The following is a 144179-nucleotide window of genomic DNA, read 5'->3' as shown; positions in this document are numbered from 1 at the left end:
TGCTATTGTACAGCATAATATTACTTGCTCAGGAAATTAGCTGCAAGTGCCGATAGTCTGCCAGTACAAATGTACTTTTGAATCGGTTCTGTATAATATTATTTATTTATATTATAAATTATTTATAATAATTCAAACTTTGCCGAAAAATCAACAATTCAGCCCATACTACTTTGTTAATAAGGCCATGATGGTAGCAGTTAACTGGGGTGACTTTTTTTAAGCACTCCATCCTCATCTCATTAAACGCTATGCAATCCAGATCATCTCTGTGCATGGCTTGTCTGGGTTAATCTTACTATCCTGTTGTCTGCACCCACTTGTTTTGCTCATGGCCCCCTGCTACTATTAGCCCAACCAGAGATATTGCCTGATCCAAATACTCATGATGAATAAAAAACATAATGCTGAATTCAAGAAAATTGTGCTCCCTTGAATTCACCCATATATGTACTAGAAGTCATTCTGTCTTCCTAGATAATGGCATCCTGACACTATTTATTACTTTTGAGCAGTATTTGTCAGTATAAATGAATATACCACTATAATGAGAAAATAATGGGAAATATCTTGCAGTTCCGTAAGTAATAAGTTCATTTGAATTTGTCCAACTGATTCATACATGTTTTGAGTCTTTGCTCATAAGAGTCATAAGTTGTGGAACCTGACTATTTTGCTTGAGACTGTATGTTTAATGCTATAAATGTGAGTGTGGTTGTTGTGAATAATAATTAGGGATGCACCGAAATGAAATTCTTGGCCGAAGCCGAAACCAAATAATAAATGAAATGCTTGGCTGAAGGCCGAATACCGAACGCGGTGTTTCGCATTTTTTCCATTTATTTGGCATTTTTTTACCATTACAATAATTAAATAGTAATAATTTGCTTTTTAGGGGCCAAGCACCGAAGGTGCGGAGGCACCTATTGAAATCGTTAGTGTTCCTATTATTAGGGGCCAAGCACCGAAGGTGCGGAGGCACCTATTGAAATCGTTAGTGTTCCTATTATTAGGGGCCAAGCACCGAAGGTGCGGAGGCACCTATTGAAATCGTTAGTGTTCCTATTATTAGGGGCCAAGCACCGAAGGTGCGGAGGCACCTATTGAAATCGTTAGTGTTCCTATTATTATTATTCTGCTTCTTCTTCCGCCATAGGAGTCTCTGGCAGCCCATAGAACCGTATGGTAAAAAGTTGTGCAATTTGGCACACTCATAGAGGCCAGTCTGAGCTGTCACTATAGCAAATTTGGTGCCTCTAACTCAATCCCTCTAGCGCCACCACCTGTCCAAAGTTTCACTCATATTTATGCTTATAACTTTTGACCCCTAAGGGCTAGAAACAAAATTCTTTTTTCATCGGATTCCTTGGCTCAAGCCGATTCGATTTCACCCTATGATGTCATTTTCCGGTATGCAAATTTTCCCGCCATTTTGAATTTTCTGAAAAACCTACTTTTTCAAACTCCTCCTAGGCCGTTGCTCCGATTTTCACGAAAATTGAAACAGATCATCTTCAGAGCATGTTGACAAAAAGTTATGGAATTCAAGTTGATTCGTCCAATCGTTTTCAATAAACGCACAAACAAATTTTACGTGGAGGTTGCAAAAACACACTAAAGGCTATATCTCCGCAACGCTTTATCGTATTCAAACCAACCTTGGTACATGTCATCACAAGCATGACTTGAAGCAACATGCAGCGTTTCGGCGCAGCGCCACCTACCTGTCCGGAGATACGAAAAATGCCTATTTTGGCTTATAACTTCTGAACCGTTTATCCAAAAATCATAAAATTGGTCTCATTAGATTCAGGGCGTCATGCCGAGTCGACTGATATCCAATTTTACCATGTCGGCCATTTTGGATGTCGGCCATTTTGAATTATGTGCAAAAATGCTGTATTTTATGAACGCATGAACAGATTGTTATGAAACTTGGTATGGGTCATCACCACGATGCCCTGAAGTAGCCTGAGAAGTTTCGAAACAGCGCCACCTAGTGGAGAATTTTTTTTTTCAAACGCTTATAACTTTGGGTGTGGTTGACATATTTTGATGGGAGTGTGTTTTTTGGTCTCCTGAATCCTTGCCGACTCCAACGATACCAGACTTGCCAGGTTTCGGCATATGGTTTGCGCAGAGTTGTAATTTAGTGCTTAAAAAACATTTGCTGATATCTTCGAAACCGCTAGTCCGATCGAGACGAAACCAGCCTCAGAAGTTCGGAAACATAGGTCGATAGCTATACGCTAATGCCCAAATCTCAAAATATTGATAGTAAGGGGTAGTAAAATCCAATCAAAGTCAGGTGTCAGTCATTTTTTACGTGTTTTTTCATATAAATGTCTATAACTCCAAAACAAAATGAAATATTTTCACCAAACTTGACACACATATGTATGGGCTCACTACGAGGACACATAAAAAAATTGGTGGGATTGTGCCTCTTGGTGGCGCTATAATAAAACAAAACATGAAATTCCCATTGACTTCAATGCAGTATTACGGTTTAAAATGCTAATGCTATAATTTAAGAATGCACTAGTGTATCATTACAAAACTCGGTATGTGTCTTCCGCTCTATGTCCCGAAGATATTCAAAAAGTTTCGGGGCAGCGCCACCTTGTGGTCAAAAGTTGTAATAAAATGTACAAAAATGCTAATAACTTTTGATTAAATTAGCCTATTGTAATGAGACTGGTCATAATACATTCATTGGCTCATGCCGAGAAGATAGATACCAATTTTGCCATATTTTGCAAACATATCTGTGCTCCATCTTGTTATTTGTTAAAAATCTACTTTTTCAAACTCATCCTAGACCGTTTGTCCGATTTTCACCAAAATTGATCCGTATCGTCTTCAGACCATGCTGACAAATAGTTATGGATTTCGGATTGATAGACAAAACAGTTTTCATATACCACTGCAACAGAGTTGAGCCATGATGCAAAAATTACTCTTGAGGCTGTATCTCTGCAATGCTTTGACATATTGACACCAAACTTTGCATGTGTCATTGTCATCTCAATCTGACTAAACCACATCAGTTTCGTAACAGTGACACCTATTGGTCGAAAGTGATAAACCATTAAACCATTATTATTGACTGTATTTAAAATTTGACTGCTATTTTGCCTAAAATCAACTTAATAGGTCCTTAATGGCTCATTGTTGCAGTTGGCTTGAGACTTCCAGCCATGCTGGCATGTCTTGTCTTCTTCTTTGCGCTTGGCCCCGATAATGGCTGCTTGCAGCTATATTTATTATTCTGCTTCTTCTTCTTCTTCTTTTTCCGCCATAGGAGTCTCTGGCAGCCCATAGAACCGTATGGTAAAAAGTTGTGAAATTTGGCACACTCATAGAGGCCAGTCTGAGCTGTCACTATAGCAAATTTGGTGCCTCTAACTCAATCCCTCTAGCGCCACCACCTGTCCAAAGTTTCACTCATATTTATGCTTATAACTTTTGACCCCTAAGGGCTAGAAACAAAATTCTTTTTTCATCGGATTCCTTGGCTCAAGCCGATTCGATTTCACCCTATGATGTCATTTTCCGGTATGCAAATTTTCCCGCCATTTTGAATTTTCTGAAAAACCTACTTTTTCGAACTCCTCCTAGGCCGTTGCTCCGATTTTCACGAAAATTGAAACAGATCATCTTCAGAGCATGTTGACAAAAAGTTATGGAATTTAAGTTGATTCGTCCAATCGTTTTCAATAAACGCACAAACAAATTTTACGTGGAGGTTGCAAAAACACACTAAAGGCTATATCTCCGCAACGCTTTATCGTATTCAAACCAACCTTGGTACATGTCATCACAAGCATGACTTGAAGCAACATGCAGCGTTTCGGCGCAGCGCCACCTACCTGTCCGGAGATACGAAAAATGCCTATTTTGGCTTATAACTTCTGAACCGTTTATCCAAAAATCATAAAATTGGTCTCATTAGATTCAGGGCGTCATGCCGAGTCGACTGATATCCAATTTTACCATGTCGGCCATTTTGGATGTCGGCCATTTTGAATTATGTGCAAAAATGCTGTATTTTATGAACGCATGAACAGATTGTTATGAAACTTGGTATGGGTCATCACCACGATGCCCTGAAGTAGCCTGAGAAGTTTCGAAACAGCGCCACCTAGTGGAGAATTTTTTTTTTCAAACGCTTATAACTTTGGGTGTGGTTGACATATTTTGATGGGAGTGTGTTTTTTGGTCTCCTGAATCCTTGCCGACTCCAACGATACCAGACTTGCCAGGTTTCGGCATATGGTTTGCGCAGAGTTGTAATTTAGTGCTTAAAAAACATTTGCTGATATCTTCGAAACCGCTAGTCCGATCGAGACGAAACCAGCCTCAGAAGTTCGGAAACATAGGTCGATAGCTATATGCTAATGCCCAAATCTCAAAATATTGATAGTAAGGGGTAGTAAAATCCAATCAAAGTCAGGTGTCAGTCATTTTTTACGTGTTTTTTCATATAAATGTCTATAACTCCAAAACAAAATGAAATATTTTCACCAAACTTGACACACATATGTATGGGCTCACTACGAGGACACATAAAAAAATTGGTGGGATTGTGCCTCTTGGTGGCGCTATAATAAAACAAAACATGAAATTCCCATTGACTTCAATGCAGTATTACGGTTTAAAATGCTAATGCTATAATTTAAGAATGCACTAGTGTATCATTACAAAACTCGGTATGTGTCTTCCGCTCTATGTCCCGAAGATATTCAAAAAGTTTCGGGGCAGCGCCACCTTGTGGTCAAAAGTTGTAATAAAATGTACAAAAATGCTAATAACTTTTGATTAAATTAGCCTATTGTAATGAGACTGGTCATAATACATTCATTGGCTCATGCCGAGAAGATAGATACCAATTTTGCCATATTTTGCAAACATATCTGTGCTCCATCTTGTTATTTGTTAAAAATCTACTTTTTCAAACTCATCCTAGACCGTTTGTCCGATTTTCACCAAAATTGATCCGTATCGTCTTCAGACCATGCTGACAAATACTTATGGATTTCGGATTGATAGACAAAACAGTTTTCATATACCACTGCAACAGAGTTGAGCCATGATGCAAAAATTACTCTTGAGGCTGTATCTCTGCAATGCTTTGACATATTGACACCAAACTTTGCATGTGTCATTGTCATCTCAATCTGACTAAACCACATCAGTTTCGTAACAGTGACACCTATTGGTCGAAAGTGATAAACCATTAAACCATTATTATTGACTGTATTTAAAATTTGACTGCTATTTTGCCTAAAATCAACTTAATAGGTCCTTAATGGCTCATTGTTGCAGTTGGCTTGAGACTTCCAGCCATGCTGGCATGTCTTGTCTTCTTCTTTGCGCTTGGCCCCGATAATGGCTGCTTGCAGCTATATTTACTATTTTGTGTTGCTTTTCAGAGAAATAAATAAAATAACAAAAATACAATTTCAAAATATTTATTTAACACTGAACATTTTTTTAACATTCCAGCAGATATTATACAAACTAAGCACAACATAACTTAAAATAAATAATTAGTAAAATAAAAAATATATTTTTATTTGGCCATCTTTGAAGCCCACCTTCTTGAATAGCCTATGTTAGGCCTATAACTGACTGCTGAAAGAATGTAACTCTGTATGTCTACAACAACAAATGTGCATTGAATAGTGCAAAAAATGTGGATGAACCCACAACAAATAAATAACTGTCCTAGACATAAGCCTACTTAGCCTACTTCTTCAGGAAAAGTGGCAGGTTCTTCTTTATGAAAAGTAGCTTCTCTGCTTTCTCACATGAAAGTCGGTTCCTCTTCTCATCGATGACATGAGATGCAGCACTAAACAGTGCTTCCACACTGCTGACATGTTTGCTGCATAAAGCGCGCGCCTCTCACTCTACGTGGGTTACTATTTGATTATTGGTTAATAAAGGTTTCTGAAGTGAATCAGAGTAGTTAGAAGTTTGTGTAAGAAAAATATCCATATTTAACATGTTGTATAAAGTAAAATATCTAGCTTCCTCCTGACAACCTTCCTGATTCTACTTGCGCAAAAGGCGTAGCTGGTGCGACGTATGACGTGGGACATAGCATAAGCGTTTTGAACTGCGAGAGGCTTTACACTTTCTTCGTAAGTTGAATATGGAAGGCAGTCTTCCACAATCCGGAAGCTAGATATTTTACTTTATAACATTTTAAATATAGATATATTATAGGCGTGGCTTTGGAGATGCTTTAAAGGAAGGGTGGGACCTTATGCTTTCAAAGCTAGCTTAGTATTTCTAGCTCCAAAATTGCCTACCCTACCTGTAAATGTACCTTTTAAAGGGTTAGTTCCCCCCAAAATTAAATTAATGTCATTAATGACTCACCCTAATGTCGTTCCACACCCGTAAGACCATTCATCTTCGGAACACAGTTTAAGATATTTTATATTTAGTCCGACACTGTATTTAAGTGTATGCACACTTTACTGTCCATGTCCAGAAATGGAGTAAAAACATCATCAAAGCAGTCCATGTGTGACATCAGTTAGTTGATTAGAATCTCTTGAAGCATCCAAAATACATTTTGGTCCAAAAATAGCAAAAACTACGACTTTATTCAGCATTGTCTTCTTTTCCGCGTTTGTTTTCAAACCTCAAATAAAGATTCAAACAGTTGTGAATCAGCGTATTGATTCATGATTCAGATCGCCAATGTCATGTGATTTTGCCAGTTTGACACGCGATCCGAATCATGAATCAATCCACTGATTCATGACCATTTGAATCTTTATTTGAGGTTTGAAAACAAATGCGGAAGAGAAGACAATGCTGAATAATTTTTGTTATTTTTGGACCAAAATGTATTTTCGATGCTTCAAGAGACTAAGTGATGTCACATATGGACTACTTTGATGATGTTTTTATTTTCTTTCTGGACATGGACAGTAAAGGGTGCATACACTTGGATACACTGTCAGACTATTTTTTATTTCAAAGTGTTTTTATTGTTTTAAATGTACATAACATAAATACACCAACATACATTCTCTTATGTCATACAAGGCATCACTATCCACAAATCTCATACTCTACAGACATGATCTCACATATCCCCTTTCGTCGCAGATTTGCATCCAAGGTTATCCAGAGCATATTGAGAATGCACACAAAACACAACAAACAAAACTTTAAAAAATAAATAAAAAAAATAAAAAATAAATAAAAAAAAATTAAAATTAAAAAAGAGGGGGAGATGAGAACCTAATTTATTTTTTAATCTAAAGAATTAGCATCAAATGCATTTTCATAATACTCCAAGAAAGGTTGCCATGCATTCTGAAACCTTTCTGCTGAGTTTTGGACTGTAGTTCTTAACTTTTCAAGCTGAAGGAAAGACATAATTTCGCACACCCAGCGTGAGTGTTTTGGAGGTGAGGGAGATTTCCAATTTGTAAGAATTAGTCGGCGTGCTAACAGTGTAGAGAATGCTATTAATTGAGACTGGCCTCTTGAGACCCCAACTTTTGTGTCTACCACCCCAAATACTGCAATGATAGGATCCGGATCAATATTCTTTTTATAAATGTAGGTGAATGTATTAAATATCTCAGACCAGAATGTTCCTATGCTTGGGCATGACCAGAACATGTGAGCCAAAGAGGCAGGGGCTTGGTGACATCGTGTACAAATAGGATCAACATTAGGATATATTTTGGCCAATTTGGTCCTAGAGAGGTGCAGGCGATTAAATACTTCACTGTCAGACTAAATATAAAATATCTTAAACTGTGTTCCGAAGATAAACGGAGGGCTTACAGGTGAGGAACAACATTAGGGTGAGTCATTAATGACACAAATTTCATTTTTTGGTGAACTTACCCTTTAATGTGATTATGTAATCAGTTGATCAACTTGTTTTCTGCACTTCCTTCAGTTGCCTTAGAGTAACAACCAAATGACCAAATTTCTAATATGTAGATTAATTTAAAGGAGCTCTTCAAACACCTCTTAAAAGAGGGAAGAGTTTACTTTTTTTCCTGTTCTAAGTAGCTGTTGAAAGGAATACAATTGATTTGCCGTTTGGCAGTAGTGGTAAATGCATTCATTCACTTCGCTGTGGTACAAATCTGCCCCTAATTTCTCCATAGACAATCAGTTGGACATTTCCAGACCCAGCAGATATCAAGGTAAGAGCCAACTACGAGTGAAACTGAAACTCTTTCTTCAGCAAATGGGCTATGGAGACAGTTCTTCTTATTCCACTTAGAAAAATGGGTGTTCAGTACAGTGTCTACAAGTTACTTTTTGTTAGAACAATGAGGAAACACAAAGCTCTGCACTGCAACATTTTTTTTTTTTACTCATTACAGCGGCCTCAAAATGTATTTGGACACTGAAGTTACAAAATGTATGAATTATTGCAGTATCAGTCTCTGGTTGTTAAACATTAGTGGATCATGCGATTTATTTGATGAATGTGGTTTTAGGACACCTGTGTGAAATAGAAAAATTACCGACAGACAAATAGTTTTTTAAAGTTCACTTTGAAAAGCTCTAGCATTATTTGTTTGCTGTTGCCATTTAGGATTAATATTTCTTTATACGAATGCAATTACATTTATACAGTTTGATTGTACCTTAAGTGTCCAAACATACAAATTTGACACAAACTGGACAAATTGGACTCGCATTTCAAATTGATTTGTTAAACTTGTCCCCCTTATTCAGTTTTCTAATTTAATATTTTCCCATTTTTATATCCCAGGAGTCGTAAGGACAGTCTGGAGAGTGAGAGCTCGGCTGCTATTGTCCCTCATGAGCTAGTTCGAACACGACAGCTGGAAAGCGTGCACCTGAAGTTCAACCAGGAGTCTGGGACTCTTCTCCCACTGTGCCTCAGGTAAAACATGCACTGTATTTGCCATATATTTTCTCAGATCCACTGTGCTGAGGCTTTGACTTTATGAGGGGGCAGAGGTTGTGGATTCACTCAGAAGTGAAAAATAAAAGTACACATGTACTGGTCTGCTGATTTGCACTTTGTTCATATTACCAATATATTACAGTTTTACAAACAAACCAAACTCACTAAACTGCTAACAGCTCTGATTTAGTTGCCACTAAAAGAGTGGGATATGAGTTTTATGTAATCTCCTTGTTGGACAAAAACAGACCTGGCTCACAGAGAAGCCTTTGTTTAAAGTCCAAATGAGAGCAAGGCGAAAGTGAACATCAGGTTGCTTATAGTTTTAGCCTTTGATATTTTGCGCTCGCTTTAAAAGATACAACACTTATCACTGTCTATGTAAATGATTCATTCAGCTTTTTTCTTTATAACCTTTTCTTGTAGAGGTCGGCTGCTTCATGGTCGACATTTCACATATAAAAGCATTAATGGAGATACTGCTATCACCTTTGTATCCACTGGAGTGGAAGGGGCTTTTGCCACAGAAGAGCATCCGTATGCTGCGCATGGACCATGGCTACAGGTAACAGACACACATACTATTAGATCCCTTAAAGTGGCCCTTTTATGATTTTTAACATTTTCAACTTTCTTTAGTGTGTAATGTTGCTGTTTGAGAATTAAGAAATTCTGCAAAGTTACAAAGCACAAAGTCTACTCCAAAGGGAGTTATTCTCTATATCAGTAAGCATTATGGGTTTAACAGTAAACGTATTCGTACCAAACCATTTCGGTACAGGATTTACGGTACGGTGCATGTGTACCGAACAGTACCAAATGCAAACTTTATCAGTTAACAGTAGGCTTGTTTTACTTGCGGAACATGCTTAAGTATTGTCCATTTTATCACGAAATTCAAACGATAAGTGCTGTTTTGATGCTCTTTAATGTGAGGTGACAGATCACTGTATAAACGCATCAGTTCAAGCGGCATGTTAGTAAAATGCAGTCTCTGTCTAGTCAAAGAATAAGCATGAATCAACATCTGAAGGTATGTTGAGGATACATTCATATGTTGTGTAATCGCTCAATCAGTGTTTCAGTGGTGGAAAGATGTCAATAAAACAGCTTGTAAACGTCATGTTGCATTACATATACCTCAAAAGTCATTCAGTGTCCACAGCTCGTTAGTTCACGAGAGAGATGTACTTTCACTAAATATATGCACACTTTTAGCCAATATATTCTGTTAGTTATGTCTTGATTACTTAATGTATGTTTAAATAAATCTGTCATGAAACTGACAGCCACTGTGTATAAATGATTATATTTCAACAACGAATTGGAGTAAAAGCTATTTTATAATTAGATTTAGAAGTTAAGGCAAAAACTGGCTTATGTGAAGTTTACATGTTTGCATACAATGTGTTATTTGTCTGTTGATTATTATATCTGTTGTTATATTATAGTAATGTGCTAGTAAATGTTTACACTTAAAGCATTGACCGAGATTAAAGAAAAATATATTTAAGAAACTTTTAGTTATAATTGAATTAATTTAAGGACAGTTTTAAGATACAATTTGTTCAGTAAACCACTGCTTAAAAAAAAAAGCAATTTTATAATTAATTTCTCTCCCCTGCTGTACCAAAACCAAGGTACGTACCGAACCGTCAGTTTTGTATACCATTACACCCCTTAAGGCTTTTTTTTTTTCCCGGACCCACTGAAATGCCTCGATTGGAGTGTTGAGTTTCTTTTCTGTTAACATGCACATCACAATATCCCTTAATTCCCGCCCAAGGCAATCACAAAGAAAAAAGAGACGAGGCCTGGTTGAGTTGCGTTAGTAGTGCTGAAACGTGTTTTTATAGTAAGGGGAGAGACATTTCCAAAACACGCTCAAAGTGGTTGACCAATCACAATGCACTGGTCCAGCCGAGAAAAAAGGGTCTTCATAACGATACGACTAAAAAAAAGAGTATTACAGACCGACTGGGAAGAGAGATGCTGCAATAATGTAAAATATCTGAAAAATGTGTTTTTGAACAAAACTTGGAAGCATATAATATTATTCTAGTAGGCCCTAAAAACTTTGAAAAGGGCATAATAATAGCTCCCCTTTAAAATTCAGCGCCATTCCTTATATGTGAACTTGTTCTGATCTCCTTGATTTAGATATTACTTACTGAGGAGTTTGTAGAGCTGATGCTAGCTGAAATTCAGGATTTGAGCACCCGTGAAATGGTAAGGTTCTACCCGCACCTCTCATTAAGTGATTTTACTATGATTTTGTACATTTTTTAATATTTTAACATGCTGTATATCTCTTTACCCCTTACCCAGTCTAAGCTGCCAAAGGAGTACAGCTGGCCTGATAAGAAGCTAAAGATCTCTGTCCTGCCCGACACTGTGTTTGACAGCCCACTACAATAAGACTGGGAGCTCGCTGTCCCTGATTACAAACCCACATCTCCAGAAAGGAGCACAACTCTTTTGCCAGACGGCTAAAGGAAAGAGACATTCAGATGCTTTCCTTTTTCCCAGAGAGCATTGTAAATGTACAACATTTTGTATTGTCCATTATACCACTTGTCTTTGTATTGCTCTACCTATTCATTCTTAAGGAAGCTTAAAAAATAGCGATTGTTTTTTTGCTCTGTTTCAAAAGACACGTTATATTTCTTGTTGAATATTTTGCAGCACAAGACAATGTGCAAGCACTGGTGCCTTTTCACCTTGGAATGGACTGAAGTGTCATATTGAGAGAGCATCCGCTCCTCTAAATCCTGCTTGTAATGTGAAGGAAAGCATACTAAGACAAAAAGCTTTTTTTAACCATGTTTATCTAAAAAATACTTATAAGTTTGAGTATCTGGTTTTACTCAACATGCATATAGAAAATACAGTAGTGTTTATTTAAGGTTGACGATTTTAAGGTCTTCATTTAGTTGTCAAACAATAGGTGGTTAGTCAGTTCACCTACACAATACCAAAGCCTGTACAGTACGGGTGTTTCTAAACTGTCTAATGTAAAGGTAAGAAGCATTAATTAGTTCCCTGATCTTTGTTTTATTTTTATTTTTAAAGCATTTTACTTTTCCTTTGACTTTATGATTGCATTCCAAGTCTCTATAGGGAAGCAAACGAACTGGTTCCTGAACGGCAATCTATTTTCTAGAATGTGTATTTGTAATTTTTGGGATATGTGCTAAATAATATAGGTCAAACTGTAAAAAAGAACCTCTATTAGTGCTTTTTAAAAGATGAATTGGAGTGTACTGGTGTTTTTTTATATTCTGGAGAATCACTACACTGCCTGTGGTTTTGTTAACCTTAAGTGCATTAAAGTTATTTACATAAATCTGGGTGTTTGTGTTCATTTAGATTACATACAATTATATACTATTTTATTGATGACTACTTGTGACCAAGGCACCAAAATTCCTAATGGAGAACCACCAAGTCTATCTCTGATCTTTAGAATTGTATGCCCTGTATTTTGATGCTGTCCCTTCAAGATGTGCATGTAAATGCACTATTTGCATGTGAAATAATTAACAGCCCTCTGATGGGCTGTTGAGATGTCAATGCCAATGTTATTTGTTTATTACCATTGAACAACCAAAATTGACCAATGTGCTGCAAACCATGGAAATTTAAAACATTACATAAATGATTTAAAAGTATAAAACCATCACTAAAATATAATAAAACTGCATCACTGATTATGTGCCAAATCAAAGAGATACGTTTTTTTTTAGCTCAGATTTACAAGCAGAAAGATTAAGCTAGTCTAATAGAAATGGGTAGGGCATTCCAGAGTCTGGGGCCAGCAACCAAAGAGGCGCGGTCACCTCGGCAATCTGATTGGATGACCAGAGCGACCTAACTTGGATGAGATGCTGGATCAAACAGCGCTATTCAGAATTTTAGTCCTAAAACCAGAAGAAAACATGTTCAAGCCATGGGTTTCCAACTATTATTTTTTATTATTATTATTTGAGTAGATAAGATGTTGTGCTCATGAATGAATTATGTTGTGACTACTATTTTAAAGTGTTGTGTAATTATGCAATGTGTGTGAGAACGGAAGTAAAAGAGAAAACAAGATGATTTATTAGAGAAGGCCATCTGGAATTTACCATTTGAATGTTTATTGGTGAATAAAGTTAAGCAAAAAACATTTAAAGTAAATAATGTTCTTGTTCAATTTAAGGATATGAATTGGACTGTACTTTTTGTAATACATTGGCAGAAACCTTGTTTAATTTATTTAGGCATTGTGCTCATGTAAGGAATTTTGGTAAAGATTTGACTTGATTTATAATATTTATAATTGATAACATTGACCCCACTTTGTATTTAGAAAATTTTACATTTGACTTTACTAATACTTGAGAGATATTCTACTAATATCCCTCAAATAAAATGAAATAATACTAGGTTATATTATAAATTTAATTTTTATTTTTGATACATTTCATATACATAATTTTGATACATTTCATATACATCAGTTTTTGGTTCTTGAAAAAGAAATTCAAACATATATTAAATATATATAAGACTTCACATAATAAGAACGCAATTTAAACTTTCTGTGAGTCCTTTCATATATTTACATGTTAGCCTACCCCCCAGCTGTATGTTCTTCTATGTATACCATGACTAAGTTTTTTTTTTTTTTTTTAGAGTTAATTAAGTTAATGTTTTTAAAGTAAACAAGATGGATTACTACCTAGTAACTCCTGACAGAAAGGCCTACCACATTACATAAGGTCTGTAGTTAGCATTAATTCAGTAACATAAATAAATACTTGAATACTTCTTAAGCCATTGCTATTAACAAAATAAGTGCTTACTTTACTGAAGAGAAACAGAATTCAACGTTATATCACATACAAAAACACACACAAAAACGAATTAGAGGTATGCCCCTTTAAATGAAGCCCCGCCTCTGTCCATTAACCCCTCCCAGTTTAATGTGTCAAGTCCGCGCTGATCACGTGATCGGGGAAGGGGGAGTATGTGAACTGTATCCTGAGTTGCAGTCCTGTGTCTGCATTCCTCTCATCTAGGATTTGCTTGAAAGGGGGAAAAATCATAAATAATAACAGACGCAGATTGGAATACGGCGGTAAAGCATCTGTTTTCAATCAGGACTAACATTTTAAAGGACGTGATATCCCCGGATGATCGCTGAACTGGATATTTTTTCTTTACGTGAAGCGTCTATATAAAGGGCATACAAATGAGAGGAAAAGTAAATAGATACGTCGTTTTTAATTCGCGTTAAACAGGAAAACAAGATGGCTGATAAGCGATAACAAGGGCCAAACGATATCGTCTCCTTTAAGAGCAACAAAGGTATCTGGCTTTGATACATGAATATTTTAGGCGAGTTAGCGTCGTCAAAATAAAATACAAGACATTAGGGGCTAAAAAAATGAATGCAACCCGTCCCTGGTAAGTGCGACCAGGTAAACATCAGGCGAAACATGGACAGGGATCGCGTTATGGATCATTCTATAATGTTCAGCCAACACAGATAGCGAGAGAATAGCTTTGACAACGATCAAATCGCTACTCGTTGGGGTTTAAGGGTTTAATGCTACGAGAGCATGTTGGCATGCAAGTATACTCGTCAATTGTTTGTTCATTCAAAGTCGCGTCACGGCAATAGATAAATTGTGCTTCTAGCTTTACCTTACAGTTGTAGGGGACATAAATCCTGTCGATATAGTGTTACACGAGCAGCACAGAGGCTCAGGTCTACTTTTTTTATTATATATATATAATTCCAGCAGGGCAAATGTCATATGCCCCGAGCACAAATCAAATGCGTGATCGACTGCTTCAGTAAATGCGTGCGAAAGGACGTTTTCAGAACTTGTGGCGTCACCCTTTTCCTGTTTTAAACCTAGCGAATGACTACATGCTTCCGATGATTAGACATTTTTACTTGGATTTAACTGATCTTATCTTGACTGACATTGGACTTTAGACGATGTCGTAGCCTTTAACTAGTAACTTTGTTTAGTTATCCTTCAGGCATCTGTCAGTGAGTTTTAACGTCTTTCTCTGGTGTTCGGTTGCCATAATTATTAAAAATAGACTGATGATTGGTTTGATCGATACTTTGTATACACATTCACCGGTTATTCGAATAGCACATTTACAGGTAAAGTAACAAAATTAATATATTGATCGATCTTTTTTGTTTTTCCATTATTCTTAAGGGAGAAATGTGTAAACAAAGATGAAAATTAATGTGCTTGTATTTGGGTCACAAAATAACTGCATAAATTAAATAATATATTTATATATTTGTGGTGATAAACTATTCAGACTGCATATTATGGTTTATTTGTTAACTTTAGTTATTCGTCTGTCAAAAAATAATTTCGCAAGCAAATAAGGCACCAGTCATTAATAAATTAAGTCATCTTCTGTTTTCGCTCTCTAAAATTATAACCAGAATTATAGTTTGTGTGTTTAATTATTTGTCGATTAAAAAAGGGCAAGTTTCTCTCATTCCAAAAACGAACTCTGACCGTCAGATTCCTTCATTCACGCCCGGCTGTGGTATTTGATTGCTGACTAACTTTGCCAGGAGCAGAAACGCTCCCTTGGCATATTTGGGTCTGATCAACAGCTGTTTCTCTGGGGCTTCTGTGCTTGTATGGTCTTCATCGACTGATCTAACATCTGGATATAAATGAAGGAGTCACGAGAATGAGCGAAACGATGTTAGGACGGTGCTAGAACTTGATGTTTGCCTTCCAAGAGCGGATCAAATCAACTTGATGTCTGATCAAATGGCTGAGATGGCTGAGAGCTGGCGGAACTGCTTTGAGGAGGAACTCATTTGTCCCATTTGTTTGCATGTCTTCGTGGAGCCCGTGCAGCTGCCGTGCAAGCACAACTTCTGCCGGGACTGCATCAGCGAGGCATGGGCCAAAGACGCGGCGAATGTGCGCTGCCCGGAGTGCAACCACGCGTACAACCAGAAACCGAACCTGGAGAAAAACATCAAACTCAATAATATTGTGGAAAAATTCAACGCGCTGAACGTCGAAAAAGCACCGGCCGTTCTGCATTGCATTCTGTGCAGGCGAGGGCCTCCTCTTCAAGCGCAGAAAGTGTGTCTTCGTTGTAATGCACCGTGTTGTCAGTCTCACATCCAGACGCATCTCCAGCAGCCCTGTCCAGCTCCTGGACATCTACTGGTGGCGACGGAGGAGGTCCGGGCCTGGAGCTGCCCGCACCATGATGAATACAGACTCTATCACTGCGATGTGGAACAGGTGGCGGTCTGCCAGTACTGCTGCTTCTCCAGATGTGCGCCCAACCATGGCCATGCGGTGCGCGACGTGGAAGTACGACGCAATGACATTAGGGTGAGTGCTTTGCTCCGACATTCTTTGTAGGGGTGTTAGTAGACTCCGCTTGCATCAGGGACTGAGCCCATAGTCCATTTTAGACGTATGGATTAACCTGGTAACTCAGGCACTGAAATGGTTTACACCCTTGTTAAATGCATGACCTCTTTTGGAATTGGTATATCGCCCATAATGAACTTTGCTATCATGCAATAATTAAATAGATGGTTCTTATAATTAAACAGAAGGAAAAAAGAGACAGAATGTAGGACGGGCTACATTCATTGGATGTTGATTGGATGGAAAGTAAGAAAGGTGCGAGGTTTACGCAGATTTGAGAAGTTGTCCTTTTACCAGAAATTCGAATTATGACATTTTGATTAAGAGGTATAAAAAAAACATGCATACATGATTTATTTACACAATCTAGATCTATGTACAACATAGATGGATTTATATTTCATGGCAATTCCGTGGCCAAAATGTAAAACCAGGAATGCCTTAAAACCCCTGCTCTATAGAGTGGTGCAGGACAGGTGTGACATCACTTTGTAGGCCGAAACGCGGAAACGAGTTAGCATTTTAGCACTTCTGCTTCCGTTATCCCCAAGTCAATGGGTTTTTGAATGGAGATTTTGGTTAAATGGAGGAAATTTTGGTGAACAAAAGTCAGTATTACCCCACTCATGTCTTGAAAAAGGTGGTTACAAGTGGCTAAAAATGGGACTACAGAGGCCCAGTCCGCTTTTACAGCCTCATTGTGCTTCTTGTGCTCTTATACTCTTCAGAGTTTTCTATAGTTTAGTGATGGTCAGTATCGTGGTGAGTATCGTGATCGTGGTGTAGTTTGTTAGCCTACCTTTAGCTTTTCTCTTCTGGCAACTGCAAATAGGCTTCAAAATTCATAAAAGTTGTGTTCATCTGTGAAAAAGACATTGGTGGACAAAACATGTAAGTAGGCTATCATAATCATCTTTTGTTTATTAGTAAACTTTTGTTGATCAGAGCTTTTTTTTTTTTTTTTTTTTTTGTATACTGCCCAGCACTAGCTTTTGGATTATTATAGAAAATAAGGTCTGTGACTAATAATAATAATAATAATAATAATAATAATACATTTTATTTGTAATGCACCTTTCTCAACTCAAAGCGCTACAACATATACAGAACAAATTAAGAAAAACAAACAAGAAAAAATACATAGTAACAATTCTAAATCAAAAGCCTGACTAAAAAGGTGCATCTTAAGAAGTTTATTAAAACAAACCAAAGATGTGGCATTCCTAATAGATGAAGGTAATGAGTTCCATAACTTTGGTGTATTGTAGGAAAAGGCCCTCGCACCCATAGTTTTACACACACCAAAGGCTGTCAAAGTGGACTAGTGAGTTCCTGTTTGTCTGATGACATTTAATGTCCCAGCAACAAAACAACCACTGTAGTCACATTTAGACACGCAAAGATTCACAGGAGGGTATTTACTGGTGTTTTTTATATCATAGAATAAAATGTGAAAATAGCTTGTGTTAACCACAAACCTTATTTCTAGAATTTGAGTTTAAAAAAAAATTCATTCTAAAAAACCATTGACTTGTCCGAGAAGCCGTTTCACTTGAATACCGTTATACGTCACGGATATTGCAACTTCAGTTTAATGTTAACTTTAATACAATTTGCTGCAGCATTTACGCATTATTAGCCACCTCAGCCACAAAAAAAAAAAAGAATTTGTTTTACCAAAAAAAACCAAGATTAACATTGCGGTAATTAAATTAAAACAGTCATTTAACTCTTTTGCTGTTCTGGGTGTCCTGTTTCGGGTCATAAATTCAACCAGTTTTAGTAAAGGTATTTATTCTGCATTTATGCTTTAAAGATTGTCGATTTATACTGAGAAAGAACTTTTCATGAGTATTGCATAGTACTAATATATTTAGTGTAATGATTAAGCTCTAATGAGGTAGCCTAATCATAGCAAAAACTTAAATTAGAAATATTCAGAGGACTGATGATTTAAAATTTGTTTTCCTAATTAGTTTGACTTTTTTCATCGGATAGGGAGGGGTGAATACGTGTAAACTTCCTTTGAAAGGCTGTCACTTCCTCTTGAAACATTAGTTCTGTGCAGGAGCATGAGTATATGCCTAGGAAGTTCTATCCTGAATCTGAATCCCTGCCAGCTGAATGTTAACACTGGTATAATGAGACCGTCAACACTCTTCAGAGCGAGAAATATCTTATAAATATTGGGTCTTCTGCTTTATTAAGTTAATAGTGAATAATGGCCCCGAAGCCAGTCAGGATAAGTGTGAAAAACTAGCTTTTTCCACCTGTGATGTTCAATAGCCTGATCAGGGCAACTAAAAAAATGTTTGGTTATCTTTTCCATCCATTTATCAGCCTAAAAGAAGCACTTAATTATTTAAGTACTTTATTATCTAAAAACTCATTTTAAAGGTAAATCATATTTTTGATGGCTCCAGATTTATTCTGTGATTTGAAATGTTCACTGCATGATAAATTCCACCTACACATATTTTCTTCTCTCCTTAAGATTCATTGCCAAATAGCAATAAGAAATAATGAACCCATCCAATAAAACAGGTTTAACAGAGTAGCACTCGACTGAGGAATGCTTGTTTTGTTTGATTTATAGATAAGACTGTTTATATAGACTTGTCTTTATATGTAAACATCAAGCTCTTGAATATTGGAAAATAGGGGTGTAACATTACATGCATTCATTCCGAACCGTCACTGTTCGCTGTATACAGTCAAACGTCGAATACAGTCAGTCACAGGCCATCCACACTACAATCCAGAGGGGGCGCTCGCGGTAATGGAACGCTGTTTGCTAACCGCCACAACAGGAAAAAGAGCAGAAGAAGAGACGATCTAGGCACTAACCCAAAACAAGTTCAAATGGCACGCAAGAGCTTGCTAGTCGTCCATACGCTGAGTTTTGGTTCATTTTTTGACGAGGCTGAATCCAGCTTCTTATTCGCAGCTTCTTATTGACGCTATCCGGTCCACCTTAAAAGACGCGACGCTTCCGCGTCTTTGGTTTCTTATTCACGCTCATTTTAGGGACCGTGCGGTTTTTCTCTTTTTCACGTTTTTTAAGGGATTGTGTTGCTTTTGTGTCCATTTTCAGAATAAAAGAATAATTGTTAGCGAAGATTGACTGTAAACATATACATTGCACATACAATATAATTACAATAGCCTATGCTCTTGCTATCAGCTCAATTTAGGGACCATGCATTTGTTTTTTCTCTTATTCACTTTTAGGGGCCTTGATACTATAGTGTCTATTTTCAGAAAATAATAATAAACCATTTTAAAAGGTAATTACTGAAATATCAGTGAAAATGACTGTAAAAATATAAATGTTCATACAATATAATTACATTTCAATTATTGCACTCGAATGCTTTAAATACATTAATAAATCAATAAAAGGTAAGGTAACTAGAGATTAATGCCAGCTCCAGCTTGGATCAAGCCTCCGAAGACTTCAGATGAGCCAACACCAGATGACACCTACCCCTGCAAGCTCTCCAGAACATCGAATATGGATGAAATACAAAATGTATAATCATGTTATCATTGCTTTAAAATGCGAACTAAATTTTCTTAAATGGATATATGGTATTTGTCAATACTGTAATTTGTAATCTTACAACTGTACTTTCTGATTTATTGATTAATTAAATTGACTTGAAAGAGCCATTGCATTATGGTTACTTATTTTGATGTTATGAACACAATCTGACAATGCAGTTAGAAGAGCCATCACATTGTGGACTCATTTGGGGACGTAAACAATTTCACTGGTGCTTTATACCCATCGTGATTGAATATCTTCATAAAAATGCTAATATTTTTTCTTGTAACGTTATGAATTTATGAACCAACGAATTTGACGAACAACAGTACAGTTAGAAGAGCCTTTGAATTAATGGCACCCGTGGCCCATTTGGATGCGCTATATCTCGGCTGCCTTTATGGGTGCGTTCAAATTTGCACTGGGGCATTATACCCAGTGTGCTTGACTGTCACCATGCAAAATTCCAGACATTTTTACTGTAGCATTTAAAAGTCATGGATCCATTAATTTGACATATATGACAATACAGTTAGAATAGCTATTGCATTGTTGGCCCAATTGGAGGCGCTATATCTCGGCTGCCTTTATGGGTGCGTTCAAATTTGCACTGGGACATTATACCCAGTGTGCCTTACTGTCACAATGCAAAATTCCAGACATTTTTACTGTAGCATTTTAAAGTTATGGATCCATTAATTTGACATTATGACAATACAGTTAGAATAGCTATTGCATTGTTGGCCCATTTGGAGGCGCTATATCTCGGCTGCCTTTATGGGTGCGTTCAAAGTTGCACTGGAACCTTATACCCAGTGTCCCTGACTGTCACCATGCAGAATTACAGACATTTTTACAGTAGCATTTTGAAGTTATGGATCCATTAATTTGACATATATGACAATAGAGTAAGAATAGCTATTGCATTGTTGGCCTATTGGAGGCGCTATATCTCGGCTGCCTTTATGGGTGCGTTCAAATTTGCACTGGGGCATTATACCCAGTGTGCCTGACTGTCACCATGCAGAATTTCAGACATTTTTACTGTAGCATTTGGAAGTTATGGACCCATTAATTTGACATATTTGACAATACAGTTAGAATAGCTATTGCATTGTTGGCCCATTGGAGGCGCTATATCTCGGATGCCTTTATGGGTGCGTTCAAAGTAGAACTGGGGCATTATACCCAGTGTGCCTGACTGTCACCATGCAGAATTCCAGACATTTTTACTGTAGCATTTTGAAGTTATGGATCCATTAATTTGACATGTATGACAATACAGTTAGAATAGCTATTGCATTGTTGGCCCACTTGGAGGCGCTATATCTCGGCTGCCTTTATGGGTGCGTTCAAAGTTGCACTGGGGCATTATACCCAGTGTGCCTGACTGTCACCATGCAGAATTACAGACATTTTTACTGTAGCATTTGGAAGTTATGGACCCATTAATTTGACATAAATGACAATACAGTTAGAATAGCTATTGCATTGTTGGCCCATTGGAGGCGCTATATCTCGGCTGCCTTTATGGGTGCGTTCAAAGTTGCACTGGAACCTTATACCCAGTGTCCCTGACTGTCACCATGCAGAATTACAGACATTTTTACAGTAGCATTTTGAAGTTATGGATCCATTAATTTGACATATATGACAATAGAGTAAGAATAGCTATTGCATTGTTGGCCTATTGGAGGCGCTATATCTCGGCTGCCTTTATGGGTGCGTTCAAATTTGCACTGGGGCATTATACCCAGTGTGCCTGACTGTCACCATGCAGAATTTCAGACATTTTTACTGTAGCATTTGGAAGTTATGGACCCATTAATTTGACATATTTGACAATACAGTTAGAATAGCTATTGCATTGTTGGCCCATTGGAGGCGCTATATCTCGGATGCCTTTATGGGTGCGTTCAAAGTAGAACTGGGGCATTATACCCAGTGTGCCTGACTGTCACCATGCAGAATTCCAGACATTTTTACTGTAGCATTTTGAAGTTATGGATCCATTAATTTGACATGTATGACAATACAGTTAGAATAGCTATTGCATTGTTGGCCCACTTGGAGGCGCTATATCTCGGCTGCCTTTATGGGTGCGTTCAAAGTTGCACTGGGGCATTATACCCAGTGTGCCTGACTGTCACCATGCAGAATTACAGACATTTTTACTGTAGCATTTGGAAGTTATGGACCCATTAATTTGACATAAATGACAATACAGTTAGAATAGCTATTGCATTGTTGGCCCATTGGAGGCGCTATATCTCGGATGCCTTTATGGGTGCGTTCAAAGTAGAACTGGGGCATTATACCCAGTGTGCCTGACTGTCACCATGCAGAATTTCAGACATTTTTACTGTAGCATTTTGAAGTTATGGATCCATTAATTTGACATATATGACAATAGAGTAAGAATAGCTATTGTATTGTTGGCCTATTGGAGGCGCTATATCTCGGCTGCCTTTATGGGTGCGTTCAAAGTTGCACTGGGGCATTATACCCAGTGTGCTTGACTGCCACCATGCAGAATTTCAGACATTTTTACTGTAGCATTTGGAAGTTATGGATCCATTAATTTGGCATATGAAAATACAGTTAGAAGAGCTATTGCATTGTTGGCCCATTGGAGGCGCTATATCTCGGATGCCTTTATGGGTGCGTTCAAAGTAGAACTGGGGCATTATACCCAGTGTGCCTGACTGTCACCATGCAGAATTCCAGACATTTTTACTGTAGCATTTTGAAGTTATGGATCCATTAATTTGACATGTATGACAATACAGTTAGAATAGCTATTGCATTGTTGGCCCACTTGGAGGCGCTATATCTCGGCTGCCTTTATGGGTGCGTTCAAATTTGCACTGGGACATTATACCCAGTGTGCCTTACTGTCACAATGCAAAATTCCAGACATTTTTACTGTAGCATTTTAAAGTTATGGATCCATTAATTTGACATATATGACAATACAGTTAGAATAGCTATTGCATTGTTGGCCCATTTGGAGGCGCTATATCTCGGCTGCCTTTATGGGTGCGTTCAAAGTTGCACTGGAACCTTATACCCAGTGTCCCTGACTGTCACCATGCAGAATTACAGACATTTTTACAGTAGCATTTTGAAGTTATGGATCCATTAATTTGACATATATGACAATAGAGTAAGAATAGCTATTGCATTGTTGGCCCATTTGGAGGCGCTATATCTCGGCTGCCTTTATGGGTGCGTTCAAATTTGCACTGGGGCATTATACCCAGTGTGCTTGACTGCCACCATGCAGAATTTCAGACATTTTTACTGTAGCATTTGGAAGTTATGGATCCATTAATTTGGCATATGAAAATACAGTTAGAAGAGCTATTGCATTGTTGGCCCATTGGAGGCGCTATATCTCGGATGCCTTTATGGGTGCGTTCAAAGTAGAACTGGGGCATTATACCCAGTGTGCCTGACTGTCACCATGCAGAATTCCAGACATTTTTACTGTAGCATTTTGAAGTTATGGATCCATTAATTTGACATATATGACAATAGAGTAAGAATAGCTATTGTATTGTTGGCCTATTGGAGGCGCTATATCTCGGCTGCCTTTATGGGTGCGTTCAAATTTGCACTGGGGCATTATACCCAGTGTGCTTGACTGCCACCATGCAGAATTTCAGACATTTTTACTGTAGCATTTGGAAGTTATGGATCCATTAATTTGGCATATGAAAATACAGTTAGAAGAGCTATTGCATTGTTGGCCCATTGGAGGCGCTATATCTCGGATGCCTTTATGGGTGCGTTCAAAGTAGAACTGGGGCATTATACCCAGTGTGCCTGACTGTCACCATGCAGAATTTCAGACATTTTTACTGTAGCATTTTGAAGTTATGGATCCATTAATTTGACATATATGACAATAGAGTAAGAATAGCTATTGTATTGTTGGCCTATTGGAGGCGCTATATCTCGGCTGCCTTTATGGGTGCGTTCAAAGTTGCACTGGGGCATTATACCCAGTGTGCTTGACTGCCACCATGCAGAATTTCAGACATTTTTACTGTAGCATTTGGAAGTTATGGATCCATTAATTTGGCATATGAAAATACAGTTAGAAGAGCTATTGCATTGTTGGCCCATTGGAGGCGCTATATCTCGGATGCCTTTATGGGTGCGTTCAAAGTAGAACTGGGGCATTATACCCAGTGTGCCTGACTGTCACCATGCAGAATTCCAGACATTTTTACTGTAGCATTTTGAAGTTATGGATCCATTAATTTGACATGTATGACAATACAGTTAGAATAGCTATTGCATTGTTGGCCCACTTGGAGGCGCTATATCTCGGCTGCCTTTATGGGTGCGTTCAAAGTTGCACTGGGGCATTATACCCAGTGTGCCTGACTGTCACCATGCAGAATTACAGACATTTTTACTGTAGCATTTGGAAGTTATGGACCCTTTAATTTGACATAAATGACAATACAGTTAGAATAGCTATTGCATTGTTGGCCCATTTGGAGGCGCTATATCTCGGCTGCCTTTATGGGTGCGTTCAAATTTGCACTGGGGCATTATACCCAGTGTGCTTGACTGTCACCATGCAAAATTCCAGACATTTTTACTGTAGCATTTAAAAGTCATGGATCCATTAATTTGACATATATGACAATACAGTTAGAATAGCTATTGCATTGTTGGCCCAATTGGAGGCGCTATATCTCGGCTGCCTTTATGGGTGCGTTCAAATTTGCACTGGGACATTATACCCAGTGTGCCTTACTGTCACAATGCAAAATTCCAGACATTTTTACTGTAGCATTTTAAAGTTATGGATCCATTAATTTGACATATATGACAATACAGTTAGAATAGCTATTGCATTGTTGGCCCATTTGGAGGCGCTATATCTCGGCTGCCTTTATGGGTGCGTTCAAAGTTGCACTGGAACCTTATACCCAGTGTGCCTGACTGTCACCATGCAGAATTACAGACATTTTTACAGTAGCATTTTGAAGTTATGGATCCATTAATTTGACATATATGACAATAGAGTAAGAATAGCTATTGCATTGTTGGCCTATTGGAGGCGCTATATCTCGGCTGCCTTTATGGGTGCGTTTTTTTTCTTTGCACAAATAGACAATGACATAAAAGCCTTAAAAGTTATATTTTGGTATACTTAAAATGTGTGGGTCCATAACTTCATAATGCTGGAATAAAAAGTTCTATATTTTGGCATGGTGACAGTCAGATGCACCGGGAATAAGGTTCCAGTTACAATTTGAAAGCAACCTCAAAGGCAGCGGAGATATAGCGACCCCAAATTCGGCCAATAGTACAATTCCTCATGTAACAGTATGTCATATCTCAGAATCAGGGGATCATTACTCAGTAATCCTACAGTGAATTGTTTTCATAATGTTGCATATAGTGACAGTCAGGTGCACTGGGAATAAGGTTACAGTTTAATGTCACCTTTGAAGGCAGCAGAGATATAGCGCCTCCAATTGGGCCAATCAATTTCTCGTGTAACTGGTATGTCATATCTCTCAGAATCAGGCGATCATAACTCAATAATGCTACAGTAAAATTCCTTATAATGCTGCATAGTGACAGTCAGGTGCACTGGGAATAAGGTTACAGTTCTAGTTTGAACGCACCCATAAAGGCAGCCGAGATATAGCGCCTCCAAATGGGCCAACAATGCAATAGCTATTCTAACTGTATTGTCATACATGTCAAATTAATGGATCCATAACTTCAAAATGCTACAGTAAAAATGTCTGTAATTCTGCATGGTGACAGTCAGGCACACTGGGTATAATGCCCCAGTTCTACTTTGAACGCACCCATAAAGGCATCCGAGATATAGCGCCTCCAATGGGCCAACAATGCAATAGCTCTTCTAACTGTATTTTCATATGCCAAATTAATGGATCCATAACTTCCAAATGCTACAGTAAAAATGTCTGGAATTTTGCATGGTGACAGTCAAGCACACTGGGTATAATGCCCCAGTGCAAATTTGAACGCACCCATAAAGGCAGCCGAGATATAGCGCCTCCAATAGGCCAACAATGCAATAGCTATTCTTACTCTATTGTCATATATGTCAAATTAATGGATCCATAACTTCAAAATGCTACTGTAAAAATGTCTGTAATTCTGCATGGTGACAGTCAGGCACACTGGGTATAAGGTTCCAGTGCAACTTTGAACGCACCCATAAAGGCAGCCGAGATATAGCGCCTCCAAATGGGCCAACAATGCAATAGCTATTCTAACTGTATTGTCATATATGTCAAATTAATGGATCCATAACTTTAAAATGCTACAGTAAAAATGTCTGGAATTTTGCATTGTGACAGTAAGGCACACTGGGTATAATGTCCCAGTGCAAATTTGAACGCACCCATAAAGGCAGCCGAGATATAGCGCCTCCAATTGGGCCAACAATGCAATAGCTATTCTAACTGTATTGTCATATATGTCAAATTAATGGATCCATGACTTTTAAATGCTACAGTAAAAATGTCTGGAATTTTGCATGGTGACAGTCAAGCACACTGGGTATAATGCCCCAGTGCAAATTTGAACGCACCCATAAAGGCAGCCGAGATATAGCGCCTCCAAATGGGCCAACAATGCAATAGCTATTCTAACTGTATTGTCATTTATGTCAAATTAATGGGTCCATAACTTCCAAATGCTACAGTAAAAATGTCTGTAATTCTGCATGGTGACAGTCAGGCACACTGGGTATAATGCCCCAGTGCAACTTTGAACGCACCCATAAAGGCAGCCGAGATATAGCGCCTCCAAGTGGGCCAACAATGCAATAGCTATTCTAACTGTATTGTCATACATGTCAAATTAATGGATCCATAACTTCAAAATGCTACAGTAAAAATGTCTGGAATTCTGCATGGTGACAGTCAGGCACACTGGGTATAATGCCCCAGTTCTACTTTGAACGCACCCATAAAGGCATCCGAGATATAGCGCCTCCAATGGGCCAACAATGCAATAGCTCTTCTAACTGTATTTTCATATGCCAAATTAATGGATCCATAACTTCCAAATGCTACAGTAAAAATGTCTGAAATTCTGCATGGTGGCAGTCAAGCACACTGGGTATAATGCCCCAGTGCAACTTTGAACGCACCCATAAAGGCAGCCGAGATATAGCGCCTCCAATAGGCCAACAATACAATAGCTATTCTTACTCTATTGTCATATATGTCAAATTAATGGATCCATAACTTCAAAATGCTACAGTAAAAATGTCTGAAATTCTGCATGGTGACAGTCAGGCACACTGGGTATAATGCCCCAGTTCTACTTTGAACGCACCCATAAAGGCATCCGAGATATAGCGCCTCCAATGGGCCAACAATGCAATAGCTCTTCTAACTGTATTTTCATATGCCAAATTAATGGATCCATAACTTCCAAATGCTACAGTAAAAATGTCTGAAATTCTGCATGGTGGCAGTCAAGCACACTGGGTATAATGCCCCAGTGCAAATTTGAACGCACCCATAAAGGCAGCCGAGATATAGCGCCTCCAAATGGGCCAACAATGCAATAGCTATTCTTACTCTATTGTCATATATGTCAAATTAATGGATCCATAACTTCAAAATGCTACTGTAAAAATGTCTGTAATTCTGCATGGTGACAGTCAGGGACACTGGGTATAAGGTTCCAGTGCAACTTTGAACGCACCCATAAAGGCAGCCGAGATATAGCGCCTCCAAATGGGCCAACAATGCAATAGCTATTCTAACTGTATTGTCATATATGTCAAATTAATGGATCCATAACTTTAAAATGCTACAGTAAAAATGTCTGGAATTTTGCATTGTGACAGTAAGGCACACTGGGTATAATGTCCCAGTGCAAATTTGAACGCACCCATAAAGGCAGCCGAGATATAGCGCCTCCAATTGGGCCAACAATGCAATAGCTATTCTAACTGTATTGTCATATATGTCAAATTAATGGATCCATGACTTTTAAATGCTACAGTAAAAATGTCTGGAATTTTGCATGGTGACAGTCAAGCACACTGGGTATAATGCCCCAGTGCAAATTTGAACGCACCCATAAAGGCAGCCGAGATATAGCGCCTCCAAATGGGCCAACAATGCAATAGCTATTCTAACTGTATTGTCATTTATGTCAAATTAATGGGTCCATAACTTCCAAATGCTACAGTAAAAATGTCTGTAATTCTGCATGGTGACAGTCAGGCACACTGGGTATAATGCCCCAGTTCTACTTTGAACGCACCCATAAAGGCAGCCGAGATATAGCGCCTCCAAGTGGGCCAACAATGCAATAGCTATTCTAACTGTATTGTCATACATGTCAAATTAATGGATCCATAACTTCAAAATGCTACAGTAAAAATGTCTGGAATTCTGCATGGTGACAGTCAGGCACACTGGGTATAATGCCCCAGTTCTACTTTGAACGCACCCATAAAGGCATCCGAGATATAGCGCCTCCAATGGGCCAACAATGCAATAGCTCTTCTAACTGTATTTTCATATGCCAAATTAATGGATCCATAACTTCCAAATGCTACAGTAAAAATGTCTGAAATTCTGCATGGTGGCAGTCAAGCACACTGGGTATAATGCCCCAGTGCAACTTTGAACGCACCCATAAAGGCAGCCGAGATATAGCGCCTCCAATAGGCCAACAATACAATAGCTATTCTTACTCTATTGTCATATATGTCAAATTAATGGATCCATAACTTCAAAATGCTACAGTAAAAATGTCTGAAATTCTGCATGGTGACAGTCAGGCACACTGGGTATAATGCCCCAGTTCTACTTTGAACGCACCCATAAAGGCATCCGAGATATAGCGCCTCCAATGGGCCAACAATGCAATAGCTCTTCTAACTGTATTTTCATATGCCAAATTAATGGATCCATAACTTCCAAATGCTACAGTAAAAATGTCTGAAATTCTGCATGGTGGCAGTCAAGCACACTGGGTATAATGCCCCAGTGCAAATTTGAACGCACCCATAAAGGCAGCCGAGATATAGCGCCTCCAATAGGCCAACAATACAATAGCTATTCTTACTCTATTGTCATATATGTCAAATTAATGGATCCATAACTTCAAAATGCTACAGTAAAAATGTCTGTAATTCTGCATGGTGACAGTCAGGCACACTGGGTATAATGCCCCAGTTCTACTTTGTACGCACCCATAAAGGCATCCGAGATATAGCGCCTCCAATGGGCCAACAATGCAATAGCTCTTCTAACTGTATTTTCATATGCCAAATTAATGGATCCATAACTTCCAAATGCTACAGTAAAAATGTCTGAAATTCTGCATGGTGGCAGTCAAGCACACTGGGTATAATGCCCCAGTGCAAATTTGAACGCACCCATAAAGGCAGCCGAGATATAGCGCCTCCAAATGGGCCAACAATGCAATAGCTATTCTAACTGTATTGTCATATATGTCAAATTAATGGATCCATAACTTTAAAATGCTACAGTAAAAATGTCTGGAATTTTGCATTGTGACAGTAAGGCACACTGGGTATAATGTTCCAGTGCAAATTTGAACGCACCCATAAAGGCAGCCGAGATATAGCGCCTCCAATTGGGCCAACAATGCAATAGCTATTCTAACTGTATTGTCATATATGTCAAATTAATGGATCCATGACTTTTAAATGCTACAGTAAAAATGTCTGGAATTTTGCATGGTGACAGTCAAGCACACTGGGTATAATGCCCCAGTGCAAATTTGAACGCACCCATAAAGGCAGCCGAGATATAGCGCCTCCAAATGGGCCAACAATGCAATAGCTATTCTAACTGTATTGTCATTTATGTCAAATTAATGGGTCCATAACTTCCAAATGCTACAGTAAAAATGTCTGTAATTCTGCATGGTGACAGTCAGGCACACTGGGTATAATGCCCCAGTGCAACTTTGAACGCACCCATAAAGGCAGCCGAGATATAGCGCCTCCAAGTGGGCCAACAATGCAATAGCTATTCTAACTGTATTGTCATACATGTCAAATTAATGGATCCATAACTTCAAAATGCTACAGTAAAAATGTCTGGAATTCTGCATGGTGACAGTCAGGCACACTGGGTATAATGCCCCAGTTCTACTTTGAACGCACCCATAAAGGCATCCGAGATATAGCGCCTCCAATGGGCCAACAATGCAATAGCTATTCTAACTGTATTGTCAAATATGTCAAATTAATGGGTCCATAACTTCCAAATGCTACAGTAAAAATGTCTGAAATTCTGCATGGTGACAGTCAGGCACACTGGGTATAATGCCCCAGTGCAAATTTGAACGCACCCATAAAGGCAGCCGAGATATAGCGCCTCCAATAGGCCAACAATGCAATAGCTATTCTTACTCTATTGTCATATATGTCAAATTAATGGATCCATAACTTCAAAATGCTACTGTAAAAATGTCTGTAATTCTGCATGGTGACAGTCAGGGACACTGGGTATAAGGTTCCAGTGCAACTTTGAACGCACCCATAAAGGCAGCCGAGATATAGCGCCTCCAAATGGGCCAACAATGCAATAGCTATTCTAACTGTATTGTCATAATGTCAAATTAATGGATCCATAACTTTAAAATGCTACAGTAAAAATGTCTGGAATTTTGCATTGTGACAGTAAGGCACACTGGGTATAATGTCCCAGTGCAAATTTGAACGCACCCATAAAGGCAGCCGAGATATAGCGCCTCCAATTGGGCCAACAATGCAATAGCTATTCTAACTGTATTGTCATATATGTCAAATTAATGGATCCATGACTTTTAAATGCTACAGTAAAAATGTCTGGAATTTTGCATGGTGACAGTCAAGCACACTGGGTATAATGCCCCAGTGCAAATTTGAACGCACCCATAAAGGCAGCCGAGATATAGCGCATCCAAATGGGCCACGGGTGCCATTAATTCAAAGGCTCTTCTAACTGTACTGTTGTTCGTCAAATTCGTTGGTTCATAAATTCATAACGTTACAAGAAAAAATATTAGCATTTTTATGAAGATATTCAATCACGATGGGTATAAAGCACCAGTGAAATTGTTTACGTCCCCAAATGAGTCCACAATGTGATGGCTCTTCTAACTGCATTGTCAGATTGTGTTCATAACATCAAAATAAGTAACCATAATGCAATGGCTCTTTCAAGTCAATTTAATTAATCAATAAATCAGAAAGTACAGTTGTAAGATTACAAATTACAGTATTGACAAATACCATATATCCATTTAAGAAAATTTAGTTCGCATTTTAAAGCAATGATAACATGATTATACATTTTGTATTTCATCCATATTCGATGTTCTGGAGAGCTTGCAGGGGTAGGTGTCATCTGGTGTTGGCTCATCTGAAGTCTTCGGAGGCTTGATCCAAGCTGGAGCTGGCATTAATCTCTAGTTACCTTACCTTTTATTGATTTATTAATGTATTTAAAGCATTCGAGTGCAATAATTGAAATGTAATTATATTGTATGAACATTTATATTTTTACAGTCATTTTCACTGATATTTCAGTAATTACCTTTTAAAATGGTTTATTATTATTTTCTGAAAATAGACACTATAGTATCAAGGCCCCTAAAAGTGAATAAGAGAAAAAACAAATGCATGGTCCCTAAATTGAGCTGATAGCAAGAGCATAGGCTATTGTAATTATATTGTATGTGCAATGTATATGTTTACAGTCAATCTTCGCTAACAATTATTCTTTTATTCAGAAAATGGACACAAAAGCAACACAATCCCTTAAAAAACGTGAAAAAGAGAAAAACCGCACGGTCCCTAAAATGAGCGTGAATAAGAAACCAAAGACGCGGAAGCGTCGCGTCTTTTAAGGTGGACCGGATAGCGTCAATAAGAAGCTGCGAATAAGAAGCTGGATTCAGCCTCGTCATTTTTTGGGACACGCTCCGCTAACTTTATGGAAAGGAAAACGGGCATCCTGTTTGTTTTCTTTATTTTAGAAAAGCACAATGTTTTGATTTTATTGTGAGCATACACAAATAAAAATAGACCAGTTTTCAGACTTTAGTTTCTAATGATGTCTTGCTCTTATCTGTATTTTAGGTTGTTTCCAAGAAAAATAAACTCTTTACTCGTTTTATTTTCAATATTCAATGAAACACGGTCGGTACTGCGAATGGCTCATTAAATCAGTTTTTGTACTTCTATAATACTTCTAGATGCTTCCCAGTTTTGTAGCTGTTTGTGACCAAATCATTTTAGTTTTTAAAAAGTTTTTTATCAGGCCTACGAAAAAATATGACCTATGCAAGAGTGCATTCTTTTCAGTGCTTAATACACTAAAGCAGGCTATACTGTACCAACTACCTTAGCGGGGACTAAATGCCGCTTGGTGGAACAAACTGTAATTTGCTCTACTGTCTGTTCAAAATAAATAGTAGAAGAAACCTAGTATTGTTTTTTTTGTTGGTAACTAACCCTGACTTCTGTGTAATGTTACACCTCAATTCACCCTTCGCCGGCAGTTTGATTGACAGGCAATCTGACCAATCACAATCCGTCGACTCCACCATTTTTGTCCGACAAAGCAGTCAGGAGAGTTCGTAGATTAACGTCGGTGGACTTGAACTTGAAAAATGGTGTGTACTGACGTGGTTAATACAACATTCCTGCTGTAGTTTATTCATGTTTATTTGATACTATAAATTAACTAGAAGGAAGAGATGATCGGTTCACAAGCAACTTTAACTGAGGTGCTACAGCGACCTGTCGCCACGAAACGGTTTTATTGTTTGCATGTCTTAAAATCGATTTATTTACATTTATTTTTATTTTTTCTTCTTTTTTTTAATTTTAGGGTTGAGACATCGTTTCATATTTAAAAGTATCCTGTTCTGTCCTGTCTGTCAGTGCGTTGTCAGTATCCTCTTTCCTCCGCAATGTGTTTTTCACTGCATGAGAACGTGTGTGTGGTGTGAGAGCGCAGCTTGTCGGACATAGCAACAGTTACTAAAGGGGGCGGGTCTTTGCAAACGGTCAATAGGAAAAACAAATGTCTGATAATCATATACTAGAAAAGACTTACAGTGGGGTCCAAAAGTCCATATCAACTATCAGTGTTTACTTAAATATGATGTATGTTCTATGTAGTGTGTGTGTGTGTAGTATGACTGTAATCTGGATGTTGTCATTATCGTGTGACCTACCAGCGTCAGTTGTATCTTTTCAATGACATTCACAAATCCGTGGCCTCATGGGATAGTAAATTGTCCATTCTATACACGCTTCAGAATCCCGCCAGAAGTAGTAGGTCATCCGCGTAACTTTTTCCCTACTCTGTTAGTACTGACTGAGTACTGTGAATTCGGCCATACTACCTTTTTTACTTATTCACTCACTATATAGTAGGGAAGTATGCGATTTCAGTTGCAGCCTTAGAGCTTAACAGGAAGGGGATCTGGAATGAACTGCAAAAGCAAATGGAGAAATTCTAGCATGAAATAAGGAATTGGTAAGCAAACTTGCCTTATCAGCTAAGTATGATGTATGTTCCTAAACGTAACTTCTGTTTACCATTACACCCCAACTGGAAAACCAAATGTCGGATAATCATATATACAGTTGGGTACAAAGTTGAATATCAATGATTGCTTAAATTGATGTAAATCGAGAAATATTTCCGATTTCTAAGTCACTAATCATATAACGTTTGTGACATTTATTATGCAACTCAGCTGTTTTTCTTACATTGAACTCAAAATGCTCTTTGGATCATCTCAAATCATGGTCATCAGGTTTCACACAACTCGAGTGCGACAGTCATTGTAGTCGGCATGAAATGGAAGTTGCCATAGCCTTTTCTTCCCTATTGTGACATATATGTAAAATAAGCTTCTTGAACAAGAAAAAAATATAGGATGGAACTTGATTTTGTCCATCGGGAATTGGTTGGATTGTTGGATGGTTGTGGTTTGCTATTGCTGTGATCTCACGAATAAACAATTTATAATAAATACCGCAATATTGGGAGACTTAAAGCAAAAGAGAGCGATAACAAAGACTAAATCATTTGAGAAATTGGCATTTACTTTTCAGTTAAACTATTAAAGGTCCCATTCTTCGCGTGTTTTCGAAGCTTTCATTATGTTTAGAGTGTGCAATATAACATGAGTTCATGTTGTGTGTAAAAAACACAGTATTTTTCACACAATTGACTTATCTGTACAGCGCTGTTTCCTCCGTCCTAAAAACGGCCTGATAATTTCCTTGTTCTATGAAGTCCCTCCTTCAGAAACACGTAACGATTTCTGATTGGACCAGCGCTTCCTGTGTTGTGATTGGACAGCAGCTTAGCGCACTTTGTCCGGAAAGGTCCCGTCTCTTACCATAACAGGGAGATGCAAGCGCTGAATGCGCGCTCTTCTCCACGTGGGTGAGCAATAAGACCACGCCCCTTTTTTGCGTGTTCTTGTGGGCGGAGGGTTAGTCAACAAACGCTTTGTGACGTCATTACATCCCTGCACTTCCTGCTGTAGTCAAAACCAGCCGTTCGCTGTAGGCTTTGAAAGGGAACTTCTGTTAAATAAAATATCTCGCTTGGCATTGAACTTTGAGCTTTATAATTGTATGCTCTAACAGCAAAATTACACACTAACTAAAGTTTGAAAGATGGAATCGCGAAGAACGGGACCTTTAACTGAAATTGTAATGCTGCTGATAATGTAACGTTTGTAAAGGGAATATGTAAAGACATCCATCCTTTTTCATTTCCTGAATTTGATCCTCAAAGCTACTTATGAAAACTCTTTTACCTATCAATTAAACTGATGGATATGCTAATGAGAAAATTAGCTGGGACATTCTGCAGTGTAGGAGTGAAAAACACGCCGTTCTTTCAGCTGCCTCCCAAAGAATAATGAACTGTTGTGAGTTGAGCTGCTGCTGCTGCTGGACTTGGCAGGGATGACTTCTGGATGCGTGGAGGAATGCTTTTTAGATGGCCAATGTGTCATGGCTCCTAAAGCAGCCAAGTGTCTGTAAAAGGAGGGGGAAAGAGAGGGAGGAAATGGACGCAAGGCCTGCACTACCCACAGCTGCTGTTGAAAGACACACACATCCCTCTGTTCTTTCTTTCGCAAGTGCATAAATTTAGAGAGTGTGACTCAAGTGGTCCCACAATAAAACGGCCTGGCCTTCTTTGCTCCCTCGCCTCTTGTTCAGGAATAGGACATGGGTTCTCGGCAGACACAGGAAGGGAGTGACCTCAGTTCCCTCTCTGCTCCTTTCCCAATAATCCGCCTCCTGTTAGCATGGATGACATCATGGGAGATCCAATGGAGGATCACCCTACGATCTCTCTTATCCTTTTTATGCTGGTTAATATGACAGGAGTCTGCTTGAGACTAGTTTTCTCTTTTGGATGGCCCACTGACGTTCATGCTTCATAGAATAACGTCCACCATTAACTGCATTTTTAAATATAGGACCCAAGCAGTGAGGAATTATATAAATGGGTCTCGGCCCAAATTTGACCATTTTCTGCAAATTAGTTATGCCTTCAGTTGGACCGGATCATTTGTAATGTAAATCCTCCAGATTTTGCTCCAGAAAGCCTTGAAAATTGATTGTGGTGTCACTGAATAATTTGAGAGGCCATTCTTATCACACCGTTGCACGCAGGCAAGTCCGGACAGCGTTATATGACTCTCACAGTCGGCCTTGAGGAACATTCAGTACAGTCTGATGACTTAAGATGTTTGGAATCATATTATTGTGAATGTAGTGAATACGATTCACTGTGTGCAGCCATGACATGTAGGTTCTGCATAGGATCAGATATCTGCTTAATCATTTGGGCTGCATCAAAAATCACAGTCTTGAGTAGATACTTAATTTGGAAAAGTAACTACTTCACCACTGCTAAAAAGTATGCTTTATATAGTATGAGTGTGTGTAGTATGACTGTAATCTGGATGTACTACATGTTGACATTATCATGTGACCTACCTGCTTAATTCACAAATCCGTGGCCTAATGGGATAGTAAAGTGTCCATTCTGTATACACGCTTCAGAATCCCGCCAGAAGTAGTAGGTCATCCGTGTACTTCTTGCCTACTCTTTCAGAACGGGTTACTGTGAATTCAGACATACCATTTCTGTCACTCTTTTTCCACTTACTATAGAAGGGAAGTATGTGATTTCAGATGCAGCCTTAGAGCTCAACAGGAAGGGGATCTGGAATGAACTGCAAAAGCAAATGGAGAAATTCTAGCATGAAATAAGGAAGTAGTAAGCGAACTTGCCTTATCAGCTAAGCACGGTGCCTGCAATGTCCTTTATGATGGCGATTCAGCTGGACAAAGCTGCTGCAGAAGAATGCACGATGTGATTATGGAAGCAGTTTGTATTGTAATATGGTGCTTTGCTTCATCATGCCATTTCCCATTGTCATCATGCCTTGCCAAGATGAACAGTTGACTTTGGTTTTATTTGATAACCTGTTCAGATGTAACAAGCAGTGTAACAGATTTCTGTTTTTCCAGTAAGGTAACTTCCATCTGCCTTTCATGTTTTTTTTGTTTGTTTTTGTTTTTAACCATTTTAACTACATGTTGTATTGTTGTAACTACAATCAGTTAATGGGAATGATACTGAGGAACACAATTCATTTTGAAATGGACTTGAAATGGATCGTGAAAACTTTTTTTATTTTAAAAAGGGGTTATTTAACCAAAAAAATTCAAATTTACCAATCCTCAAGCCAACCATGTCTTTCTCATTTCAGCCAAACAAAATCTAAGTTATATTAAAATATTCTGGCTCTTCCAAAGCTTTACAATATCAGGGAATGGTACCCTTTTTTTGAAGCCCATCCATCAAAAAAGTAATAACTAGAGGTCGACCGATAGTGGATTTTACCGATAGCTAATCAGACCACGCTTGCCGATAACCGATTAATCAACCGATAGTTTTTAAAAAGATACTAGATTAAAATAATAATAATAATAATAACAAATTAATCATATTCAGTGTTGGGTGTAACTAGTTACTAAGTAATTAGTTACTGTAATTTAATTACTTTTCCCTTGAAAAAGTAAAGTAAGGGATTACTCTTATTTTTTCTGTAATTTAATTACAGTTACTTCTGATGTAATTGAACTAAATACTAAATATAATTATACATAATTCAATAGTGGACTTAACATCAACATTTAAAGTCTAACTTTAAAATGCATGTTTTTATGTATCCTTCTCACATTTGTAATACTTTGGTCAGTGAATAAGAGTAATTTATTGTAGTTTTATATTATGTATTTGAATGAATTAAGAGCCGTTTCATGTCTAACCTTGAATTGCTTAACTCGAGGGTTGATTTAGAAAGTAATTAAAAAGTAATTAGTAATAAGTAATTAAATACTTTTTGCAGAGAGTAATTTGTACAGTAATCTAATTACACTATTGAAGATGTAATTAGTAACTAGTAATAAATTACTTTTTTAGAGTAACTTACCCAACACTGATCATATTTACATATGCAATTCTAAATTGCATATGTAAATATAAATATATTAAAATGACAAGTTCTAACAGTAAAGAATCTACAGAAAATAACTAAAACATTAAAACAAATAAATGTTTATTTAGCTATAACCTAGAAACATGTAAGTGAATGTCAGGTAACAGACTGCAAGGATGCATGACCATACAGTTCGGTTTCTTACATCACCGAAGTTGTTACACGCTTTAACTGCTTGAGGTAAATGTTACTGTTACTGCTAATGTTAGCATCCTCTCAGCCTCGATGACAAAGTAAAGTACATACATACTGATTAGTGTTAAAATCTGTTGTCTAAATTATCTAAATTGTCTATCTGTGAAAATAAATGTCTAAATTAGATGGTTTGAATCTCGTCACCTGTCGATCTCTTAAATAGTCTTAAAGGCCTACTGAAATCAAAATTGAAGTTTTATAGGTTTTAGTATGACTGTGTTAGCCTTAACGTTATGAATAAGCTGGTATGTTCCAAAACATTGACAAAATTTGCATTTAGGAGATATAAGCATTCAAAATGTAGTCTCTCACTTCCATCAGCGCAGACTTCACCTTCTCATCAAATCTTCTGTCCAATCAAATGCTCTCTAATCTAAAGCCCGCCCCCACACTGCTGAAGCTGCAGCTGAAATCGGTCAGTTGTTAACACACATTTACTCATTTCTACATGGTGAAAGGCTCATAGCACACTATATATGTGATTCAGTGTAAATATGCGTTCATTTGAGGCGAATTAAGTCTGTTTTCACTTTAGGTTCGCACACACACCAACGGCTCTGGTCTAAATTTAGACTACAGACAAAAGAGTGCAGCGCCGATCATATGCGCGAGTCCGCGCAGAAAACAAAACATATCGGATTTGAATTCTGCATTTCAAAGCGATATGGCGAAGATTGATGATAAACAGTGTTAGAGGAAACTGCCTTTACCAAACAGAAAAGTCTGCTCTAGTCAAACTGTATATTAACAAAACGCTATTGGCTGTTTCAAAAAAGGGAGGAGCTACTAGCAGCTGGGGCCGTTTCAGGGGAAATCACGTCAACACATTGAATAATGCGGCGCGTTTCATGGCACTTCAATGGGCCTTTAAAGTCAGGATAATGACAGATGGTTGGCTAGGTTTCATGGTTCTTTATCAGTTTTATAAGCAAAGTTAATTACAAATTTCACTTCTACTCCTCTCTTTATCAATTTGTTTTGGTCATTTAGAGTGAGATTCAACTGCTATATCCATTTTGTCCGTATAGGTTGTTGTCACATTTGCCGGTTTCGCGTCACTTTGGGTAGCGGAACAGCAGCATATACCGAAATTTGCCAAATTGAAGGATTCGTCAGGCTGTCATTAAACTGTTAACTTTTTTTTTCTATGATTTTTGACATTTATTTTGTCGTGGTGGCGGTGCAGAAACAGTACAAGAAACTCTGGTGTAGTCATACATATCACATCTAAAAGTAAGGTTGTTAAATATCTAGGTTGCTAAATAAATATATGCTTTATACATACATTAATCAATCTCAAGATTAACATTTAGGTGGAAGATACAGTTCTGTCAGAAATAACTAATAAGCTTTTAGATACATTCACTTATATCCAGTTAAAATCCGTCAACACAATTTTTTTGTTTGTTGATAAAATGGGGTGAGATTATCTCTCTGCCATGCTGTTGAAAGGGTTTAAATGATATGTAAATGGTGTCACAATTTTAAGAAATGTTATTATTTATAAAAAGGACAAAATCCTATGATTAATACAGGTCTGTGCTCAAAATGTAAAAAAATGATGATATTATCATTAACAGTTAATTGAATATCAATGTGTCTGTCACATCTCAAAATAATGACATTGTTGCATGCTTTTTAGGGCTGCCCCATCTAAAGAATTTCCTAATCATTCATTTAAGCCATTAGACGGGGAGAAATACTGAACTAATAATGGGCATTTAAAATCTAAATTAAGCGCTCTACTGTGTGTATAAAACTTGCCGTAGAGACACTGGCAAACATTGCATGAACCTTTCAAGATTTATAAAAAAAAAAGTAGGACATAAATATACATTATAAAAAAACGACTATGCCTAAATGAATATGCAGTAAGCTGAAGCCCTTAAAAGAGAAAAAACAGTGCAAACCATAGACTGTAAAAAAAATATGGATGTAGTGTATAGGCCTGTCACGATAACACATTTTGCTGGACGATAAATTGGCCAAGAAATTATTGCGATAAACGATAATATTGTCGTTCTGAGAACATTTTCATCTAAAATAATGATAATGGCATAAAAATGCAGGTAAACCTTTCAAAGATCAATAAACTTTAATTTCTAAAGACTACTTAACACTAAAAATGGAAAACATTTTAAATAACCCCAATAAATTAACAAAACAATCAAAAACAATAAAAGCATGGAGACTCAGTCTGTTTAAAAAAATGCATTTAAAGAAGTACCAAAAACAATAAATAAAATGGATGAAAACTGCAACGGATGATTGTGTTTTAGGAGCATATTAGGGGCGGCACAGTTCACAAAACCCATGGTTCGGTTCGTATCACGGTTTTCCGTTCTGCACAGTTCTTGTTTCACTTGCCGTTGTGCACATCAAACTTAATAACTATGCATGTGGCTCCGCAACCGAAGAGCCATGAGTTCCAGACGAATCTGCTCTCAGAGAATGACGTCTCATCACGCCGCACCCGGTCTGCGCTTCGAGTATAAACACCTCCCCAAACGGACGAGGCGCGCGCAGTCTTATTAATCGTTTTTTAAAATCTGGTCGATTCAGAATCGATTCTCAAAGGCCACGAATCGATTTTTTTCCCCATATTTATTTCTGCTAACATTGAAGATAAGATTAACGTAAATTGAATTACTAGTCTTCTCCACTAGATGTCACCCCTTTGCCTTGCGTGATCTTACAAAGGAGCAAGAGGCGCACATCATTTATCCATTCAGTGTTTAAAATGGCAGCTTCCGGTGCGTTGTCGCCTTTATAATGCTGTGGTGAAATGCTGTAGTAATACTAAAAATCAGCGGAACCATTTGATGTGACAACACACGCACAGTAGGGCTGGGCGATAAAACGATAACGATAATTATCACTATATAATTTTCCTCGATAAAACGATAACAACAGGTCGATAAATTCTCGATATAATGCTTACGCGCTATGCGTAATGCTGCGCATGCGTATTGCAGACCGGGCTCGTGGGTGCTGCACGTGGTGATGTTTACAGTCTGTGGCTGACAAGCTTGGAGGATCGGAGTTAAGTGGAGCGATTAAAAAAAGAGCAATAGTGAAGAAAATGCAGCGCTCACGACCAGCTCGGAGGACACAGATATGGTTGACGAGTTAGTTCCCTCAACTTCAGTGGTTTGGAGATATTTTAGCGATCCCATCCGACATAAAACAGAGCGACGTGCGTGGGCTGCTTATCATAGGTTCACGTTCACCACACGGAATTTAATTATTAAACTGTCGTGTTTCTTCAAAGTTCTTCCACATTGAGCCCAACACAGCGGTGAATCTACATTAACTACATTCACACACCGGCTTATTATCTTTTTAGTTGTAGTGGGTGACTTACAACAAGCTAACGTTACCAAACTATAATCACTAAAACATCGGACTTGTACATCGCTATCATAATTGTTTGTCTTTGGTGATGTATCCATGACTCCGCATCGCCTGTATCAAAAGAGAAATAATGTCATCTGGTGTTTAAAATTAATAAAATAGACTAGACAGCCCTTACTGTAGATCCACAAATACTGAACTTTTCTCTCTCCCGACCAGCCCACTGTCGGTGAGGTGTGTGTGTGTATGTGTGTCGGTGAGATGCACGGTGGACCAATCCACTGTGAGGCAAGACAAGGGGCCTCAAAATGTTTCTTAAAACGCTTTTTTTTTTGCCCGTTTGCGTTTTTAGTGTTTTACTTACACAATTAAATATATATAATGCAATATTGAGCGTTTTGTTCTATTTCAGCTGCGAAAATCGTTCACAGCAGAACCGCAACGCGTCTCACAGCAACGTGGGTAAATGAACGATTCAGTGTTTGAATGAATCGTTTGAAAGAACGACTCAATGACTCGCTCATTAAGACGGCCACCTGCTGCCACCTACTGGTGGTTTAATTTGATCTTTAAACATACTTTCCAACATGTCTTATTTGTCTAATCAAAACTACAAATCTCAAAACATTATTTAATGCTGTTGTAATTTTACAGTGTAATTTTTTTATTTTGATTGGTAACAGCCCTTATAGTGTCCTATTTTAATTTAATGTATTGATCAAAATTACAAATATAAAATGAAACATGAAGCTTAGCCTATATGTAATAAGATTAAGGGAAAATGCCCTTTATAAAAGGTGAAAATATCACAAATTTCAAATGATTCAATAAAAATAAAAACCACAAATATGCAGATTTAAATATGTCAAAGCTGACTGAACACTGGTGAGAATAATGCTTCAGAATAAATTATATTTACAACACACACACACACACACTTTTCCGGACAAGCTAATTTTTTACTTGGACAAGCTTGAACGGATTACTTGTTCGAAGGACAAGCACATGAACATGCTTAATGTCAAGCCCTGTATAATGATATTATTGATATATAGTGTTGAGTAAAATAATGCCGACCACAGTTAAGATTTTAATAAATAAATCTACCTCAGTTTAAATAAATTTTTCACTTGTTTGGGAAGTGTTTGTCATGTTTTGACAATAAAGGTTAGTTTTAAAACCACAGCTAACTGTTTGTTTTCTACATATTTCACTCAGGAGCAAAAATATGCCTTTAAACTTTAAAGAAATAAAGATTTTACATTTATCGTGATATTTATCGATATCGACTGATATGCTAAATTATATCGTGATAATTTTTTTGGGCCATATCGCCCAGCCCTAACGCACAGCCAAGCACACAACCGCTAAAAATAGATCACATACACGCGAATGCTTGCCTTGCATTAGGATCAAAATTGAGCAGTCATTTAAGCACGTACGTTAGCCATTATAGACATATTCAAATTATAGTCCATATACAGCGCAGGATCAATAATTCAAACCCTAATAGCTTATATTATAAACAGATTTCCTCAAATAATAGTTAGTCCACAGTCAACTTAAGTCAGCACGTGAAGGTATTGTTGTCTGTTACCATGGCAACTACTCCAGGAATTAACCATAGACTGTAAAAAAAATAATGAACACGTTTCTAGCGTATGAAAAGTAAATGCACACATGACGAGCGGCAAAATCGCAAGAAAAGCTTGTTGTGTACTGAAAATTGCTTTAAAAAAAACCATCCAATATGCTTTTTATGTTTTAGAATAAATATATCAATATCCATAAAATACTTCTCAGATAATTTTTTTTAGAATAAAGTTGCATCAAAGTTGTATTTAACAATTGTATGGATTTGAAATATAGAGATGCCTTCTGTTTTAATGTAGGCTACTCATGTGTACCTAAAATAAAAAGTTTAATGCACAGGTTTGTGGCACTTCATTTCTTTTTAATTACCCATTTATGTTCACTGTTCTTTTTTATAAATACCTATAGTATTTGTATTAAATCTATATTCATTTGAGTTGAATTGAGAATCCAAAATCGAAATCAAAAATCGAATCGAGAATCCAAATCGAATCGATTTGAGGGCTTGTGAATCGAAATCGAATCGAATCGAATTGGAACATCTGAATCGATACCCAGCCCTAGTCAATGAGAGAGACGATGAAAACGTAAAGCATGCAAATGGCAATTATCGCAGCCGAAAAAATTATCGAGCTCATTTTTTTTTTTATCGTGTGATTAATTGATTTATCAACTATCGCGACAGGCCTAGTAGTGTACGTGACGTCACCCATAGGATTGTGAAGAGCAGTTCTGAAGTGTAAAGTATGGTCGAGCTGGCCGTTGTATTGCCATTGCGCGTCAGTCCCGGATAACTGACAATGGGCAAAGAGGCGGGAAGTGTGCAGAGCTGAAATGATGTGATGACTATAGTCATGTTATAGCTACTTGACCCCCCCCCCCCACACACACACACACACATATAAAAATCAACAAATAGAATATGGCCTATAGCAGCTAACTGAAACACTACAACAATATGGACAATTCGGCTATGCTCACAGTCCCAACCAGTGACTCACAACCAATGACTACTTTTTTTACTAGCTACTTTTCATGATAGGTTAGTTTTATGTTAGATATAATAGTTTATGAATCATATTCCTTATAGCACACAAAGGGTACTATATTAATGGAACATGCCAGAACCGAACGTGTCTATACTGAGCATTCTTCGAACGGATCTGTACTCTCATCGAGTTGTGTGGTTATGAATGAATAATACTGTGAAGTACTGCAAGTTTTTTCCATTTTATAAGTGAATTATAAGTTATCTTCACTATGCATTCAGAGCAGTGTGCTGTTCACACATTTCACATTTAACTCCCAAGATGCCTGACCTTTTGTCTTTGCTGTGAATGTACGTAGGTTGTTTTGAGTCACTTACAAACTGCAGAAATAAATCAACTCCTATCCAGCATTTAGCTGTGAAATTCACACACGCCCCTAACACTACCCCACAAAACCAGATTATTTTGGTCTCAGTCTGAGCTTGCATTTTCTTCACCTTAAAAGCTTAAAAAAGCCATCAACAAGCCTATCATCAGGCTTTGCATCTCTGCAATCAAATGGCTTACATTTATCTCAGAGACAGTTAATTGTCTGTAGAAGTCTGTAGATTCTTTAGACGCTACCTTCCGTGCTCCGAATCAAAAGAGATTGACAGATCGTATCTGCACATCTGCGCGTTTTGAAACGAGAAGCGCTCACACAGATGTATAGCACACGGATACGTTCATCTGTATACCCACAGTTGTAACAAATTAAAAACTTTAAATATTTTTTGATTGCTGATAACCTGAATGGCACCAAGAGTGCTGTAATTTTCTGTAACTTCCTGCTGGCTTTTTGCATGAAGCTTTGGCCATTGTTGAGCTGAAGATGTACAGTTTCCTGTGCTTGTAACTGTGTGTAATCAGTGACTAAGTCTGATAGCACTGCTCGAAAAGACCAAAGCACTGGTACACTCATCTGTTAAAAACGATTGATTTGTTCCAGAATGTAGAGAGCTGTTTTGCTGTGCGCTGCTGCCTACATAGACTGCTGCCTTAAATGAAAGTCGGCTAACTGAAACAAAACGCTCTACACGGGCTGCTCAACAAACAAACAGAGCTCCTCTCATAAAACTCAGAAGAGATCAAATTACATTTGGCATTGAATTTGGCTTTAACATGCTTCTAAGCGATGCACTAAGAAGCACAGAAATGCATCAAATGTTATCAGTACTTGATTAAATTGACAATAACAAACATTTTGCACACTTTGTCCACCATCTTGGATTTGTTCACGGGGCATGTGCACAATGGTTTTTGGGATTAAAGCAACTTTAGCAGAGAAAGTAAGGTTTTCTTTTTTATGAATGTGCAAAAGTGACATCCCACTTTTTTAGTGGCTGTGATATTTTAATGCTTTTGATTATAAAACTTCTAAAATAAAATAAAATAAAAACACAATTTAAAATAATAAAAAAAGCCTTTTAATCCGCTCAATTCCGACAAAAAATTTTTTGTCACCTGAATCCTTTTGACAAAACATTTTCTCCTGAGATTTTAACGGGAATATTTTAATAATTTAACAACACATTGACATGTTCTCTGATGTCGGCTAACGGTCACATGACATGCAGGTAAATAATTTAAATGTTTTTGTTTTAAAATGATTTATTTAGAGTATAGGGCTGCACAATTTGGTCACAACAAATATTTATTGTGCCTCTTATTGGGATTTGAACTATAATAGGTAAACATTCACTCATAAGAAAGAGTCTTGTATTTCTTCTTCTGAAACGTCCATGACAAGAGAATGTTTTTTAAAAAAAAATATATTATTTATTATTAATATCATTAACTCTAATTATAAAAAAGAAGGCCAAAAATAAAGTACTACTGTAATAACACACGTGTAATACAATGAATAGGGTTAATTATACGAATATTTTATACAACGTTACAATACTAAGGGGCAGATTTACTAACAGCTTGCACCAACTCTTTTGGCATTAAAAAACTACTATCAAGATTTACTTACTAAGATTTATTTAAGACATGCTGTGAAAAATCAAGAATGAAAAGGTGTGGACACAGTTGCTTTGGCAGCTGACACTATTGCATATGCATTTGTAGGAGGTTCCCTTTCAGTATTTAAGAGTATTTAAATGAGTCATGCAAGGTGATTTACTAAGGTTTGCTCATCAATTTTCTGATGTTTGTGGCATTATTTACTGTCAAAAAAAGCATGTCTTAAACCAGATGCTAATTTGCTCTGCACTTGGTAAATTATGTCGGTCATTATGGAAATGATCTGTCTGTATTCTTTCATTTGCACATCGTCAGTAGATCACATGCAGAACTTTTCACTCCCATTGGCACTTTTATGGAATTGCACTTCCGCTCTCATGCTAATTTGACCTGTTTAGTCAATCTGGCCCTAACAGTCCATCCAGCTTTTATTTTGGTGAAAATAAAATAAAAAATAAAATGAAAAACACCTGTGAAATCTGTTTAGTTGACAACAGATTTCTACACGCTTCTCCATATAAATGAGCTAAAATGCTGCAAATTTATGGCAACAATAATGTTGGGCGTGCGAATTTGAAAATAGTGATGCAGTTTGTGTGGAGCAGCATTTACTGTGAATTGAGCTGCTCTGGGATGCAAAAAAAAGTGGATAATGAGCTGCTAGCGAGAACGTCTGCAATTTGATCATCGCACTATTGTAATATAATTTTGATTAATTGTGCAGCCCTGTTTATTTATTTGACATTTTTATGATTTATTTTTACCTTTTCATCAACTTACAAAACCCTAAGGGGTTCAGTATCTAGCATATCAATGTATAGTGAAAACAGCAAGTTCTTTGGTTGGTGGATCTCATTTCATAATTGTGGGTAAGGTAGTATTTTATTGTTAATTTGGCATTTAAACGTATTTTTCAAAAAATGAATGTAAAATGACACTGACTTGAGCTCATGGCATGTCTGTATGGAGAAATTGATTGAGATTTTCACTTCCGGACTGTTGCGCTGTATCTGTTTCCATGAAGACCAGTGAATACTGTGAACTGTTCACTGTAGAGATGCTATTTGTTTGGCATCCATGCAGGGGTTTACAGGAGCCCGGCTGTAGGCCCCAAGAATGTGTCTCTTCTCATGTGACCTATAGATCCTGCTGCGGTCTCGTGCACATCTCACTATGCAGGGATAACATGACAATCTGTCACTGACACTGAAAGAAGCCCGTGCAAACAAAGGGAGAGATAGAGAGCAAAATGAGAGCCTGAGACGGCCTTGCCCCCTTTCGCTCTGCTTCAAATTTCCACACTTATTAATGCGCACACTCGTGCATGCACAATGTGCGTTATTGTTGTCATGACAGCTGCATTCTCCCTTTGCAATCGGCCTTTTGAATGTTGCATGGACATTTGTGTGATTAAACAACTAAATTGGCTTGTTATTCAGCATCCTATGGACTTTGTTGTGGTGAGGTACAGTGTTCTTCTCGTGGGCATGTGAAACCGAGTATAAAGGGGATTATAAAAGCTTCAGCACACTGTCAGGCTTTGATTTGGCTGGGGGATGGGGGAGCTTTGGGGTTAGTGCCTTCCTCTGAATCCAATTTAAAACCTGTCCAGACACCTAATAGCAGGCAGAATCACACAGCAAACGTGATTCTGATGAATTAGTCTCATTGCCGAAATGTTTTGTTTCACTCATTTGCTGTAATAAGATTTTTTGGGATGTCATAAAAAGGGTCTGCAGGATGTCTGGGGTTGTATTTTGTAGTAGATGGAGAACACATTGCTTTTGTTAGCTTGGGTTTGACTAAAATGTATTTGAATGCATTATTTGAAATTTAGCTAACAATGAGCAATGCATCCATTCGTGACATTATTTTTTTAGTTGTTAACATGAGTTAAAATAAATGCAACTGTTCATTGTTAGTTCATGTTAGGCCAAGTTCATTCAATAATATTTACAGACACAAGTTTTGATCTTAATGTATTAGTAAATGTTGAAATTACCATGAACCAGGGTTAATATATGCTTAACTATAATTTATGTTTATATTTTATTTTACAGTGTTATAGTTGTAATCATACAATGAACTACTAAGTAATATTAATGAACAACATACTTACTATTTGCTTAAGGTTAGGAGTAGGGTTTGGTTAAGGCTTTGTTGCTTTTAAAAAATAATTATGCATGATTTACTGGTTTGCACTGTTTTTACAGTATGTGTACTTTCCTAAGAAAGTACTGATTAATATAAGGTAACTACATGGGTAAAGGTTAGGGGTTCAGGGTTAGTATGACCCAGTTATTGTAATAACTATAAATAACAGTATGTACAGGGGGCACAGGACTGTAAAATAAAGTGCTACCATTTACTGTTTTTATTGTGTGTATATTGAACCTGTAACAAGGTCACTATAAAATAAAGTGTTAGTATGCTTTTCATTGTTAGTTTACTAATGTAAATGGAAGTGTTGGCCAATATTTCAAATAGTTCACAGTTCAAATGTTCCTTGAACCTTGAGTTTGGTTCCGTTTGGCTGATAATGGATCTGTGGAAAAAGGTTTGATTTGTGTTGTCTTTGTTCTTCCCTTCAGCATATGTTAATGAAGCAGCAGGATCGCATTGACGATCGAGTGAAAGACCTCGAGGAGCAGCTATATAAGTTGGAGTCTGACAAAGTACTGGTGGAGGTAAAGACACATTCATAAGACATGCACACACGCTTCCGTCTTACTCTGTCTCTCTGTCTGCAGGTCTCTCCCCTCACCCTCTACTGCAGCTAATGAATATGTAAGAGGCTGGTTTAGGGATGACATTGGCAGAGTCTGAGCTTAAACCACATGTAGACCTTTTCTCTGTCTGCAGTTTTATTTTTGTGTTTAAGTGTTGTACTACAAAATAATACTGTCAATGAGAGGTCTGGTCAAATTCCCCAGGTTTTCGAATTAGGATAGCTTCTACAATGGCAGCTGTTTTTCCAGAGATACACATAAAAATATGAAAATGACAATGAATATTTCAATTAAGTTCAAATTAAAATCTAAGTAAGCAAATGCAATCAAATACATAAACACTTTTTGTTCAACATGCTTACATGAACCAGAATAAAAATATTCATTTTTAAAACAAAAGTGAAAGATGACATGTAGAGCTAAGTTGTGCTGACACATTAAGCTGTGAAATAAAAAAATGATCAAGAACAATATCAAGCCTTTTGTCACTGACTCATATCGAGTGACATAATGAGCTGCACTTTTTGATGCGTTGTTATTGTTAAAGTTGCACTAAGTAGTATTTTTGCAGTAAAATATCCAAAAACCACTAGGGCATTGTTATATATATTTGTTCAGTTGAGTACTTGCAATGTCCCAAATGTTTCCAACTATTTGTAAATTGTGAGAAAATTGCTATTTTAACCAAGGAGCCGGGACGTTTAAGCATAGCGTCTGAGGGAGTCGCCTGTCAAGGAGTCATATCTGCGTTACCCTTGGTTTCCGGTTTTGTTATGCAGAAGCACTTTACTCTTGTAGCAGTGTGCTACAAGTATCATAGTAGCCGCCGAGCGAACACATAATGTCATAATATAATTTTCAACACACTCAAATCTATCTAATGATAAACAGAGCTACCTCAAACTCATGACCGGAAAAGCGGAAATAGCGTCCATACCCGGCGACTGTGTCCCGTCATAATAAAAGTCCCGCTGCTAGCGAGGCGTGTTGTTCATCTCATTGACAATCACTCCAGCGGCCTTGCTCAGCTCCACAACACTCGGTCCTGCTCTGCTTTACACTACAGTAACAGTAATAACCGCATCCATGAACATGATCTCTGCCCACATGTCCCATGATACTGCCCTCAAACTCAGTGTCATCAAACTACACCTTTGTTTTGAACTAGAGGCACCCTCTAGTGGACAGAAAAGGTGCATAGTGCACCTTTAACTAAAACTTAAAAATTTTTTTGTTGATTTAAATAAAGCTACAATATAAATATTACATGAACTAAAAGCACTAAAATGAAAATGTAATAAAAGTAAATGAAAGTAAATATAAATTAAAAAACATGAACATGACGGCATGTAACAAATAATTCAAATTCATTAATTATATCAGCTAATATCAGCCTAATACTTTTTAATGGTCAGTAAAGTAAAAAGTACCCTGTATACAAGCTTTTCTAAAATCAGGATGATCTTGTAAAAGTATATGAATCTCTGCATCTCATTGGCTATTAAACCTTCAAAGGTCTGTTTAGTGAGTTGCACTACAAACACTCTCTCTCTTCTGAAACTATTGCAAATGTGAAATTATCTATTATTATATTATTATATATATATTATATTATATAATTTTTCTCAGGATAAAAATCTAAGCAGAAAAATGTAAGTGGCCATAGTATGCTATTTTAATGGTTCCTTGTTTTGTTTAGGAGGTATCTTAAAATAGGTTAATGTCCATCTAAGATAAAAAATAAAAAAAACACTTTAATTTTCTCATAATATACATTGCAGCATAAACTCTTTTCTCACAGTGTATGAAATGGTTCAATAAAGGAGTTGGTCTCTAAACCCTGCCTTTCTTAAAGTCTACTCTGCTCTGATTGGTCAGGTCTGTTATAATTGGTCTACCGCTTGCAGCGCATGTTGGAAAACTAAACGTATCTGATAGATCTGAATTTCGACTCCGGAGCTTCCTCAGCGCATGTATACACAGTGATATGAACAGTAACGATGGCGTCGGTTTTACAGTATCAGTTTGAGCTCTCATTTAAGTCCTCATCGTGTAGAAGTGCTTACAAAGTGGATTTGTTTTCGTTCAGATAACATGCAAATTTACTCAAGAATCTTTTTTTTTGTCTGACTGTTCTTTGTGAAATTGTCCCTTTGCTTAGGGCCAGGAAAGGTCAATTGTCTGGATATAGATTAAAAAATGACCTTTATAAAAACAGAAAAATTTGAGTGACTGAAACAGATTTCAGAAAGTGTCTGCTAAGATGATAGCATCTAAGCAGCGGAAAAAACAGCATCTTCTCGATGTCGACAACACACACCAAACTCTTCCAGGCCTCCGCTACAACTACAGTGTTTCAAGGCAGGTCATAGTAGACATTGTTTGTGTGTGCAGCCATTATGCATATTCGTTAGATAGGTTAGAGCAGGAAGTAAAACTGGGATTACTGATGACTCATTTCAGGCAGTTAAACTCTACATTAAAAGTAATATCCGACCATAATAGGGGCACTTTATTTATTTAACTTCACTGCTCTCTGAGCAGAACGACAGAGACATTAAAACAATAACTTGTGTGCTATTTTTCATTTCCTTTCCTACAGGGAGATATTTGTTAAAGTTTTCACATTTAGGGAGACTATAGAAATTCAGTGTGCACCTTGTGTTTGTTGTGCAGGATAAGGTACAGCAGCTGAAGGAGGAGGTGCGTGTGCAGTATCACAAAATGCACCAACTCTTAGAAGATGACCTGGGGAGAACTCTGGAAGTGCTGGATAAAGCGCACTCTAAATACTGCCAGGAGAACTCAACCCAAACCCTGCAGCTCAATGCACGCCGTCAGGAGGCCAAGAAACTGCTCAGCTCTGTCCAAGTTGTGTTTGACAAGGCGGAGAATATTAACATCATGAAGGTGCGGTCGATTCTCTTTTTAACCCTTCACAGATGTCTTCATCTGGTCATCCTTAACTGCCTCTGATATCCTAGACCTGTGTGTGCGGTTTGGAAGGTGTATTTAAAAAAAAAAAAATTTTAATTAATTATTCTATTGTTTTTGATGTAAATTCCATGTTCAGCGGTAATAAAATAGCGAAGTCATTAAATATAGACCTTAAATTTGTTTTTGTTTATTAAACATGATGTCATGGTTTCTTGGAAGTCTGTCTGAAACCAGTTTCCTTCTATAAAGGCGCTGTCTGTCTGACTGGGCAGTAAGGCAGCAGTCTTGGGCTTCGGACATAGTGAATATTTCCTTAAGCACACTCCTCTTTGACTTTTGCTACAAATCCCCTTGCACTCAACCACATACTCTCATAAATACACAGTGTGAATGTGCCCATACCTGTGAGAAATGTTTCCCTGTCTGTGTGTGGTTGTTATCAGCAGATCGACACTTCCAGATTTTTCCATGTTTACAGACAAAGAGGCAGTCAAGCAGTAGCTTGTAGACTGCAGGATGATTAATATTGTGCTGTTTTGTTTTGCTTTGTAGAACACAAAACCAGTGAAAATACTCATGGACAGGTATGTCATTTTTAAAATTTAAATTGAATACTTTCGTTAAATAGTTCTGAATATTTAGTAATCTGGTGGTCAAATGGTCTTTTTACAGATCAACATCATGTACAGGCAGTGTTCTGCCTCCTTACAAAGTGGGTCATCTTAATTCCAAAATATTCCTGTCTGAGGTCTCAAAAAAGGAAAAGAACTTGAGAAAAATACTGGAAGGTAAGTAAAAACTCAGTGGCTCAGCAACTGGTGAGTCACGCAACTTTTCTAATTGGGTCATGGGTTCTGATATAGAAAGTTTGCCAAACCCATATGAAACCAACATGAATAAAAATATTATTGAGGCATGATAAAAACTAAATTATAAAATATTTGAAATTAGGGCTTTTCAAACTGCTTAACCCTGTGTTATCGTCATTCTAAACACCGCTTTTCACCACGGTTAAAACCATGATTTTAACCACAATTAACCCTGATCCGGAGCAGGGTATGCACTGCTTTTGTGGTGTTGACCCCGCATTGTGGTGCCAAACTTGTACAGTGTGAAACAAAGTGGTGTTAGAATGTTATGACTTGATGCTTAGCAACCGTCAACCAATAGCGTGCCTCATATTCACGTGCTTTAGTCAGTCACGTAAACAATGCATGTTGTATAAACAGTGGAGAAAAGTGTCAAACTGCAACAGAAAATGAAACAATTGTAGTGAAGAGACTGTTTCATTCTTACCTTTTATAGTCTAAAGTATTCCGGATCAACTTAATAGTACAGAAGGCAAATATATAATATGAGGATGCACATTCCAATGTGCAACTAACACCACAAATAAGGACGTTAACTCAGGATTTAGGAATGTACAGTGTAAAACAGCAGCATACAAATGCCCAGGATTGTTAACCGCTAGTGAATTATGAGCAGTGTAAAACGTGAATCAAGATTGGTTTAGAATGACCCAGGGTTATTTATTTCAAGTATGAAAAGCCCTATTATCTCTCATACTTCAATGACCCTAGAATGAGCTCATCCTCAAATCTCAAAAACCAAACAACGTTTTCAACAAAACATAATAATAAAAATGATAATATAATATAAAAAAATCCCCTTTTTTTCGTTTGTTTTTTGATCTCCAAAGTAAAATCTGGGTGTTGAAGCACAACCAATTGAGAACCATGTGCAACATAGTTTTTTTTTCACAAATTAAACTCTTTGTTCTCATCCCCTTGTTTCCAGCACCATTCAGTACTCCCGCACACTTCCTCCAGAGCATATCTGTCCACCCCTCCAGTGCGAATACCTCCGGGGGTGAGAAACGCAAACACTCCACAGCCTTCCCTGAAAGCAGCACCAGCCTGCTGGATTCCTCGTCAGGCCCCATGAGCAAACAACAGTTCCTGGGTCAAGGTTCCAGCTCCACAGACGGGCCGTCGTCACAGCCGCCCATGGCTCCCTGTAGCTCCACTCAGCACATTGTAGGCCTCAGCAGTAGCAGCAGCGCCCAGTCAGTCCATCATTCCAGCTCCGTTTTTACTCCAGCTGACTACCCCAATCCCAGCTCGTCCCAGCAGGCCATGCTGCCCCAGTACGGTGGTCGTAAGATTCTCATGTGCACGATGGACAACTGCTACTGCTCTAGCGTCCCTTCCATATCGAACCACCGCGGACATCCTCCCTACCCTCGCTCGGGATCTTTTCCTTGGACACAGGATTACTCGCACCCCCTGCCCTCCACGGCCTCAATGTCCCAGCCCCTGCAAGGGCTCTCAATGCACGACTGGATCGACGCCTCACAGAGCCACAGGCACCCTGATTTCTATGGATTGTACGGGCAATCTTCCACTAAACCATATGTCACCAGTTAACCTTCCACTGCATCTCCGGTTTATCTCCGATAACTCACTCATTTCCTTCATAGACCTTTTTTCCCGCCTGTCTTTCAAAATCAGGCTTGTTAACATCACAATTAAAAGGAAAACAGCACTTTTTATCATGCAATGCAAGCCTCTAGGCTTAAAAACTCCAATCTCTTCCAACTTAAGCATTAAACCCCTGTCTGTCCCTGTGTAAAATAATAAGGGAATCTTTCTTTGAGAAATGTGGAGGCGGGACCCAGCTGAGTTTTTAAAATTACAAACAGATTTGGGATAATTGCAGAGGGTTCTGACCCAGAGCAGATAATGATCACTTGTAAATGGAGTTAGTTTTAACTCCTTTCACCTCCCCTCTTCCTGCCTTTAGGGCATCTGGAATCTGGTTGGTTTTTATTATGTGCTAAAGATTCCTTTTAACATTGCTATTAAACTTCTACAGTTTTATTTTTAGTAGATGGGGAATAATGTTATTAAAAAAGAGGGATAGTCTGTTTATTATTTATCATATTTCAACTCTACTGCACCTTCATATTTTGGGCTTAAGTTTCTGCTGAACCGCTCCACAGGTAACCGATTATGGTTTGACGTGTTACTTACATTCCTTAGAGGCCAGAGGCTCTTGTTTTTCTGTTATGTTTACAATTATGTATTAATACTTTTCATTCATTTTCGGTAGTTTGAAAACGATCAATCCAGGTTTTTTGGAAGCTTCACTCAAAGAGGTTCCACCAAGCATGTCATGAGCTATTGCATCTGAAGTACTTCTGGATTCTGCTTCCTGTCAGATAATGTTATTTCCTGCATTTAAGCAAATGTGAAGCATGTTCAGGATGATTGGTGCCTACACACACCTCCGAGTCTTATAACGGTGTAGATATACTGTACTTCCTGTTTTAGTCGGTGACGGTGAAGCCCGAAGAGGTCTGCGGTCGCCGTGGAACACTGATTGTCGTGAACATGCTGGAAAAACTTCCTGTTTGTGTTTGTAGGCATGCAGGAAAGCCTTTCTGTGCACTCAGAACTCCAAAACGACTCTACTGAGCGAGACTATGGAACAGTTGACTTTTTTCCACATATTTTATACAAGAAAACTGGATGGACTGCATACATTTGGAAATCAAAATAAATGTGCTTCAAAAGAGTATTAAATGCTGGTTTAAACAGATGTGTGCGAAAACTCTTGTAATTTTGTAAAATGTTTTTGGCTGCAGAAGTCGTGGGTCTAAACTATGGAGCTTCTAATGCAGTGGTTCTCAACCAGGGAGCCTCTAATCATGACTTAAAACAAGAAAGAGGCATTAAAACAGCTAAAAAATAATAATATTTCTCTTTGAAAAATCAGTTACCACTAAAGAAACGTGGATATGTGAGGTAGCCTAATTTGAAAAATGTGATTTCTAGAGCTGGAAAAGTCATGTAAATTAACAATATTTTACAACACTGGACATTTTTATATACTTTATAAAAATACCTTTATTTATGTATGCCAAGCTATCGAGCCAACAAAAAGCCCATAAATCAAGCACGACGCTGTTCGTCTTTGGCTTGGATCATTTGCTTAGACCTTGTTGTTGATTATCAAAACAGGTTTGGAGGTTATGTTTAAAGTGAAGTTAATCATTCGTGAGGAAGTTTAATCATTTGTTTACAAGATAGTAACAGCACTATGGGCAAGTCTGAAGCGAAAACTTTAGGTAAATATGTGTCTTCCAGAGAAAAAAAAGCCAAGACCGCTTTTAAATCATTTAAATATAGCAGCCTATGGACTGATGCCAGACTTTCCAGCTCTTCCTCATGGGTCAATGGGGGCATCAGTCACATTTTTCCATTAAAGCATGGTGGGATGGGGGCGCAGGGCCGGCTGGGATAGAAAAGGGGATGGGGGAAGTAATCAGGCTTGAAGAACAGCTCATCATTTATTTATAAAGTGTAACGTTCCAGCCCCTCTCCTCCCACAAACCCCATACATTCACCCTTACTGCGCTCTCAGACCAGCACAGTCAACATTTTGTGACCAATTAGAAATCTGACTAGACTCTACCCTCTTTTTCCCCCCTTTGCTTGCTGTGGGTGGACACGCCATATGCTCCGAGAGCTCCACAATGGGTTTGTTTTTCTGAGCTCTGCCGTCCCATGATGCTAATCACGCTGGCTTCTCATGCTGGCTCATTGCAACCCGTGGGAGGACTGTAGCCTGCCGGAAGGATCGATTGCAAAACACAACAGAGGCTGCCTGGATCAGCTCCTTTATACATGCGATCACATAAGGATGTATATGTAACGCCTGAAGTGAAAAGGAATATAAAAAGCACATGGGAAATTTTCATGTAAAGGAGTTGGTGTGTGAAAATTCTAGGATTTGGACATGTTTGTACAAAGGTTGCAATGTCTTCTGTACCCTTTGAGCCCAGCACAGACCAGCTGTAGTCTAAAGACTCTTGTTCTTCTGCAACAGTCTCATTTGCTTACTCTTCTTTTGACATCAATTATTAAAACCTGCCCAGTTCTTAGAGGGAACAATGTCCCACGAGGATGGCTTTGCTGGTGTTGGTCACATAGCACTTTTCAAATTTGTATACTCTGTGTTTAATGTAGTTTGAGAACTTACAGATTAGAGAGCGGACATTTTTTTTGTAGACTGAAGGCCTGTTCACACAAACACAAATATTCAGCATGAAAATTCAGTCTGATTTGTCTGTTCCAGATTCAATTTTTTTCATTTGAATGAATGTACTCTGTTATTGAGTACATTCAGACATACAGTGGGGAAAATAAGTATTTGAACACCCTGCTATCTTGCAAGTTCTCCCACTTGTAAATCATGGAGGGGTCTGAAATTGTCATCGTATGTGCATGTCCACTGTGAGAGACATAATTTAAAAAAATAATAATCCAGAAATCAGAGTATATGATTTTTAAACTATTTCTTTGTATGATTGATATATATATATATATATATATATATATATATATATATATATATATATATATATATATATATATATATATATATATATATATATATATATATATATATATATATATTTAATAGCCTGCTGGAATGGTTCGAATGGTTGGCCAGTTTTCTTCGCAAAACTCTTCGAAACTGACCATTCGATTCACACTTTTGGTCATATGGTGCTATTCACGGTCATTGGGTTTTGACAACAAAAATATATAAAAAAAGATTCCTGATCTGCTTAGCATTTAAAGTGGCATTTTAACACTAAAGGGATATGTTTACAAACTGATTAGTCAGTTTTTATTAAATATATTTTGTGAAGGAGGAACACCCAAACCAATGTTGTGTTCTGGGCTTAAAGTGCTTGTTGTTCGTAGCCTATAATGGTATTTTGACCAGCTGACAATTCGTGAAGAGCTTATAAAATGTCTCAAGAAGTCAAAACAACGGTAGGAATCTCCCATCGCACACACAAAGATCTGCTGCGAGGAGACGCGGTTCTGGTGCCTGTACCAAACTGGTGGGCAAACTTGGCGGCTATGACAATGAAAAAAATCTTGTATTTTGTCTTTTTTAGGGTCGCATCTTGTGACATCATGTCCTGTTTTTGTTTTGGTTACATGTCTTGGTTTTAATGGAACCAAACATGTCCAGTGTGAACACACCCTAAGGTGGTCTAAATGTATTTATATGTATATACAGATATATCGTTTATGGAAGGTGTAGGACCTTATAAATGTTTATCTAATCATTGCATTAGGTCACTTTTCCATAATTTGGAAGAAATGGAAACCTGTGGTGTTATACTCTGAGCAGTTTGTGACTTGAATTTATGCGTTTCAATGGCAACACTATCAACGGTGAAACTAATTTGCAGCAGTCAGGGGGTACAGGTCAGTGCTCTTCAAGTTGGTTATGTTCCTTATTATTGTAATGTTATGTGCTTTGAGTCATGAGGTAGTTTAACGCATTCTCTCGTGGTGCTTTTGCTTGCTCCCTGCTATAAGAGTTCATGTGTTTTGAAAGAGGGAGGTAGAGATCTTGTGCTTTAGAAACTAGCTTGCCATTGCTATCCTCTCCGAAAATTGTCTACACTACCTTTAATGATTGACAAGATTTGCCGATATCAGCAGGCATGGGAGGGGTTGAAAATGGAGTAGCGAAGTTGAAAAATATGCTTCCCGTAGTGACACTTGCACTGTATTTGCATAATTTATCACAGATGTAATGGATTAGCTGTCAATTTTTTTTTTCAAATATGTGGACATTTAAGATGTATTCATGTAGCAGCAGAAACACTTTCCATTCAATACTTTATCTAACCTACTGCTTACAGGGATAGTTTTAAATTCTTTTATCATTTACTCACCATCAAGTGCCAGCCCTGCATTGTTTTCTTTATTCTGCCGAACACAAAAGAAGATATTTATTAAAGCTACACTGTGTAACTTTTTAAATGTATACTTAGCTAAAAACACTTAGTTCTTTCAAAAATATATGTGCTCATTAGTGTATATTTACTTCTTTCAAGTAATAAAGTATTCTTGTAAGTTTATAATATGCCATTGAAAATACATACGGGTGAGGGGTTCGAATGCTGGTCGCCATGTTGCCCCTCCATCTTGAAAGTGCATTAGCCAAAGAGGGACATAACCATAAATTCAAGCTTCGCCTTTCGCGTTTTAACACTCGATAGCACCGTGTCGAATGTGAAGACGGGGATTGCCATGTTAAATTTGGACTAAATCGGCCACCGTAGGAGTTAAAACGAAATCAGAATTGAAAGGAACAGAAACTATTATTCACTGGATGGTCATATACCTTTTCACCGCTAGATGGGGGAAAATATCTCACAGTGTAACTTTAAGATATATATACACTAAAACATGATTGCACAACTGCACAACATGGAGACTTCTGGATTCAGCGCTCAATTGAAATTTTACCATTAACACCATTGACCATTAAGTCACCATTAACTCTTGAGGTTCATGCTCTGGGTTGACTAGATTTACTCAAGACTATGGTTTTGGAAACTGCATACCTCAAGTAAGCAAGGTTTGGATTAATAAACTGAGAGTTCAGTGTATATCTGATGGTAAAATCATGATGGTTGAATACAAAACAGGTTGTCATCAGTTAATCCTGCCAATCATGAAACTGTAGAAACTGCGCAGAATGGGCTAACCGACTACTCTCAATTCTCTCTTGCTCTGCATTGATGCCATACATCCATACAGCACCGTCTCAAGTTGGACAACATTTCTAAGTGGTATTCATTGCACCAAAATTAGTCACTGAACATTCATCCTCGTTTGTGAACAGGCCATGAGAGTACTGAGAGGAGAACAACATAAATGATACTTCACGAGTTCACACTTACAAATAATTCAGATAGAATAAATGGTATGCGTATTTGGCGTGCTGTCCGAGGAGAGGGCTCCGAGCTCGGTATTTGGCCTGAACCCAGAGTACTCCCCCCATATTTCTGGTTAGGAAAGTTAACCAGGTGCGTGTGAGGTAAAAGGGGTGGTGGAGGGATGCTGCAAACTTTGTCAAGGAACATTGGTGAGTTGACTGGGTATTTATGTGATCCTCCACTTGAGCTGATTGGTAGACATGTTGATTACTGATTGTTGACAGCTGGTTGGAATGACATCATGATTAGGTAGATCATTTGAACGTGCTTCTCCCGAACTTAGTTTTTTAAGAAACATCATATAGCACTTCCTCAAAAACAAAACAAATTCCCAGAAACCTTCTGGATCTATCTGAAACGGAGCAGGCTGACATTGCTGACTTTTCAGTGCTGTCAAACTCTGTGCACTTCTTTTTGATCAGATGGTTATTTTCCATAAAACAAAAGTGGGTAGTAGCTGGTCATTAACTACCATACTGGATGCATCAGAACGGATTAGAGTTTACTCTACATGTAATATGGTCACATGCGTACCAGCAAATGTAGTTCGAGTGCTCGGATCATAAGACAATGTGAGCCCCGTTTACACCTGTATTGAGTGCTGACCACTTCAGCTGTAAATCCGAGACAGATGTTTAAACCAGATGTATGTAAGGCCTTTTTTTTTATATTTTTAATTTTTTTTGCTTCTCATTCTCACGTTGCTTTACGCCGATACCATAGAGTGAGAAGCAAAGAAGGGGAAGGGAATTTTTTTTTAACGATTTTCAGAAAAAGGAAACACTGAAAGAGAAGAGAGGAGGCAACATCTAAATTGGAATGTCTGTCAGTGCCTCACATGCTCAATAATCTATTTACCATGCAGAATTAAGATTTCTGCTATCCAGCACATTGCAGCTCCAATCCCTAAAGCCAGGACGGATAATCCAAAATCCTTCTTAGGGCCTGTGAGGCCAGTCCTGGAGCAACAGAGGCAGGAGAGCTGCAGGGGCCTCTGGGTACTTCAGAGATCAACCCGCGGCAACAACTTAAAAGTAGCCGAATTATGCGGAAAACCACAAACTTGGCAACACTGATCTTCACACCGATCTATTCCATACAGTTAGAGTTCATAGTTGCCAGGCTGTCAAACTAACCAATAAAAAACACCCAAAATGAAACAAAAATAGTTGTGTGAGGAACAGTTTAAAATTGTCATTATTCACTGATATTCTTCTCCTTCGCGGCAGCTCTCAAATTATATTCCTCATACTATTCTGTTCACAAGTTTGGGGTAAGATTTGCATTTCACGTGATTCTTTAGAAATCCTTTGTTCTCCAAGAAACACCATACAGATTTGGGGGAGTAAATGTTGACAGAATTGTCTTTCTTTTCTTTTTTAAGGGTGACCTGGTCCTTTAAGAAACTGCTATTTCTATCTGTCTATTTTGTTAATACCAAGGATTTAAAAATCCCTGTTTAAATATAACATTGAACTAGGCGTAGCAGTAAGGCTTACAGGAAACACGCGTGTCTGTTTGAAGGCTAAATTCCCAGGCTCCAGTGTTAATAATTTGGAGATACTCGGGTAACAAAGAGGGCAGCCAGAGCTGCAGATTTCCCTCTCGTCTCCAGTTACTCATTACAGGAATATGAAACCAGAAGATCTCTGTAGTATTTGCTGGCCTGACAAGCCCTGCACTGTGTGTGGATGTCTTTGATTAGGCTTTGGATTTAGAAGTGTGATGTGTCATAGAGAAGATGGATAAATGCGCAGGGCTTCGGGCCTGCTAATGCAACGGCAGCTGCACAACAGCTGACAGGCTCCCGGCGGAGCGACAGCAGTAAAACACACCTTCAGCGAGGCCCCTACGCATGTACACACACACACACACACACACACACACACACACACACACACACACACACACACACACGGTTTCCATGGTAACACAGCTGTCAAACGCATCAGACCACACCCCATTGAACAGGCAAATACACACCAATGAGGTGATATAGTGATGTGTTGATGCTCACAAACACACTATATCGCCATTCCTCACTCTCTCTCTTACACAAACAGACATGAGCAAACTTGCGCTTGAGCTCCATATGGAAAAATTATGACACATGGGAAATATTAAGCCATTCAAACTGAAACAGTTAATGTGATTGTGTTCTGTAAATGAAAGATGTCATCTCATTAGTCTGGGAGTTGAGTCACAGCTCTCTTTTTCCCGTCCTCCCTACAATTACAGCTATGTATATGTTGCAATGTTCATTTTGAAATTTGCCTAACCAACTTTTACTGTAAAAAGCACAAATTGCTACACACGTATTGCACATGGTTAAGAATCATCAAGCCAGGAGGATTACTATAAATGACAACACACTGGGCTGAAAAGGAAATGGGAAAAGTTAGTCATCGCAACGTCATCGGATGCTTTCCGTAGGATTCATTATTTCTAAATATTCAACATTAAAAATAAAATTATATTTTACACTTTTTTAGATTTAAAGTTGACGTGAATAATAAATTGTGATAGCCTGCATCTGAAATCGCATACTTGCCTAATATATAGTAGATGAAAAACAGTATGACAAAAGTATGAATTCACAGTACTCATAAAGAGTATGCAAAAAGTACAGCGAGATTGACGTGTGTGTATGATAAACACTTTACTATCCAATGAGGCCACAAGAGGATTTGTGAATGTCAGTGAAGAGACACTAATAGGTCACGTGATAATGAAAACATGAGCAAATGTGGTACGTCCAAATTACATTCATACTACACAGATTCATACTATATATATTTTAGAGGCCGCAAGTAATTACTTATTCAAAATAAGCACCTAATTATTTTAGATGCTGCGATAGACTTTCATGTTAACAAAAAGACAGGTAGACCTAAATCAGAATAAAACTGAGTAAAAAAATTGGCTTGATTTTATCTATTGGGGATTGATTGGGTAGTTGGATCATTGTTGTTTGCTAAATGCGGTGTTCTCATGTGAGTGACCATTTGGTGGGTGGAAGACTTTCTTGCTCAGCCCTTATGCTGGTTTACACATTTAACTCCACTTTTAGACATACACTCGCAAACTTCCCTTCTCCTCAGAGAAATCCCCGCCACCACTTTGAAGTGCCTTTGACTTTGTTAAGTAGGCGAGGGAAGTGTATTTGGACATACCCTCAACCCCTCAATTTTGACAGAGAGACCAAGCGAGTCTACTCAACATTTCAGTACTTCAGGCAGATCAATAAACCACAATGCAACACGTTTGAGTTGTCACAGAGGATTGTGCATAATTTAGTTATTTTGACATTTAAAGGGTTACTTCAGTGATTTGCATATGGCTTTCTATCAGTTGAAACCCTGGAGTATATTTGAATGATCATGCTCACACTCACAGGGCAGCGAAGCATTCTGGGAATTGTTGTCTTTCATCCCCATGAAACAAAAATACATTTTCTATCTTTTCTCAGTCTAGAAAGCACCAAATTCAAAAATAATTTCACATTTCTACAACATTAATGACCCAGTTTAAATACAGATTCATCTTCCCAACCGCATAATACTTGTAACCACCTTAAAGGAACACTCCACCGTTTTTAGAAATATGGCTTATTCAACTTCTTTCCTACATTTAGATGTGTGGGCAAATGCATTTTTGTCTCAGTGCATGCTTTTTTTTTTTAGTTTAGCATAGTTTAGCTTAGCATAATGAATGGAATCCTTTGTTGCCAGCTAGCATGGCCCAAGTAAAAGTGATTTCCCCCCTCCAAAAACAAAAAACACTTAATTACTTCTTGGTGTGGCCTGCGTATTCACATAGAGATGCAGATTAAGACTAGGCTAATTCCTAGCCTAGGCAGATATTGACTTGGGACTATATTATGGGGATGCACAGGCGAAGCACTGCTACTTGGGTTCTCAGAGGTAACCCCCAAAAGGGTCTCGTCCCAATTTTGATAGCGCCGCCCCAGACATAGGCCTACATAACCCAGAGGCATCAACGGCTATGGCCGAATCTCTGTGTATCTAATCCAGGTCGAATATTCAATGAAAAAGTCATCCCTTCTATCACAGCAATCACAAAAACACACATAAACCGTTCTCATGAACAACTCGATAACTTTACACAAGCACACAGTCCAGCTAACGACATATTACAATTATGACAAGATTAGAGTTATAGCGATCACAAAATCACAAACTGTTCTCATGAACAACTCGATAGCACACGAGCCGACAGTCCAACTAACGACATATTACAATTATGACAAGATTAGAGATAGCGATCAAACTGTTCTCATGAACAACTCTATAACACAAGCACGACAGTCTAGCTAATAATTATGACTGGATAAGGGTTATATAGATCATGAAAAGAGTAAGCAAACATATATTAGGAGTATAGTATCTTACTTGTCGGAGACATAGTGTGAGCTGATCCTTGAAGCACACAGTGATGAGACTTAAATGCTCCATACGGTGTGGAAATGAACGGGTCTTTATCATCGCTGAAGTGAGACAATACGATCACAAATGGACAAACAAGCGAACATGACATACGAGCATAGTCAAGCAGCATATATTAGGCTAGTTCTCGGCTAATGTGCATCATGTGTGACTCGTGTGTTTTGAATAATGACGTGCACAGAGCGAGAGCGAGAGCGAGCGCTCTTCTCACCATTAATAGTAGACACGCCCCTTACCTGCTGATTGGCTACAAGTTTGTTATTCCACTCGGCCTGTGTCCTTTTTCTAAAACGGTTTTGAAATAAGACTTACCCAACCTTTAAGTGTATTGTATTATCATTTTCGTTTGTGTAATTTTTTAATATTTTCTCACCAACATCGCAAGCATACAGGCCTATAGAATGTTGTGTAAAACAAATTCATAAGGGGGCAATAATAAATTAGCCCTATTGCTGATTCAAAGTGAACAAGGGCTTAGGGCGTTCCAGTTAAACACATTTCCGTGTTGTTTTGGACCCCAGTGAGTTTCAATGTATATGGTAAAAAAAATAGTTAAGACATTATTTTGTGTTCTGGTGATGACTGTTTGTGATTCCTTATCAGCTTCTAGTTCTTGTTTTCATTTATAAATTGTCCTTATTTAGACTTATTTAGAAGCCTGTGGTCAGCCTCACCGGCAGCTGACACACCTCATCACCATGTCTCTCACACCCCAGGTGGCCTCTATGCAGAGTTCCGATTTGGTGTCATTCAGTGTACAAACTCAAGAAGAGCAAATGTCTGTTGCTCACTGATTTGCAAGCGAAGGTGCTGACAGTCCCAGTGCATTAATACCCGTCTTGTGTCTCTATGATTTAAGAGTGCAGTGTTTGCTGAGTGCTTGGACTGAAGACTGGGCAAAGCAAGGAGTTGAGTGAATGTATACTCAAAGGAATGAATTCTTTTGTGAGCCCACAACATCTCTGAGTGCTTTGTCTGTCAATCAGGAATTGGATTTCCAAGTAAGCTTATGAATTTAAGTTATCAAGAATAAAGCATCAATAGTTATTTGTAAGTGCACTGCCAGCTCCAGAGAAAAGCAAGGACTGAGTGCCTTTACGCATTTATGAAACAGCAGGTATCTATGCATTTAACAGTTTTGACATGACCATAAAGCAGTTGGAGCAGTTGCCATGGCAACATAGGGTTTGACGGAGGTGTGACATTAGCCCTGCCCTCTGAAGGGGGAGGAGAGCCCCAGTGGAACTCAAGGTCAGGGTGATACTACCACCTGCCCACATCTGCCTCTCTCCATAGATAGATCAGGTTTGGAACAACCTAAGGGTGAGTAAATAATGACATCATTTTTATTTTAGGGTGAACTATATCTTTAAGAGTGCAGTAATACGACAGGGCATGAGTTGTAGTTTTGACTTATGAATGTTAAATGGGAATGTACAGCTTCTGTCACACAAATTAAAGTACTTCACAGGCAAAATGGGCTTTAAGTGAAACGTGGCAGCCTTTTGACATTCGAGTGATTTTTACATTCAAAAACATCCTAATCAATGAGTAATAGGCTATTTTTTACACTGGTTTCGAGGCTCTCTCCTGAACGCTCTTTTTTGATGGGTGTGCTGCACTGTAGACTTGGAAGTAAATGTTTATGCCTTGGTTAAGATTTGCATATTTAATGAGCTTCTGCTCCCCTGTCAGCTCATGTGGGGATTGTAGCGGCAGCCGGAATGATTCTCTCACAGTGCACAAGACGTCTTTATAAAATAAACACAATGATCTCTCATCCACCCTTGATTGATTGGAATGTTATTTTTTATTACTTGGCCCGCTGATTGGTGGATATAAGTGCAAACCGCACACACACACACAAGTGCCCTTCAGATATCAGGTCAAGAAAGTGAACAACGCAGGTCAAGAAAGGAATGTTATTTTACTATTTAAGATTCACCGGCCTGCTGACAGTCGCCCGTCTGGAAAACACATAGCCCTGGGACGTTGGGCTTTGCGAGCTCTGGCCTATACATGTCCGAGTCTGATCCCGAATCGCAATGAACCAACAAATAAAGGATTCTCCAGCCTGCGACAGTGTGATAAGGTATATTCTGTTAGACACATACACAATCAAAACGAGCTGTAACAATGCAATACTATCATCACATATAAAAAAAAACATGTTTTACTCTCATAAGTGTGTTGCACGATTCCTGTCGGACACAATAAAGAAGGCACAGGATTGTTTTAATTTTAATATGTCTGCAAATCCAGTCTCAACCTGTGTTTTGTTTACAAACGATTTTGCAGTGAAATGAAGCAAAAAAACTTGCAATGTATTCCCCACGTGAGCTGGAACTTCATTAAAACTAATATTCATTCCTAATATTAGAATCCGAAGGAAGCTCATGTAGGGACTATGTTCTTCCGCAACCAGGCACAGCACAATATCTTGCTATCTTCGGCATGTTTATTGTTCGGCGGGATCATTTACCTCCATGAGTCGGTGGGTGTGGCTACAGAAGCAGTCTGTTGAGGCGGCATTTCAGCATACGATGACGTCGATGTTTTGGTCCCGGGTGCAAGAATTCAAAGAGTTAAAGGTGCACTATGTAGTATTTTTTTAGTAAAATATCCAAAAACCACTAAGCCAGTGTTATATATTTTGTTCAGTTGAGTACTTACAATATCCTAAATGTGTGCATCTATTTGTAAATTGTACGAAAATGTCTATTTTAACTAGGAGCCGGGACGTTTAAGCAAAGCCTGTCAAGGAGTCATATCTGCCTTACCCCCGGTTTCCGGTTTTATTACACAGAAGCGCTTTCCTCTTAGGAGTCTGCAACAAGTGTCATAGCAGCCATCGAGCGAACGCATAGAGTAACGTCATAACACCATTTTCAACACACTCAAATGTATCTAATATGATAAACAGAGCTACTTCAAACTCATGACCGGAAAAGCGGAAATAGAGCCCGCGCCTGGCTACTGTGTCCTGTAAAAGTCTTGCTGCTCACGAGGCGTGTTGTTCATCTCATTAACAATCGCTCCAGCAGCCTTGCTCACTCGGTCCTGCTCTGATTCCTACTACACAGTAACGTTAATAATCACATCCATTAACATGAATTCTGAGTCCTAGCTTGATTATTTTCCAACAGTGAGGTGAAGACCCTAGTGTCCCAAATGTCCCAAGATGCTGCGCTCAAACTTGGCGTCATCAAACCACGCCTTTGTTTTGAATAAGCGCCCTCTAGCGGACGGAAAAGTTGCATTGTGCACTTTTAGCATTTAGCGGGAGTTAATTTCATGTTAATTATATATAACACGAGTTAATCATGTTATATATAATTGAACGTGAAGTGTTGAAACCAAGAGAAACAAGAAATGTCATTTAATTTTCGTGTTTTATACAATTCTTAAATATTTATTTTCATAAAATCTAATGTATTGTTTTGTAAAGGTGCTTCAGGCTTCTGACTTTTACAGAAAGCATTATGTGAATAAGAATATTATGCTCTCAACATCATGTCATCATAAATAGAAAAAAGCCAGGTTCTTAGGCTTTCTAAACATGTTACAAGCACGCCTGTGTAGCAACCCATCTGGTTGTTATACACAGGTATTGTGATTTAGCCTGATGCTTATCCCACAGTAAAATATTTATTCAATGGTTCAAGACAGTTAAATAACACAGGCAAACAACAACAAAAAAAGTATTTAAAAAAAAGTCTATCATAGTATAAAACATCTAAAAGGAATAAATCATAGAAATCCAAAATATTGAAATAGATTCTAAGATCAAACAGACATACTGAAACATTCTAATTAATAACAATAATGCAAGAAACACATTACACTCAATTGAGTGGTTGATTGTACATTATAAATTGAATTCATTCAGAGTATAATGCTATTGCACAGTGTTTACGAAGTAACTGTGAGTGAGCAAGAGTTGATGGCAGAAGAATGGTTCAGAGGGGTCAGGGGTTAGAAAAGCCTCCTCATATCCCTTTAACCTGGATGAACTGGTAGAGAATCCACAGTCCACAAAGTTTGCTTTTCACATTCCCTTTACAAAATGTACTAGGCTCACTACTTCTTCTTTGCAGTAATGTTCTTGCAGGCCCAGTTCATGCCATCCTGAAAAAAAGAAGCATTTTAGCTGAAAACCAATTGCTGATGGGAAGGTCTAAACATCTTCATGGAAAAATAAAAGAAGGCTAATGTTAAAGCAATGACTCACCTGGACTCCTTCTCCTGTAAGTGCAGAGCAGGACTGAATTTGCCACACACGGTCCCGAATGGTGTGCAGGTTCAGTCCCTCTGCGATCTCAGAGGCTGGAGCAGCAGTCAGCAGGTCTTGCTTATTGGCAAAGATTAAAACAGGTACGCCACTCAGTTTCTCCTCATCCAGCAGCTCCGCCAACTCCTGCACACCACATAAACCATTCAAATAGTAATTCAATAGCTCATTCAAATACTTTCAGCATGCATTTGCTTGAAAAAATGCATATCAAGATATATATGCGAACACATTTCTTCAGGGCCTTTTAGAGTTTCACTTCCAATCAGTATAAAAAGTAGCCAGACTTAGACCTGAGCAAGTGTAAAGTGAGTGAAATATACTACAGATGCCTTGGAAGGTTCATAATCTCATTTACACACATATGCACACAAAAACAAAATGAGTAACATTGAGAAGATTTGCTATAATGATAGATCTTTTTTTTTTTTACCTGTCCCGTTTCCTCAAATCTCTTCCTGTCTGCACTGTCTATGACATAAATCTAAAATGCAAAAACATAATGTCAAAGTCACAAAAACAAATATGGTAAATATAACAAACTTAAGAAATATATACTGTTTAAAATGTTTTTTTATTCATCAAGGATGTATTAAATTGATCAAAAGAACTAAAGAATGTATCATAAACGATTTTTAAAATATTAAGCATCACAGCTGTATTTAACATTGATGATAGTAATAATTGATAACTGGCTGCTGAAAACTCAGCTTTGCCATCACAACATTTTAATATAATACATCAAAATATATTAAAATAGCAAGCTAGAAATATTTCAATATCAGTGTTTTTCCTGTATTTTTTATCGATTTTGATGAGCATTAAAGACTTTTTAGGACGTTTGAATGTTAGTGATATATGAGAATGAATGATGCACAACTTATAAACATATAAGGTTTTACAATAAGGTTTCATTAGGTAATTACTTTAGTTAATACTTTTTAAAAAAGTATTAAAAGTATTTTTACAATACTTTTACAGAAGTTAATGTTCATTTCAACATTTACTGATTATTCTCATTATTTTCAGTTGCATTTGTTAACATAAGTTAACGCAATGTGAACTAACGTGAACAATGAATTACTATTTTGATTAATTAACACGAACAAAGATTAAATTCTAGTTAGTTCATGTTAGTTAATGCATTAACTAAAGTTAACAAATGAGACCTTATATCAAAGTGTTACCCATATTCATTAAGAAACACTCACAAGCATGTCAGTATTTTCAAAGTAGTTTCTCCAGTACGGCCTAATCTTCCTCTGGCCTCCAATGTCCCAGACATTCAGTTTGAAGCCCTGAGACTGTACGCTCTTAATGTTAAAGCCCTGGCAAGGACAGAAGAATTAAAACTGACTGAACAAGGTTGTATTGTGCTAAAGCAAGCAAAAACACTTAAGAGCTTATTCTATGAAACAATGGAGGAAGCTAACTTTTTACAGGGCTATTTGTATTTCCAGCAAAAGGGATATGTTACCGATAAAAAATGGTTTGTGTGTGTTATACCTGTGTTGGGGTGATGTGACTAATATCCTCAGAGGCTAGCTGTTTGAGAAGTGTGGTCTTTCCACCATTGTCTAATCCGAGGAGCAGAATGCGTATCTCCTGGTCTGGGGCACTTTTTAGTTTTCTAAGGATTGACAACAAACCCTGGAATAAACACAATATGCTCAATACCCAGATTTTAAAGAAGACAACAATGACACTATGTAAGGACATTTTTGTGTGAGAAAAAAAAAAACTATAAGCCAAGAACCTATCTAAGAAAGTTTATAAAATACAAAGATATTTGAATATTTTCACTTTATTAATTTGGTTATTTTAAATACAAAATAAAACAAAAAGACATGAAAGGCAGAACGACTCAGTTCCCATGCATTCACTCATTGTATAACGCAATGAAAGTGGAAAGTGATTTAATGATGACATTTTTTTTAGCTATTCCTTTAACAATGGTGGCTACAGAAATATAATAAGTAATTTCTTTGGTGGGTTAAATCTTTACGGCTTAATTATTCAGGAAATAAGTATGTTAACGTTAACGAGCTAGCTAACGTTAGAGGAAGGCAAATAACCAAATAACGTTAACTGAGACTTAGCGCCGCTGATCCATCAGGCTTCACTCTTACAGAAAACCCGCTACAGCAGCTAATCACGACTTCAAATGCTGAATAAATTATGCGTATCTCCAAAGTATACGAAACCTCAATTAATTACAAAACACAAAGATAGCAGTAGAGGCAGATAACTTCTCACCATCTTCCTTCCTTCCGAGACGCCGACGATGGTTACTAGGGGGAGTTAAGTGACGTCACCCGCCGTTGGCGTCATTTTAAAGGAACCGCAGTTTTTACATTTCACTATTTCAATCAATCAATCAATCAATTTTATTTATAGAGCGCTTTTACAATCACGATTGTATCAAAGCAGCTTCACAGTGTCAAACAGGACAATATTGCAACAAAATTAGATTTGGCAGTACAGTCGCTCTGAAGAAAACAGTGATGTTATCAGCTTATTTTAATTTATCATATAGCGACAATGTTGGCAGATCAGTATTATAGTGTATAGAATTAAATAAAACCTAATTCATAAATTGTATTTGTATATTAGGTTGAATAACTTTGATCATAATTTTAGTGTCCCCAACTGAGCAAGCCAAGCCAAAGGCGACAGTGGCAAAAATTCACCAGGGCATGATGGAGAAAAATAAACCTTGGGAGAAACCAGACTCAGTCGGAGTGCCAGTTCTCCTCTTGCCTATTAACACACATTGTATGATTATTATTCTGGCAACCTTACAGGTCAGAAATCATATTAGATCGGAATATTCAAAATGTCAGGGTAATACGTAAGAGACAGGTTTATTTAGGATGGTGCGTCGATTACACAAGAGTATGAATACTTTGAAGATTTAGGTTTCAAAGTCAAATTCTGTATCACAAACGATAAATGACAGCTACTGTATACTTCCACAGTTATTTCCCAGGACAAAAATACTATTTACATTAGATGAAGTAAGTTGTCACAGCAGAGCCTGTCAATAAAAGGGTTTTCAGCTAACTTTAAAATCTTTTTTTTTTTGTGAATCAAAATTTATTAGACAGAAAAAATGTACTAGGTAAAGTACAAAAATAATGGATAAATGTTAGATTTTTAGGTTCAAATCTAACTGACAATACTAGATCATACTTGTATGTGTTTGTGTGTGTGTATAGTATTTGCTGACTGCAAAACCAGATTCACCCTGAAAAAAAACCCTGAAAAGTGAGCTTTTAAAATAAAGTACCGATTGCACTGATTCTTCTAAAACAATTCATTTTATTTACAGATTATGTAAATAAATCAGTAAAAATACAAAATTGACAACCATGGCTAGTCCTTCTTGACTGATCTCAAATGCATCATACAAAACTTCCCTCCATCATTCCTTCAAAAAGGGACTAAGATTGCCACAAACAAACAATAAGACCTGTTCAAACAAAACGATGTGTGATAAGAGGAAAATCTGTAGAGAACAATGCTGGTGCTTTCCCTAAAAGCAGATGCAGATTGACAGGCTGGGTCAATCTGGGGGAGAAGTGCCTCACTGAAGAGCACAATGGCGACAGGACTGTGAATTTGTGGGTCTCCCAGCTGAGTGTGAACCAGAAAGTTGGTGTTCGCGGTTACTTACATGCACATAAGTAACAGTATTTACTAATATAAACATTTTTTAACAAGAAGTAAATGTCCTCACACAGAGCTGGCTGTATTGAGGCTTCAACCTCTCCATTTAACATTTGCAACAGTACAATCTGACAGTACAAAATTCCATAAAATCCTTTGCCAACCTCCGGCATGTCTCACAGAAGAACATTAAATCTAATATTGTATAAAACGTATAAAGGTCTGATGTAAACATCTCAAATTCAGCTTCCATGATATTTAAACCTTCTGCTTTTTCTTGGCTGGTTTGACTGAGGGCATTTCCTCCTCGCTAACATCATCATCATCATCATCGTCTGATATTTCAGAATCTTCATTTTCTGTGGCTGAAAAAGGAGAACTGATTAGCATCATTCAGATTCAAAACAAAGGGAAAAAATAGCATGCTGTGTGTGATTTTTAGCTTTAAATGCAACTGTGATTTATTCCTCACCAACTAAATGTAACCCACTGACAGTCACTGGTCCAGATCCAGATTTCAGGCGTAGCGTGACAGGAGCCATCAGCTCAAACTCCCCAAGGCTTACCTGAGTAAAATCAAATATGAAAAAAAAAAAACGATTTAAAAACTTCCTACATATTTGAAAACCTGTAATATATAAAAATTAACTTAGAAATATATAGCATTACCATAGGAAGGCAGGAAATGTTGAGATTAGCTACAGGCACTGATATTTTCTTTCCTTGGTGATTCATTGCAGTCACTTCCACAACGTTATTTTCCTCTTTGGCACCATCACCCAGACAAATCTAATGGTTTGCGAGAAAGGTGAGTAGTGTTTAAATGTGCAGGTCATCAAGCTCTTAATGCATTTTAAAGTTACGATAAAATGAAAGCAGTCACATATCATTTTGTCTTTATAATGACGCACCAATCATGCAGAACATTATGCCAGGTGACGTGAATAACACTGATTATGTCTTCATCACGGCACATGTTAGTAGGTGGGTGGGATATATTAGGCAGCAAGTGAACAGTCCTCAAAGTTGATGTGTTAGAAGCAGGGCAAAAGGGCATGGGCCAAGTGTAAGAATTTGAACAAGTCAGAGGGTCAGAGCATCTTCAAAACTGCAGCTTTTGTGGGGTGATACTGCAGTGGTCAGTATCTATCAAAAGTGGCCCAAGGAAGGAACAGTGGTAAATCGGTGACAGGGTCATGGGCGGCCAGGGCTCACTGATCCACGTGGGGAGCGAAGGCTGGCCCATGTGGTCCAATCAAAAAGAGGAGCTACTGTATCTCAAATTTCTCAAGAAGTCAATGCTGGTTCTGATAGAAAGATGTCAGAATATCACAGTTTGTTGCGACTAGGTCTGCATAGCCGTAGACCAGTCATGATGCCCATGCTGACCCCTGTCCATAGGCGAAAGCACAAACAGTGGGTACATGAGCATCAGAACATGATCCATGGAGGCCCCACCTTGCAACTTACAGGATTTAAAGCATCTGCTGCTAACATGTCTGTGCCAGATACCACAGCACATCTTCAAGGGTCTAGTGGAGTCATCCCTCAATGGGTCAGGGCTGTTTTGGCCGCAAAAGGGGGACCATCATAATATTAGGTATAATGTTATGCCTGACTGGTGTATATGCACGTATATTGCATTACCTTAAAATAAAAAAAGTTGGGTAGGAACATGGTTCTATGCATTATTCTGTCCATCTCTTCAAACTAAGAAAAGGGTACCCGAATTTAGAATCAGGCAGATAGGGATCTATTTCTCACAATTCTATTATTTTATTTATTTATCTTTACAACTGTTTTAATTGTAATTGTTTTTATTTTAATTCTTACACATGGTATTCTTATTTCTTATGCATATGTTATCACTATTTTAATTAATTTCTATGTAAAGCACTTTGAATTGCCATTGTGTATGAAAGGTGCTATACAAATACATTTGCTTTGCCTTAGCTGTTGACTGGGTTTTAAGATGTGGGCGTTACACTCCAAAAGTTGAGCTTGCAGGACCAGGGTTTATGCAGACTTAAAGGGTGGATAAATTTACTGTTTGGCAATTTTTCACGAGCGAAATCCGGCTTTTTCAATAGGAATCCACATAATCTGGAATTTCGTATGAAATTCGTCAAAAGTTTTCATTACACAGATTTTGCATCGGGGTCACCGTGTTGATCATATCACTACACTACCGACAATAGAGATGGACCTTTTTGGCCCACGAAATTCAGCTAATGAGTTCCCTTAAATTACTGGATTAGTCCTGCATATATCACCAATGAGAAATCTGTCATTCCACCAGAAGATTGAGTTGGGAATTTTTGATACAAGTCGGCATGAAACAGAAGGTGCGATAGATTAGTTTAATAGAAGATGTGTCTGTTTAGTTTAGTCAAATGGCTTCTCAAATACACAACATTTTTTTAGGACGGCTATTAAATTTGTCTATCTGGAATTGATTGGACGGTTGCGGTTTGCTATTGCTGTGATCTCATGTGAGTGACAGGTTGTCCCACCCTGTTGCAAAAGGGACAGGGAAGTTATTTTAATGAAATGTTATAAGGCCACATTAATTAAACAATAATGACATTTATGGATGAATCACATATAATAAACAGCTATATTCCATTTCATGGTGACTTTCAACATTAGAATGTGAAATTCAGAAAAAGAGAAATAATTACATGGTTCTTGATATCAACAAATTAACTGCTAATAGAGATTTATTTTTTTTATTTTTTTGGATATCATTAAATCAAATGTCAAAAGTGACAATGTTCATTTCTGTTTTTACTAGTTGAATTGTAATTATCATCAAGAATTCATATTTCTGTGACTGATGGCATTATTGTTAAGATAAAGAATTAACATTTTTTCAAGTGGAAATGAAATTCCTTATATCAAACATTGACATTATTACTAGTAAAAATCTAATTCTTGATACCAAGAATTAGCATTTTAGCTAGTGAACATGGCAAAATTTGACATCAGGAATTTCATTTCAATATAAAAAATGTATATCCAGGGAATGAATAAAAGTCAAAACGGCTTGCTATACACACACACACACACACACGATTGGCAAAATAAGATCTATAAAATGCAATAATATAGATTAATTAAAGCAGCCGGAAATGAAATGATATCATGCTTTGGTCAACATTATATTACTCCACACACAGGAGTTTCTTTTTTCTCTGTATTATATGCCAGTCATTCACTGGCGCTGTATAATAGCCCAATGAAAGTAAATGGCTAAGTTACTTGGGTTTAGAACAACAGGCGAACTTTTCATTTAATAAAAAAAATTCTACGAACCGTCCTGAGCTCCAGAAAATGTTCCACATCTTCATCTTCATCTGCTTGAAATGTGTAAAATGGAACTTCAGAAGACAACTCACAGCCTAGGGGAATTCAAAATCACACTATTAAATAAGTAGCTATATTTATGCAGAAGTGAATGAAAGTACAGAAAACGGGGGCTTTTGGACTGTATCTTTATGTACAGTAATCCAGTTTATTTTTTATAAACGTTAAACATCACAATGATTAAAGAAAAGTCTTTGACAATTGCAGCTGTCCCACGTGTGTTAGTAAATCTACAATGCATGCAGCACGTCGCAGTTGATCTTACTGAACACATAGCTTTCCAATCGCGAACGTGAGTCAACCCCACTGTCTGATGTTTCGTCCTCCAAAAACGACATAACTGTTCAAACGTTACTAAAATCACTTAAACGATGCTACAATGTTCACAGTGCAAGTCGCGTTTCCAAAACACGTGTGACGAGAACGCGAAAACCGTCGCAGGAATGATGACATCATTAGCATTGACCTAAAAGCTAAGCTAGTCTTTATGTTACAATGTGGTTACAATATCTGAAAGACATCGCAACAATTAAATATACACTACAGGTCAAAGCTTTGGAATAATTCAGATTTATTAATATTAATTATTATTTATTTATTTTTACGTTTTTTTAAGGAAGTCTCATGTTCACCAAAGCTGTTTAAAATATGCAGTAAATATACAGTGAAACGGTAACATTGTGAAATATTCTATAATAATAATGTCTTATAATGTAATTTATTCCTGTGTGCAAAGCTGAATTTTCAGCAGCCATTAGCTACTCCAATCTTCCATGTCACATGATCACATTTATATACACTATGGGTCTCTTATACCTCTGGTCTTACAATTGAACATCAACACAGGATATTACACCGTGTAATTATTTATTTAACAAAAATAAAGATAAAATGGAGAAGCCATGTGGGACAAACTAAGTACAATTTAACTGATTTAATTGCTTGTAGAACCACTTTTTAGCAGAAGCAAAGACGACTTTTCTAGATGACTTCATCAGTCCCTCTCTCGCATCGTTGTGGGACATTTTGGCTCACAAATCTTTACAAAGTTGCTTTAGTGAATTAGGTTTGTGGACATTTATTTATTGCAGCTCTCTGAACGTCCTGCCACAGCATTTGAGTCAGGTTGAGGTCTGAACTTGGACTGATTGGGCCAGTGCAACACCATCTAAACATACCTTGTCCAGGCTTTTTCTATACTGTCATGAACTATAACATTTAACATGAATGTTTACTAGTGAATAATCTTTCTTACTGAATAAAATGGACATCAGATTTTTAAATTAGTTGTTCAAGAGTGGCATGACACAAGGAATGCAACAGCTGAAACTCATGTCTTGCATACGTCTATGCGCAGTGGTTCTTGAAGCACTCACTCCAGTTGCAGTCCACTCTTTGTGAATCTCCCTCACATTTTTAAATAGGTTTCGTTTCACAATCCTCTCCAAGGAGTGGTTATCCCTATTGCTTGTACACTTCTTGTCCCACCACATCTTTCCCTTCCCTTTGCCTCTCTATTAATATGCTTGGACACAGAGCTTTGTGAACAGCCAGCCTCTTTTGCAATGACCTTTTGTGTCGTGCCCTCCTTGTGTGAGGTCAATGGTCGTCTTTTGGACAACTGTCAAGCCAGCAGTCTTCCCCATGATTGTGTAGCCTACAGAACTAAACTGAGAGACCATTTAAAGGCCATTGCAGGTATTTTGAGTTAATTAGCTAATTAGAGTGTGGTACCAAGTGTCTTCAATATTGAACCTTTTCACAATATTACAATTATCTGAGATGCTGAATTTAGGATTTTCCTTAATTGTCAGTTTAATCATCAAAATTAAAATAAATAAACATTTGAAATATATCAGTCTGTGTGTAATGAACGAATATAATATACAAGTTTCACTTTTGTAATGGAATTAGTGAAATTTTAATGAAATTAGCATAACATTACGACCACTGACAGGTGAAATGAATAACACTGATTATTTCTTCATCACAGCTCCTGTTAGTGGGTGGGATATATTAGGCAGCAAGTGAACATTTTGTCCTCAAAAGCTGAAACAATGGGCAAGTATAAGGATTGGAGTTAGTTTGACAAGGACCAAAGTATGATGGCTAGATGACCGGGTCAGAGCATCTCCAAAACTGCGGCTCTTGTGGGGTTCTTCCGGTCTGCAGTCTTCAGTATCTATCAACAGTGGTCCAAGAAGGAACAGTGGTGAACCGGTGACAGGGTCATGGGCGGCAAGGGCACATTGATGCACGTGGAGAGTAAAGATTACAGATGAGCTAATGTAGCTGAAATTGCTCAAGAAGTTAATGCTGGCTCGGATAAAAAGGTTTCAGAATATACAGGGCATTGCAGTTTTTTGCATAGCACCAGTAGGCCTGTGACTGTAGACCTGTCACGTAGTAGCCCATGCTGACCCCTATCCACCGCCGAAAGTGCCAACAGTGGGCACGTGAGCATCAGAACAGGACCACAGAACAATAGAAGAAGGTTGCCTGGTCTGATGAATTACGGTTTCTTTTACATAACGTGGTTTATATATACATGAGTAGATTTATCTTTATCAACACCTCCAAAAAATATCCTTGACCCTCCACCAATCTACTAATTATAGTGGTGAGGAAATTAGAATAATAAATAATAAAAATAAGAATTCTCCAGGAGTGGCAATTGAAGGGTCTAAATTGATTTAGACCCTACATTTTTCCATTTCACTCACTGACGAGATTTTTTTCTTCTATTTAACATTTTAATAACCATCTTAATTACATACAACCCTTACAGAAATTACAACTATATTACATATACATTATCATAATACATCAAAATACAGAAAGGTCTTCATATTTTCAAATGTATGCACTGTATATGACCTTTTCAAAAAAGGAGGAAAAAAGCCCTTTACATTGTGTGATCAACCAAAATAAAATGATCCAAGCAACAGGCCATAGAGATAAACAATAGCATTTTTTTGTACAAAGTCCCTTAAATGGGGTGGGGAAAAAAGTGAAAAACTGCCCATCACATGCACAAAAGTATTTACATTTTTCTTTTACTCAGTTATTATTTAAACATTACATATTGGAAACTGCAAGATACTTTTGTGCTTATCTAGTTATTTCAGTATAGCACAATAGAGATTAAAAAAAAAAAAAAAAAAAAAAGCTTCTCTGTTCGTACTTTTGGTTAAAAAGGGGATTAATGACAGAATAAACTGTTTATGTTGTGGACTTCAGAGAAACACACTTTAACTGTGGGGCTTTTAAACATATTAATAAAGAGGCAGACCGTCATTAAGAACAGGCTATAGCCGTTATTCTTTTCAGGCAACAAAAAAAAGGTTGTATGTTAAAGAAAATTCATTAAATGTACCTTATTTTTTTAATTTTCCTTCTGTTCTAATTAAAGACATAGTGCAGAGCATTGGTCTTGAGGTTTAAGTTACACATTTTTTTGTAAACAACAGAATTATAATGTAACCCTGTTATGTCTTGGAAATGTATAATTCACCACTTTAAACAAAAGCAGAAATGTAGGAAAGTATTTTTTTTATCATCCTCAAATATATTACAGAGAAGGGCAAGAGCCAAAAGGCATTTTTGTACAAAATGAAGGAAAACAAAAAAGCATCATTAAAAGACACACATGCTAAAGGTTTACACAAAAGTATCCCATGCGGTCTTAAAGACAATGAACATAATGGTTTAACTGTATTTACATTACTAATTTGTATTACTTCTGCCCACTCAAAAAGTTTTTTTTTTTTCCTAAAGTATCCAAACCTCAAAGGATAGCTTTAGCCTGCTGCATTCTCCATATGAGCTCACCGACACGGTTTGAACCTGGAAAACTGCAAAATTTATTACAATGTCCTGAAAAGCAATAGCACAAACCCAGACTTAAGAAGTCCTTTTGGATTATTGCATTGAACACTGTAAAGCACTTAAACTATTAAAAACCGTAAAGTGAAGATCTCTTATCAAGTAATGGCATGTTTTTTTTGTCTGGATAATCTAGACATTAACTTAAACATGCACATATGCTGAACACAAACTGCCACATCTAAGAGATTTAGTAGGTTCAATGGCACTTGGCCAACTCAAGCAATCTGTCTACCAGAAAAAAAGTGAAAGTAACTCATGCATCCTGAATTACTCTTACAGACTCACTTCATTTCTTTTTCCAGTTCCCGCTCCCACTGAACACTTGAGCATCCACTACAGACTGGCAAAGTGAATGAACAGCACCTAAAATTCTAAAAGTGCATTCGGCATGATGTGAATTAAGCTACCGTTACAGGGCACCAGAGTTGCTATTACAAAACATGTGATATTTACATGAACAGGTAGCGAAGTGTGGGCAAAAGCTCTGTGCACTTTCAAGGAGGCTCCTTCTGTATGTTGTTTTCTTCTAGATGGCTCGGATTCACAAACTCCTCCCCATTATAATAACGTCTTTTGGGAATCCCTCCATTTTGGCCACTTCAAAGCAGCCCAGTTTGCCATAAAAGTCCAACATCCTTTTGTCCATCTGCCGGACCTCACAGAAAGCACCATGCGAGCCTGACAAATGGTGAGGAAAAGATGTGTTTATGATACAATGCGTTCAATAAAATCCCTGCTGCTTTTCATGTCTAACAGCAAAGGTTTTAAACACCCCTCTTTAATGTCAGCATCTGAAATGTATGAATTATAAACACTTTTCTGCTGATTAAAGTTAAAGTTAAATGTGGTGAGAGGGGGGGAGACCACAAAGAGATAAAAAGCAGCTTTACTGTACAATTAATTAGTGACTAATTATATTGTAATAACTAATTTATTACTATAGCAATGAATAATAGCATTATGTGTAACAGGGACACTGTTAAATAAAAATGTAAAGTTAATGTCACACAACATAACTCTACCTACCATTAGCTTTCAGTGATGAGAGGAGACATCCCATCATGCTTTTAGCTACACTCGGGTCAGTAACCTTTGCGTGAATGTCCACTTTAATAAGCGATGGGAAGTTACTGAGGAATGATTCTGGCAAAACCTCCTCCTCCTCATGGAAACTTAGCATCATTTTCTATAGGAAAAAAATTATTAAAGTTGCCATAAACATCCTCTAAACCTTTTTACCTTATAAAGCCTACTGCATCATATTAAATATGCAACTAGGATAATTTGTTTTGCTCCCCAAAATGAAAACATAAAACTAAGCATTTAAATGACATCTTACGAAGACACATTATTGGGAGACAGAGTGACAACTGATATTTCTATGCATTTTATGCAAGTAGTCTGCTATATTGTTATTCAATCTCATTGTCTTATGTTATATTAGAATATTTTGGACATCATAACTGCCTCTGAATAAAACTAGGGATGCACTGATACTATATTCCAGAATGAGTCAGATACTTTCATTTTTAGTACTTGCTGATACAGAGTACCAATAGCTGTATTTTCATTGCATTTTGTAACGCTTAAAAATATTAGGCAGACAAACCAAAAGTATATGAAGCAAATTAGTTATTATTAGGAAAAATATATATTTCCTTTACATATTTTTACGCCTAATTATGTCTGTTGAAATGTATTGTAGGAGCTACTGTTACTTTCACTGTTCATTTTGTTGCTTTATCATATTTTATCTTTAAGTTAATAGCAAAGTGAATATTTAGAGAGGGATTTTCTTTAAGATGGAGCGATTCACTTTAAGAGCTGCACGTACCCAACATACTGTTACACGTTTTCTTTCTCAATGGTTTATGTTCACATAACCCACTGTTTCACTTTGACTTTAATAGGCCATTCGCACGCTGTCTGACGAGCTTTGTATGTGACGAGCTTTGTATGTTTTCACAACTTGTTATAAGCTTAACATAAATCATCTAACAGTTCATGATTTCACTTTAATCCAAATAATGCATGTGTGCAGAGTACGCGATCAACAATCAAGGGCATATGATATGCTCCTCCTTTTATTTTCTTCGCTATTGCCAAATCAGACCGAAGTACAAACTTGGTTTACAGAAATGTCTGTAAAAAAGGGATGCGTGATTGACAAATCCAATTTACTCTGCGTTTCACTTATCATTTAATTAAATTGATGCATTTACTTCAAAGACATCTTTCTCTGATATCTCTATTGTGCTCTGTTTTCTCTGTTGTCTGTGTTTCTGTCACAAGCAATGTACTGTACACGCTGTGTATATCGGAGCATTTAGTAGAAGAACAAACGCAGTATCGGACCCAGTACGGATACTGGTATCAGTGTATTCCTAAATAAAGAAATATTTTGAGTATGAGCTTCATATTATTACTATATCATACTTTAGCCAGATACTCAACTAAAAAAAAATTGTCTAATGGTTCAATAAACAGTTCCATTTAAAAAAAATAAAAAATAAAAATAATATTAATAATATATAAAAGAAATGAAGTGCAAACCTCAGCCTCTGACAGGTCCTTCTCGGTGTCTGGCTTGATGTATTTCTCCTGCATGAACGGAATCCAACTCATCTGGCATTTCTTCACAAAAGGTTTGACATCCACAGTGCCCAGAGCGTAGCCGCAGATACCTTCTTCATCCTCAAGCACAAAGCCATAGTCTGGGCTGAGCGTCAGAAAACCACCCACCAACCTGCAACGATGGAGATGATGGTACAAAGTTCACATGTTATTAATCAAGCATGCATAACACATTAGTGTGACTAACAACATGGACTATCAAACTTCACCTGTCTCCAATAAGGTCCGGTGACTCATCTGGGAAAGAAATGTCCTCACAGCTCTCAGTGAACATCTCCTTGCAGACCTTATAGATGGCAGACTGAGGAGAGAAAGTGAGAAAGATGCAGTGCGAGACAGCATCTGACAGACAGCTCTCATTCCACAAATTATAAACCTTCTAAAGACTAACAGGTGGACCAGACTGCTGTTTCAGCAGAATTCTTTAGATGTGCTGCAAATAAACTTAAAAGCACTGCTTAAACTGGGGCACCTCATTTGGGAATTCAAGCAGCTAACAGCGAAGTTTTATAAAGACATAGAACATCTACAGAGTTCATACTACAAACAGCTTGCCTTAGACAAGTCATGCCCTCAACACAGCACAAAACTAACATTCCTCGGGTCGGTTGCACCAGTAGGTGGTACACATTCAAGGTACACAGTTTACATTATTATCAGTTTTTGCTTTCCCTGGGAATCAAACCCATGACCTTAGCGTTGCTAGCGCCACACTCTACTGGTTGAGCTACAGGAAAGCACAAATCAAAATAAATAAATGTAATTTAATTTTTTATTGGCACTTATTGCTCTTTATGCATTTAAAATAGTTTCTGAATGCTGTTTACAAAAGCCTATTGTGCCATTTCATGATTAAGTATCAGTGAAAACCTTTATTTCCATTAGTTATACTGTTAGAGACAAATCAACTATATCTGGATAAAATAAAATGTCTTCTGCTCACAAATTTGAAAGCCGTTATTGGATCACTGAAGGTAAATAGCATATTATGCGACTATACAGATACTTTACAGAGCTTACAAATAGCTTTGTTCTGCTTTAAGAAAAAAATGGTGCAACCAAATTAAGTACAGAGTAAGTTACAAACTAGCTAGATGTTGTCAGCCCCTAGTGTGAGTAACCCCTAACCCAATTTGAGTAAAAGTTTACAAATGGCAGAAGCCCTTCCCTGTTGACAATTATTTTTGAAAAATTGTAAGAAAGTAAAAAAAATATATAAAGGCCAAAACCTACCTCGTCTTTGGGAAAGTAAGGCCTTATGGTATAGATTTTGGAAGTAGGCATTGATGGTGGTGGCTGGTAGAAAAGATCATTTGCCCCATCAATTGGCAACAGTCTCTGTGGAGACCAAAGCAAAAGTATATAATAGTTTAGTATGTTTCTAGATTTGACCATGTGACTGCACTGCTACTGAAACTTCAGCACGAGTTTACCTGCTCAAGCTGAACCAACCTCACACAGGGGCCGAGCAAGAATTTGCCTAATACCGGCATGGAAATAAATGCCTTCACAAGTAAACTGGCTTCTCTGGTTGGTCAGTTTTCAGCAAGAGCATGTAAACATCATACTTAAGATGCGTACCATTGACAATCATTTTCCACCTTTTTTTTTCTGAGAGAAACCAAAATGAAACAAAAGTGCGCAGGCTTGGTCTGAGAAAGGCTTAACTGGCTAAAGGAGATGCTCCTTTCCCGCTCTTTATTCGCTGCGCAAGAACTTCCTGTAGAGAAAAGGAATGATGCTAGAGCGCAGAGCAAAACTCCATGACCAAAAATGTTTAGCTTAAAACATCACATATTTCCATGACACACCATTTGAGATAATCAAATTATTTTAATGTTCAGAATTATGTTTAGAATGTTGAGGTTATGGATTAGTAATAATTTGTTCATGGAGCTTTGAGTAGGCAGACTCGCAGTCGCACACGCAAGCGCAGTATTGTGGACGCATGCGCAGACAAAATGTGGAAATAATTTTTGCGCTGTTTCCTGCAAAGAAACAAGATGTCATAAAATAAAACCTAGCCATGCTGCGCTGTCGCGTGCGCAAGGGGAAAAGCAGCATCTCATTTGGGCAGTTGCTGAAAGAAATCCAAATTTATGCTGGGTTAGAATACACCATCACCCCAAAACACTGGATCTGACAGTTAGCATTTGACCATTTCAATTGACACTTTAAAAATAAAGACCAAGTGGCTCAACACCCCTTTGTTTTTCTATGCAGCTGCTGACAGCTCACCTTAAACAGACCAATCCATAGCGTTTTGCAACCACACCAACATCTAAAACAAACGAAAATATATCTTCGTGTAACATTTTGCTGGTAATTCAATATTGGATACCTGGAACTCTCCTGCTAGACCGCCCCTAAAGGCCCAGGGCTCTTGGTCGCCACTTAAGAACTGTGCTGACGACTGACTACGACACCCTGTTGAGATCAGATCCAAGCGGAAAACATTATGAGGGGCTTTCTGGCATAATGAGGGGGAAGGGGTATAGGGTAGAGGTGTCTTATTTCCAAATAACGCATTGAAAATAAACGTAGATACTACAATCATGGAAAACGCCTCAAGATTCACCTGCCTAGGGCTCAAGCAGCTTAAGCTTATAACGACAGAGGGCTTACACTGAATGCATGTCAGATTTGGGAACATTACTGAAACTATTTTTTCACATGATCCTCAAGCAGTTAGGTGAGGTTCACGATGCGGGTTTGTTACTAGCTCTTCAACTCAATGTTTCTGTCTGTTTTGAAGAGACGAGATATACAATTTTTAGCTGGAGATCTTTCCTACAACAGCCTGTTTGGGGATTTTGTTGGTTATACGTCATCAGTTCGCTCGCTGGTACTAAATAAGCTTCAGCTGTTTAAGCCCTCTGAATTCTAACCTTCATCTGAAGTCACATTTAGACCTATCTGCCTTGTCACATGACTATCGAGCATTGTTCATTAGCCATCACTGTGGACGCTTCCTTTTCAATCAATTAAGTTTGTCTGAAACATGACCCTTCAATGGGCAAGTCACCAAATAAGAAGCTCTAATTCAAGAGTCTGCAACAACTGAATCTTTCCAGTCACAACACCTATTTGCTCTTGCAGCAGATAACTACCATAAAATTGGGCACATTTGAATCGCCGTTAAGAGCCACAAGCTTTATATAGCAATTTGTAATCTGTTTATTTCTAAATAGCAGTACCAATGTGAGGGGATGAGAACTCAGTGTCATGTAACAAGACAAATGCAGCGCAGATCCAGGAGACAAAGTTCCTCCGTTTTCATACTTCCTCAGTTTGATCATACTAACACATCCTGTGGTGAAATGGCAGGACACGCAGCACACACACACCACCTGAGGGGAATTTTATCACTTCCTTTACTTTTTTTTAAATTTATCCACAAAATGATGCTCTTCTTAACTGAATACGCTTATTATATAGGGCTTTAGATAAGGCAAGATTATCAATTTTCCCCTAAGATGGTGTGGTAAAGCTGGTCTGAGCCATTTCAATTGGGCCTACTGATAGAAACAAAAACCATGTTAGAGCTGCCAGAGAAAAGAATTGAGGGGTTAACACCTAAAGCTTGAGCTATCGCTGCGCAAATGTGACTTCATTCAAAAACCTTTCCTTTCCTGAGACATTGAAAGAAATGAAAATCATTTGGGCACAGAACGAAAAAGAAAATATATCTATAAAACCCCGAAAAGAAAACGATAATCGCAGCACTGTGCATACATCGGGCACTGTCCATCCAATAGCAGTAGGAACTTGTGCTGAGGACTCTTCCATCTGTACATAACGAAGGGAAAAGACAATACAAGAGCTCATTAGTAAGTGATCTCAGCACAACAGCAGTGAGCCGCTGACTGAATGCCATCTGCACTGCTTTGGATGGGGCAGAAAAACACTGGGATTCGGACTGTCCACGCAAACAGTGGCTAAAAAACATATTGAGAGGGGACGGTCCGCACAAAAACCTAATAAATTTACATTAAAGGCACAGTTCAATCAACTTAACATTTGTTCATTTGGTATGTTCTCACATAAAGAGAAGCCTTTATGGGTTTTTCTAAGAAAACTAATCAAATGTTTGATTCCAGTTCTATAGAACACAATCATTAGGGCAGCATATTATACACTTGATTTTCCCCTCCATCAGCTAATAACTTAGGTGTGGCATGCCAGTTTTGGTTGCTGCCTGCTGTGTTGCTTTGTTATAAAGCTGGACAGAAACCTGTGAATAAAATGTGGTTACCAAGGTAACCCAGGCCATGCTGGTGCTATAATTACTCAACCAACTTCCAACAAAAACCTCATTTAGAACAGAATCCATTACTCTAACTGCACTGTAGCGATGCCCAGAAGCTATATGGATAAAAACATGGGCATTCTCAGTAAGTGACAAGTCTCTCAATAAAATCATCGTAAATAAGAAGGCTGGCTAATGATCCAAGCATTTCTCTCATGAAAGACCCTTCAGTTTGCTGTCTGCACAAATGAATTTAGGATCATGAGAACCATGTACAGTTCACCAGCATGTAGTTTCACTTAAAAAGTGTTTTCTGATGGGACCAGACCAGTACAGTTAGAGTAAAGCATACGTTGAGGTTGTTTGTGGAGTATCTTCATGTAATGCACATAATAAGTAAATATGATTTTAAAAAAATCATCATATACAAAGTAATTGCTCATGGTGCACCAGAATAGCCTTACACAGCCGCCTTGCTTTTCAAGTTCGCATGCGCGGCGCGCTAGGGCGTAAGGAGCTTATTTTCCTTCACGATCATACCCTTGATCGAAAGAGATTGCAACAGATGTTGCCAAGTTAACGCACAATGATACTGAATGCACAGCAAGCAGCAGGACCAACCCTGGCAACTGTGACCACAGCCGTCCAATTCATTCTACCAGATTGAGTGGCCTGAAGAAGAGGCACTAACTAGCAATGAGGACAGCATCCAGTCAGTAGAGGAAAACAGTATTTACACAGTGAAAATAAGTACGGAAAAGCAAGTGTACACTAGACTTAATTTCCCATAAATGGCAGACTTCGCCCAAGAAATTTCAAGTGGAAGCCGATCACAGTGTAAGTGAGAACTGAGGTCTTATGAAAGAGTAAAATTGTAAATTTACTTAAGTCTAAAAAATATGCACTGCCATCTTTTAAGGAATGCATTTCGAGCACCTGAAATTTTAATTTTACTATAAAAAGGTGCAATACTTGAAGTGTAGATGTAAATTCTTTAATGAATTTATGATGAGGATGTGACTATTGAATTTAATGCTCATCGTTTGGGATTCTACTGAATGATTTAAGCATTTCATGGGCTCAGCATGGTTAAAAAAGCTTTGAGAGACAGCAAAGAGATATGTGGCCATACCTACCTAACCACTGAACAAATGATTTCACCATTGAGATGATACTCTTTATATCCCAGATATAGGGATACAGGTCATACAGAATGGTCCTGTTGGCTGAGTTGGAGAGCCTGGTGAACATCTGGATGACGGAGCAGCACATCTCCTCAAAGTTTTCCGCTCTGGCTTGCCATTCAGTCACCTATGTGAAACATATGAAAACCACCTTGTCATTACCACACCATAATAGGTCTAGGGTCTCAACGCAACTCTGCAGAAACTGTTAAAAATTGTGTAATTACCTACAAGTGAGTATTTTGTTCTTATCATGAAGGCACCACCATGTGGTGCAAATAATTACTGCATTGCCACCATTTTGTCTGTCTACTGAACATACATTTTTACTTCCTATTTAATTCAACATGGACAAAACAAGGCAATGACAGAGAGACATTCTTAAACATTTTGACCAACAAATTTCAGTGACTTTTAGATGTCAACATTGTGAACACAGATGTCAAAATCACAAAAGTTTGCAAATAAATCAGTCAAGATTAATTTTTGAACCAGTTCATTCGCAGATTTAACTCAGTCTCTTTGTTCAATATTTTTGCGCGGAGCAGAAAATAGAAAATAAGTACATAAATTATAGGAATTTCCTCATCTTTAAAATTATATTCATCTTCACAACATTTTCGGGCCTAGAAAAATGATATTTAAAATTCCCTGATAGTCCTAGGTTTTTCATTGTCCATGAAAGTAGACAGTTTGACACCAAGTCATACAAAATCACTAAATATTGACCAGACTGTAGTTCTATCCATTAAAGATTTTGCACATGATTGGACCAGAACGGTGACCAGCCGCAGCGGACTGTCAGATTCACATCTTTTCGATTCCAAGGCAGTCTGTTTTGTTGCTAGCAACACAGGCAATAACAAAAGTGTGCAAACCACTGATCTATATCTGTGGAGCACACATAAAGCCGCCTCTCAAACAGCTTGTGATTACAAAAGTGGGTGGCTTAAACCATTTAAACAACCAAATGCACACAAAATTATGTTGTGCTGTTGTTTGCTAGGTTTTTTTATTCTTACTTTATTACTGACTTTTTACTTGTAGATTTTACACGAAAATAAAACTTTGCGTTGAAGAAAAGTAGATTTTTGTTCGTATGCTGTGTCAACTATAGTTCTTCGCAACTAAATCAGAATCGGCCAAAAATGCAATCAGTGCACCTCCAAATATGACATTTCTCACCTTCTCTGGATCCTTTGCTTTGGAATTAACACTAACATAATTGCTATTGGCTCTCAACCAGTTAAACTCTTTTAGCATCTGTACTGCTTTTGGACCGTGTTCGTATGGCAGGTAGAAGAGTTCAGCCAGCAGGATTAAATCTGCCAGAGTAAGTGCTTCAGCAGCGAACAGTGGTTTCTCATTGGGACCTGGAACAAACAATTCCTTATTGAGTTGATCATCAGTCTGCATTGGTGCAATGTCGCTGCCTGAATCCTCTTGAATGGACATCTCTGGGGACTTGGACTCCGTCAGGCTCTCTTTGTCTGTGTCCATGGGTTTGAGATCTTCGGTCATTTTAGCCTTGACAATCTCTGTGAGGATCTGGTTGACATTTTTATTGTCGTCCACCTCATCGTGTTTCTCCACAACCATCTCCATGGGTTCTTCATCGGACTCCTTCTTCTCTACCTCCACCTCCACCTCTTCTTCTTTGCCAAGCACATGCAGTTCATCACCAAGCGGCATGGCTGGACTCATGATAGGCTGATGGAAGACTGTAGTCACTGTAGTGGAAGTGCCCAGGCTGGGAGAAGTGAGTGCAGGAACATCCACAGAAGTGCTTTTAGTTCCACTGTGAGGTACCTGTCGACCTGCAAAAAAGAGGAGAAAGGTTAAAATATAGGACACCAAAATTCAAAACAACTATGATCATGTTACAAAACATCACACAACGAAGAAATAATTACTGTTGTACTGATGAGGCACTCCAAACTCGATTAGCCATTCAGTGAGAGCCAGCTTGAGCGCGATCTGTGGGCTATAGAGGATGTCAGTTTCTAGCTCCTCATCACTGCCCTCATTTTCCAGCTTTATCTGGATGGACACAGTGCTGTCTTCACTGTCAGCTAAACAAAGAAATGAGAAGCAATGAAGCTACAATCTGATAAGATTAAATACAGAAATAAAATATAAAGTTGATGAAATACAGCCCCTTATCGACATAGGAGAAGCTAAAAATATTAACAACTTTTATTTAGCAGAATATCAAAACATAAAGTAAGATTTTTCCTCATGACTGCTAATTGTGTCTGAATTCTAGCCGATTTAAAAAGTTGCCAATAAACGAAAACTGCGATTGTCTTTTCCTTCCTATTGTGACGTATATCAGAATGAAACAGCTTTTTGAAAAAAGAAAAAAAAATTGTTGGGTGGAATTTTGTTGAACTGGAATTGATTGGATCATTGTTGTTTGCTAATTGCTGCAATCTCCTGCGAACATTTATTTTGATTTCATGGTGCTCATTTTTATAAATATACATAATTTATTATAAAAACAATGTTTCCATAAAGACAAACTTACTCATGACAACATCTTTTCTCACTCCATTCATGTTAGACTTATACCACGTGGCTAACGTGTGAATGGCCACAAAATTAGACTCAAATTCACAGTTGGGGTTGGTGAGGACTCCCTTTAGCCGAGGAATGAGCTCTGTGGACCGGCCTTTATAAGGCCCCAAGAAAAGTCTCTTCTGATCATAGTCATTAGCATGAATATTGTCCCAGATGACAGGAGCTCTTCTCAGAATCTTTGTGACTTCTTCAATAGATTCAACAGTTATGTCTTTAGAAACTACCTTTGGACCTGCCAAACACAAAAAGGCCTTTTAATATCTTCAAACGATTATTCCATCTCACTTAAAAGAAAATACAACTTACCGGTCCACAGCACCTCAATACCAGGAAGCAGCTTTTCACCTATTGTGCGCAGGTAAGGCGACTGTGGCACATTTGGATAACAAAATGTTCCACAATACTCTGAGGACAAGGAGACATTAAATAATTAAGACATGGCATATTATATAAATGCATTTGATAGGATTATACAAAGGAGCATGGTTAGTTAATAACAATATCTTACCTGTGGGGCAAAATAAAAATATTTCAGGTTCTCCCAAATATTGGAAGATCTCATTGGTGATAGACAGTTGGGCATGTGCAAAAGAGCTGAATACCTCCTTGTCAGCTGGACACATGTTATGATCGATGTCATCAAACAGTAAGGCAAACGACTTGCACCCAAAATGAGAGACCTGCACAAAAGACCAACCGAGATTATGGATGTAGGTCATAAAAACAGACATTAGCGCTCTATAAGCTTCTGAATATGTTAATTCTTACCTGGTCTAACTTTCTTTTAAGTGTCGACACTTCCTTCTGATTTGAGAATGTAATGTCCAGGCCAGGGGAAATGGCATAAATGAACTCAATCCCATGCTCTTTAGCAGCACTTATTAAAGTTGTAAGTTGGTCTTTAAAAGAACAAGACAGAAAATTACACTCATACATTTTAAGACCATATAAAAGCATAACAAATGTTAAAGGACATTGGATATATCACCTGCTTCTTCAACAGAATACATTTCTCTCCAAAACATTCTGTGTTTGTAGTCATCTTTTGGGGCATACAGATAGGTGTTCAAACCCCATTTCTGCTGCCTGAAACAAAATAAATATAAATTATATTTTTTTTTGTGTGTGTGGTTAATCTCACTAACAATACTAGAATGTTTAGACTTGTGTCAAATCCAGAGCGAGACTAATACAATAATGCACAGATCTAGACAAATAACCCATGTACACAAAATATATGAAGAAAAACAAAATATTCTATAGACACAATTATACTAGAGAACGTGAATAAGAAATGGACATGATATTGCACGCTTGCACAATACCTCCTGAAAAGCTCTTTCCTTTGTTCCATAGTCCATGGACGTCCATAGAAACCTGTAGTGAACAATATAAATTCAACAAACGGTTGACAATCACAACACATTTCACACACACAGATGCTACAATCAATCAACACTTAAATAATACATAACTATGTGTTCTAATTAAACCATGTGTAATTAAGTGAAACCAATTTTAAATTGTGAAAATACGTGATGTTTGACAACATTAGGTTGGATTAGTCTTAATTTTCTCACCCTCTACAACACCAGTGATGAATTTCCTTCGGCCTGTTCGCTCAATTATACTGGGCTCGTCAACTGGACACTGCGTATCTGCAACAACCTCGGTTGGCAGTGGATTCGCCTCAATCTCTGGTTGTGACGACTCGATTATTTTATCTTTCTGAACCATTTTGAATTGATTTAAATTACCGCGGTTGGGAGTATCAGACTAGTCGTCAGCAAAAGCCTTTCTTCCGCAGGAAAACTGGCCCGTTACCCGATTCACTAACTGTTACTGGGTTAGTAGGCCATTGAGTCACCGGTAGGGAGCGGAATTCAATCGGACGCAGATTATCTGCATGAACTAACGTTACCTGCAGATATCTCCTTTGACAATCACAACAATCATTCACGTACAATAAGGAAAGCTTTCTGGACTATATCTGGACTGCTTTCTTGCTTTATAGCAAGTGAACGCGATCCGTATCTAAACGATGTTTGTCAGAACCGCAAGTTAGCATTACCCGATGTATACTCTGGGAGCTTTTGTTGATTAACTGTTACACGCTTCGTCGTGTGCTAGACATAAATTACTATCGTTTAACCGAGCTTCTTACTGTACACCTGCATCGCGGCTTCAAATAGATAATGTCAATGTATCATAGTGTTCATCGACACTGTTTAATGCTGCACTCTTCTTCCTGTTTACACTCACTGCGCACTCTCAGAAAACTGGTTTGAACCAGTAAAGGACGGTTTGTGTGAGTCTGAAAACAAATCTCCAGCAAGGCTCTTAAAGAGACAGCATGTATATCAACTATCGTCCAACTTTGAATGAGAAATGTTGATGTCAACCATTTAATTTAATTAATATCATTAAGATTAATTAATAAGTTTGGATATGGCTCTTTGAATAAAAAAAAGTCAAGATCAAGTATTTTTGAAGTTGTAATAGTTTTAGTTAGTCTCTTAAACTCCGTGTACTTTTCCTTGTCTATGAACTATTATATTGTACACGATTATTATTGTCTGAATAATAATAATAATAAAAAAAAAAACAGAATATAATAGAATACCTCTATATTAATAAACACTGTGGCTTTTTGTGAGACCGGACCGCCCGGACGTGCATTGAGATGGACATCTCTAGCGTCCACAGTCTCTGCGTAGACGTCTGCACTGAGTCTGGCTAATTTATACTTTTTGTTGTTAAAGAAAACATACAAATTTAAATGTTGAAATTACAATGTTATCTTTTAATATAATGTAATTTAAGTGGGGTATATTTAATCGTCACATTCAGCGGTCATTGGCCTATCGCGTAGGAAATTTCACCCCTCTGTATGTCGTGAATGGTTCGGTCCATTGTTTTAGTGCTGGATTCAACAGCGTTCATGAATCATCTCACTGTGTACTTTACACTGCCGTCCACAAACGGTGTTATACGAAACGCATGTTAACTGCCAATTTAATGCAAGTTGCTGTAAAACCCACATTGTATTTGAAAAGACATTTCACTTGTATTAGCCAATCCTCCACATAAGTCGTTGGTGCTTAGACTCCATTCTGCAGGTTTTATGAAGGTAAATGAGTAAAGAAAATGTAAGTAATCAAACGAAGGGAACACAATATACCAAAGAAACACAATGAGGTGTAGCAACACTTTAGAAGAGTTCCTCAAATCTGGCGCTGGGGGGCCACTATCCTGCGGTTTACTTCGAGCCCCGATTAAACTCACAGACCTTCAATTTTCTAGTAACTTTGAAGAAAAGGTTCAGATGTGTTTGATTAGGGTTAGAACTATTCTGCAAGTCAGTGTTCCTCTAGATAGAATCAGATTTGGCTGAGGAATCCTGCTTTAATGTTTTAAAAAACAACTTCCATCAGATATACATAACTTTTTAATGGTTTTCCTAAATCAAGAAAGATACATTTACTTGAAGTGCAAAATTGTTTTCTGTGAAACGGATCAAAATTGCGCACGTTTGATTAAAACTAAAATATCTGCCATTGGGCTCAGAAAAATGTACTTAATTCAAGGGTTAATTCAAGTTTTATAACTGGTATTGTTCCACATGCTGATTTTTCATTTGTGTCTCAAGTAAATGCATCTTGATTTGAAGTGTAAAGATGTTTAGATATTTGTATTGGAAAAAAATACTAATGACAAAAATACTAATGAAGATGATATTTTTTGTTGTTGCCAGTTTGTAATGCCATGACTATGCATTTAAGACCCAGCTTCATAGTGCGGATTAGGCCTTAGTTAAATTATCTTTTGTAAACATGCCTATTAGAAGATACACACAGTAATGTTTGAGACAAATCAATGGCACTTCCACATTTTAAGATGCTTCATTGCAAGTTATTTTCAGTTCAAACATGCATTATAGCCAGAGACAAGGCTTAAGCATGGTTTGTGAAACCAGGGGCAAGACTTTCTGCTCTGATTTAAGACAATTTAAAGGCCTGGATTTGAGTAAGGGTGAATTAAGACCTGCAGAAACCCTGCTTATGTATTCTAGCCATGATTTTCAAGTCAAGACAACACCCAAAACACAATTTATTTCAAATAATGTAACATTTGGACAACATAGCAAGTTTTGTTAATCTATTGCAACGGTCTGTTCAAGAGGAATAAAGGAGGAATATATATATTTTCTTTATCATAGGTTTATTTAGGTTGAAATAACTTCAGCATCATAAACCCATTTCCCCCAACATAATGTTTCCATTCAATTCATTTTAAAATGTATCCAACATTCAGCAAGTCAGATTTAAACATTTAAATAAATTTAATTCTTTTAAAAAAATTCTATTCTTTTTATTCCACAGTTTTTATATTTATATTCCATGATCTTTTTTGCACTTTTGATTTTTCTTACAAATCTTCACTTCAATAGAAGGTGTAAACTTGCAGAAACAAAAAACACAAAAACAAAAACAAAACAAAAACAGTAATTGAGAGGCAACACTGGAAGAGTGGGGCAGCATTTTGCTCCGAGGTAATGGGTCTTCTTGTCGGTGGATTGACTAATCGTTACCTTTTCAGATTCCTCTGAGCCTGCTTGAGTAAAGTGTCAAAGTCTAGTGCATCAAATTTGCCCTTGGTAGGTTTTGCATCATACTCCCGGTTTGAATCTGAAAGCGGTCAAAAAGAAACGGTCACATAAGCATACTGTAATAGGAATCTTTTAAAAAACTAAATTAGTGATGCACCAAAATTTCAGACAAAAAACCCTAAACTTTTGGTTTCGGCCAAGAATTTAAATGGCTGAAACCATTGATGTTCAATTAGCGCTTCTCCAAAGACTCGTTTTGACTGCATTAGCATCTATTCCATGCAAACAATGTACAACAGGTATACATGTCAGCAGTGTGGACAACTCAACCAAAATGATGCAAAAATAATTGTTTCATCTGAAATATTCAGTTAAATAAAAGCTTTCATTTTGGTTTTGGTAATAAACACATTCTGCTGCATCACTACTTTGAATGGAAGGAAAACAGCTAATGATGCCAAGCTCACCAAGATCAGCATAACTGGCTTTGCAAAACTGCCTCCTGCCTCCAAAGCACAGGTCAAATGGAAGTTCATTCTGCTCCCTCAGCTTCCCTCCGTTCTCAATAGCATTAAATGCATCCTTTGTGTTGTAGTATGTCACAAAGCCATAGTTGTCTCTGAAATAACAAGAGTGTCAGGAATCCTCCTTTCAGTGGTAAACAATACATCAAAAAAATAAAAAATAAAATTTCATACCCATTTTCTCTAAAGTGCACAGTGCACTCCTCAATCTTTCCAAAGAATGAGAAGCGCTCTTTTAGCTCCTTACGAGTCATGCTTCCACGAATACGACCAACATAAACAACTCTCCGCTCCTCCTACAAAAAAAAAAACATTTCAATTGATCTCAGAAATCAATTACCAAGATAGAAGTTTATTGTCATTACAAATGTACAAGTACACTGCAACGAAATTTGTTTCTTGGAGCAAGCCTCCGGGCTGCAGCTATTTACCAGCGCTGCCACACGCTCTCCAAAGAAAAAAAATGCAGATTTTGCAAAGCATAGCATACGTACATACATAAGAAACACAACATAACAAGGTGCCTTTAGGAAAAAGTCAAGACATCTTCCTTGATTGAAATACTCACAATGGCTTTCTCTTTGCGTATCTTTGTATCCTCACTGCAATTTTGTGAAGGATGGTAATCAGACCTCTGACTAGGGCTGTCAAAGTCAAAACATATCAGGGTTAACTTCCGCTTAAAAATAAATAAATATATATATATATATATATATATATATATATATATATATATATATATATATATATATATATAATTTTTTTTTTTTTTTTTTATATATATATCCATTTACATAAAATATAAAAAGTCACTATGAAATCAAAATAGAGAATTTCTTCAATTAAATATTTATAATAAAATGCACAAATGACAGCTTAGGATAGTTCCGAATCCGATCTATGCCTGCATGGTAGCACTGCATTAGCTAAAATGCCAGTTCTCACCTTCTATGACTTCTCCAATGTCGATATCCAGGAGAATCAGAAGAGCGGGACCTGGATCTAGAGCGGCTGTGACTCCAAGATCCAGAGCGTGAGCTTGAATAGGAATATCGACGCCGTCGAGGTGGGGAAAACGACCTGGAGCTGGATCTGGACCGGGACCGAGATGACGAACTGGATCTGCTGCTTGAGCGACGAGACCTGTATCTGTCAATGTAAAAAACATCCTCTAGAATACTGGGCTTTCAACATTACTTTCTAATTATTATACACGTGTATAACTAAATGTCAAAGCGGACCTTTTACTGGGTGGTGAGCGTGATCTGGAGGAGGAGGACTCCGAGCTGGACTCTGAACTACTAGAGGATCGGGCTCTGTATCTTCGTTTTGCCCGACCTCTGTCCTGCTGGCACTGTCTGGAGGAACACTCCGAGTAGTCCAGAGAGTTTTGCTGGTTGCATTTTGATTCATCCAGTAATGAACTTTCAGAGTCAGGCCTGTTTGGAGAGGCATCAGGAGTCATCAAGGCTGTGCTGTTTAATGTGCACCTTGTATCTGCGGAAGGTTGCCTGAAGCTGAGATTCCTCTGGGTTCCTTCTGTAGTTGATGAAGCCTGGGAGACACTGTTCTGCACTGGCTTAATGGAGGACAGCTCGACAGTCTTGATAACAATGCTAGGCTGTTGTTTGACATTCCACCGACTGCCAACATCACTTTGATTGGGTTCTTTTGGAGGGAGGCAGTAGTCATGATCCAGGGAGAAAGGTTGAGTCTGCCCAGTGGTAGTAGGGGTCTGAGGCTTGCTGCGCAACTTATTTGAAGGTAGTGGTCTTGCATCTATCTGAATGGCCTTATTAGGAGTTGGCTTAAGGACCTCGGAATTCTTGGTTTTCCCCAGTAATGAAACCGGTGCAATAGGTTTCCACATCTGGTGTGGGGGTGTGGCAGGTGGTGTGAGGCCTATGGGAAGAGCCAGTGAAAGATTTTACTTTTGTTACTTTATTATTTGCATATGATACAGAAATGTGTATGCATTATTTAACTAAATAGATAAAATTATGCACCATTATATACACGAACATGCTATAATATATGTACAATACCATTTAAAAGTTGTTTTTTGTTGTTGTTTTTTTTTTTTAAAGAAATCAACATTAATGCATCCATGGAGGAAAAGAAGGTGACCGTAAATACATTTATAATGTTACAAAATATTAATATTTCAAATAAATAGCAGTTCTTTAAAACTTTCAATTCAATGAATCTTGGAAAAATGTTTTCACAAAGATATTAAGCAGGATAACAGTTTTCAACATTTATTATAATAATCAGCACATTAGAATGATTTCTGATGGATCATGGGACAAAGAGAACAATGGAGAAATTGCTTCTGAAAATTAAGCTGTCATCACAGGAATAAACAAAACAAGAAAATTGTTTTGAAATTGTAACTAATTTTCACAATATTACAGTTAAGACTGCATTTAATTAAATAAAATGCAGCTTTAGTGAGCATAAGAATTCTTCCTACCAAACTCAAACTTTTTAATAGTGTATATTAGGGATGCCACAATACTCAATATAATATTGAACCGTTCGGTACTGCATTCACGGTTCAATACGCGCTGGTGAATTGCATTTCATTAATTATTTCCATTTCTCTCCTTTTGAAATATTTCTCTCAGCTTATTTTGGCTCTTTTTGAGTGTGCCTGTGAGTCTACACGCTGATATGAGCAAATATCCAATCATATGCACTAAAGTTAAGGTGACGTTTACCCACGTTTTAAAGCCTTGCCGGTTAAACATTTAATTTTCGTGCTTGTGCACTGTTTTGCATTGAGCGCACGCACTAAACGTCTGTCAATCACACGTGATTACTGGACAGTCTTACTGCGCTAATACTGTCAAATACACACAAGGTTCACATGTATAAACACAGCCAGTTGTCTAAAGTGAAAGTAAAATCATGTACGTCTATCTATCTATCAATATATATACCGCAGTCACAGCTCATATTATATCATATTTAATTTTAGCCTACATTTATTCATTCAAATTCATACTTAAATGCTACTGTACATCTCTGAGCTGCCACTGTAAATATATTTATTTTATATTATACAATACACTAGGAATGTGTACAAGTTATTTTTAAAGTAAAGTTTGAAGTTTAAGTAAGGGCTTTCAAGTCTTTTAAGTAAAATAAAGAGATTATTGCAATAAAAACATTTTCTCCATAACCTTTTTTTGTTCCTGTCGCCTAAGAATAGAATAGCAACAAAACAAACTGAAAAACCGTGGTTATGGGTTATGTTATGTGGTATGTGTTGAACCGTGGACTAACTGTATTGTTGCATCTCTAGTGTGAATAAAATATATTGCTCACTATAATGTTTATTATTTTTACCTGCTGTGCTTCCCAGGTCATGGTTGCGGGTTTTCTCCAGGGCCTTAGTCTCCACCTGCTGCTCATAACTGAATTAAGAAAAGAAATACAATTTGCAGTGGCAACTTCAAAAGCTTTGAATAGCTGATGTTGTTAAAACATCACTCAGACTGACACAAGCTGCGCTTATGTTTGTCTCTAATGTCCACCTTCACATTCTGAAGTCATGGTGAGAGACTTCATGTGTTTCGGCAGGTCTTGGTGAAATGTGGCTTAGGGCCACACACACACAAACATTGAGTTTGGTGCAAGAGCAGCACAAGGGCTGTAGGGTAACTCCATCACTCCGCCTCATGATACTCACCTGGAGTTTCCTACAGCGGCTGCTCTACCACAGACCTCCGGTACCCTTGGCTCTTCTTTTGCTGGAAAGAAAAAAGGAGGGTTGTGAATGACCAAATACAGGAGGTTAAGGTGGGACAGACTCTTAAAATAGCTGCTACAATCAGATTGCAGAACACGGCCACAACAAACAGCATGTATTGTGATACTCTACAAAAATGCACCCCACTTCCCCACTCAACAGCTGAGAAACAGCAGACTAAAGATAAATGCCTGTTTAATGCGCACACCGTCAGTATTAAGCCCCCGCATGTCCACAAACAAAGACATCCAACTGGTTTTAAAATGGTTTTGTTAACAGGGCAGAATTCCAGCAGTTCAATGAACATGAGCACATAGCAGCCGTTTTCATGAAAGCCATGCCCTCTCTTAAAGTAACAGACCCTCCTCTTAAGGTGTGGTCAAATTAACAAAATTTCAGCAAATTGTTGTGCAAAAGCTGTTATTGACTGTTTAACTGTCTATTGTTAAGAATGTAGTAGTGTATAACGCAGAGCTCACACAGAAGTCACTTTCAAGCAATAGCTTTCTGTTGGTGAACACACCAACTTGAAATTGCTATAAAAAAAAATATATTAACCTCAAACAAAACTCCCAAACTGGCAGATTACTATTGGAATGACTGGATTTTGTCAGCTAAATGGTCAAACAATGGTAAATGTGACCACAGCTTTAGGAAAAACACACCCTATTTTTTGAACCTAGACTGAAATATAGCCATTTTCTTGACCAAAAAAGATATTCCATCTGCATATCTTTATGTATTGAAGGTGTTTGGTTCTAATGAGGTAAACTATCATTACAAAAGTTAAGATGAACATGGTTGTGAAAACAGTCTTATCTAACTCACTGGGTCATTTTAAATTGTGAACCTTGACCTGGCTACGTGAGCACAAAAATCCCCAGGACTGCCAACTTTCTCCAAGCTCCAAATGTTAGCGTGACCTAGTTGCTTATACACTGTTCTGCATTCTGAAAATGGCAGTTTAGGTGCATGTGTTCACTAAGAGGGCACATTTGTTTCCAAAGAATGCTCTGGTGTGTTCAGCATTAACATCCTTCAATTACTCAGCTTGATTAATAGCATGATTTTAGCACTTATTGGTAAACAAATACTTTAAGAAAAAAAATCCCAGACCTATCACTTACACTGAGATTCCTCAAACTGCTCCAGTAGGCTTGTAAGATCAGCAGCTTCAATGCCTGAAAGAAAAAGTTAATTATAACCCAAGCCACAGAAACTCTTAATTACATATGGAAAACTACTCACCAATTTCATTCGTGAATGATTCAATCAGCTCTACTGTGGTGTTCTTTGGTTTGGGGATCTCAGAAGAAGCCATCCTCATCTGCTCTGCCAGTTCAACAACTCTGGCCTGAACTTGAGCTGAGAAAAATGGCTGAGCAGCTATTGGTGCAACATGAGGCTGTAACCGTGAGGTCAGCTTTTTAGAATTAGTTGGCATGGTGTTTTTGGCTTGATGAGACACAGGGGCCAAAACAACCTGCTCAGTCTCTCTCTTTGCAGGCACAGCAGCACTAGGTTTAAGAGGGCTGGAGTTTGAGCTCTGAACTGGTGTAGTGATCATCTGAGGCCTTGAGGGATCTTTAGAAGGTACACCTTCACACACATGAGCAGCATTGGGGTTACTATGTAAACTTTCCTTAATACTGGGTGTATTGAGACAGTGAGAGTCTCCAGATGTAGTGGATACTGGTGGTGAAACCATCCTTTCAGGAGGCACCTCAGCCACATGACTGACCAGGGTAGAAGTCTTGTTATGAATAGTGTTTTGTGGCACACCACTGGGAGCAGGTAGTTTCTGGGGTGACAAGTGGACTGAATGGGGTGCACTTTCAGATGTACCTGAAGGTGAAGGGGTTGATGTATTAGAAGTTGCAGGTTTTGTCTTAGAGGAAACCATCAGTGAAGCTGGAGGGATGAGCAGGGCTTCAGGTGTTGGGGGAGCAGCAGGGCCTCTCGGGTGCCATGCAGGCATGATTTCAGGTGCAGGGTCTTTTTTAATTGAAGTATGCAAGGTTTTACGTGGATCTCTGGGGCTTGGGTCTGGCAGGCAGGGTATTGGGGGAAGTTCCTTTGGTGCTTCAGGCAACTTGGGCCATTTAGTGCTGTAATCCTCTGTTTTGTCCACCGGGTCTGGTTTCTTCTGCTGCCGGAGAAGACGGTACTGCTGCAGACTGAGAGGTTTGGGCTTACTTTCATTACGCTGACAAACAGCAGGCTGCTCGCTAACAGGCTCTTGTTTTGAGAGTGGTTCTTCCGCTACAGACTTTTCAAGAGGTTTACTCTCTGGCTGTGAGTCAGTGATTTTTGCTTTAGTTTGAGGGGTCATAATGTGCTCCTTCTCAACCCTTGGCTCAGGGGTCATTGACTTCGTTGGATTACCAGTTTTAGGTCTTTCAGGCTCTGCTGATAAGATATCAGGTGAAAAAGTCACCTTTTTCTTCTTTTGTTCATCCTGCTTTTTCTTCTTAGGCTCCTCTTTAACTCTTGAGCTTCTCAAAATTCTCTGTTCAACTAGTTTAGATTTACTTTTCTTTTTCCCTTTACATAACTTGACAGCCCTTTTCTTCTCTTCCAGGAGAGATTCTTCAGAAGGTGGTGGGACTTTTTCAGCATTATCCTCAGGCTTTGGTTCCAGCTTGTTTATGCTTTTCTCTGGGACTCTTTGCTCTCCTTCGGCAGAGTGTGTGTGAGAAAAAGGGAGGCCAAGGTCTGGGATTGCCAGGATGGGCTCTCCATGTTCTCCTTGATCAACCACTTCTAGCACAAGGCCCCTCTCAGGTAGGATATGCTCTTGTCCCTCTTCTCCTTCCACACACAACGTCATGCAGTAAGGGTGCATGTGTTTTACTAAATCGCTGAGTGTGACAGGCATGCCCTCTCCATCCTGCTCCAAGGACACGGGAAGGCACCAATCAAATTCCTCCAGTGACGACAAATCAATATTGGCTATTGGGGTTGAAAAACTAGCATCCCCATCTTCCTCTTCTCCTTCACTGTTCTGCTGGGATACTCTCTGCATTCTCGGAAGACTCTAAAACAAAAACAGTTTCATTATCCTTTGAGAACAAAAAGCAATTACACAAAGCCCTAGGTAAAACATGTACTACCATCAAAAACAATCAGATTGAAAGATTAACTATTGTGTCATATTCCCAAAAATATGGATGAGGGAGAAAATACCTTTCCAGGAAATTGTCTTGCATGAATCAATGACTCTGGAGGAGGCCGTGTGAGCAACTTTCTCAGCTAGAGTACAATTAAAAAAAAAAAAAAAATCATCAGTATATAGAAAAAACAACAACAACCTCAAGCTGTTTAATGACAATAAAACACTTTCTATTGCATTCCTGACACGCTTGGACAGGTGAAGACCAGCTGGAGACTCACCGGAGAGTGTTCCTGACCCTTCTGCCCTGAGAACAGGTCTGAATCCGGCAGAGTGTCAAAAGGGGATAAGTTCTCATCATCAACGTTGTCAAGTATTTCAGTGAGAGCTGTGAGCAGTGTCGCTTCACTTTCCTCATCAATATTACATTTAACCTGAAACACAGGAAGCAATTTATAAACATACAATTGCTGACTGACATGAAAACAAAATGCAATGACCAGTTCTATAAAGGCATTATTTACTTCTCCAGTGGGGTTGTCCTCAAAAATGGACAGAATAGAAGGATCCAAGCAGCCATGTAGAACCTCAAGAGCATCTCCATTGTTGAGGCTGGAATACTCCAGACAGCTACCAGTGAAGCTTCCCTGAAGGATCTCTGCCTGTAATATTCCATTAAAAATTTATTTTTTAATTTCATGGTGACTTGATGTTTGGTCTTGCTTGACATCACCAGTCCACTATAGAAACATAGCTGAAACCCAAGACTTCAAGCAGTCATTTACATTAGTTTACTGCACAGTCTGGCTGATGCTACACAGAAGTATTATCATATGTTTTTAAAACAATATTTTCAGAACTATATATGCTAAAACAAGAAATCACTGAGGTGAAATATGCATTGGAGGAGTCTGTAAACAAGTTATAATTTCTGTATTTAACAACTGCAAACAATGTGCTGCCTTTGAGGCTTGTAATTGCTAACTTGTTCTGCAGCAGCTGATGTTATGGTCAGCTTTGGTCTTAATTCAGCTCACAGAATCACTTTTTCACATGATATCAAGTGAAACATTGTTAATAATCAACTTCCTTTGTATTAACCATTTTAATGCTCATGAATCTAAAAGCAATATACTAAAACTTGAAGGGCAGGCATAGACAAGCTAATTAAAATTGATCAAATGTTAATAGGCATTTGTAACGTATACATGCGAGAAATACTAAATTGTAAGAATGTTCCATTTTATAAAATGTTAATGTCTAACAACAACCACGTGTTGCGCACAGCACGTCATCCTGCCGCAGTGCATTACTGGGCAAACCCAACACCGGCACAGTTCAAAACACGCGTGCTACCACACATTCTGCATGGCCACTGTCATTTTCTTTAAAGAGATCAAGATTACATCTTAAGGCTAGTTTAATGATAATAAATCGTTCTCGATAAATCGTGCCTCTTTTTAAAAAAAACCTTAAGCTGTCAGTAAACACACATGGCCCAACATGAATAACCCACTCATACCTGCACCACGTGCTGGACAGCTAGTCAACGCAAACCGCAAACATGGGGCTAACTTTATAATTCCCAGTTACGACAAACCCAAATACGAGCTTAATATGCGATATATTCAAGCACTCAGAAGTAGCGTTATAACAGAAGTATAAAACACGCTTTCAAAACCACAATGTATACATCAGGGGCCGTTCCTGGAAAGAGATGGCATCTGCTGAATTACCGATCAATATTGCACTTTAACTTTATCAACCAATTAACCAATGCCTCATAATAATAACAGTTTTAGTGTTAAATGTTAAAGTCAAATGTATGACCATGCATACGCACTTTTAGATTCATTCTTAAAATGATTCAACCACGTGGGCGTGAGTCACTTGTAACAAACAACAAGAAAGCCATATTTGAGCAACAATGTACTTGTAATAAGAAATTACTAATAAATAATATCAAAATACATATATTACATTGGATTTATCCTTAAGATGACAATCAAACAGCTAACAATATCTAGTAACAGGTTATAGAGAATATCAAAACCACAAAACAACGCATTTATAGTTTAAGAAATGCAAAACTTTTTTTTATTTATATACATTTTTTTAAAACTACCACATGTTATTTAAATCACTTGTCTAGAGTGAAATATTAAGTTCGTATGAATGCAAAAGCATGGCAACACCAGCTAACAAGACAAAACTTTTGCAACAATCCCTTGACAAACGAATGATATAAACGGCAATATAAAAGGCAAGAAATCAAGCAACACTTAGAGAGTGATAGATCTCTCCCTCTCTGATAAATTTCCAAGTTTGTTTTTGTGTTTTTTCCCCCACATGTGCAAAAAAATGACGGCGTATCACCATCCACGTGTCAGAAAGTCCTGCACATCACACATATTTACCTCTAATATTTGACAAAGTGATACATGTCATCAATTTCAGTCTGCCACAACATTATATAAGGATAAATATATGCAGTTTTTACCTCGTCAAGATTCACCGGTGAGAACATTTGAATATTACAGGCTTTTAACATCTCCTCGCCTGTTCCCCAGCGCGCCGCCATCTTACAACTCAACTGTGCCTGTGTGGAAAAACGTGAATCAACTGCAGGCGCAGCAGCCGGCTACAAACCACGTGCTATTTGCGTTCCCGGCAACTGAACGGGTTTAGCCCCGCCCCAATTAAGCGTCATCGAACGTGGGTTAACTAACCCGCCTAAACGTGCTATACATTTTTTTCGTGTATGTATTTTAATTGTGTGTGTGTGTGTTTATGTTTATTTGTATTCCCGTGACAATATTCTTATGTTTTTTTTATTCGAGAATTAAAAATAAATACAAAATAAAAAGCCTTCACGTGCAATTTTTCTAACAGGAAACTAATTCCGATTAGTACGTGAAGGTCACGTCACAAACTCATCTCATTAGTTATGGGGTAAGTGGCACTTTTTTTCTTTCTTGCTTAATATTTATAATTTTATGTTATGGTTTGTTATTTAAACGTTCATTAAACGTTATTGTTCAGTATAATGAAAATTGAGAAGTGTGTTTTGAATTCGTGTAACGTTACTGGATGTGTTAGCCCTTTTAATTTGGAACACTATGTTTAGTCACTAGCCTAGGAGGATAGGGAATTTCATTTTTTTTTTTTTTTTTTTTTACTTTAATCATTATTTTTGGGTAAGATACCAAATGAACCACTGTCAAATGCGACGAGCTAGTTTTACAATAGTCCATACTGACATCTTTTCAACATTTATAAGGATTCAGCTGGCATACTTTGACTATCACAATTATTCCATTTCATATTATAGCCTACTAGACGTTTAGGCCTTGCCTATTTAAAAGAACATAAACACTGCTTTAGAAGGCAAACATCTTTAAACTAATATCAACCAAATTATAATTTATAAAATTTATTGTATAGATAGATTATAGATTTTGTTGCTTTAAAAGGAAGTTTGCCTTCAAATGCAATGTGTTATAATGTGTATTAGATAGTGCTTTCTTTGCAATGACACATATTGGCCAGCAGATGTCCTCCGTGAGCTCTCTGAACCATCAGTCAGTTTAGTATGCTATACAGCTATACACTATACAATTAACCCTTGTGTAACTTTGGTAACATGGCACATGCATAAATTCCTGTTTTTCCCATCAGACGGTCATAGATGGTCAAACGCTGTCCATTTCTTGTAAAACTGCTATGGGCTCCACATTTTATGCTGTTAGCCACTAGATGATGCCATTAAATCTCGGTTTGGCTTTATTGTCCACCCTGCTTTCCTTCCCCTGTAGTGAACTATTAATTGAACAAAAGTATTTTGTCCTTGTGAGAATGTCACTGTTGCCCTTGCGTCACTGTTTTTATGCTCTTCGCAGAATTATTGTGTAGCCTACAGTCAAACAGTCTAAACTAATTGTAAAACATATTTTAAGTCAATGAGTCCAAATACTCCAGCACTGTCAGTTAACCCTTATGTTAGTGATGATACGTCTCAAAGACTGCAGTTTTAACTCACATTACAGTTGGTTAGACATTTTTTAGCCTTTAGTTTCATCTCTTAAGCTGCACCATTAAGACATAACGGATGGATGACTATTATATATACTGAAAATATATAATGCAACTTAGGCATAAAATGGATCACATACTTGCTAAATTTGCCTTTTTTTTTTTTTTTTTTTTTTTAAATTTGTAGGCTTTTGTCTCTTCTTTTCCAAAAGAGATATGAGTAACTGGTAACTGGTAGCAAAATGTGCAGCATGTGATCCTTCTTATACATTTGGTGTGCCATGAATTTTGTTCCTCAAGGGAAGCATTTTTAACAAATTGTTTCAAGAGAACGTCTGTATGAGCACTAAAGACGTCACTGCATCATCTTGAGGGTTTTGTTTGCGTAAGCAGTGTTTGCGGGTTTCTTTCATAAAAAAAGCACCTGCAACTACTCATACAGCTCTGTCCCAATGTGGGTGAGTGAGAGCAATTACGATGAACATTTTCAGAGCAAGAAAATGCTGCTCCACCTCTTTAAAGCTGTGCTGTCCTATTATCCAGCCTATTCCTCACAGCTACACCTGACTGTACTGAAAATCATTCATCCACTACCACTGTTGCCATGGTAACAGGAGGGGAAACCCATTTCATCAGTCTCTTCGTCACACTCCCTCCTTCCGTTCCCCCCTCTCAGTCCCTCCCAACCATCGTTTTCTTTATCTCTCTTATGCCATCTCATGTTATTCTTCTTTCTTCCTGTCTCAGTCAGAGGATAGATAGGCAGCAGAGGATGTGGCTCCCTCAATAAACAGAACCCAGCTATGGCATCAAGCTGTTTTAATACCTTAATTTAGAGATTCATATACTTGTATTATCAATCATATGAGATATCTACTGCCCTTTGCACATTAGAATATTTCGTTATGTAACACTTATGTCCTCTCTGTTTATCTGAGGTAAATTATATTCAAACTTTTTTTTCCTTAACTATATTTTATGTCTGTTATTATATAACTTTATATTTAAGATTGACCTTATTGTAAATATATCTTATGTATTTTTTTTAACAGACTAAGTGCACAATAGGGGTTTGCAGAAAGCATATTTCAAGATAAGTAAAACATTTATTAGAAACGTAAAAAGTTTGGATTTATTTTTAACAAAATTATTACTTTTATACAGCAAGGATGTATTAAATTGATACAAGTGACAGTAAAGACATTTATAATGTTACAAGAGATTTCTTTTTCAAATAATAGCCTTTCTTCAAATAATCTTGAAAAAAGTAACATGGGTTTCACCAAAATATGAAGCAACACACGTTGCAAACGTTTCTAATATTATTTATTATTAATAATAAGAAGAAATGTTTCTTGAGCTGCAAGTCAGTATATTCTAATGATTTCTGAAGGATCATGTGACTGAAGACTGGAGTAATGATGATACTGAAAATTCAGCTTAGCATCACAGGAATAAATCACATTGTCTCTTTTATTCCAGGTGTTTAAAGTATGATACTGAACTGCAGTGTAAATGTTTGTCATTTTAGTTCAATCCAGGAAGCCAGCCAATCACTGACCTGAATGCAAAGCAAGTTCTGCAATTATTTTTATTTGTCTACTAGGAAAGTTAGAACAAGAAGTAAATTTGACAAGAAGTGTTTGTTGAGTAAACAAACAAAACATCAGTATAAATGATTGATTAACATCTTTGTGCAGGGAGCTTGTGTTGAGATCTGGGTGATAGTGGCTTCACTGACATCCTCATGGTAATCCCGTGGGGCAGGCAAGCAGCTACTGGAGGCACCAGATGGCCTCCAAATTAGAATTGAAATCATGCACATACGCACATTCTCTCTCAGTCTCAATTGCATCTTAAACTCTAAATAATCATTTGTTATTTCACTGAACGCAGCGTTTTGTGGTAATGTTGATGGATGGGAGTATTAATGTAATTATGTTTTAGTGAGTAATCCGAAGGGTTAACTCCGAAAGATGATTCCATTAGTTCACATAATGAAACTGTAATCAGATCACTGATAAATTAATTCTATTAAATTCCTCTAAAGCTGTTCAGCCCAACAAATGCTCTACCCCTCTCACAATGGCTGATCACAAATCATTCCACTTTTACTTGATAATTAGTTTCCTTAGTTTTTTCACTCAGAATCTATATTTTTCTTAAAGCATACATTTAAATATACAGAACATGCATCACCATTAAGCAGCAGCACAACTGTTGTCAACATTGATGATAATAAGAAATATTTACTGAGCAACAAATCAGTATATTAGAATGATTTTTGAAGGCTCATGTGACACTGAAGATTCAGCATTGCATCACAGGAATATAGATTACATTTTAATATACATTTATTTTGAAAATGATTGCCAGTTGAAAATGTATTATAAATGGTAAATATTTTAAAATAGTACCGTTTTTACTGTATTTTGATCAAATAAATGCACCCTTGGTGAGCATAAGAGACTTCTTTAAAAAACATTTTAAAAATCCTACCGATTTCAAACCTTTGATGGTAGTGTACAATTCTGAAAAGTAAGTCTGACTCTCCCCTTGAGTAAAAAACAAAAAATTTAATTTTGAGATATAGACACTGCAACTGTATCACATCGTGACATAAAGTTGCAGTTACATTTTTGTTTTGTAATTGCTAAAATGGCCTCCCATAGAAAAGAGCGGCTCAGACCACCATGCTGGTTTATCCCAGAAAATATTGGTTTAAATCTGTTCTAGCTGCACAAGCAAAACTGAGATGTTCACCAGTGTATAGTATGTGTAACCAGCATGGAACTTGGCTGAACACGAGTGAAGCTAGTTAGGAGAAGGCCTGGTGGAGACAACTGCACAGCAGCATCCCAATGCCAAAGACCAGCATCTAAAACACAACATATGCTGGTGACCATGCAGCAAATGGGATCCCAAAGTGGCAAATCTAGACTCAAGAGACACACCAGACAGTGTTTTATTTCCAAATATAGAATAGCAACAGTTACACACAAATCTGCAATTATGTAACACATTGTCACCTCACCCACCTCTGTGTATGTGTTTATTGAAAAGTTGCCAGTTGCAATTCCTTTTTTAATCTTCTGTCGCTCTAATATTGTGAGACTGAAGATTAAGCTTTTGATTACAGGAGCTCAGGCTTTGTGTGTGTGTGTATGTGCGCGCACACAATGACTATGAAAGGGAGGTTTTCTCGCTCTCTTTCTTTTAGACACACATACACATGCTTTGGGGGAGGGGCAGTTGTGGATATTTATCTGTGTTCCTTGTCAGCTCGGTGCAAGAACCTTCGTGCTGAGCTGCACATGCATGCACAGGAGCCAAAGAGCAGAGAGCAGAACACTGCTGTGCATCAGCATCAGCACACTAGAATCACAGCTCTACAAGCCAGCGAAATGGTCTGACTGGGGTGGCAGCAGGTAAATAATCTTGTTTTTCTTTTTAAACAATGTCTTTGTGAGTGTTTGGGAGCAAGAGGAAGTGGCTTTCAGCTGGCTTCCTGAGCGATTCCACTAGTTGAGGGGCGGAGCGAGAGGAAGGCTGTCAGCTGGGGTGGTGTAGCAGGCGGTGAGTGTGTGTTTGTGTGTGTGTGTGTGTGTGTGTGTATGTGTGGGTGCCAGAGTGTCAGAACAAGGAGTGTATGTGTGCTACTGTTACATACTGCTCTTGTGTTATTGAAGATTCTACACACACTGAGGAGGTGAGTAGAAAATCTTTTAATGGGCTCATTTTTTCCTTTAGAAATACCAGATTGAGGTTTAAATAGACAGTCGTTAACATGTGTCAGTGGGGCAAGCTGTCTAAATGAAATCATCTGTTTTTTGTTTAGAAAAAATGACTTATGTGTGTGTGTGCACACTTGTGTTTTTTTAGTGTACACCTGCACTAGATTATTGCAAGATGTGTTGTGTTTTTTCCAATGTGTGGATGGGTGTGTTTGTTCTATCTGACTAGTCTTGCATGGACGCAAGGCTTGTCTACGGCCGTTGCATGTGTGTCAGTCTAAATCAGTCTTAAATTGCTCTGGGGACAAATATGTTTGCTTGCGATTTAAAAGAGGATGTGTGTGTTAGTACGCATCAGAGTTTTGTAATTTTACGCACAGTAATCAGAGCAGAAATGCCTTTTTTGGTCAGGTGTACGTATGAGGAGAACTGTGCATCTGTTTGGGGTATATGCTGCTGGAGATGGGGGGATGAAAGTGGAGGAGAGTATGGGGGAGGGGAGGGAGAAGATGCTGGAGAGAGAAAAGGGAGTGATGGAGAAATGGCAGAAGGAGAAAGGGGGTTGAATATTTGAGAGGAATCCCCTAGGAGTCCCCAGAGAATTCTGATGATGACTCTAGAACAGTGCTCGATCTTGCGGAAGGTTCCACTCAACAGTATGGCAGGCTGATCTCTGCTTAGCACTCTATAGCTCACGTACATTAAACAGTGTTCACTGCATGGGATGATTCTTATTAGAGCTTTTAAGAATTTCTTTGATAATCTGAATGCATTAATAGTACTTTGTTAGTGTTACAAAATGGTTAACATGATGAGGAAAAAAGCAATGCAGCAATTTTAGTTTATTTAACAACAGAACAACCAAATAAAAAGGAACACTCCACTGTTTTTAGAAATAGGGCTTATTCGATTTCTTTTCTGCATTTAGGTTGCTTTCACACTTGGTTCGATTGCCTGGACCAAACCAGAGTTTGATTGCTCGCCCCTCCCCCTGCCCCAGCTGGACTGTGTTCATATTATATTATCTGGTTCCGAACCGGGGTTCATTTGCGTCATCAAAGCAGCAGCAGTTTACCCGGTTGCTTAGTAATGACAGCAGCGTGAAGGCGGCGAAATGCATAGCGTTGCTGCCGTCACTTTTATATTTTTGTTTTTGAACCGTTGATTTTGTTACCAGAGCTTCAGTACGTATATGGCACTTGCATCTATCTGCCACGAATGCATTACAAATACTCTAAAGAATGCCGAAGACAAGCAGATATGAGATCTAAAACTCTGCTTGCAGTATGTCAGTGACGCTCGTCAGGTAAATGAGTGAAACGCACACAAAACACATTTTTATCAAATCATACATTATTAATAGCAGTTCACTTCCGCGATTTAGTAAGATTGCGTTCACATCAGCTAACCACCCTGGAGTTCACATGAAACGAACCCCTGACCACATTTTAAGTGGACTCAGGTATGGTTCGCGGGTGCGCACCCGAGTTTGGAAGACTGCGTTCACATCATCCAAACAAACCAAACTCTGACGTCAATCAAACCCGGGTGCGCACCAAAAGTGCTAGTGTGAAAGCACCCTTAGATATGTGGGCAAATGCATTTTTGTCTCAGTGCATGCATTGTTTTAGTTTGGCGGGGTCGCCACTAGCTTAGCATAATGAATGGAATCCTATGTTGCCAGTTAGCATGTCCTGAGTAAAAGTGATCCCAAAAAAAAAAAACTCACCTAATTACTTCTTGTGTCCTGCATATTCACAATGAGTACAAGTAGTGATACAGATTAAGACTAGGCGATTTGGGAATTGGGCGCAGAGATATCATGGCTCTCATCCTCACGTCCTCTGGCTGTACAATGATCGCAATGTGTTCCGTGATATCTCTGCGCCCAAGTAGCAGTGCTTCGCCTGTGCTTCCCCATAATATAGTCCTAAATCAATACCTGCCTAGGAAAGTGTCTTAATTTGCATCGTTATTTGTACTCATTATGAATACACAGGCCACAAGAAGTAATTAGAATGTTTTTTTGGGGGGATCACTTTTACCCTGGACATGCTAGCTGGCAACATAGGATTTAATTCATTATACTAAACTAAGCTAGCGACACCTGCCAAACTAAAACAATGCATGCATTGAGACAAAAATGTAGGAAAGAAGTTGAATAAGCCATATTTCTAAACATGGTGGAGTGTTCCTTTAACACATAACAAGAAATGACAATGAATAGATGGAAAAACAGAGCTTAAATACACTGATTAAATCAATCAAATAAATGAACATCAGATGCAAATGATAATCAAACAATGAGTAACCTAGGTGACTTACTAGAAGCAGGAAGGAAGAAAGAAACAGAAAACTGAGCAAAAAAAACAACAACTTGTTGGTAGTGTTTAGAGTTGGTACAGATGTGAATCGCAAAACAAAAAAAAGAAAGGAAGGTAAAGAGCTTGTAAAACTCAGACAGATTAAACAAGACAACTCTGACAGTAGGCAGCAGCACAGATTAGATAAGATATATGTTAAATTTATTTCATATTTGATGCTTCTTGGTTTGGTCTTTAGTTATTTTCATTTATGTATTTTTCTTTATTAGGCTAACTGGATATCACAAACACCTCTTATGTAATGTTGAACCTTTATCATGATGCTATCCAGTACTTAATAAGATAGTACTCAGGTGTGTGTGTGTGTGTGTGTGTGTGTGTGTGTGTGTGTGTGTGTGTGTGTGTGTGTGTGTGTGTGTGTGTGTGTGTGTGTGTACAGATAAACACTGTTGTTGAGTCATATAACTAATATATGTTGTCTTTACTTATAATTTATTAGGTTTATACTTTGCAATAATTGCTAATCATTTTACAACTGTAATATGAAAGAAAGCTTTGGCATTCATACACAAACAACTGCTTATGGTGCAAAATATATACTATTAAAAGTAATGCTTTAGATACAATAATATGGTCAAATAACAGATCATCAGAATGCACATTCACAGTAAACAATGTTCATACATTTATAGAGAAAAAACAGATGCTTACATTCATTCTTACAAAATAAAACGTATGTAATATATTACATGGCAAAGGTTTATATTTGTAATGCAAATGTAAATAACCAACAAATGTACAGTAGTGTAGTAATGTTTAAAAAAAGACCTAGAGTGTCCTTATTTTTTAAGCCTGTGTTTATGATGTGCTCTAGTGAATTTTGTGAAGAATAAGTACATTACTATGGAAAGTGGGGGGGGGGGGGGGGGGGCTAACAGAGTACATCTATTCAATTCTATCATTGAATAGATGTGAATAATATAAGAGCAAACCCAACACACATCACTGTTCAATGTGGGTGGATCTGGTGGTGTCTGCAGTGTGTGTACATGTATTGTGATTTATGAGGACAAAAATGTGTATAATGACATGGGTATTACAACATGGTTTATGAGGACACTTCATGTGTGTTTTTTAGAGAGAGGGGGGGGGAGAGAGAGAGAGAGAGAGAGAGAGAGAGAGAGAGAGAGAGAGAGAGAGAGAGAGAGAGAGAGAAAGAAAGAAAGAGAAAGAAAGAAAGAGTGAAAGAGTATTTCCATGAAGGAGAAAATGACTTCATGCTCTGTTTGTAGACTCAACCACTATGACTAATATTCACACCAGGCATCTTTTGTCCACCTTATTTCAGATTATATCAGAACAGGAAGTTGTTTGATGTCACATCATGTTTTTATGTTTGAGTGTGTGTCTGTATGTAATACTTTTCATACAAAAACGTGACAAAATATAATACAAATATAAAGTTTATAATGAAAATGTAAATAGTTAAGTTTGTATTAAAAACTAACCACATGTAATTGTTTACAACCTAAAAGTGTTTATAAAAACATAAAGATATGTATAATAAATAAAATTTTTATGGCTATTTTTATATCTTTAGTGAAACTGAAAACTGATTCAGCAACAAGTGGTAGAGGGAAAAGCCTTGTATTTATTAATAAGGGGACACTAAGAACTGTGTATGCGAGTACATTTCGGTATATAAACATGACTTTTTTGAAAGTAGAGAATGCAGCCCCGGATGTTTGGAATATTGTTAACTCTCCGGGAACCTTGGGTGTTGCTCTTGGCTAAGTGGCAGATTCTGCAGGAAGTCATTTTAACCCACTGTATACACGCGCACACACACACACGCACACACGCACACACGCGCACACACGCGCACACACACGCACACACACACACACACACACACACACACACACACACACACACACACACACACACACACACACACACACAAGCTGTTTCATTAACCACAATTCTTGAAAATCCTGAAGTATCTTATCCTGTATTTAAATCAGTATTGATAATGTTTTATGAACTCATAATAAATAAAAAATAAAGACTGAAGAAATTTTAAATATTGTATTAGTATATTATATTGTATTAATTATTATATTGTGTTAGCCTAGTAAGTTTATGGAGAATGGCCTAGCTTTTCTAACTCATAACACATACGTATATGTTATAAGACTGAATCTCACATGAGAACATACTGAGGACACCAGACACCAGAGGAAACAAACCATAGAGCAATTTGTACAATTCAGTCACAAACATTTCATATTTAAAACTGAAGGGTGGTAGATTGTGTCAAAATTACATGGGAGGTTTTTAATTGTTCTTACAGACTCTCCAGTCCAGTGTGTGGCTGACGTTATAGGCGTCAGAGAAACAGAGTGACGGGCATAGTTTGAGCCTTGAGATCGAGAAAATGTTACAACCTTAGTTACCAGAGACAGACAGTAACAGAGTACATTTACTTGAGTATGCTTAAGTACAATTTTGATGGATCTGTACTTTACTCGAGTAGCTATCATTTTTGGGAAGTACTCATGACTTTACTCAAATACATTTGAGAGACAAATATTGTACTCTTTACTCCACTACATTTCTATCCACAACCGGTCCGTAACTACTTGTACTGTACCTGTTACTTTTTCTAAAAAAAAAACTATAAAAGAAAACTCAGCTACCCTCAATTTGTTGTTTCCCTCTCAAATGTGATTGGATTGTGAAGGCGCCACTGGTTGGGACGGCCTATCAGCATCAGCTTTAGCTTTCCGTAAGTAGACATCTGACTTAAAGGTCCCTTTCTTCGCGTGTTTTCGAAGCTTTGATTATGTTTACAGTGTGCAAGATAACATGAGTTTATGTTTCGCGTGTAAAAAAACACAGTATTTTTCACACAATTGACTTATCTGTACAGCGCTGTTTCCTCTGTCCTAAAAACGGCCTGACGAATTCCTTGTTCTATGAAGTCCCTCCTTCAGAAACACGTAACGAGTTCTGATTGGGCCAGCGCTTCCCGTGATGTGATTGGACAGCAGCTTAGCGCACTTTGTCCGGAAAGGTCCCGCCTCTTACCATAACGGGGAGATGCAAGCGCTGAATGCACGCTCTTCTCCACCTGGGAGAGCAACAAGACCACGCCTCCTTTTTTGCGTGTTCTTGTGGGCGGAGGGTTAGTCAACAAACGGTTCTAGTGACGTCATTACATCCCTGCACTTCCTGCTGTAGTCCAAACCGGCCGTTCGCTGTAGGCTTTGAAAGGGAACTTCTGTTAAATATAATATCTCGCTTGGCATTGAACTTTGAGCTTTATAATTTTACAGGTATTATTTATGCTCTAACAGCAACATTACACACTAACTAAAGTTTGAAAGATGGAATCGCGAAGATTGGGACCTTTAAGTAGACATCTGACTGTAGTACTTTAACTTGTACTTGAGTAAAATTTAGCAAGGGGTATCTGTACTTTTACTCAAGTAATGAAGCTGTCTATTCTTTCCGCCTCTGTTGGTTAACTAGGAAAATGTACCTCTAACTCCAAAAACGTATACCTATTACTACTATACTACTACTTTACAAGAGCAGAATATTGATTAAAGTTCAAAATGCATACGCTACATCTGACGAGCATAACTGGAAGTTTTAAATATGGATATTTTTCTTACACAAATGCATAACCCGCCAAAAGATGGTTTAAATCAACCATCTTGTTCAAATTAAGTTGATTTAAAGTTGACATAAAATAGAAATTCACTGATTCATTGATCTTATTGACCTGGTAATAAAAAAAGACCTCCTTTTAGTGAAATCTGATCTTTGGTGAAATAAACCGGACATTTACAATCCTTTAGTCCACTGAAACCCTGCCCCTCCAATCAACATCCAATGAATTGAACCAAGTCCCCACCCTACATTTTCCTTTTTGATAATCCGTTTTACTCTGATATATACCACTATTGACATGGTTATGAATAAAATGTATGCATGAATTGAATAAGTTTAAGTCGTATCATTTATACGATATTCATCAACATAAAGCATTAGATAGACCAACATCATATATTCACAAATTATTTCCATACAATTGTTTATTAAGATTATTATTATTTATTTGTATATGTTGTCAAGATTTTGACATTAGACAGCCAAAGCATTTAGTAAAACTGAGTATGCCATTAAAAAAGCAGTGAGCTGTGAGGGAGCTTTGTCCTGGACATGTGACCGGGGTTTTATATTAAAGCGCGAGGCTGCTTCTCTCGTTCCTCATTCCTGCGTTATCACATTCATTTTAGCTTCAGTGAAACTACATGTGAGCGTGTTAATTCGGTTCAAAAACTAAGTATTGCAGCAATTGAGTGACTCATTTTATACCAACTTGCGGTGGACACTAATGTTTAAATATTTTGGTGGGCCTGTGTCCACTGAGACAGAAGAGACGTGGAGAGATTAAATGTTGCTGGAACATTCTGTGTGGAAATGATTCACAATAGTGGAATTCCCTGCATCTGCAGAGCTTCTCCAGCAGAATAACTGGCCCATTTATCACGTTGACAGAAACAGACAGAGGGAAAGTGGGATGAAAATACAGGCAGAACAAATTTCTGCTTAACCCATGTTGTATTTTTTACAAAAAGATTCATATTGGTCAACTGATTGTGTTATCAATGCGTTTAAGTCAGTCGTTCAGCTGTTTTTTTTCAGTTATGCAAGCTGGGCTTTTGTATAGGCACATAAGATAAACTTCAGTCAGGTCTGGAATGTTTCTCACTGCAAACAGTCTGAGAAAGGTGTGACATTCTAAAAACCCTCCAACCACCACATGCACACACACATGCACACAAATGCCTGCGAAAGGCCTTGAGCTACAACCGGGATATAGAACATATGGACTCTAACTGCATGGCTTCCTTTCTCAACAGAGGCTGAAGACAAACCACAGGAGGTGAACTCACTTTTGAAGATAAACAAAAACGGACAAAAAGAGTGAAACAAGTCAAAAATAAGGTGAGAAAGAAAACACCCACAAAAAAAGAAAAGGAGAAAGACAAAGGTGAAACATGCATATGTCACCTAATATTATGCAGTGCTAAAATATATGTGATAAGACACCTGCACTAATAAAAGTTTGTGAACCATTATTGGGTTTATCAATGTTCACGCAATTTTTCAAATTTCATAGCACTGTTTTTTCAGTAATGCAGAGCGCATACATTTTCACATGTTTGCTCTGTTGTAATTCTTCTTCTAGAATGTTCCCTTAAGATGAACCTTTTCAGCCCATGGAGACTCCATATTACACCTTGATTATTCTTCTTGTGTTACATTATAACAGACTTCTCACATGCTCCCTGCAGTGACACTTCCATTTCCCTGCTGGCCTTCCTGTAGAAATGAGGCTTTGGTAAATGGCACACATATGGCCCACTCTCTGGGGATACAAATTAAATGAGCTCCCCCTTCAAAATATATACATGCGGATTTATAGACCCCCTAACAATATTCTGATGAACAAATCAATAGAGATATTTATTTGCATTTTTTAAGTCAAAGAGAGTGCAGCTAACAGGGAAAATTAACATATTTCTTATTCTGACAGTTTGTGACTTTCATTGTCACAGTTAGGCTGGAGCAATCCAGGAGAGCCTGCAGGAAGATGATTAAATCAAATTTAAGACAGTAAACACAGAGAGAAACAATGCACTTCAGGCTATAGCACAACATTAACACTAGATAAGGAACTGAGGAAAACCAAGGGCTAAATGCTGCCTTCACATGCTATCGGAAATGTCCTACTTCCCAATTTTAAAGTCGTGATTACGAGATCATCACATTCAAATTTTGACATGAGAGGGCGCTCATGTCCAATTTTTTACTTACGAAACTATTTTTTTCAATAATGAAGGCAGAATAAATAAACAGGGGAAGCTAATCAACATAACAGGGAACAGATGTGAACTAATTATAAACCTAGGAAACTAAAAAAGTATTAGGAAAGTATAAACTAAAAAGAAATTGAGATTATAGGAAAGAGGAACTACAACTAAACCAAACCAAAACACAATGAAACCAATATACATGACTTTTATATTTGTATATTGTAGCTACTAACAAATTATACCCACTATTAGAGTAATGTTAGATGTATAATAATAAACAGTGAAAATAAACAATACATTTTTATATAGAGTTTTATGGAGAATCATTTGTCCCCCACAAAATGTATGTATATGTATATCTGTTAAAAACCAGGGCTGTTAAAAATAAGAATATAGAGTAAAATAATTACAGTAAATCCCATGATTTCTGACATAAATGAAAAATTAAAGTAAATATAACTTTGGATAATCTGGATTTTTTTTAATTATTTGATTTTTTAAAAATGAATTTGGCAGCAATTCTTGTTTTTTCCTGCTGACTATTATAGTAAAATTAAAAAAACTGAAAACTTTTTATGCGCTTGGTCCTCTTTAGCCGTTTCTTTTACATGACATGTTCATGACAAATTTTTGAAAACGATACCATTATGGTCAACAAAAATGTGATTTTGTGAAATCTGTGACATCGTGCATGTGCGTTTCATGTTCAGTCTATAGGTGTGTGTGTAGTGACATCGCCAACTACTGGCCTGGCATGCATAATACAGGAATTTTGGTTATTTTCGTTTTGCGTACTAACTTGATTTCTGACTTTAGACATTCATATATATATATATATATATATATATATATATATATATATATATATATATATATATATATATATATATATTTTTAGACTTTTTTTTCATGGACCCCTCTAGACTCTTTTGAAAGCTATTGGGGTTAGACTACATTGATAGTAAAGTGTTAACTAGCTGTGTAAAGTATTAACTGAGCCTCTAGTACATCACATTCAGCATGGACACACTCTTCAAAGTTACTGGCACTATTCTCTTTCCTATCTCTGATATTCTTCTTTTGCCTCCTGTGTCTTAATCCACTCCACTCCCTGACCCCCTATAAGGTAAAGTTTTGAGCTCCCGATTGACGAATAGGGACTGCAATCTAAAATGGCTTTTAAACACTGACTCCACCCTGGATTGTGTTGATGTTTCTTGTCTGGCTGTAAATGTCTCTTTCGGCCTGATTTACAGAAGTAGGCAGTGTGTTGAAGCTGTCCCCTCTCTGAACTCTTAAGATGTATGGGGTCCCCAGTCTAAAGTTTGGAGAGCTGAGCTCCATTCTTGATTTTAGGAGAGGAACGTTTCATTGCTGTCGGATCGCTCTGTATCTCAGTTGCCTAGCAACTGAGGTCCATTGCAAAGATGCATGGGATGGTCACCAGGTTTAATGAAACAGTGTTTACAACAGATTACCGGGAACTGATGATGAAGATGCTGCTCTCACTGCAGTCTGGATTCTCATTATTTTGTGGAATAAATGCAGAATCCTTTAACTAGGCATAACTGTATTTACTGTTACTGATTCCCTTGCTTATCTGATAATGTTATTTTCAGTGGCATACAAAACGACGCATTATCTGTTGAATCGTAATCTAATAATATCAGGAAATATAATTGTAGATAATGTGATAAGAGTGAGGAAATATATTCATAAATATTTGGATGTCAAGATACTGACTACATTAGCAAGCTTTATTGGTTTACCAGTGGAAAGTTAATAGGCCATGATGAACTTGTTTCCTTTAGGCCAAGTTGGAGTTTCCTCTCATTTTGAACTTAATTAATGACTAAACTCTGTATATTGAATTAGATTCACATTTTAAACACTCATGGGAAGGTGTTTCTTGTGTAGTGGTAGTAGAGGAGTAAATAAAGCTGGATGTTGTTCAGGGATAAGAAGTTTCTGCTCTTTCAGTGAGCCGGGTTGGGCTCATTACCCAGAATGAGGTCAGTGTGACAGCTGATAGTCTAACGCCCCCTGCTGTTTGCTCTCAGCACCAGGGCTTTGTGTTTAACCTCACTGCAGGCGAGCCGACTGAGATTAAAAACTCCAATACACCACAGACCTTTGAGCTCAGTCATGACAGGTGTGTCACAGTGTGCTGTCAATACCCATATGGCAGAGCTACATAAATATGTATGACACACTCATATGCGTGTGCTGTGGAGACTATTCATTGACGTCTATCATTTTTATACTAAGCTAATATTTTCTATCCTACACCCCTATATATAGATAGGTTTAATTTTAATTAAATTCATTATTGATGTCTGTAAAACTGTGAGGGAATATCGCTATTAATTGTGTTGTGGCTTTCTGTGAGGAACTTTAATAAATATTTGGAAGGAAGTAAGGTACAGTATCTGTGCTTTTGATGCAGACTTCCTTGGTCAACCAAGTTCATAAGAAAGACCATGCTGGTTTACCAGAAGGAAACCACGTCTAACCAGCCTAAGCCTTGATCTGTCACTGCCATAGTGACAGATTTCTGATTTTTTTAATATGGTATTGACCACTAATATATATATATTTCAATCACTCTAATATACTGATTTTGTGCTTAAACATTACTTACTATTGGATGTGGATACCATGATACATTATTATATAATGTTTTTTATTTTTAGATAGTTTAAATTTCACATATAAATACATAAAAAAATGTATATTTTGTAACATTTGAAATGTCTTTGCTGTAATTTCTGATCAATTTAATGCATTTAAATCGCACTGACCCCAAACTTTTTAAACGGTAGTGCGAAAAATAATTTTTTGAAGTTTACACATTTTGTATATGTAATAAAATAAAAATATTAATTTAATAATTAATTTATGACCTGTTTGCCAACTTTAGGCATTTTTAATCTTATTTATTTAACTTTATTTTTCACAGACCCCAGTTTGAAAACCTGTTCATTAAAGTTATTAGCACAACTATTTTGCACATATCAATTTTTTCATTGTTAATGCACACTGACACCCTGTTTTTTTAATCATCTTTCATCCGTACATGTAATATCAAATCCACTGAATTTATTTTTCCAATTGTGTTCCAGTGCAACAGGCCTGAACGGAAAGCCTCATGGCCACCAACAACACTGCTAGTATTGCTCAAGCTCGCAAACTGGTGGAGCAGCTCAAGATGGAGGCCAATATTGACAGGATAAAGGTGAGAAGAATATGAATATTTCATCCAAACATTATTAACTTGATTAGTAGTGAAAACATAGTGAGCATTTGTTTGGTGACTGTATGTTTACATGCATCAACATTAGGTCTCCAAAGCAGCAGCAGATTTGACATCATACTGCGAAGCCCATGCTAAAGAGGATCCTCTTCTATCCCCTGTGCCTGCGTCCGAGAACCCCTTCAGGGAGAAGAAGTTCTTCTGTGCCATCCTGTAACCAGCGCTGCACATCCATGGACTCACCTGCTCCCTCTGGGATACACTCATGGACATAAAACATGTTGATCTTTAAAAAGGGCTGGAGAGATGAGTGGAGAACCCTTAAATTCTCCCAGCTCTCTCCATTAAAGCCACTGACTCCACCTAGTGGCCTTGAGTTCCAAAGCTGAGCATGGTTACAAGAATAGGTTGAAATTTGTGAGGGAGCGCAGCAAAAAACACAAGTGACTGTCATTGTAGCAGATCAGCCAGGATGTGTTATGAAAATATTCAAGTATTCAAAGGTTTCTGTGGTTCTGATGAAGTATTAAAAAAATGTCTTTATTGATTTATAGTGGGATGTGATCATTAATCTGATCACTGATCTTAGAACCCATGGATTACTAAAAATGCTGTGTTATTTCTTTGTTTTCTTTTCAGTAACCTGTTTTTCCCAGATGGAATTTATGCCTACCATTTAGGTAGCGTTATGTAGACATTTGTGGGTACAGCAAAACTTTTTTATTTTATTTTTTATTTAAAGAATGACAGTTTAGTGAAATTTTCTAATGAATTCATGCTTGAACATATATTCTTAAAATTAAATGCCTATCTTTTAGATGCTGATAAAAATGATTTGTCTGTACAGCAAACTGATTTCATTTCTTTTTTGGGTCTCAAGCATAGTTCCCTTTTTACTCTTTGTACAAAAATGTTAGAAAATTCAGCTGTGTTGTGGTATGTTTTTAATATTTGTGGTGATATCAATAATAACTGCATGAAGCCTGACAAAGTGCTGTCTATTCTTCTTTTAAATGTTTACCACGAATCGTATTAAATATTTAAACAACACCCTTTACCAAAGCCATACATTACAACCATACATTATATAGCACTGGCCTTCAGGACTGCCGTAATTCTTTGTGGCATAGGTTCAACAAGGTGATGGAAACATTCCTCAGAGATTTTGGTCATTATTGAAATGATCGCATTACACAGTTGCAGATGATTTTTCTACACATCCATGTTGCGAATCTCCCGTTCCACCTCATCCCATGCTCTAGTCTATTAGATTAAGATCTTGTGGCTGTGGAGGCCATTTGAGGATAGTGAACTCTCAGTCAAGTTCAAGAAACCAGCTTGAGATGATTTGAAATTTGTGACGCGCGCTTTCCGGAAGTAGCCATCAGAAAATGGGTACACTCTGGACACAAAAAGGGACAGGCATGGTCAGCAACAATACTCAGGTCCCACGTAGAAGGGGACGTTCCCTAAATGTGATAAATCCATAACCTTTATAGAACATTAGGTACATTCCTAAAACATCCTCTTTTGTTTATGAAAGTGCTGACACTCAAGGTTCCTGATATGACTTTAGCGGGGCATCCCATATTGGTTATTCTATGGTCACACAGCAACGTTACAAAGAGGACTTTGGGACATTAAGAGAACGTTTCCACATGGTCCTCTATTGGTCATAATATAATTTTTCCAATATGACTTTAGACATCCCATATTGGTTATTCTATGGTCACACAGCAACTTTACAAAGAGGACTTTTGAGGTGTTAACAGAACGTTCCCACCGGTCCTCTTTTCGTCATATTATAACATTCCTGATATGACGTTAGGGAGATGTCCCATATTGGTTATTCTATGGTCAGATAAGAACGTTACAAAGAGGATGTTTGGGATGTTAACAGAACTTTCCTTCATGGTCCTCTGTTGGGTCATATTATAACGTTCCTGATATGACTTTAGGGGGACTACTTTTAGGTTATTCTATGGTCACAGTGCAATGTTTCAAAGAGGATATTTGGAACGTTAAAAGGATTTTCTCATACAATTCCCTATTATTTAGATGGGGATGTTTGATTCAGGACTGCACTGCAACGTATCTTGTTCAGTGCAGTGGTCTCTACATTCCCATAACGTTTGCAGGACCTTTAGGGGACCAATCTAGAATGTTATGTGTTTAGGTCCTTCCATCACGTTCACTGAATGTTTTCAGAAGAATTGTGTGAATCATTGTACACTTTTTAAATGAGGATCACAGGATTTTGAGGTTGTTCCTCAAAGATGGATCAATACCAACTGTCCAGTTTCATATTCAGAACATGTACCACAAGTTTACATGTATTTAAAAGTATTTTGTGATGTACGCAAATTGCCTTGAATGTGCTTGTTAGCACACTAACAGCTAATGTGGCTAAAGTTACCATTGCCCCTGACTGTATTCACAGAGATTAGAGCTCTGAGATTAGATTTATGTTTAAGATGCAATAAATGTGTGCTTTTGAATTGTACAGGTGGTGAGCATTTTTTGGGCTAAAAATAACAACTGTGGACACAGTAATGGCACAATGGTAACTTTAGTACATTTAGAAAGGCGATTTGCAAACACATTAGGGATCACAAACTTCCCCGAACCCTTTAAAGAACTCCACATCATGACCGCCTTGAAACGTTTTGGACCATAACATTTCTAGCGGGAGTAGGGTGTGGCATTTAAACAATGCTCAGTTGGTCCTAAGGGGCCCAAAGGAGGAGATGGATCCATGCTTTGAGACTCATCAGACTAGGCAACGTTTTTCGAGTCTTCTATTGTCCAACCGTGGTTAGCCTGCGTGAATTATAGCCTCAGTTTATTTTTCTTACCTGACAGGCATGACACCCGGTGTGGTCTTATGCTGCTGAAGAATATACATACATAGACTACATACATACATGCATACATACATACAGTGGGTACCGAAAGTATTCAGAACCCCTTACATTTTTCACTCTTTGTTATACCGCAGCCATTTGCTAAAATATTTTCATTTTTTTTTCTTTCTCATGAATGTACACACAGCACCCCAAATTGACAGAAAAACAGAATTGTTGACATTTTTGCAGATTTATTAAAAAAGAAACACTGAAATATCGCATGGTCATAAGTATTTAGACCCTTTGCTCAGTATTTAGTAGAAGCCCCCTTTTGATCTAATACAGCCATGAGTCTTTTTGGGAAAGATGCAACAAGTTTTTCACAGCTGGATTAGGGGTTTTTCTGCCATTCCTCCTTGCAGATCCTCTCCAGTTCTGTCAGGTTAGATGGTAAATGTTGGTGGACAGCCATTTTCAGGTCTCTCCAGAAATGCTCAATTGGGTTTTAATCAGGTCTTTGGCTGGGCCATTCAAGAACAGTCACAGAGTTGTTGTGAAGCCACTCCTTTGTTATTTTAGCTGTGTGTCATTGTCTTGTTGGAAGGTGAACCTTCAGCCCAGTCTGAGGTCTTGGGCACTCTGGAGAAGGTTTTTGTCCAGGATATCCCTGTACTTGGCTGCATTCATCTATCCCTTGATTGCAACCAGTTCTCCTGAAAAACAGCTGAAAAACACCCCCACAGCATGATGCTGCCACCACCATGCTTCACTGTTGGGACTGTATTGGACAGGTTATATTTTTCTCCATACATACTGCTTAAAATAAAGGTCAAAAAGTTCTATCTTGGTCTCATCAGACCAGAGAATTTCTCTCACCGAGGCTCTTCTCCCCCGATTGCTCAGTTTGGCCGGACGGCCAGCTCTAGGAAGGGTTCTGGTCATTCCAAACATCTTCCGTTTAAGGATTATGGCGGCCAATGTGCTTTTAGGAACCTTAAAGGGATAGTTCACCCAAAAATGAAAATGTGAGGTTTATCTGCTTAACCCCGATGCATTCAAGATGTAGGTGACATCTTTTGACATTTTTTTCTTCAGTAGAACATAAATAAAGATTTTTAACTTCAACCGTTGCAGTCTGGCAGTCATAATGCATGTGAATGGGTAACAACTCTATGAAAGTAAAAAAAAAAAAACATGCTTAGACAACATGCACAAAAACTCTTCTGCTCATGATTACACATTAATGTCTTCAGACACGAACCAATTGGTTTCTGTGAGAAACCGAACAGTATTTATGTTATTTTTTAACCTCTCATCTAATCTCATCTAATATTCCCATCCGCTTTTACTTCCATCTAGTAAGGTCAAACTGCCGCGATAATATATATATATATACACACACACTCTAAAAAATATTCTTCTTTCGGCTTTTCCCTTCAGGGTTCATCACAGCAAATCATCCGCCTCCATCTAGTCCTATCCTCTGTATCCTCTTCTCTCAGACCGACTACCTTCATGTCCTCAGTCACTACATCCATAAACCTCCTCTTTGGTCTTCCTCTTGACCTCCTGCCTAGCAGCTCTAACCTCAGCATCCTTTTACCGATATATTCATTCTCCCTCCTCTGAAAATTCTCCCTCCTCCCTCCTATGATGTCCAAACCATCTCAACCAGGCCTCTCTAACTTTGTCTCCAAAACATCTCACATGTGCTGTCCCTCTTATGTACTCATTCCTGATCCGATCCATCCTCGTCACTCCCACAGAGAACCTCAACATCTTCAGCTCGGCTACCTCTAGCTCTTCCTCCTGTCTTTTCCTCAGTGCAACTGTCTCCAAACCATACAACATTGCTGGTCTCACTACTGTCCTGTACACCTTTCCTTTCATTCTTGCTGGTACTCTTTTATCACACAACAGACCTGACACTATTCTCCACCCATTCCAACCTGCCTGCACATGCTTCTTCACCTCTTTTCCACACTCCCCATTGCTCTGGACTGTTGACCCTAAGTACTTAAAATCCTGCACCTTTACCTCTTTCCCCTGTAACCTCACTGTTCCACTTGGTTCTTTTTAGAGTGTAGATTCCTCATTAGTGTCTATACGTGGATCGGCCGAAAGTGAAATCTTCATAATATATATCTATGATTGTGCCAGTTTGACCTTATAATAATTTCATTATTTTTCATTATGTTCATGATAACTGAGCGATTCTGATGAGGACACCAAAGGCACTTTATAGTGATACTGACCCACAGTTTATGGTTTCAGTCTACAGCTAATCACAATCTGGCCGATTCTGGAGTATTATGTCAATATCGTTTTAAATAAAATAATAAAATTTGAAATCAAATTAATAATACATTTAGTTATAGCACGTTAGACTTTCACTCACTGTAAAAAATTAAACCCAGACTTTTTGGATGGTCTGTTAGTACAATTAACCCTCACAGCATGCCATTTTATATTATGATTGTGAGATAATAAGATAATCCCGAATAAAGCACGAACGCAGCAGAGATGCCAAGTTCAATGGCCGGATTTTTTCTTCTTCTACTACATTCGATAGAATTAGCTGAAGGAACATGACGGCTAACAGAGAGTAATGACAGCAGCCGCAGCGGGAATCCACCTGTCACTCAAAGTGGCCACGGCCCACATTATGTAAAACTTTAAGGCTTAATATAATGTAAACAAATGAGTTATAGAAAAATTCACCTCCTCACAGTTGTCATGAAGGGCAATATTAGCCAGACCAAAACAAAATTTGTACCAGGCTGTAAATATGTTTTTTTTGTTGTTTTTTTTTGGCTGTAAAGTTGGGCTCAATGAGATTCTGCTCTCTTCTGGAGTGGCCAGTCGAAGAATTGCAGTTTACATCACTTCCGTATTGGCTTCAAGAGAGACCTCGGGAGGTTGCGGCTTGGTTCTGACCATAGACTGTAAAAAAATATGGACGTACTGTCCGTGACATCACCCATAGGATTCCGAAGCCGTTCTGAAGCTTAAAGTAGGGGCGAGCTGGGCGTTGCCATCCTGCGAGCGAGACATCGTGTGCCACTCCCTGATAACAGAAAATGGGCAAAAAGGGCAGGATGTGAAAGGAGCTTAGGTGACGCAATGACTATAGACGGCGGATAAATGGCTATCCACCTGTCACTCAAAGTAACCACGCCCTTAATTATGCAGAACTTTTAGGCTTTATATAAAAGAAATAGGCCCAAACCACAATTTGTACCAGGCTGTAAACGTGTTTTTTTCTGCTGTAAAGTTGGGCATTTTAACATGGGGCTCAATAAGATTCTACTCCCTTCTGGAGCCTGCCTCTAGTGGCAAGTCGATGAATCGCAGTTTACATCACTTCCATATTGGCTTTAAGAGAGATCGCGGGAGGTTGCCGCTTGTATCTGACCATAGACCGTAAAAAAATATGGACGACTCGACATCATCCGTTTCCGCTTGGCAGATTTGAAGCTTTTAGTCGGCCTGCATGGCGCGGACATCTTGGGACCGAGTCTGCGCAGTAGCGATTTCGGGACCGGAGTTGCGCAGTAGAGTGCAGGAAGTAGAGCAGGAAGTACAGCTGCGATATCAAAAGCCCTCCCACACTCTCGCAGATGCAGAACAATTAATTATGTTGGTGTGAAATAAACAGTTATGGAAATGTAGAAATTAAAGCTAAAGCTCCAATCTGCTCCCAAAAATTCAGAAAAAAGTCCCGTTTTTATAGCATCAAATAACTAACTAAAACTAAACTTATTTTAAAAACGAACACTTGAAATGAAATCATCGTGATGATAACTACCTTCAGTGACATAAACTAACTTTTATGAAAAAATATTTGAAGTGTAATTTTATTATTTAGTTTGCCTCGCGTCCTGAGAGAGACTTCAGGCTTGGTTCTGACAGAAAGGTGTCAGAATACACAGTGCATCGCAGTTTGTTGCGTATGGGGCTGCATAGACTTAGACCAGTGCCTGTCCACCATTAAAAGCGGCAAAAGTGAGCATCAGAACGATCAGTGTGGCTAGCTATGGGAGTGATTTGAAGTTGTGTGTATTATAAATTACATTCAGATTTCACTGTTTACTATTAAAATTAGATTAAAGGTAAAAAAAAAAGTAGAAGCATAAGAACTTATCAATAAATGAATACATATTATGCAAATACATACAAATAAATATAGGCTACATAAAAAAAAAACTATAATATGAATCAGGTTGACATATACACCCCAACTGAAAAATTCCCTTTGATAAAGATACAATGACATGGTGACTCAGAGCCTGATCAGACACACATAGACAAGATGACTTATTTTAAGATAATAACAAACTCATCACGTCAGCTTCCTGCAAAGGCGTCTCACAGTGTGTGATGTATTGCCATGGAGACTGCGCTGACGACATCTGCTAACACATGCATTCATAAGAGACACTTCCGTTCTACACAAATAGGATCAAATGCCCAAGCAAAATCACACTTACTGGATTGCAGCCAGTAAAATGAATGTGATTATTAAGAGGATTTTGACTTACATGATACAATGCAGACAATACATGAACCAATGGGCACTTAACCACTATCGTATGCTATGTAGATCTATGTATGCATTTATTTATTTCAAAGTATCTTCAGTAGCCTATATTATGAGACGTAGTAAATGTTAAGTAAAAAAAAAAAAAAAACAAACAAACAAAAAAGCCCTTTATTTATGTATCTATTTAATGGATGTCTTGTGATATATCTATTGAAGAATAGCCTACTTTAGAGAAATTAAACCTTATCACAAATTCATGGTTCTGGTTTTAATCATATTTCCGCAGATGCACTTTCTGTCCATGACAGCAGGGGGCAGTACAATATCACTTGTAATCGCTCTGGTTTAGCCAATGGAGGTCATTAACATGGTTCACTCATTGAAGTAATATTGTGGTACCTGCAACGCAACGGCATTAAAAAGCTTGAATCTTAAAGGGTTAGTTCATCGAAAAATTATGTCATTAATAAGTCACCCTCATGTCATTCCAAACCCTAGATCTTCATTCACCTTTCTGGAAAATAAATTAAGATATTGTTGATGAAATCTGAGAGCTCTCTGAACCCTCTGTTGACATTTATTTAATTAACACTTTCAAGGTCCGGAAAGGTATTAAAAACGTTGTTAAAATAGTCCATGTGCATCCAGTGGTTCAACCTTAATTTTATGAAGCAACAAGAATAATTTTTGTGGGCAAAAACAAACAAAAATAATGACTTTATTCAACAGTTTATTCATCTTCAGAAAACAAATTAAGATATTTTGATGAAAACCGAGAGCTTTCAGGACCCTTCATAAACGAGAATACTTTTGTAACACATTGTAATAATTTTTTTCAACAATTTCGTTCTAGCCTGTGCCAGTTTCCTACGATGTTTCCGCTGTGAATAGTGCAGCTCTTGAGACCTACAGCAGCTGATGCTGTTCACGTGAGCACCACGAGCGCATGTGCAGGATACAACATAAACAGCGTATGCGCCTGGCACAGGTTAGGGGCCAAGCACAGAAGGTGCAGAGACGCCTATTGAAAATTATTATTATTCGGCCATTATAGAGTCTATGGCAGCCCAGAGAGCCATTTGTGGGAAAGCTGTGAAATTTGGTACACTAGAGTCTCTAACTCAATCCCTCTAGCGCAACCACCTGTCCAAAGTTACACTCATGTTTATGCTAATAACTTTTTAATCTTATGGGCTAGAAACAAAATAAATGTTTTCGTCTGACTCCTGAGCTCATATGACATAATTTTCCCTCATTATAAATTTCACGGCATTTTGAATTTTCCCATAAACCTACTTTTGCAAACTTGTCCTCAAAAGTTTTGTTTCCATGCAAATTGAACCAGATCATCTTTATCCAGTGCCGACAAAAAAGTTATAGAATTCAAGTTGATTTGTCAAATTGTTTTTGATAAATGCGTGAACAAATTTTACAAAGCACTTGCAAAAACAGGCGTAACACTGTATCTTTGCAATGCTTTATTGTTTTCAGAACAAACTAAGTACATGTCAGCATAGATATCCATAATAAAAGCTAGATGTCTCGTGCGCGTGGGTTTATTTGATTTTGGGTTAAATAGAGTGAGAAACTATGGAGAACACACCAGGCCTGGGTAGAGGGAGAGGCGTGTGTCAGACTAATGTAACGTTTTCTGTGGGGAGGGGATTTTCTGTTTACCCACTAAATTCCACACCAAGGGGAAGTGGCGTGCCAAAGGCTGGCTACCTACCAAATCTAAACATCTGTAAGATGCTTTAGTGAGGCCAGTAGGGGCTATTGCAATGCAGGTATTAGCTCATTCTGAGAGGAATTATAAGCTCCTCAGCTTGTGATGCCCTTGAATGAGACCTGTTTTATAAAATTAGCAAACCTCAGCTCTTCTGTAGTGTCCCATGGCCAAAGCCTGACTACCAACTGAAACTTTGATGGTTCCCTATCTCGAGGAAACTTGCACTGCGTCGTCGAGTGACGACACTAGGGGAACGCCCCCAGCGTAACGGCTCTGAAGTATGAATGAAATCAGCCACCAATCCGATTGGTGCAACGTCATGACGTAGTAGGTGACGGCGTAAGCGGAAGCTATAAGAAGGCGCATACTCTCATACAAGCGACAGTCTTTGCTCTTCAGCAAGGTGCTCTGTGTTGATATTGTTTGTCTATTTACTGTTGTCTGTCACCAATATCACTCTAAGCATGGCAAGTGAGCAGTTTAGACGGTGTGTGCACCCGTGCCCGCGCTTCATTACGGGCTCGGACACACACCAGCTGTGTGTGCAGTGTCTCGGGGCACAGCACGCTCAGGCTGCGCTTGAGGGTGCCGCCTGCAGCGAGTGTGAGAGGCTGCCGCTCCGGGTGCTGCGCTCATGGCTCGCGAGCCACGTGGATCTGGTCCCACGCCTGTTGAGGCAGCGCGGCGGCATAGATCCTGGGGCTCACAACTGGATCTCGCGACAGGAGGCGGGCATGCTGAGGCATCTTCCCACTCCTCGTCCGAAGATTCAGACGCTCTTCCGCCTCGTGAGGAAGCCCGCGCTGCAGCTTCTTCCCCCGAGGCGGAGAACCCGATGCTCAAGCCGTCTGATTCTGAGGAATCGGACGCGCACAGCATTGAGGCTGTTGAAGTGTTAAGCCAGGAAATACGTAAAATCATAAAATAAATAAAATTCATAAAATAAAGGCGCCGGCAGCTCTCGAGCTGGTTCTATAGCTGGCCAATTTTCTCATTCCTCGTGTGGAAACCCACGCCAGAGTCCTGCGCGGGTCCATTTTTGGAGACCCGCCCCCGCCCGTACCCGCAAGGTTTAGCACCAGATCCGACCCGTGACCCGTGAAAATTTCAAAATTAAATCCGTACCCGCCCAGACCCGTTAATATTTGGCCCGTTACCCGACCCGTGCCCGCGATAAATCACACACGCTAAAACATTCAAATTAAAATGCTTTATTTTTTTATCCTACACATCTCTCAGCATCAACAGCGTCATGAATGGGCTAATGAAACAGGCAAAAGTGCCTTTAAAGACTCATTGTCAACAATTTCATATAGCTACTCCACTCACCAGCTTTACTTTTACTTCATCCATTGCTACTCCTGCAACGCTCGCTCCTTCTGCGCTACGAGAGGCATCAACTAAAGTTTCAATGTCGCAGTGATGGTGACGTGATGGGTCAAATGGTATCATTGTTGCGTGTATGTGTAATCGTAATTTGGACATAGAAAGTGTAATATCCTACAATATGTTGGATGGGGGAAGAAGGAGGCGGGAACCGGCGAACATTTAAAAGACTTTAACCAAACAAAACGAAAGTAACGTGAGTAGCCCTTCATGGACATCTCCCATGCGCACACGCATAATAAAACATAAACACAACTCAACGTCAAATCCAGGTCTGGTGATCTCTCGTCCTTATATGCTTCCGAGCTCCCTCAGAGAACTCGAGACCGGTGTGGCTCGCAGGTGACGCTCATTCACAATCACGCCCTGGTCTCTCTCTCTCTCGCTCTCGCGTTCACTTTGCCACAGAAATATTGCACATATTTTTCATCCGCGCAACTACCCGCCCGCACAGAGTTAATTATCCGCCCGCATCCCCGCCCGTGAATTTTATAAATGTCATAATCCACCCGTTTTAGCCACTTGTATGCGGGTACCCGCGGATACCCGCGGGTACCCGACCCGTTGCAGGACTCTGACCCACGCTGTGGCTCTTCTCCCCCGGGGTAGAGAATTAGATGCTTGAGCAGTCCCATTCCGAGGAATTAGACGTGCTCAGTATCGAGGTAGCAAAGTAAATAAGAGCTCGCGCTTCATAATGCAAGGCTTAATCGCGCATTGCCGAGGCAGCGCGTAGATTACGGTCTGTAATATTAGTGAACACATGCCATCGGTGCACATGTGATACTGTTTGGCGCGAGTGCAGTCAGCTCCTGAGGGTGCTGGCTGTGTTTGTTGAGTATCTCGCAGCGTACAGCCGTGCGTTTCGAATGTTTCAGCCTCGCGCCTGTGGTCTTTCATCTCGAGGGATGAAAGCCAAATATGTTGCAATGAGTCGAATCTCGCGTTGCTGAGGCAGCGTGTAGATGACGATTCATTAAATACATATTTAAAAAGTATCGTCTGGAAATTAGGGCTGTATTAATTCTGAGGAATTAAAATTAAACATTATCTGACTTTGAGGAGTTGGGTATGTTTATTCAGCCTATCATTCAGACCATGTTCACTTGAGGGATGATTAGGAGCATTTAATTCTGAGGAATTAAATGGGATTTATCTAACTTTTGTGTTCACTGGGCTTTTTCATAGCCCCTCTCCCGGGGAGCGATCGAGGTCGCCTCCCCTGTGGAGCTTTCTGGAAGTCGATGCTGCGGTCCGCCGTCTATGACGCTTGGACCACATTGACTTCCAGTGAACGCATGCTGCTCTAGCCGCCTCTAGAAAGACTGCAGCTGGGCAGTGAACGTGATCACGCACCGAAAATCCTCCCCGACTAAGCCCTGCAGGGTGACCCTTCAGGGGGTCGGGCAGGAGGCTCGGTGGGTACCAGAGACCAGCCTTGAGAGGCTGGTTCCCCTAGACGAATATCTCGGTGCATAGTTATGCTCCCGAATATATCTACTTGGGCCCTGTGTACAGTGGGAAGGGGGTACAGACTGCAGTTCAGTATTCCACAACCGAATTCTACAGTGTGGTCTGAACCGTGGTTCCCCCTGCCCAGAGGCAGGTTAGGGAACATGCTTCATTGTTCCCAAGAAGGATGGGGAGGTTGCGTCCTATAATAGATCCGAGGTACTTGTATCGGTCTCTGAGGAGATTCAGGTTCAAGATGCTCACTATTCCATCATGAGTCAGAGCCAGTTCGAGGACTGGTTCGTCATGATAGATCTAAAGGACACCTATTTTCACATCCCTATCCTCCCTGCCCACAGGAAGTTCCTGAGGTTCGCTTTTGGGGGCAGAGCGTGCCAGTATCGGGTTCATCTTTTGGCAGCCGCACTGTGAAGCAGTTCCAAGGAGTGCTGGGTCTCATGGCAGCAGCGTCCAATGGGTTCCGTTTGGCCTGCTATACTTGAGGCCCCTCCAGTAGTGGCTGGAGACCACGGGGTTCTCCTCGAGGGGAAAACTTTTCCATATGATTAGGTTAACGTGCAAGCCTTCGTTCCCTCGTCATATTGAAAAATCCCAGGTTCCTGTCCCAAGGGCCAGTGTAAGGAGCGTCATGTTGCAGGAAGATCCTTTCAACAGACGCCTCCCTCACGGGCTGGGGCGCGGTCATGGAAGGCCGGTTTATGAGAGGTCTGTGGGGGCCTCACCAGGGGGGTCTGAGGTCACGCCCACTATGCAGGTTGGCGCATCAGATCCTCCTGTGGTCCCAGGGGAAACTGTCGTCTCTCAGAGCAATGTACGTCCCAGGGGACCAGAACCAGGGAGTGGACGTCCTGTCGAGGCAGGGGCTTAGGCCCGGGGAGTGGCGGATCCACCCCGAGGTGGTGGAGGCCATGTGCGAGAGGTTCGGCCTGGTGGAAGTGGGTCTGTTTGCATCTCTAGAAACGACCCACTGCCCGCTGTGGTTCGCCCTCAGGCATCCGGCCCCGCTGGGGCTGCATGCCATGACACAGACGTGGCCAAGGCGGTGTCTGTACGCATTTCCCCCGATCGTTCTGCTCCTGGGAGTTCTAGAGTGAGTCCGCCGGGAGGGCATCAGCCTCCTATTAGTAGCACCCCGGTGGCTGTCCCGAGCTTGGTTCTCCGACATTGTGGCACTACTAGACGGCCTCCCATGGCAGATCCCTCTGAGGAGGGATCTGCTGTCTCAGGCAGGGGGAATGATATTCCACCCCAGGCCAGAGCTGTGGGACCTCTGGGTCTGGCCCTTGAGGGGGCTCAGTACCTAGAGGATGATCTGCCACAAGAGGTCGTAAAGACCATTCTCAGCTCTAGGGCTCCCTCTACGAGGAAACTGTATTGGAGTCGGCTGAGGCGAGAAATCTGACCCTCAAGGTAGCTTTTCTCCTCGCTATCACTTCTCTGAGGAGAGTGGGGGACCTCCAGGCCTTGGCGGTCACGCCAACTTGCTTGGAGTTTGCCCCTGGCGGGGTGAAAGCTATCTTGCACCCCAGACCGGGCTATGTGCCCAAGGTTCCATCTTCGGGGATGGGGTCAGTTTTTCTTCAGGCATTTCATCCTCCGCCTCACGTGACGGCAGAGGAAGCTAGGCTGCACCTGCTCTGCCCTGTTAGGGCATTGAAAATGTATTTGGACAGGTCAGCTCATTGGAGGAAGTCGGACCAGCTTTTGGTGTGCTTTGGCCCCCCTAAGAAAGGGTTGCCTGCGGCGAGACAGACTATTAGTAACTGGATCGTTCAGGCTATAGCCACGGCTTATCGGTGCTAGAGTGCTCGCATCCTGAGTGTGCCTGGTATGTCAGCTTCACACCAGGATGTGCATGGTTCGGTACAGCATAGTGGGTATTCGTTCCCCTAGTGTCGTCACTCGACGACGCGGTGCGAGTTCCCTCGAGATAGGGAACGTCTCGGGTTACTATTGTAACCCTTATTCCCTGAGTTACCTTCACGCAGAGCGCTCGCTTCATCGCAAAAGGCTGTCGCTTGTATGAGACGGCGCCTTCTTATGGCTTACGCTTACGCCTTCGTAAGCTTACGCTTACGCCGTCACCTACTACGGCATGACGTTGCACCAATCGGATTGGTGGCTGATTTCATTCATACTTCAGAGCCGTTACGCTGGGGGCGTTCCCCTTGTGTCGTCACTCGACGACGCAGTGTCTCGTTCCCTCTCAGGGAACAAGGGTTACAATAGTAACCCGAGACGTTTGTGAAATGAAATACTTTGTTGTAAGATTCACCTTTTTTTTTTGAAGCAACCCATGACCAGAGGCTGGCTCTGTTCTAAAGTTAAGCAGATCCAACAACGATGTGACATAAAAGCAAGACATTTTTGGCAAAAGCCTCGATTTTTATTGGAAGATGCTTTAGTGAGGCCAGTAGGGGCTAATGCAATACAGGTGGTAGCTCATTCTGAGAGGAATTATGAGCTCAACCTCAGATTGTGCTGCCCCTCTATAAGACCCGTTTTATTGAAAGAGGAAACCTTATCTTTCCTGTAGTGTCCCATGGCAAAAGCCTGACTACCAACTGAAACTGTAGTGGTTCTAGCCTGATGGTGACATGAATGGAAAAACTTTTTGGAAAAAAACTTGATTGTTATTGTAAGATTCACTTTTTTCTGCTCAATCATCCCATGGGCTAAAGCTGGCTACCTACCAAATCTACAGTAAACAGGTCTAATCAGGATGTGACATTAAAGTGAGACATTTTTGGCAAAACCTACATTCTTATTGGAAGATGCTTTAGTGAGGCCAGTAGGGACTAATGCAATACAGGTGGTAGCTCATTCCGAGAAGAATTATGAGCTCCTCAGATTGTGCTGGCCCTCCATGAAACCTGTTTTATAAAAATAGCTAAAGTCAGCTCTGCTGTCCCTTGGCCAAACCCTGATTACCAACTGAAACTTTACTGGTTCTAGCCTGACGGTGACATGAATGGAAAAACTTTTTGGAAAAAAACTTGATTGTTATGGTAAGTTTCACCTTTTTCTACTGAAAAACCCCATGGCAAAAGGCTGGCTAATTACCAAATCTAAACAGCTCTAGCCAAATTGTGACATGAAAGGGAGATATTTTTGACAAAACCTACATTTTTATTGGAAGATGCTTTAGTGAGGCCAGTATGGGCTAATGCAATACAGGTGGTAGCTCATTCTGAGAGGAATTATGAGCTCCTCAGATTGTGCTGCCCCTCGATAAGACAATTTTATAAAAATAAGAAACCTCATCTCTGCTGTAGTGTCTGATTGCCAAAGCCTGACTACCAACTGAAACTTTACTGGTTCTAGCCTGATGGTGACAAGAATGGAAAAACTTTTTGGAAAAAACTTGATTGTTATGGTAAGCTTCACCTTTTTTTCTGCTGAAACATCCCATGGCAAAAGGCTGGCTAATTACCAAATCTAAACAGCTCTAGCCAAATTGTGACATGAAAGGGAGACATTTTTGAAAAAACCTACATTTTTATTGGAAGATGCTTTAGTGAGGCCAGTATGGGCTAATGCAATACAGGTGGTAGCTCATTCTGAGAGGAATTATGAGCTCCTCAGATTGTGCTGCCCCTCCATAAAACCGTTTGATAAAAATAGGAAACCTCATCTCTGCTGTAGTGTCTGATTGCCAAAGCCCGACTACCAACTGAAACTTTACTGGTTCTAGCCTGATGGTGGCATGAAGGGAAAAACTTTTTGGAAAAAAACTTGATTGTTATTGTAAGCTTCACCTTTTTCTGCTGAAACATCCCATGGCCAGAGGCTGGCTACCTACCAAATCTAAACAGCTCTAGCCAGGATGTGAAATGAAACGGAGACATTTTTGGCAAAACCTACATTTTTATTGGAAGATGCTTTAGTGAGGCCAGTAGGGACTAATGCAATACAGGTGGTAGCTCATTCCGAGAAGAATTATGAGCTCCTCAGATTGTGCTGGCCCTCCATGAAACCTGTTTTATAAAAATAGCTAAAGTCAGCTCTGCTGTCCCTTGGCCAAACCCTAACTACCAACTGAAACTTTACTGGTTCTAGCCTGACGGTGACATGAATGGAAAAACTTTTTGGAAAAAAACTTGATTGTTATGGTGAGTTTCACCTTTTTCTGCTGAAAAACCCCATGGCAAAAGGCTGGCTACCTAACAAATCTAAACAGCTCTAGCCAGGATGTGACAAGAAAGGGAGACATTTTTGGCAAAACCTACATTTTTATTGGAAGATGCTTTAGTGAAGCCAGTAGGGGCTATTGCAATACAGGTGGTAGCTCATTCTGAGAGGAATTAGGAGCTCCTCAGATTGTGCTGCCCCTCCATAAGACCCGTTTTATAAAATTAGGAAACCTTGTCTCTGCTGTAGTGTCTGATTGCCAAAGCCTGACTACCAACTGAAAGTTTACTGGTTCTAGCCTGGTGGTGACATGAATGGATTTTTTTTTTTTTTTTTTTTTTTTTTTAAACTTGATTGTTATTGTAAGCTTCACCTGTTTCTGCTGAAAAATCCCATGGCCAAAGCCTGGCCACCAACTGAAACTTTACTGGTTCTAGCCTGGCAGTGACATAAAAAAAAAAAAAAACATTCAACTCGATTGTTATTGTAAGCTTCTCCTTTTTCTGCAAAAAAATCCCATGACCAAAGGATGGCTACCTACCAAATCTAAACAGCTCTAGCCAGGATTTAACATGAAAGGGAGACATTGTTGGCAAAACCTTAATTTTTATTGGAAGATGCTTTAGTGAGCCCAGTAGGGGCTATTGCAATTCAGGTGGTTGCTCATTCTGAGAGGAATTAGGAGCTCCTCAGATTTTGCTGCCCCTCCATAAGACCCGTTTTATAAAAATATGAAACCTCATCACTGCTGTAGTCTCATTGCCAAAGCCTGACTACCAACTGAAACTTTACTGGTTCTAGCCTGACGGTGACATGAATGGAATTTTTTTTTGGAAAAAAAGTTGATTGTTTTTTGTAAGCTTCACATTTTTCTGCTGAAACATCCCATGGCCAGAGGCTGGCTACCTAACAAATCTAAACAGCTCTATCCAGGATGTGACCAGAAAGGTAGACATTGTTGGCAAAACCTACATTTTTATTGGAAGATGTTTTAGTGAGGCCAGTAGGGGCTATTGCAATTCAGGTGGTAGCTGATTCTGAGAGGAATTATGAGCTCCTCAGATTTTGCTGCCCCTCCATGAGACCCGTTTTATAAAAACAGGAAACCTCATCTCTGTTGTAGTGTCTGATTACCAAAGCCTGATATTGGAAGATGTTTTAGTGAGACCAATAGGGGCTATTGCAATACAGGTGGTAGCTCATTCTGAGAGGAATTATGAGCTCCTCAGATTGTGCTGCCCCTCCATAAGACCTGTTTTATAAAATTAGGAAACCTTGTCTCGGCTGTAGTGTCTGATTGCCAGAGCCTGACTACCAACGGAAACTTTTCTGGTTCTAGCCTGATGGTGACATTAATTGAAAATCTTTTTGGAAAAAAACTTGATTGTTTTTTGTAAGCTTCACATTTTTCTGCTGAATAATCCCATGGCCAGAGGCTGGCTACCTACCAAATCTAAACAGCTCTAGCCAGGATGTGACATGAAAGGGAGACATTTTTGGCAAAACCTACATTTTTATTGGAAGATGCTTTAGTGAGACCAGTAGGGGCTATTGCAATTCAGGTGGTAGCTCATTCTGAGAGGAATTAGGAGCTCCTCAGATTTTGCTGCCCCTCCATTAGACCCGTTTTATAAAAACAGGAAAACTCATCTCTGCTGTGGTGTCTGATTGCCAAAGCCTGACTCCCAACCAAAACTTTACTGGTTCTAGCCTGACGGTGACATGAATAGAAATTTTTTTTGGAAAAAAAAATTATTGTTTTTTATAAGCTTCACATTTTTCTGCTGAAACATCCCATGGCCAGACGCTGGCTACCTAACAAATCTAAACAGCTCTATCCAGGATGTGACAAGAAAGGTAGACATTTTGGGCAAAACCTACATTTTTATTGGAAGATGCTTTAGTGAGGCCAGTAGGGGCTATTGCAATTCAGGTGGTAGCTCATTCTGAGAGGAATTAGGAGCTCCTCAGATTTTGCTGCCCCTCCATAAGACCCGTTTTATAAAATTAGAAAACCTCATCTCTGCTGTAGTGTCTCATTACCAAAGCCTGACTACCAACCGAAGCTTAACTGGTTCTAGCCTGACGGTGACATCAATGGAATTTTTTTTTGGAAAACACATTGATTGTTTTTTGTAAGCTTCACATTTTTCTGCTGAAACATCCCATGGCCAGACGCTGGCTACCTAACAAATCTAAACAGCTCTATCCAGGATGTGACAAGAAAGGTAGACATTGTTGGCAAAACCTACATTTTTATTGGAAGATGCTTTAGTGAGGCCAGTAGGGGCTATTGCAATTCAGGTGGTAGCTCATTCTGAGAGGAATTAGGAGCTCCTCAGATTTTGCTGCCCCTCCATAAGACCCGTTTTATAAAATTAGGAAACCTCGTCTCTGCTGTAGTGTCTCATTACCAAAGCCTGACTACCAACCGAAACTTTACAGGTTCTTGCCTGATGGTGACATGAATGGAATTTTTTTTTTGGAAAAAAACTTGATTGTTATTGTAAGCTTCACATTTTTCTGCTGAAACATCCCATGGCCAGAGGCTGGCTACCTACCAAATCTAAACAGCTCTAGCCAGGATGTGACATGAAAGGTAGACATTTTTGGCAAAACCTACATTTTTATTGGAAGATGCTTATGTGAAGCCAGTAGGGGCTATTGCAATTCAGGTGGTAGCTCATTCTGAGAGGATTTATGAGCTCCTCAGATTTTGCTGCCCCTCCATAAGACCCGTTTTATAAAAATATGAAACCTCATCTCTGCTGTAGCGTCTGAATACCAAAGCCTGACTACCAACCGAAGCTTTACTGGTTCTAGCCTGACGGTGACATCAATGGAATTTTTTTTTGGAAAACAAGTTGATTGTTTTTTGTAAGCTTCACATTTTTCTGCTGAAACATCCCATGGCCAGACGCTGGCTACCTAACAAATCTAAACAGCTCTATCCAGGATGTGACAAGAAAGGTAGACATTGTTGGCAAAACCTACATTTTTATTGGAAGATGCTTTAGTGAGGCCAGTAGGGGCTATTGCAATTCAGGTGGTAGCTCATTCTGAGAGGATTTATGAGCTCCTAAGATTTTGCTGCCCCTCCATAAGACCCGTTTTATAAAAATATGAAACCTCATCTCTGCTGTAGCGTCTGAATACCAAAGCCTGACTACCAACCGAAGCTTTACTGGTTCTAGCCTGACGGTGACATCAATGGAATTTTTTTTTGGAAAACAAGTTGATTGTTTTTTGTAAGCTTCACATTTTTCTGCTGAAACATCCCATGGCCAGACGCTGGCTACCTAAAAAATCTAAACAGCTCTATCCAGGATGTGACAAGAAAGGTAGACATTGTTGGCAAAACCTACATTTTTATTGGAAGATGCTTTAGTGAGGCCAGTAGGGGCTATTGCAATTCAGGTGGTAGCTCATTCTGAGAGGAATTAGGAGCTCCTCAGATTTTGCTGCCCCTCCATAAGACCCGTTTTATAAAATTAGGAAACCTCGTCTCTGCTGTAGTGTCTCATTACCAAAGCCTGACTACCAACCGAAACTTTACAGGTTCTAGCCTGATGGTGACATGAATGGAAATTTTTTTTTGGAAAAAAACTTGATTGTTATTGTAATCTTCACATTTTTCTGCTGAAACATCCCATGGCCAAAGGCTTGCTACCTACCAAATCTAAACAGCTCTAGCCAGGATGTGACATGAAAGGTAGACATTTTTGGCAAAACCTACATTTTTTTTGGAAGATGCTTATGTGAAGCCAGTAGGGGCTATTGCAATTCAGGTGGTAGCTCATTCTGAGAGAATTTATGAGCTCCTCAGATTTTGCTGCCCCTCCATAAGACCCGTTTTATAAAATTAGGAAACCTCATCTCTGCTGTAGTGTCTGATTATCAAAGCCTGATTACCAACCGAAACTTTACTGGTTCTAACCTGACGGTGACATGAATGGAATTTTTTTTTTTTTGGAAAAAAACTTGATTGTTATTGTAAGCTTCACCTTTTTCTGCTGAAACATCCCATGGCCAAAGGCTGGCTACCTACCAAATCTAAACAGTTCTAGCCAGGATGTGAAATGAAAGGGAGACTTTTTTTTGCAAAACCTACATTTTTATTGGAAGATGCTTAAGTGAGACCAGTAGGGGCTATTGCAATACAGGTGGCAGCTCATTCTGAGAGGAATTAGGAGCGCCTCAGATTTTGCTGCCCCTCCATTAGACCCGTTTTATAAAAATAGGAAAACTCATATCTGCTGTGGTGTCTGATTGCCAAAGCCTGACTCCCAACCAAAACTTTACTGGTTCTAACCTGACGGTGACATGAATGGAATTTTTTTTTTTGGAAAAAAACTTGATTGTTATTGTAAGCTTCACCTTTTTCTGCTGAAACATCCCATGGCCAAAAGCTGGCTACCTACCAAATCTAAACAGTTCTAGCCAGGATGTGAAATGAAAGGGAGACTTTTTTTTGCAAAACCTACATTTTTATTGGAAGATGCTTTAGTGAGGCCAGTAGGGGCTATTGCAATTCAGGTGGTAGCTCATTCTGAGAGGAATTAGGAGCTCCTCAGATTTTGCTGCCCCTCCATAAGACCCGTTTTATAAAATTAGGAAACCTCGTCTCTGCTGTAGTGTCTGATTATCAAAGCCTGACTACCAACCGAAACTTTACTGGTTCTAACCTGACGGTGACATGAATGGAATTTTTTTTTTTGGAAAAAAACTTGATTGTTATTGTAAGCTTCACCTTTTTCTGCTGAAACATCCCATGGCCAAAGGCTGGCTACCTACCAAATCTAAACAGTTCTAGCCAGGATGTGAAATGAAACGGAGACTTTTTTTTGCAAAACCTACATTTTTATTGGAAGATGCTTAAGTGAGACCAGTAGGGGCTATTGCAATACAGGTGGCAGCTCATTCTGAGAGGAATTAGGAGCTCCTCAGATTTTGCTGCCCCTCCATTAGACCCGTTTTATAAAAATAGGAAAACTCATCTCTGCTGTGGTGTCTGATTGCCAAAGCCTGACTCCCAACCAAAACTTTACTGGTTCTAGCCTGACGGTGACATGAATGGAAATTTTTTTTGGAAAAAAACTTGATTGTTATTGTAATCTTCACATTTTTCTGCTGAAACATCCCATGGCCAGAGGCTGGCTACCTAACAAATCTAAACAGCTCTATCCAGGATGTGACAAGAAAGGTAGACATTTTGGGCAAAACCTACATTTTTATTGGAAGATGCTTTAGTGAGGACAGTAGGGGCTATTGCAATTCAGGTGGTAGCTCATTCTGAGAGGAATTAGGAGCTCCTCAGATTTTGCTGCCCCTCCATAAGACCCGTTTTATACAATTAGGAAAACTCATATCTGCTGTGGTGTCTGATTGCCAAAGCCTGACTCCCAACCGAAACTTTACTGGTTCTAACCTGACGGTGACATGAATGGAATTATTTTTTTTTGGAAAAAAACTTGATTGTTATTGTAAGCTTCACCTTTTTCTGCTGAAACATCCCATGGCCAAAAGCTGGCTACCTACCAAATCTAAACAGTTCTAGCCAGGATGTGAAATGAAAGGGAGAATTTTTTTGCAAAACCTACATTTTTATTGGAAGATGCTTAAGTGAGACCAGTAGGGGCTATTGCAATTCAGGTGGTAGCTCATTCTGAGAGGAATTAGGAGCTCCTCAGATTTTGCTGCCCCTCCATAAGACCCGTTTTTATAAAATTAGGAAACCTCGTCTCTGCTGTAGTGTCTCATTACCAAAGCCTGACTACCAACCGAAACTTTACAGGTTCTAGCCTGATGGTGACATGAATGGAAATTTTTTTTGGAAAAAAACTTGATTGTTATTGTAATCTTCACATTTTTCTGCTGAAACATCCCATGGCCAAAGGCTGGCTACCAACCAAATCTAAACAGCTCTAGCCAGGATGTGACATGAAAGGTAGACATTTTTGGCAAAACCTACATTTTTATTGGAAGATGCTTATGTGAAGACAGTAGGGGCTATTGCAATTCAGGTGGTAGCTCATTCTGAGAGGATTTATGAGCTCCTCAGATTTTGCTGCCCCTCCATAAGACCCGTTTTATAAAAATATGAAACCTCATCTCTGCTGTAGCGTCTGAATACCAAAGCCTGACTACCAACCAAAGCTTTACTGGTTCTAGACTGACGGTGACATCAATGGAATTTTTTTTTGGAAAACAAGTTGATTGTTTTTTGTAATCTTCACCTTTTTCTGCTGAAACATCCCATGGCCAAAGGCTGGCTACCTACCAAATCTAAACAGTTCTAGCCAGGATGTGAAATGAAAGGGAGACTTTTTTTGCAAAACCTAAATTTTTATTGGAAGGTGCTTAAGTGAGACCAGTAGGGGCTATTGCAATACAGGTGGCAGCTCATTCTGAGAGGAATTAGGAGGTCCTCAGATTTTGCTGCCCCTCCATAAGACCCGTTTTATACAATTAGAAAACCTCATCTCTGCTGTAGTGTCTGATTATCAAAGCCTGACTACCAACCGAAACTTTACTGGTTCTAACCTGACGGTGACATGAATGGAATTATTTTTTTTGGGGAAAAAACTTGATTGTTATTGTAAGCTTCACCTTTTTCTGCTGAAACATCCCATGGCCAAAAGCTGGCTACCTACCAAATCTAAACAGTTCTAGCCAGGATGTGAAATGAAAGGGAGACTTTTTTTGCAAAACCTACATTTTTATTGGAAGATGCTTAAGTGAGACCAGTAGGGGCTATTGCAATTCAGGTGGTAGCTCATTCTGAGAGGAATTAGGAGCTCCTCAGATTTTGCTGCCCCTCCATAAGACCCGTTTTTATAAAATTAGGAAACCTCGTCTCTGCTGTAGTGTCTCATTACCAAAGCCTGACTACCAACCGAAACTTTACAGGTTCTAGCCTGATGGTGACATGAATGGAAATTTTTTTTTGGAAAAAAACTTGATTGTTATTGTAATCTTCACATTTTTCTGCTGAAACATCCCATGGCCAAAGGCTGGCTACCAACCAAATCTAAACAGCTCTAGCCAGGATGTGACATGAAAGGTAGACATTTTTGGCAAAACCTACATTTTTATTGGAAGATGCTTATGTGAAGACAGTAGGGGCTATTGCAATTCAGGTGGTAGCTCATTCTGAGAGGAATTAGGAGCTCCTCAGATTTTGCTGCCCCTCCATTAGACCCGTTTTATAAAAATAGAAAAACTCATCTCTGCTGTAGCGTCTGATTGCCAAAGCCTGACTACCAACCAAAACTTTACTGGTTCTAGCCTGACGGTGACATGAATGGAATTTTTTTTTGGAAAAAACCTTGATTGTTTTTTGTAAGCTTCACATTTTTCTGCTGAAACATCCCATGGCCAGAGG

General features: G+C 38.5%; 7 protein-coding genes across 12 annotated transcripts in view; 3 read left to right on the top strand and 4 right to left on the bottom strand.

Annotated features, from left to right (window-relative positions):
- Window positions 1-12277, top strand: part of sufu (suppressor of fused homolog (Drosophila)) — a 25529-nt gene extending 13252 nt beyond the window's left edge. For 2 of the 4 annotated variants that reach the window (XM_067422183.1, XM_067422182.1), the window contains exons 9-13: window positions 8154-8192; window positions 8771-8905; window positions 9356-9494; window positions 11090-11158; window positions 11258-12277. In XM_067422183.1, coding sequence (XP_067278284.1) covers window positions 8154-8192; window positions 8771-8905; window positions 9356-9494; window positions 11090-11158; window positions 11258-11347 — 472 coding nt within the window. In that variant the 3' untranslated portion in view covers window positions 11348-12277. The remainder of the gene's footprint in view (window positions 1-8153; window positions 8193-8770; window positions 8906-9355; window positions 9495-11089; window positions 11159-11257) is intronic. The other 2 variants (XM_067422185.1, XM_067422184.1) reach the window with 1 other exon arrangement.
- Window positions 12278-13932: 1655 nt separating this feature from the next.
- On the top strand, window positions 13933-54909 carry trim8a (tripartite motif containing 8a). Its single transcript, XM_067422180.1, has 6 exons — window positions 13933-16314; window positions 48237-48332; window positions 51051-51284; window positions 51864-51895; window positions 51984-52099; window positions 53109-54909. Exons 1-6 carry the CDS (start codon window positions 15721-15723, stop codon window positions 53735-53737), a joined length of 1701 nt encoding a protein of 566 aa, XP_067278281.1. The 5' UTR covers window positions 13933-15720; the 3' UTR covers window positions 53738-54909.
- A 12313-nt stretch (window positions 54910-67222) lies between these two features.
- Window positions 67223-70211, bottom strand: arl3a (ADP ribosylation factor like GTPase 3a). Its single transcript, XM_067421078.1, has 6 exons — window positions 70141-70211; window positions 69391-69534; window positions 69096-69212; window positions 68318-68368; window positions 67825-68010; window positions 67223-67721 (listed from the first exon to the last, which is right to left on the bottom strand). The coding sequence occupies exons 1-6, from the start codon at window positions 70141-70143 to the stop codon at window positions 67674-67676; spliced, it is 549 nt and encodes a 182-aa protein (XP_067277179.1). The 5' UTR covers window positions 70144-70211; the 3' UTR covers window positions 67223-67673.
- Window positions 70212-71185: 974 nt separating this feature from the next.
- On the bottom strand, window positions 71186-75365 carry npm3 (nucleophosmin/nucleoplasmin, 3). Its single transcript, XM_067421091.1, has 5 exons — window positions 75185-75365; window positions 74869-74954; window positions 72223-72342; window positions 72026-72119; window positions 71186-71918 (listed from the first exon to the last, which is right to left on the bottom strand). Exons 1-5 carry the CDS (start codon window positions 75255-75257, stop codon window positions 71812-71814), a joined length of 480 nt encoding a protein of 159 aa, XP_067277192.1. The 5' UTR covers window positions 75258-75365; the 3' UTR covers window positions 71186-71811.
- Window positions 75366-78067: 2702 nt separating this feature from the next.
- Window positions 78068-91738, bottom strand: oga (O-GlcNAcase). The gene is made up of 16 exons (XM_067422061.1): window positions 91035-91738; window positions 90780-90831; window positions 90443-90540; window positions 90223-90353; window positions 89963-90134; window positions 89761-89859; window positions 89402-89686; window positions 88788-88946; window positions 88060-88691; window positions 86827-87001; window positions 83783-83868; window positions 82675-82779; window positions 81651-81742; window positions 81361-81553; window positions 79834-79993; window positions 78068-79485 (listed from the first exon to the last, which is right to left on the bottom strand). Exons 1-16 carry the CDS (start codon window positions 91189-91191, stop codon window positions 79349-79351), a joined length of 2733 nt encoding a protein of 910 aa, XP_067278162.1. The 5' UTR covers window positions 91192-91738; the 3' UTR covers window positions 78068-79348.
- Window positions 91739-93641: 1903 nt separating this feature from the next.
- pprc1 (PPARG related coactivator 1) lies at window positions 93642-104140 on the bottom strand. Of its 2 annotated transcripts, none has more exons than XM_067420695.1 (14): window positions 103954-104140; window positions 101978-102115; window positions 101735-101887; window positions 101528-101593; window positions 99590-101378; window positions 99469-99522; window positions 98282-98342; window positions 97939-98006; window positions 95829-96489; window positions 95533-95730; window positions 95156-95231; window positions 94762-94883; window positions 94531-94682; window positions 93642-94142 (listed from the first exon to the last, which is right to left on the bottom strand). In XM_067420695.1, the coding sequence occupies exons 1-14, from the start codon at window positions 104032-104034 to the stop codon at window positions 94042-94044; spliced, it is 3720 nt and encodes a 1239-aa protein (XP_067276796.1). In that variant the 5' UTR covers window positions 104035-104140; the 3' UTR covers window positions 93642-94041. The 2 variants fall into 2 exon arrangements, with proteins under 2 accessions (XP_067276796.1, XP_067276795.1); XM_067420694.1 differs by having other exon boundaries at window positions 93644-94142; window positions 95533-95736; window positions 103954-104139.
- A 4606-nt stretch (window positions 104141-108746) lies between these two features.
- gng2 (guanine nucleotide binding protein (G protein), gamma 2) lies at window positions 108747-121538 on the top strand. 2 transcript variants are annotated; one of them, XM_067420697.1, is made up of 4 exons: window positions 108747-108913; window positions 116478-116562; window positions 120557-120669; window positions 120776-121538. In XM_067420697.1, exons 3-4 carry the CDS (start codon window positions 120583-120585, stop codon window positions 120902-120904), a joined length of 216 nt encoding a protein of 71 aa, XP_067276798.1. In that variant the 5' UTR covers window positions 108747-108913; window positions 116478-116562; window positions 120557-120582; the 3' UTR covers window positions 120905-121538. The 2 variants fall into 2 exon arrangements, with proteins under 2 accessions (XP_067276798.1, XP_067276797.1); XM_067420696.1 differs by lacking the exon at window positions 108747-108913 and adding an exon at window positions 109031-109194.
- Window positions 121539-144179: the final 22641 nt, after the last annotated feature.

Source organism: Pseudorasbora parva, chromosome 17, assembly GCF_024679245.1.
Source record: "Pseudorasbora parva isolate DD20220531a chromosome 17, ASM2467924v1, whole genome shotgun sequence".
In the NCBI taxonomy this organism is placed as follows: Eukaryota; Metazoa; Chordata; class Actinopteri; order Cypriniformes; family Gobionidae; genus Pseudorasbora; species Pseudorasbora parva.
This window is presented reverse-complemented; position numbering and strand designations above follow the sequence as displayed.

Excerpts from the sequence above, each read along its gene's own strand:
- trim8a (XM_067422180.1), top strand. The coding sequence starts at position 15,721 with ATGTCTGATCAAATGGCTGAGATGGCTGAGAGCTGGCGGAACTGCTTT. Across the intron at positions 48,333-51,050 it reads CTGACAAAGTACTGGTGGAG|GATAAGGTACAGCAGCTGAA; the intron begins GTAAAGACACAT and ends TTTGTTGTGCAG. Across the intron at positions 51,896-51,983 it reads GTGAAAATACTCATGGACAG|ATCAACATCATGTACAGGCA; the intron begins GTATGTCATTTT and ends GTCTTTTTACAG.
- arl3a (XM_067421078.1), bottom strand. Across the intron at positions 69,213-69,390 it reads GTCACATCACCCCAACACAG|GGCTTTAACATTAAGAGCGT; the intron begins GTATAACACACA and ends TGTCCTTGCCAG. Across the intron at positions 67,722-67,824 it reads TTACAGGAGAAGGAGTCCAG|GATGGCATGAACTGGGCCTG; the intron begins GTGAGTCATTGC and ends TCTTTTTTTCAG.
- npm3 (XM_067421091.1), bottom strand. The coding sequence starts at position 75,257 with ATGTCGTTTTTGGAGGACGAAACATCAGACAGTGGGGTTGACTCACGT. Across the intron at positions 72,343-74,868 it reads ATTTTCTGGAGCTCAGGACG|ATTTGTCTGGGTGATGGTGC; the intron begins GTTCGTAGAATT and ends GCAAACCATTAG. Across the intron at positions 72,120-72,222 it reads ACATTTCCTGCCTTCCTATG|GTAAGCCTTGGGGAGTTTGA; the intron begins GTAATGCTATAT and ends GATTTTACTCAG.
- oga (XM_067422061.1), bottom strand. The coding sequence starts at position 91,191 with ATGGTTCAGAAAGATAAAATAATCGAGTCGTCACAACCAGAGATTGAG. Across the intron at positions 88,692-88,787 it reads AGTGCCTCATCAGTACAACA|GTCGACAGGTACCTCACAGT; the intron begins GTAATTATTTCT and ends TCTTTTTTGCAG. Across the intron at positions 81,743-82,674 it reads CTTACTTTCCCAAAGACGAG|TCTGCCATCTATAAGGTCTG; the intron begins GTAGGTTTTGGC and ends TTCTCTCCTCAG.
- pprc1 (XM_067420694.1), bottom strand. The coding sequence starts at position 104,034 with ATGGCGGCGCGCTGGGGAACAGGCGAGGAGATGTTAAAAGCCTGTAAT. Across the intron at positions 95,737-95,828 it reads CGCTCACCACCCAGTAAAAG|ATACAGGTCTCGTCGCTCAA; the intron begins GTCCGCTTTGAC and ends TTACATTGACAG. Across the intron at positions 94,884-95,155 it reads TACGCAAAGAGAAAGCCATT|GAGGAGCGGAGAGTTGTTTA; the intron begins GTGAGTATTTCA and ends TTTTTTTTGTAG.
- gng2 (XM_067420697.1), top strand. The coding sequence starts at position 120,583 with ATGGCCACCAACAACACTGCTAGTATTGCTCAAGCTCGCAAACTGGTG. Across the intron at positions 120,670-120,775 it reads CCAATATTGACAGGATAAAG|GTCTCCAAAGCAGCAGCAGA; the intron begins GTGAGAAGAATA and ends CATCAACATTAG.